Raw genomic sequence first — 144,179 nt, 5'->3', positions numbered from 1 at the left:
GGCTGCTTACTTACTACAGGGTTTCTATGCTCTAGGATATATTTACTGCCCTTCTCTGTGCTTTGTTCTGGCTTGGTCCATATGGGTAGATATTGGGGGGGCTGGTCCATGAGAAGATTGACATGAGCCAGCAATGTGTGCTCGTAGCCCAGAAGGCCAACCATATCCCAGGCTGCATCAAAAGAAACGTGGCCAGCAGGTCAAGGGAGTAGATTCTGCCCCCTATTCCTCTCTTGTGAGACCTTCTCTGGAATACTGTGTCCAGTTCTGGTATCCTCAAAGTAAGAAGGATGTTGGAACAGGTCCAGATGAGGACTACAAAGATGATCGGAGGGCTGGAGCACCTTCCCTATGAGGACAGGCTAAGAGAGTTGGGCCTGTTCAGCCTGGAGAAGAGAAGGCTCAGAGGAGATCTTATAGCGACCTTCCAGTACCTGAAGGGGTCTACAGGAAAGCTGGAGAGGGGCTATTCAAAAAGTCTTGTGGGGATAGGACCAGAGGGAATGGGTATAAACTGGAAAGGGACAGATTTATACTAGACATTAAGAAGAATTTCTTCACCATGAGAGTGGTGAGACACTGGAACAGGTTGCCCAAGGATGTTGTGGCTGCCCCATCCCTGGAGGTGTTCAACACCATGTTGAGTGGGGCCTTGTGCAGCCTGATTTAGTGGGATGTCCCTGCCCATGGCAGGAGGGGTTGGAACTAGATGATCTTTAAGGTCCCTTCCAACCCTAACTATAGTATGATAGCATGACAGTATGACAGTATGATAGTATGATAGTATGATACAATGATACTATGATACTATGATAACAGATGTCTCCTGCATCAGGCTTGGCTTTGTGCCAAGGTAGATAGCAAACAACATGTTTCTCTGTACTTCTCTATAAAACCTAGTAATTACTTGTTCACATAGCACCTTCCACTCAGAAATTTAACAGAGTGTCTACAGTAAAATCACATAGTTGTCATGATGATCAAAAAAGAATAAACAGAACCACAGAATGTACACAAAAAATATCCAAAACCTATGTTTCTGCTGGTTATATTTTCCAGTCACAAAAATGTCAAGTTTCAAGCACACAGCCTAGCCTCACTAGGACATATAGAGTCACCCCTCCTCACTCACCATGCTGGAGGCCTCCAAACCTACCAATGTGTCCAGAACTTTCCTAGCAGAGAAAGAGAGAGTACATGAGCAAGCACTTACTTCAGCCAAGTGTGCCACAGGGCAAACTGCCTTTCAGTCCAGGATGCTGAATGCAATTTGACATTCAAATTCTCCCTTTGCCTAAAGACCTCACGTCCTTTATTGCTTACAAGACAGCCATGCTGTTCTTTTAATTAGTTTTATTGAGGAGATTTCACACTGCATGGACTCATTCATTAAGCTGCAATAGTTCTCTGAGCTGAAACATGAGGAGGATTACTTTTACAGCCCAAGAGTTATGGCACTGGCCTTGAATAAAGGGGACTTGGGCTTACAAAGCTACAGAATCTACAAGGTGTGAAGAAAGGTGTAGCTTTATTTAGACTTAGCTAAAGTACCATTTCCATGAATGAGGTATTTCTAGGTCCCAAGTAGGAAAAAAAATTGTCCTCAACTTAGAATATTAAATATATTGTCCCAAGACAGAGAGAGATTTGTTAAACCAAGAAATCTTCTGTATGTATGCATGTCTTTAAATAAACATTCCTTATTGTCCCACAGTTTTGAAACACAAAGTTGAAGATGTTTTCAGTGGTCGCCAAATGATAAGTAGTTCCAAATGCTTTCAGATGATGGTTCCCAGGTCAAAAGAAATTTAAGATATTTTACCTTCACATCCTTGCTTTTACTTGGTTTTATCTGAGATCCTTATTTTCAGGTAAGTCTGAACGTCTGCTGTGTAGAGCTCTAAATGACTATAGGATATCTAGACTTCTGAGAAAAATAGGCACTTTTGGTTTGCCTTTTTTTTACAGGCTTTGTTAACTAACAGATGAAAGGTATTTTTAAAGGGTGGTATTTTTTATAGCATTGAATTGATATCTCCTACTGTTTTCTAACCCTTAAGATGTCTTAGATTGACTAATATTATTGTTTTCTAACCCCTCTGAGCTTAGTCTGTAGAGGAATACCCATTGCACATCGAAGGTGAAACATGCACCTTTGAATTTTCTTCCCTTAAAAAAAAAGTAACAGAAAGGTTTGTAAAGAATTTTGACCTCATTCCTGTGGACATGAGAGAAAATTGGCTCTCACTCCATGTGACATTCCTTAACAGGGATATATCCACATACTATTTTTTTTTGGAACAGCTGCCCACTCATAACGTCAAAAAAATGGGAGGTGGCTAACATAGACAGAAGAGCAGAGGCTAAAAGTAGAACTGTTTTACCATCTTGGTGATCTGGATTGCAGTGTTAGAGACCAACACCTGTGGTAAAGTCTATGGTCCCGTTTCCTTTCTGTCAAGCAGAAAGCAAAAGTGAAAGCAACAAGTTCTCCAATAATGAAGTAAGTCCCATTGCTTGAATTAAAAAGTTCATACAGTTTTTTCTGTGTCAAAGTGAACCCACCAAAGCAGCCTTTCCTACAGAGATGTCAAAGGCATGCTGCTGGTCTGGCTGGAAAACCAATGTTTCCTTTCCACCCCAACTCCAGCTACCATTTTGTGGTAGGCCACAGCCTTGTTTAAACAGGTTACTAATTGTGTTACATGTTATCACTTATAGAGTCTTCTGTCTCTAGTAAGTAACACTCCATCTACTTTGAATTACACAGAAAAAAAAAACCACAGAAAATCTGTACCTTTTCAGGAGACTGAGAAAACTTGTGGGAGTATATACACTACAAAATTCAGCAAAAGCCTGGATAACTATTCATGTTGCTATTAAATGCTGAGCACCAGGGTGCTATCACAACTGTGATAGTTTAGGCATGTCTACCTATGGTCTGATCACATTTAAGTTGTAGTGCTGAAGAAAGCAGGCATACTAAACTACTGCCAGAATCACTAATTAGTAGATCATTGCAGGAAGACATTAAAGCACTTTAGACATGCAGGAATGTAAGAAACATCTAAAACTCTGGTTTCTCCATTGGTCAGGTCTATGAGATTTAGCTCCTTCTGGCACTGTGGAAAGGATCTTGCAAGTTCCTCTCTCTTATGCAGGACAATCTCACTGGTGGCCCCAAGGTTGCCACCCTGTCCCAACCTCCCACTTGCTGAAAAAGAGCTGGGAGAGAGCCCTGTTTATTGCTAGGAATTGCCCTCCCCACTGACTGCTGCGGAACAAGTTCACAGGGAGTCATGTAGACATGCCCGTGAACATATGTGCCAGCCCAGGTAGCCCTTGAGTGAAAACAACCCCACGAATAGGTTTGTCTTTGCCCAGAGCAGGAGAAACCAGAACAGTTTTCTCCAGCAAATCCTTTTCATACACCACAGGAACTTTATCCCCTATTATGTAGAAGGTCCAATTGAGCAGGACCAACTCAATTGATAGATCCTCTGGTATTAACTAACCAGTTGGCTTCTGCCAAATGCTTATCCCAATTTTTAAATATATCACCCCTTACAGTTTTCAGGGTAGTCTTTAATAATCCATTATATCACTTCATTTTTCCTGAAGCTGGTGCATGATAGGGAATATGATATATCCATTCAATACCACATTCTTTGGCCCAAGTATCTGTAAGATTGTTTTTGAAATTACTACCATTGCCTGACTTAATTATTTCTGGAGTATCATGCCTCCATAAAACTTGCTTTTCAAGGCCTAGGATAGTGTTACTGGCAGCAGCCTGGGGTACTGGATATGATTCCCGCCATCCAGTGGTTGTTTCCACCATTGTAAGCACATAATGCTTACCCCGGTGTGATTATGGGAGTGTGATACAGTCAGTTTGCCAGGACTCCCCGTACTTATATTTCAGCCATCGTCCCCCGTGCCATAAAGGCTTTAACCTTTTAGCTTGCTTTATTGTGGTACATGTTTCACAGTTATGGATAATCTTCACAGTATCATCTATGGTTAAATCCACCCCTCGGTCACATGCTCATTTGTATGTTGCATCCCTTCTCTGATGACCTGAAGTGTCATGGGCCCATCAACACAAAAATAATTCATCTTTCTCAAAAGCTTCCTCTGTTGTATTATTCCACATGATGATGTCACCAATGTATTGCAGATGTTACAGAACTCCAACCTTCTCCAGTGCTGTCTGGATCAGTCCATGGCAAATAGTAGGGGTATTTCTACCCCTGGAGCAGTCAATTGTGGACAAGCGAAAATTCTCATGGGTGGAAAACTGGTTGGATGGCTGGGCCCAAAGAGTTCTGGTAAATGGAGTGCTGGGTCCACTCCTGTTCAATGTCTTTATCAATGATCTGGATGAAGACATTGAATGCACCTGTAGCAAGTATGCAGATGACACTAAGCTGGGAGGAAGCGTTGATCTGCTTGAGGGTAGGGAGGCTCTACAGAGGGATCTGAACAGTCTGGACTGCTGGGCTGAGACCAATATCATGAGGTTTAACAAGGCCAAATGCTAGGTTTTGCACTTGGGCACAAGAACTCTGTGTAGTGCTACAGACTAGGGGAAGAGCAGCTAAAAAGCTGTTTGGAGGAGAAGGACTTGGGGGTGTTGGTTGAAAGAGACTGAACATGAGCCAGCAGTGTGCCCAGATGGCCAAGAAGGCCAATGGAATCTTGGCTTGTATCAGAAACAGTGTGGCCAGCAGGTCCAGGGAGGTATTCTGCCCCTGTACTCGGCACTGGTGAGACCGCACCTCGAATACTGTGTTCAGGGTCCCTCACTACAGGAAGGATGTTGAGGCTCTGGAGCATGTCCAGAGAAGAGCAATGAAGCTGGTGAAGGGGCTGGAAAACAAGTCTTTCAAGGTGCGGCTGAGGCTGAGGGAAGTGGAGTTGTTTAGCCTTGAGAAGAGGAGGCTGAGGGGAGACCTTATTGCTCTCTACAACTACCTGAAAGGAAGTTGTAGAGAGGAGGGTGCTGGCCTCTTCTCCCAAGTGACAGTTGATAGGACCTGGGAATGACCTCAATCTGTGCTAGGGGAGGTTCAGACTGGATATCAGGAAAAGATTTTTCACAGAAAGAGTCATTGGGCACTGGCACAGACTGCCCAAGGAGGTGGTTGAGTCACCATCCCTGGAGGTATTTAAAATGTGGGTAGACAAGGTACTCAAGGACATGTTTTTGTGGCAGATAGGAATGGTTGGAATCAATGATCCAAGAGGTCTTTTCCAACTTGGTGATTCTATGATTCCAATTGTATTGGATGCCCCTCCAGGAAAAAACAAACTGCGGCCTTCATTCTGCTGCTAGAGGTGGGGACATCCAGTATGTCACCTCAGAGCAAGTATGGGCAAGTACATCAAGTGACAGAAAAGATGTCAGAAAACGGCACTGATGAGTTAGACAATTTAAGGAACAGTCATTTGAGAATGAATACTATTCCCTTCATGAGTGCTCCGGTATTATCAGCACAACTGAAGTGCCTCTACACCAATGCACGCAGCATGGGCAATAAACAGGAGGAATTAGAAGCTATTGTAGGATGAGGAGGCTATGACATCATTGCCATCACAGAAACTTGATGGGATGACTCGTGTAACTGGAGTGCTGCTATGGTGGGATATAAATCCTTCAGGCAGGATAGGAAAGGTAGGAGAGGTGATGGGGTAGCCCTCTATGTTAGAGAGTGCTTTGACACCCTTGAGCATCACACAAGCTGTGATGACAGGATTGAGTGTCTGTGGGTAAAAATCAGAGGAGCCCACAAAAAGACAGATATTGTGATGGGAGTCTGTTATAGGCCACCTAGCCAGGAAGAAGAGGCCGATGAGCCTTTTTACAAACAACTAGGAGAAGTCTTAAGATCACTAGCTCTTGTCCTTGTGGGAGACAGATGTCTCCCAGTGGGAGACAGACCTACCAGATGTCTGCTGGAAGTACAATACAGCAGAGAGGAACCAGTCTAGCACGTTCCTGGAGTGTGCAGAAAATAACTTCCTCACACAACTGGTGAGTGAGTTGACAAGGGAAGGGGCCCTCCTGGACCTGCTGTTTGCGAACAGAGCAGGCCTTGTGGGAGATGTGATGGTTGGAGGATGCCTGGGGCAAAGTGATCATGAGATGGTAGAATTCTCAGTTCTAGGTGAGGTGAGGAGGGGGCTTAGCAGAACGGCCGCCTTAGACTTCCAGAGGGCAGACTTTGGACTGTTCAGAAGGCTGGTGGATAAACTTCCGTGGGAGACAGTCCTTAAGGGCAACAGAGCCCAAGAGGGCTGGGTGGTCTTCAAGAAGGAAATCCTGACAGCACAGGAGCAAGCTGTCCCCACGTACTGGAAAATGAGCCATCAGGGAAAAAAATCAGCTTGGTTGAGCAGTGAGATCTGGGTGGATATAGAAAAAAAAGAAAGAAGAAGGGACATAACCCTCAGGAGGACTACAGGGATGAAGTGAGATCATGCAGAGAGAAAATCAGAAGGGCTAAAGCCAAACTAGAACTCGGACTGGCCAATTCTGTGAAAGATAATAAAAAATCTTTTTACAAATACATCAACAGTAAAAGGAGGACCAAGAAGTGTATTCAGTCTTTATTGGACGCTAAGGGAACAACTTTGACAAAGGATGAGGACAAGGCTGAGGTACTTAATGCCTTCTTTGCTTCAGCTTTTAATAGTAAGGAAAGTTGTTCCCTGTGTGTACATCCTCACAAACTACAGGAGCAGAACAAAGCTCCCACAATCCAAGAAGAAGTAGACAGAGGCTTGATAGGTCAATTAGATATTCTCAAGTCTATGGGGCCAGATGGGATCCACCCAACAGTTTTGAGGGAGCTAGTGGATGTGCTTGCCAAACCCCTTTCTATGATATACCAGCAGTCCTGGCTGACCGGGAAAGTTCCACTTGACTGGAGGATGGCTGATGTTACACCCGTTTACAAGAAGGGTTGGATGGAGGATCCAGGAAAGTACAGGCCTGTCAGCCTGACCTCATAGCCAGGGAAGGTCATGGAGCAGGTGATCTTGAGTGCTATCATACAGCAGAAGAAGGATGTTGATGCTCTGGAGTGTGTCTAGAGACAAGAAACAAAGCTGGAGAACAAGTCTTACAAGGAGTGGCTGAGGGAATTGGGGTTGTTCAGCCTTGAGAAGAGGAGGCTGAGGGGAGACCTTATTGCTCTCTACCACTACCTGAAAGGAGGTTGTGGAGAGGTGGGTTCTGGCCTCTTCTCCCAATGGCCTCAAGCTGTGCCAGAGGAGGTTCAGACTGAATATCAGGAAAAAAAATTAATGGAAAGGGTCATCAGGCACTGGAACAGGCTGCCCAGGAAGGTGGTTGAGTCACCATCCCTGGAAGTATTTAAAAGATGGCTAGACGAGGTACTCAAGGACATTGTTTAGTGGCAGATAGGAATGGTTCTACTCAATGATCTAAAAGGTCTTTTCTAACCTAGTGATTCTATGATTCTATAAAGGAGCAGAGAAAGGCTGCCTTTTATTCCAGCTCATACTGCAGTTCTAATATATCTGGTATGGTAGCACTAAGAGGTGGCATAACCTCATTTAGACCATGACAGCCCACTGTTAATCTCTCTTCATTATTAGCCTTTCAAACAGGCTACATAGGACTGCTAAAGCACAAAAAGATTTTGTTGATTACTCCTTGACTTTGCAGTTGTTGGATCAGATTATGTATGGGAATCACAGAGTCTCAGGATGACACTGTCATTGATGAACCATAGTGTTAATACTTTGCAATTGTTGGTCGTCGACCTTCAGCAATTTTGGAACATCATACCCATGAAGGAATGGGGTTTTTTGGATCACAGGAGATTGAGAAAAATCCTGTGTACTTACGTCTTGTAAATGGGATTTAGGTTCCACTCCACTGGAAACTGAAGCAACATTTGAGATATGGGCCTGTGAGGAGTAGGATCCATTGTCCCTATGAGACAATTTGTCAAGCAGTTTTTTGAATCCTTCAGACATCTTTTCAGATAATTTCTTGAACACTTTCTCTAAAGATGGATAATTTCCATCTGCAGCTAGGGGTCCAATTTGCTTGGCTTCTTTAGCATCTCCCTATGGTATCTGCTCCATTATCGCGGCACCAGAGCAACGAAGGAACAATTGGCTCACCTTGATGACAGCTAAAGTCTTTTCTTTGTATTAGAAGTTCCTTCATAGATAAGAATCTGATGGTTGCATCTGGTTTTGATTGTCCTGAATTATTCTTCTGCTGATGCTGTGATGGCACTGATTTTGAAGGGCCTCTTTGTGGTGGAGGATTTAATGGTTGTACAGAACTTGGTAATGGTAAAAGACATGGCAGTTGTGAAGTACTTGGAAATGACAGAGGACTTGATGGTTGTGATGGAACTTGCAATGGTGTAGGACTCAATGGCTGTGATGAAGTTGGCGATGGTGGAGGACTCGACGGTCATGATGAAGTTTCTGGTTGCTGTGAAGGGCCCTCTCCTGTGTCTTCTTGCTCCAGAATACAAGCTGTTTCTTCTTCACCCTCATCACCATCCTCATCCTTGCTAACTGCCTGTTCAAGTTGTTTCTCCTCCTCTCCTGAGGTTTGTTTGTACTCCTTCTTCTTCTTCTTCACAGGAGCAACTAGCACTGGTGTGGAGTCAATAAGCATATCCATAGTAGGTTTCCAAGTACTTGGCTCAAATAGATCAAGTTCATACCAAGGGGCTGATTCTCTTATAGCCTTCAGCACACAGCTATGCTGTTTGTGGCCACTGACACAGGTTTAGGTCTAGTAGCTGTCTCCATGGCTACTGTACTTGAGAAGGCTGGTGTTGTCTGTGTAGTTGAGGCACTCATTGAGACTGGTGCTCTCTGCTTAGTTGTGACACTAACAAAAAAAATGGCTATGTCTGAGTGGCTGCTGTGCTAGAGAGGGCTGGTGCTGTCTATGTTGTTACAGTACTCCTTAAGGCTGGTGCTCTACGTGTAGCTATGGTTCTCACTTTCTGACATGGGGTAGCATCTGTCTTAGATTCGAGTTTTGTAGGGCCTTTTATCAAAGCACTACACTTGTTGGAATTGCAAATGGTGATCATGTAAATATTCAGTAATAAACTCAGAAGCATTATAAATGACATGAAGCTGTTTTGCTTAAAATCTAGTGGAATCAGCTCAGTACAGTATGAGAAAGTATAATTTCCCCAGTTTAGCTCTTCAGGTTGGTGGCTGAACTGAATGTCAATCTTATCCCAAACAAGGCTAAAAGTGCACTTAAAAACTAGGCTCACTAAATAACACCCAAAATTCTCAAGTAAGGCCACAGCTACACATATCGCAAGGTATATTAAAATGAGACTACAAATCATAATTATCATCAACATCCAGCACTTAAAATTTATAACTGCCAGAATAATAATGAGGGCCTATATGCAAAGGGACACCTCAAATCTCATGACCCATATGTCAGCCATTAGCATCGCTGCTGAGTACGTCAACATTTTAATCAATAGTCTGAAAAATTTTATGAGAACATAACAATAATTTTCTCAAAAGCAACTTAAACTAGCTGTCCACTTTAATTTACAACACTTCAGGTCTCAAGGAAAAAAAACTGTAACACTTTCTAACGTACTTTTCAAACCTGTCCTGATAAGCTTTGAACCAGCTACTTCAGGCTAGGAGTTTGCCCAGTAAAACTTATCAGCAGAACTGGCCAAGGCCACGCAGACAAGCCACTGCCATCCAAGCTATCTGAACAAGTTATAATCTGAAGCAGTTCAGAGGGATCCAATTCAGCCCTCTTTGGCCCACCCAGAAAGGCAAATTTACTGTCCAGTTTAGCCTCACCCCGCCAAACTCAGCAGCGAAATCTGTCCAGTTGAGCCTCCAAAATCCCCCCCACCCCCACCCCTGCAGGTAAAGGAGAGAGAGGGAAATGAGAGGAAAAAAACCCAATGACTTATGGGTTGGAAACTAGAACTACAGCTTTAATGAAATGCTAACAATAATGGTAACAGTGAAAATAATTAGAAAGTAATAAAACGTACAAATGTAATGTACAAATGTGAAAACTACAAAACTATCAGATCATGCCCCAAGCCCACCCCTCAATGACTATATGTCACCACAAATGCTACAGAGCAGACACAAGGGGGTGGGTGAGAGCTGGACTCAGGAACTGCATGAAAGAACACACAGATGAAGGATCAGGAGCAACCAAACAGATGAAGTCCTCCCTGAATGTCAGCCATCACAGAAGAGAGCGAGACCCTTGTGATGTCTCAAAATTATGAAGAGTATGACATATATGGGATGGAATACTCTGTTGGGCAGTTTAGGGTCACCCGCCCTATTTGCCCCTCCTCGCGGGTGCAGCTCTTTTTCTCCCAGCTTGAGGATGGCCTTGGTTAAGTATAAGCATCTGCCTTTTTGTATATCAATGCCTTGTGTTATCACTTTAGAGAAGAACATTATCTCAAAAACATGCAGTTATTTTAGAGAAATGAAGTTACAGATAGCAACTCAGTTAGTCACAAAACTGGCTCTAATTTACCTCAAACTACCACACTCACATAGTTCTTCAGAAGTACATTGGCATTTGTAGGGGACAGTTTTCTGACAAAGAAAAAGAGTTAATTATTTAAGTCGGTCCATCATTTGCTTAAGTATGATGTCTGTTCCCAGTATTTTTCCTGATAGATCTCAAAAACAATCCTGCTGTTCTGGAGAAAGTGGCATGATTCTTGTCTAGAGCATGTATGTGCAGGGATAAAAATGTGACACTCTGCGTTCATCACACTGTCTGCTGTAACAGGAGAGTTGACCTTAAGCTGTTTTGAATTGGTCAGTGCTGAATGGAGGAAAAAATTTCATCAAGTTTTCTGCCACTGTTACTAAAAGTGAAGTCTAGATTAGCATGTCTGGCAAGTATTGGCCTTTGAATATAGCCCTGCAACTTCTTCCAAGAAATCTTATCCGTTATGTGTATTAGTTATAAATATGGAATTAATGCCTATCTTTCATTTTAGGAACTGGTGTAGTCTGTTATATTGTCACATAATATTAATGCTGCCTGGTTTTGAAAAGGCAAGTAGAAATGTCCTTTGATAGTCATTCAGATTAGTTTTGTTTAAGGATGAAAAAAGGTCATTATGATCTCAGATATGCTGAGGAAACTCACTGATAAGGGCTTTTTTCGCTGATATTTGGTAGTTCATTGGTACTTGATGTTTTTACTAGCATTTTTACTGGGGCTTTGAAAGGAAAACACTGGCTATTTGCTACGGGCTGGGGCATGTATTGCCCAGCATGCACACAGTTTGATCATGCTATACAGAAAAGTGTTAATTGCATACTCCATTATGACAGGGCAGCTGACCTTGTGGGTTTTGGTGTTGGTCAGTTCAGAGAGAGTGGAGCAAAAAAAGAGTTAATCAAGTCTTTGGTGCTATAGCTGAAAGAAAAAACTAGATAAGTGTTTATGGTATTATTACTACCACAATTTCTAGACCATAAGCCAAAGCCTCTTTAGAATCACTCCAATCATTCTGAGAGATAAAAAATGTCAGCCATAAACTGAGGAAATATCATATAAACCCAGTCTAATACACTATGAACAAACTTCATTTTAGTCAGTTGAAATCTGAGCTGCATTTAAGTCAGAAACATCTCACTGGAAATATTCATTGTCCATTTGCATTCATCAGCAATACTTCCCTAATCAGTCTGTGAAGCTCTATGACTGGCACTTTTATTAAAAAATGTGAAAGATGGTGTCATGGGCTAATCCAGTAATAAATTCTTCCTGCTACTACTGAGAATTCAGTAAATATTATTTTAAGCCTGCAAGTTCATGATCCGTGCACCAAGGCTCAGGCATTTCTGTGCAAGACACAAGCACACAGCAGGGATTGGCCTTCTCTTGTGAATTCACGAGTGTAGAAGCATGTCTACAACACTGCATCAAAAGTGAAGTCTTTTTCCATGTCATTGAGAACTGAGAAGTTTTTAAAAAATCTTCAGAGCATGGGAAAGAAAGGAGAGGATTTTTTTGTGTGTGCATACTTTCTTGGGGCTATACCTATCATTGTGTTTACACAGCCTTTGGCATGCCTTTTGTGCAGTACATCAACTGTCACTTCTTATTTAAAGTTACTGATGTTTACAAGGTTAGCAAGAATTTCCTCTGTCGATGATCTCACATTCTGTATGCTGCTTTATCAATGCAAAAGTCACATTATGGTAAATCAGACTGCTGCTTTGGACAAAGTGATAAGCTATTGCACAAACTCGTTTGTTTAGCCTCACACAGGGTAGACTGGCTTTCTGACAAGATCTGTGTGCAATGGACCTGTCACAACAGATATGCATTTTCCCTCTTGGCAGAAGCAAACTCCATTATTTTGCCATTTTGAAACAAATGTGGAGAGAGAAATATACAAGAAAGGCAGGCAAAGAAGGAAGCAAAAAATGAAATAAGGGCAAGAGAGAATTTAATTAGTTAAAGGAGAGTGAGAAGAGTGTGGGGGGGGGAAAGGGAGGGAGGTCATCTATGGGTAGTAAGGCCTTGCCACATGGGAGTCCACAGACAAAGCCTCGGTTGCATTTGTCAGACATCATCTTGTGTAACGAAGGGTAAGTTTCCTGGTACAGTGTGCAGCTCTGAAATGGCTAGCCAGGACACTGCAGTTGGGTAGGCCCCTAGTAGCTTTGTTAGCAGTGTGTCTTGCCTGTATTGCACTGGGGAGATAAAATGTGGCTCTCCCTCTGAGTCACTTCTCCTTCTATTCACACCTCCTTCTCTATTCACACCATACAAGAGTGTTGCCTTTTCGTCAGAGTTGCTTCTCCCTACGAAGTGCAGCACCACTCAAGTGAGATTCACACAAAAAGCTCATGAGGCACTGTGGCACCACAGTGACAAAGCAAACAAATGCCTTCACTTGAAGTGAGAGCATAAAAAAAAGCAGAAGACTAAACAAAAGGGATCCTGCAAGCTTCTGCCTCTGTCACTTGTCTCTCCCTTCCCTCCATCTCCCATCCTGAATGACAATTCTGTTTGAGAAATTTTTGTAGGCATGAAAATGTTGTTACAAAATCCACCTAGCTAACTAAAGACTAGGTATTTTCAGACTTAGCAATCCAGCATAGAAAATCCTGACGCCTCAGGAGAATTGAGATGTCATATTTGCCTGAATTTTTAACTCCTGCTTTTTATGCAGGTGTTCTCAATAGACTACTAATTAACATAGACCTCTGGGTCTGACCCAGCTCTTTCTAATTCATACTAATAAGAAGTATAATATTGTGTTAGAATTTCTTTCTCCAATTCACCAGAGGTGACTCTGATCTGTTCCTTCAAATAATGCCAAATGTCCTGTCCATGAACATTCAAATCACTTTACAGTCATTTCAGATCTCAAGGCAGCTGGATCTGGGCTAGAGCCCAGCAGATTTTTGTGGATCTCAGAGGCATTGTGCCAAAAAGAGAAGTTGCCTAACATCAGGTGAGTGCTGTCTTTTCTCCAACACTCACAACAGCTTCTTATAGAGATTTAAGCCAGTCACTCTCCTGAACACTAGTCTATGCCAGATGCAAATGGTGAAAATGCCATTTTCTGGGCTTTGAGAGCTCTGAACAAAATGATAGACCTTCTTACATGCTAAGATTATGAAAGAAAGAGTGAGAGTTTCCTTAGTTCAAGTGCTTAAACATACCAGGTTTGCTTAAGGTGATCCAAGAGTCATTCTTATGTAAATCAACATTTTTTAAGAGAAAAAAAAAATCAACACAGGATAAAAGAAGACTTTCTCCACTTGAGAATGTTTCTCCACCAGTTCCTGGGCTGTGTTATACTACATCTTATCACTGTCATCAATAGATCTGTGTGTAGGAATTAGAAAAACAAAACAAACATGTCTTTAAGTTGTCTTTAAGTTCCATATATCACAGCCTTGCAGGGGGCTATACCCGAAGTGTCAGCCTGTGCTGCTGTAAAAATCTTCAGCCCCCTTTCTCCTAAGACCTTCCTCTGGGCTTAACTGCTGCATCAGGAGTAATCACCTACCTACAACTAAACTCCGTTTCTTTGTTGAATTGATTGTTTTTAAAAGAGCTGTAAGCCATCAAAATGGTTTTGCTGTGATGATTTTATCAGGAAAAAAACTGATATGTTGACTGTCATGCATAACGGGTTTTCTTAATGATAAACAATTGACTTTGGTTTAATGAATTAGTGGTGGAGATAAGTATGAGCCTGAACAAATGCTTTGCAATAAATTAATATTCTAGGCCTGTCTCACTATATCAAAAGAGATCATTTGTAACATGACAGCTAATTAATAGTTTCTTTGAACCCAGCACCAGCTGAACTAAAACTAAGAGCTGTAAAGCTCTCCTGTCTATTAAAAATCCTGTCTGCCTCTTACCCTTTCTATGTTTCCAAAGCGTGTTCAAGCAGTTATGTGTATGTGTACATAAAAAGCACCAGCTACTCGTGAAATACTGTTCAACGTGACCCAAGGCAATATCCTGTTAGCATAAAATACTCAAAAACAGATTGTCTCTGATAATGATATTAATAATTAGCATTATTTTCTGGAACATTCATAAGCCTACGTGTGAGCGCTAGTATAAACTGCATTTGGCTAAACCAGCATTTTTCCTTTCCCAGACCATCTATTGCCTTTACTTCCTATCACAGCATGTGGTCAAGCCTACTGGTAGGATTTTATGCTGGCATCTTTGCCCCCACACCTGTGAGTCTGGGTCTGGTATTCAGCAGGGGCTGAGGCTGCTATTCTACTCCACAAAATTAGTTTACCAGCTTGGAGAAATAAGTTTTCCTCACAATAAACTACAAAATCAAGCATGTGCCTATTTATGAATCTTTCAAAATCTAATGGCTTTGGCTTTATATAACACCCCTCTTTGTTTTGTAACAGTTCATCAATCTTCAGGTCTACTTTCCATGTTCAAAAAATCATCATGGAAGTTCACAAGGAAGGTGCTAAGTCTACTACTCAGCCATTACCACTTCGATAGCAATAATACAAATACTAATAACTTCTTAAATTTCTAGCTAAATCTTACACTGATGGAGGAAGGATTATAATCTTGCAAGGTAACATATTCTTTTCTCCAGGCTGTAAGTAATTCCGTATAATTTTTATTCACTTAAAGCACTAGCTAGAAAAAGTCAACAGAGAAAATGTCTGTACTGTAAAGAGAAAGTGAACTCACATTTATGTCACTTTTTCATTTGCATTTTTAACAAGAAGTAACTCTTAAACTTGACAAACAGTCAGATAGAAATTATTTTCTGCCGACAGCCGGTAGAAACAAACTGTGAAATTCCATCCTTGATTAATTTGATGGGAAAAATGTGTCTGTCTTGAATAGGACAAGGATTTCATTCCAGGTACTTGTCTGTGTGAAATCTTACATGTAGGGAGGCAAATGTAGAGAGTGGAGGAGGTACTTTGAACAGATTATCTTCACAATAATTCTCAAAATATGTCTCTGCAATGGTCTGCACGTATATTCTATTCTCTCCCAAACAGCAGTTGGCTTTCAGCAGCTAATTTCTGCCCACTGAATTGGTATCAAGATATACTCACAGTTGGCAGCTCGTTGTGCAGAACAGGGGATGGTTCTTACAGGAACAGGAATAGACACACCGCATGTAACGGCCCATTTAAAAAAAAAGGTTAACTCACTATCCCAGCATGGTGCCAGAGTGATTCAAACTCACTCAGGAGGAGGGTGTAAATGATACTTCTTGCTAAAGAAGGTGCATGCCCTTAAAACACTGGATTAAAACAACCAACCAACCCCTACATGAGGACCACTCCAGAAAAACCACAGCAGTGGAAGTTACAGGAACAGCAATGATTGGCAACTTTTTAACAATATCCTTAACCAGGAAAACAGCAATGCTACAGGAGTGAAAACCGAAATCAAAACAAAATGACCAGCTACAGCCTGCTGCAGCCACATGTGTGTCAAAGAGAAAAAGGAGAGAAAGGAGAAAAAGAGAAATGGAAAACATGAGAAAAATTCACCACCTTAGGAACTCCACGTTGCAACACGTTTCTTTGTCCTGCGGATCCAGAAGACGGTGAGTGTCCACATGCAACACAACGCGACAAGACACACCACACAAGACATGAGATTGTAGGCTTCTGCGGGGATTTTTAAGGTCTCTGTCCCTGCCCCTCACTGGATCAGGTGCAAGGACGGGTAACATGCTCTCATGCCTCCGACTAGCCAGGTCCTGACATGCTCTCCAGCACTTCTGGTCTTGCCACTGGGGATTAGGGGGCATCGCCTGCTCTGAGCCATGAACCCATGCCATGACAGGTCCATACACTGTAGAAGGTGTGTTTGGAAAGACCATTGTCACCACATGTCCTGGAGGTCTCTGCAGTTTTCAGAGAAGCTTTTTGCTAACTGGAATCGCATACTGCGCAGATGTAGGTGTATCTCTGTCAATGTCTTGCATCACTATAGAAGTGGATTGTCAATGACTCATAGTTCTCCTTGTTCTTCTGCAACTTTCTATCCAGTTCTTGTGCACGTGTCTGTCCTGTCACCTCTAGGTGATTTCTGGTGGTGAAATTCTTCTGATGAAATAATTAGTTACCATCGATGTGAAGAGGGCCATTCTTTTTGCTTTTGTGGTAGACAGTAACATCTTTTTTGTAGATGGTAAGCATAAGTAGGTCTCTAATTTGTTGTTTTTCAGAGACACTTAGGTCAATACACTTGTAGTAAAGAATGGTTGAGGTCTTTCTACCTGGTTCTGTGAATTCTGTGCATGGTAAGCCGACATCATCCCATAAAGGTATTAGAATTAAATATTATAGCAACTTGAGGAAACAATTATGTAAGTATTTTGTACTTCTCTGGACTAGAATTACATTTTGCAACAACACAGAATGTATAAAGATGCTACTCGTTTGACTTCCTAAATTGCTTGTAAATAGATATGACATTGGAAATCTTAAATTCTGGTATGCTCTTATATCTGAGACAGAACCTGCTAGATTCATATGGTCACTGACAACATGGTCGGCTCATGTTGAGCTTCTCATCAACCAGCACCCCCAAGTCCTTCCCTGCAGGGCTGCTCTCAAGCACATCATCCCCCAGCTTGTACTGAAAATGGGGATTGCCCCAATCCAGGTGTAGGACCTTGCACTTGGCCTTGTTGAACCTCATGAGGTTCTCACAGGCCCACTTCTCCAGCTTGTCCATGTCCGTGTGGATGACATCCCATCCTTCCTCTGTGGCAACTGCACCACTCAGCTTGGTGTCATCTGCAAACTTGCTGAGGGTGCACTCAATCACACTATGTATACAATTGATGAAGATATTAAACAGCACTGGTCCCAATATGGACCTCTGAGGGACACTACTTGTCACAGATCTCCATCTGGACATCGAGCCATTGACCACTATTGTCTGAATACGACCATCCAACCAATGTCTTATCCACTGAACAGTCCACCCATCAAATCTGTGGAGCCATCAAATCTCCAATTTAGAGAGAAGGGTGTTGCGGGGGACTGTGTCATAGCTTTGCAGAAGTCCATGATAAATCACATCTGTTGGTTTTCCTGTGTCAACTGCTGTGGTTACCCTACCACAGAAAGCCACTATGTTGGTCATACAGAACTTGCCCTTGGTGAAGCCATGCTGACTGCCATTAATCATCTCCCTATCCTCCACATGCTTTAGCATAGATTCTAGGAGGATCTGTTCCATGATCTTCCCAGGCACAGAGGTGAGGCTGACAGGTTGGGTAGTTCCCAGGGTCAACTTTTCTACCCTTTTTGAAAATGAGCACAATGCTACCCTTCTTCCAGTCATCAGAGACTTCTCCTGATTACCATGAATTTTCAGATATTATGGAGAGTGGCTTGGCAACCATATCAGCCAATTCCCTCAGGACTCTGGAACGCATCTCATCTGGTCCCATAGACTTATATATGTTCAGGTTTCTCAAGTGGTCATGAGCCTGATCCTTCTCTACAGTGGGAGTCTTCCAAATGTTTCTGTGTTCCATGTCTCATCATTGCTTTATTTAGACTAAGATTATCTTTTCTTTCAATTCTGCAAACTATCCATGAAAACTTCTGAATTGTTCATATTTTCTGGCAGCTATTTGGACATTTTTTTGACTTTGTAATTATTCTAGACTACATATTGATTCTTAATATCATACTACCCTACTAACTGCATCCTCTGCTAGAAGTTTCCCAAGCTGGAATTAATTATGAAAGGCAGAAGAGACTTAGGTATGACTGGCTTGAAGAGTTTTCTGGGATCTCTGAAAGGTAAAAGCCACAATCAGGTCCATTTATGCAGCCACACCATCTAGTCCATGGAATATTTCCAGTCTCTCCCAAACAGGAAAAGAGATACGAACGAGAATGTAAAGAGCAGTGAGTTTAAATTCCATTTAATTGTTTCCTTCAAGTTTCCATCACCATTTATAATGCATTTCATATGGGAGGTCTAAATTGTCAGGAATTATTAGTCTTTATCACAAAAAAAAAAGAGAAATCTGAGCTTATGTACATATGTGATGCACATAGAAACGAAGGGGCAAAAATTCTCTTCTTCTGTTCCCACTTTAGTTCATAACATAGATCATGTTTTCCACAGCCACTCATTTCTTTCACTGAAATATTACCAGTTCTCAGCTACTTCATTCTTCATTCTTCTCACTTTTGGTGAAAGAACCTTCTTCCCTGAAGCGTACTAGCAGTTTTCTGCAGAAATTCTCAGTTTCTAATCTCTTTTGAAAATGCACTTTTTTTCTCAGACTTTGTTAATCTCCTCATGCTCAGGACTGCTGGATATGTGTAGCAGTGTCTTATGGGCAAGATGAGTATCCCTATGGCCAGAACAATATTTTCTCATGCAGGACTCGTTCAAAATTTGCTCCCAATTAGCACATTAAACCATAATGTTAATCTCATCTATATGTTTCTAATTACTTTATGGTTTATTCCCCATTCATATTTTTATGTATATAAATTACATTATCATATTCTTAGGAATGTGTCATTGCAATAATTTTTACCGTAAATCTACCTGTGGTATGTTAACCATCAGCATTGCTCCTGAATTTCTCAATTTCTTCCTTCACTGCAGTTTCCAGAAGATCATTATCAGCTCCAGCTGAAGTTTAGGTGATGGCGGGAAATGGTACCTCATATATCTATACACACATAGTAAGTACCTGTAGCCTTCAGTCCTTAATATTATCTTTTCATCTTCAACTAATGTATTGGTATGCTGGAGTCAGTAACTCAGAGCATGTCTCTGTCAAACAAAATGGTTTGTGACTCATTAATGTCTTGGACAGATGTATTTGGGACAGTAGAAGATGACTACTCCACCTATGATCATCTGAAAGGTATGTAGATAGATCCAATCAAAAAACCCATGCAATGTCGAACCCTCAAGAGTGATTTGACTATAAATAATTCAAGACAAAGCATGCAGCCAACGTGCTATGGATTCTGAATTTGCCACTGAGCCTTCTATTATACGCACTTTATTTTCTATTCTTACTGGCTTTTGCAAGCATATCATCAGCTATGCAACATAAAGGTGCAGAGAAGGGTGGTAACAGGTAGTGGTTTTAGTTCTGTTATGCATTGTGTTGAACTGATATTTTGCCCTCATTTGAAAAGGTGATATTCCTCTTGCAAGCAGGAACTTCCAAAGGACAGCATAGTTCATTAACAGGGACAGGACAACTAAGGCCTCAGATTCTTGACTTCTTTTCTCTACCCCATCAACTTGAAATCAAATGTTTGTCACTGAAAACATTTCCACAATACAAAACTTCAGCTATGTAACAGAAGAGTAATTTAATTTGGGAGATTTACAGATCTTCAAATGCTTTGCAACTTTTAAATGAATATCATTAACATATATACACACTAAACTGGAGAAAACTATAACTCTGAAAGCCACCAGAGAACCATTGGCTGTAGAAACACAACTATAATAGCGCAAGAATTCCCTGCTGCAGAATTTGCCAGTGTTGAAGATGCAGTCCTCTAACTGTGGATATGGTAATCCTATGCTTCACCAACTCCAGAGAGTTGGGATCCCAGCTCTCTTTGAAAGCATTAATTGAAAATGTGTTGGTGTCAGACTGTGTCTCTGTTCAGAAGCGTAATTTTCAGAAGTCTTCTCCTTGTAAGCAGTTGATTTACATTCCTAAATGGTCCTGATATTCTTCTCTGCACTTAAGATGAATCATTCAATGAGATCTGAAAAGAAATGTGGCACAAGCCATTTATTACTCTTCCAAGATTTTGGTGAGAACTCAAGAAAAAAACCACAAAACTTTTATGCAACTTCTTTTTCTTCAAACCTATTTTTGTCCTTTTAAATGAGAACACTGCTGATCTTGTGGAAAAGATGTCAAGGAACAGTTTAAGTAATTAAGAACAGAAGTTTCCACATTGGGTTCCAATGGTGCTAATCCATGACAATTGTGGACATAGTGTTCTATTCCGATACTGTTAAATTTGACATATAAGGTAGAATATAGATTTTCTTCCTTCAACTCAATGGCTATATTTAAAGCCCTGTAGGAAGTGACTTTATATTTTAAAAAAATAATTTTATTTTAATATTAGTTTTCATTCCTGCTTAGAACACATATCTAAATTTCATTTGAATTGACAGAAATCACAGAAAGTGTTCTGCTATAAATTTAAGCACGCAATTTTAGGTATCTGATGTGATTAAATTTAAAGTTAATTTTGGATCAGAAATTAGAACAATTTGCCTTTATTTTTATAACAGATTTGACTGTTATTGTGCTGCACTTTTTTAAACAAAAAATCCTAAACACAAACCCCACAACACTGAAATCGAAATAATCCAAAGGGAACCTCTGATATAAGCAGATCAGCACTTGCCAAAGGCAAAGCAGTTTGTCTGAGGCATTTATAACACACAAACACACTTAGCGCACAGAAATAAAACCACTACTGCAATGCCACCAGCATTAGGCAAGCAGTCCTTAAACAGAAAACTAAAAGTTCTTTGCTCTGAAACATTACAAACCAGTAAGGTAGGAGAACCAGGAAGGCAGCAGTGTTACCTCAGCTAAGGGACATGAATCAAATCTATTGACTCAAACAACCTGTGCAGTTTGGAAAGATGATGACAAAAAAGCCATTTCCTCCGGGCTGGACACTGTTCAGCACAAAATGGTTTAAACACACAGGCTCAAGGAGAAATACAATATGACAGTCAATGCAGCTGAACTAGTGGCTAAAAGCACCTTGAAATGAGGGCAAGATCTGAATTCTGTGCTGCCTTCTCCACCTTCTGCTGCTCACCACAATCCTTCCAGTTATTGTCCTCCACTGCCCTCCAGGCATAGTTCTAGACAGAGTTCTGGCATGCTCCTACCACTGGGGATCTACCTGGTCTATCTGAGCCTTTGCAAAGACAAAGCAAAAAAAGGAAACCAGACTAGATGAGTGCTGTTCCATGAAAGAAACAGGCTGTGCTATTTATATGGCAATATAAATATTGCCAGCAAAGCTGGTATTTATCACAGTCAAGTCAAACTTTCAAGACCAATTGCTGAAATATTTCAAAGTTATTCACCACTCCTGTGGAATGGAAGAATAAATAATTCTGCTTTTATTTCATGTTGCCTTAAGACACTAAAAAAAAATGTAATCCAATGCTCCTGTAGATAGAAAAAACAAAGCTGTTGCCTTGTCACTGAAAGGATCTGAGCTGTCTTGGTACAGCAGTTCACAGAAAGGCCAGTAAAACACAGGGCTGGGCTCATGCATAGCCCCATAGGGTGGCCCCTATGCTGGTAAATTTGTCTAGCTGATGATGTGGTTATGTTCCTGTTCTGCTAAAGGGGGGCTAGAGGCTGTTGGCACATGATTAAAAAAAAATATGCCTGACAAGAAAGGATGTGATTCAGCCTTCTGCTTCCCTTGAGTAGCCTCCAAAGTTGAGATTCCTGTAGAGCTGAAGCCTAATTTTAAAGGTTTTGTTTAATTTTTTTGAGCATTTTTTTGGTTTTGTTTTTATTGGCAGAGGTTTTGTGAGCCTGTTGCTCCCAGGAAACCCATTCTCCCCTAAGGAAGACTTTGGACTCTGACAGAGCCAGGTGCATGCAGTCTACAAGGTTTATCACAGAATCACAGAATCACCAGGTTGGAAAGGACCCACTGGATCATCGAGTTCAACCATTCCTAACACTCCCTAAACCATGTCCCTAAGCACTTCATCCACCCATTCCTTAAACACCTCCAGGGAAGGCGACTCGACCACCTCCCTGGGCAGCCTGTTCCAGTGCCCGATGACTCTTTCTGTGAAGAATTTTTTTCTGATATCCAACCTGAACCTCCCCTGGTGGAGCTTCAGGCCATTCCCTCTTGTCCTGTCCCCTGTCACTTGGCAGAAGAGGCCAGCTCCCTCCTCTCCACAACCTCCTTTTAGGTAGTTGTAGAGAGTAAGAAGGTCTCCCCTCAGCCTCCTCTTCTCCAGGCTAAACAACCCCGGCTCTCTCAGCCGCTCCTCGTAAGACTTGTTCTCCAGCCCCTTCACCAATAATATAAAGCCAATCCAATATCAAGCTCATCCGATTTTCCTTTTAAATAAGGAGGAGAATAAAATCTGAGATTCAAATATCCTCAAGGATTGAGTCTCAAAAGTCAGACTCATCTTGGTTACTGAACTTTAAAGTTTTTTAGTGCATTAGCATACCATAATTCTAGACATATTCTAGACATAGAATTGGGTTGTAGCTCTTGGCAAATTCAGATTTTTTTTAATGGTGCCTGCTTTATGTAACAGACTTTCAATTTATGCACTAGCAAAAAAGATACTGATATCAATCCAGATATAAAAGAACGTTTTGAAGTACCACCTGCACTAAGATAGTGGTGAATAATAAGGAAATATGCTTCAGGAATCACTTTAATATCTTTTCTGTGCACAATTTATACCAAAGAGCTGAGGGCTGGCATCTGTTTTTTAGCTCACTTCTGGGCACTGGAAGCTTAGTATTGCTGTTTGCCTGAAGCCATTTTTGCAGTTTTTTAGACTCAGTCAATAACATACTTCCTAAACAAAAGAAAATTATGTGGTGGGTGCATTTACTTAGATAGGTCTTCAAATGTCCAAATTGGGTTTTGTATGCAAGGTGGAAAAAATTTAACTTCCTATATTTCTCCTGATGACATAAATTAATTTTATATCTAACTACATACCATTAATAACTCTTTGTAACATCACAATTTGACTCATGAAGGAGAGAATCTTTGCTATTAGATAGTCAACTACATTTCTTAATTTAAAATGCCTAGAATTATATTTTGGTGTGCTTAATCAGTACTCACCCAGCAATTCAAGCAGTATCTTCTCTCAGGTACAAACTGAGAGAAAGATTGCTTCTTTAGGGAAGGGGCCAAGAGGGAAATCTGCTGCTAGTTAGATACTAGTAAGGCATTCTTAGGAGTCACTTTACTGGGCTTAATTATTGCAGTGATGCAGAAGTGCTGAACTTTTTAGTATTTTTACTGTGCTTCATAGAATATTATTGAAGGATGAATCAGACAATGTCACAGCTTATTACAGAATTTATGTGAGGCCTTAAATATTTTTTTTGAAAGTAATTTAAAAAAAAGACGATACACTTAAAAATGTAAACCTCGAAGGAAAACAAAAATCAAACCCACCAGAGCTAACTAGAAGAAAAGGATAGTAATTGTGGATCCTGCTAAACCATCCTCAGATCAAAAAAAAAAAAAAAGAAAGAAAACAAAGCAAAAAAACCAGCCCAAAACCCCAAAGGCAAACACAAAAATACCCGGTTAATATTCCAACTTAAAGAGTTTAAGCACATAAGACCTGGGTTGTACATGTGTTTCCAAAAGCTCCTCAACTTCATCCTTCATTTCGAGACACTTAAATTATTTTTAAAAATTACTATCAACATTTTCAGTAAATGACTTCCTCTGACAGTACATTCTTACTTCCTTCAGATGTGTGTACTGTACACTATTTTCCTTTACAAATCTAACCTCAAGCAATCCATGTAAGTACTCGCCTGTCATTGCTTCCACCTGAACAGCACTGATCAGTTAAGTGCGTTTTTACATTACTTGTTTCCTTTTTATTTTTTTTAAATCACAGCAACATAATTTGGTGCCACAAAGAAAGGCAGTTGACATCTACTATGGCTACATTTCTTTGATGAAAGAGTATATGACGGTATATAATTTTACTACAACATATTGGTAGGACCAGTCTAGAATCAGATTAGGGTTAACGGTTCTACTTCTGATTAGTAAGTATCCTGGGGCATGACTGCCGGTTGCATCCTGAGGCTGCCCATCTAGCAACTACACCCACAGCCGGCACAATGGCATGGGCAGTAGATTCTGTTGTTACTTTGAAAGAGCAACTCTTTTTCCCAGCAATCTTTTCTCTTTGGGCTAGATATTGAATCACCAATACTAAAACAACTTTTACTTGTATCAGGAAAACTACAGCTTTTTATAAGAGCTGTCTTTCCTCCTTGATTAACACAGCTATTCTTCAGTAGTCTGTCTCAGAACCATTTCTCTACTGTGAGTTTTCCTTCTCTAAACCAAGCCTGTCACTGAATAATGCAAAGGTTGTAGGAACGTGAGCAGGAAGGTTTGATTAACTTTTATTTCTAAACTTCTAAATGGTTTCAGCCATAATCATGCATATAGTTTAATTCTATCTACCCAATTCTAATGTAGGTTTCCATCAGACTGCCTGTTAAAAAGTAATGGATAACTCCAATGTAAGATTCACACTTCTGTATTTCAGTATTTTATGAACTGATTTTAGCTGGTTTTCCTGGAAAGTGTATTTGAGATTATCACCTCAGAGAGAGAAAAAGAAAATTGTCTGGCTTTTCAGTATTTATTTTCTGCGTCCAACAGCTTTATTCTGCATTAGTGTTCTGTTCCCCCAGTGCCTTCAGTTTAAATCAGACTGTGACTCGGTTTATTTAAGTCCTTAAGAAATAACAACATAATAATACATAGGAAAGGCTAAATGCAATAACACTATTTTCCTCTTGGCACTGCTACTGTTAAGGCGTCACCGAATTCCTCTTTGTTACTCCACCAGAAAAACAGAAATCCTGCTTTGCCATCAGCACAGTTTATTCTTAGTGAGGGCCAAAGAATCATGTCCTGTTTTAATCACAAAGTCAAGGAAATGTTTCACTTTAATTGAAAATATGTCTTAAGTAAGTAGCTGCAGGAGGCTTTGGTTTTTTCATTAAAGTTATTGACATTTGATCTCTGATTATTCATAAAATAGGATCAGTTGTCTCAACCTTGTACTCATTGGCATAAGAACCATCAAAGACAGTAAAATGCAGTTAAACTTTCTAAGAACTGGGTATTAATCTAATTTAAAAAACCCAAAACACACTTTTCAGATTTCTTTTTATTAGATTTCTTACTAAGGAATTTAAAAAGAGCAGGGACTACACAACAGTCATGCCTTTTTCTAAGGCTGTTAACTACGGGACATGTTCTCCTTTTCCACCAAGCTATTTCAAAGATGTCATATTTATCCCATGTGCTATTTGCCTCTGCACACTCTGTGCATTGTAGACTAAATATACATGTGTTGCACTGCATATATATTCCTTTTTTTTCATCAAAGGTTTTTTTAAGGAATATGAGTGCCTTCTAAATTATATATTCCATTATGTTTTCACTAAAATTAGACCTCACCTTACCTCCACTACATTTCTATCTTCAGATAGTCACACTCAGACTCTCTTTATAGCCAAATATCAGTAGAAAACTATTAATTTACCCATATACACTAGATACCTTAAAAATGAGAGAATTCACTCCCTGCTAGGTTTTGCTTCTCTCCATAGAATCTAAATAGGATTCTTGATGACTACGCTTTGATGAGTCCCATTTCATGTCTGTCTTTTTCATCCAGAAGTTACCAAATGTGCAATTAAACTCTTTATCACTCTACAGGAGTCTAGTTAACAATCGAAAACTAAAAACTCTTATCATATTAAATTAGGCAATTTACCCATGATGATTTCAGAATTGCAGTTCTTACCGATTCACATTTGAAAACAAACTCTGGAATGTTTAGAAAGAAACTGTCGCATTAAACGGCAGCTCAAGGAGGATTCCAAATCATAGTATGAGTCTTTCCTGATATATTGGCTCTTGAGGAGCCTTCTCCATGACTCTAGTAAGCTGAAGACCACATAGAGAAATTCTGATGTTGAAGTCTGGGAATGCATGGAACTTGAATGATACTGTAAGCTAATGGCCCTGATAATTTAAAATGCTAATCTACTACTCTTCTTTCCCCTAATAAAAGCGTTTGGGTCTGGCTTGGATTCAATATAAACAGCGGGTTTTTTTAGCACAAGTACTGAAATGGTATAATATCAAGAAATGAGAAACATCTTCCAAATGGGGTTTGTTCAGCTTACAGTTTACAAAGTAGAATGAAGACCAAAGTCAGTATGTAGCCTTACACTGCATATAGAAAAAAATCATAGAATCACCAGGTTGGAAAGGACCCACTGGATCATTGAGTCCAACCATTCCTAACACTACCTTAAACCATTTCCCTAAGCACTTCATCCACCTGTTCCTTAAACACCTCCAGGGAAGGTGACTCGAACACCTCCCTGGGCAGCCTGTTCCAGTGTCTGATGACTCTTTCCATGAAAAATTTTTTCCTGATATCCAGCCTGAACCTCCCCTGGCAGAGCTCCAGGCCATTCCCCCTTGTCCTGTCCTCTGTCACTTGGGAGAAGAGGCCAGCACCATCCTCCCCACAACCTCCTTCAGGTAGTTGTAGAGAGCAATAAGGTCTCCTCTCAGCCTCGTCTTCTCAAGGCTAAACAACCCCAGCTCTCTCAGCCACTCCTCATAAGACTTGTTCTCCAGCCCCCTCACCAGCTTCTTTGCTCTTCTCTGGACACGCTCCAGAGCCTCAACATCCTTCTTGTGGTGAGGGGCCCAGAACTGAACACAGTACTCAAGGTGCGGTCTCACCAGTGCCAAGTACAGAGGGAGAATAACCTCCCTGGACCTGCTGGTCACACCGTTTCTGATACAAGCCAAGATGCCATTGGCCTTCTTGGCCACTTGGGCACACTGCTGGCTCACGTTCAGTCGGCTGTCAACCATTACCCCCAGATCCTTCTCCTCCGTGCAGCTCTCCAGCCACTCTTCCCCCAGTCTGTAGCACTGCATAGGGTTGTTGTGCCCCAAGTGCAGGACCTGGCATTTGGCGTTGTTGAACCTCATGCCATTGGCCTCAGCCCAGTGGTCCAGTCTGTTCAGATCCCTTTGCAGAGCCTCCCTACCCTCCAGCAGATCCACACTTCCACCCAGCTTAGTGTCATCTGCAAACTTGCTGAGGGTGCACTCAATGCCTTCATCCAGGTCATTGATAAAGACATTAAACAGGGCTGGACCCAGTACTGAGCCCTGAGGAACCCCACTTGTGACTGGCCACCAGCTGGAGTTAACTCCATTTACCACCACTCTCTGGGCCCGGCCATCCAACCAGTTTTCAGCCCAGGAGAGCATGTGCCTGTCCAGGCCAGAGGCTGACAGTTTCTGAAGCAGAATGCTGTGAGAAACTGTGTCAAAGGCATTACTGAAGTCCAAGAAGACTACATCCACAGTCTTTCCCCCATCCAGCAGTTGAGTCACTTTGTCATAGAAGGCGATCAGGTCAGTTTGGCAAGATCTGCCTTTCATAAACCCATGTTGACTGCGCCTGATCACCGGGTTCTCTTGCAGGTGCTTCATGATAGCACTCAAGATTACCTGTTCCATGACTTTCCCTGGCACTGAGGTGAGACTGACAGGCCTGTAGTTCCCCGGATCCTCCCTGCAACTCTTCTTGTAGATGGGCACAACATTTGCCAGCCTCCAGTCTAGTGGAACTTCCCCAGTCAGACAGGATCACTGGAAGATGATGGAAAGGGGTTTGGAAAGGACATCTGCCAGCTCCTTCAATACTCTTGAGTGGATCCCATCCAGCCCCATAGACTTGTGGGTGTCTAGCTGGGCAAGCAAGTCTCTAACCGCCTCCTCTTGGATCATGGGAGCCTCATTCTGCTCCTCTGACTCCTGGGTTTGTACACAGAGGGAACAACTTTCCTTGCTATTAAAGACTGAGGCAAAGAAGGTATTCAGTACCTCAGCCTTGTCCTTATCCCCTGTCATTGTTGTTCCTTCTGCATCCAATAGGGACTGGATATTCTCCCTAGTCCTCCTTTTCTTGTTAATGTATTTGTAGAAAGATTTTTTATTATCTTTCACAGACTTAGCCAATTTGATTTCTAGTTGGGCCTTAGCCCTCCTGATTTTTTCCCTGAATGATCTCACTTCCTCCCTGTAGTCCACCCAAGACGCCTGCCCCTTCCTCCAAAGCTCATAGACCTTCTTCTTTTTGATGCATCTCAAGATCTCCCTGCTCAACCAAGCTGGCTTTTTCCCCTGCCAGCTCCTTTTCCGGAACACAGGGATGGCTTGCTCTTGAGCTGCTAGGATTTCATTTTTCAAGAGCGCCCAGCCCTCGTGGGCTCCCTTGCCCTGAAGGACTGTCTCCCATGGGACTTTGCCAACCAACCTTCTGAACAGGCCAAAGTCTGCCCTCTGGAAGTTTAATGTGACTGTTTTGCTAATCCCCATCTTTATCCCACCTAGAACTGAAAACCTTATCATCTCATGATCGCTCAGTCCCAGGTGTTCCCCAAGCGTCACATCCGCCACAAGACCTTCTCTATTCACAAGCAGATAACTTCTCATGATCACATTTCAGCTGCCGCAACAGAACCAGGCAGAAGAGCTTGCTGTGCGTCAGAGTGGAAATGTAAGATTCGAGCAAGATAAACAGCCTCTGCCTTCAAATGGGAAATGTGCAAGGATTGCTCATACAGGGAAGGTGCCAGAAGGGAAATCGGCTGCTAGTTAGACACTTGTCTTGCTCTCCCTTCCACTGCAATCAAAGAACCGCCAATCTGCGAGAGCTTTTCTGCAGTGAGCTCTCTCTCAAGGGATACCTGTCAGCAGAGCTAACTGTCAAATCGACGCATCCAGGTATTTCTCCTGAAGGAAACATGCTAGCACAGAAAATTACTCTCTGTTATTTCTTTCTTCTGGTAGCGTTTTCACAGCAAACATCAAACCTGGAACAGGAGAGTACCTTAACCTAGAAGCATTACATGTGTCTTGACAATACTCAGAATAGCCCATCTGCAAAAAGTAACAGTTCTTCCTTTTAGGAAATAACTGCTATCTATCAGTTTCAAAAACAGAACAATTGGACTTCACCAGACTGGTTTCAGAACAAATGATTAAATTATGCACTGTGAGTTTTTAGTGGTTTATGTTGGACTTTAATATGTTCTCAAATCTGATGGACAAAATTTATTCCTTCAGATGCAGCCAACAGTCATTGGTAATTTATTTTTTTACTCTTTGAGCGGTGTTCTATTGCTTCAGAAAAGACATGTTACTTCCTTTAATTTTGATTTTTGAGAACAGATCTAGAATAATCTCTTAAAAAGTTTTGCCCTTGTATTTCATGCAACTTGGTGTAAAGAATTCTATTCAGTATAGATAGTATGAAAACAAACGAAAAGGTGTTGGTTTTCCTTCTGGTTTTTTATTCCTTCAGTTCAGATGGTTCAGCTTAGATGTGCCATCTATATTTTCCAGATGTTTTATTTTTTTTTATGTGTGTTAGATTTTCCTTTAACCCTTTATGTTATCTGATTTGGTTTATTGTCACAAAAAAAAAAAAAAAAAACGTGATTTGCCCAGTTCATACAGTGAGTTAGCAGCATAACTCGCTAAAATACTCTTGTTTTATTTCAAGTTTGCTTGGTTTTTTTCCTTTTGCTGATTATCAGTACAAGCAGACTTTCTTATTCTGAGTATGCAGGAACATTTTGAGAGAACCTACACGCTCAACTCTCCTTCAGAAATGTGTTGTGATAGGACAGCTCATTATTAATGTCGTGTCATCAACATAAATAGTCAGGTCTGGAAGAATTCAAAGCAGCTGTCTTTGCATTTTGTCTTTTGGTTATGTGTGGAACGTATTAAGAAGAGATCACAATGTATGGTGTGCACGGCACATATCTGTGCAAGTAAACATAGAAACAATGATTAAATATATGTATTGTGCCATATATATATAAAAATAAGATGCTCTGAGGTGTTGAGTTCTTAGAACATTTTCTCTTCATAAAAAAAATTTGGCTTTTTAGTGTAGTAACATTTTATACTGGTTGAATATAGTAGGTGTTCCCCTAGCACTTTCTTTTCCATAGGTCCCAGATGAATGGCTCCTTAAAATATGTAATATCCTTGTGCTCTTGGGAGAGTGGTACCCTTCAAAAAACAGTATGACATTGCCTTCAAGAGGCAACCCAAATATTAGTGTTTGTTTTAAAGAAGCAATCTAATTTCTACTCACTTTGTTTGAATAATAAAACAAGAGAGAAAAGACCCTGATTATGTGTACCAAGGAAAAAGCAGTGGCCTTCTCATCCCTTTTCTCCTACTCATCCAATGAGCAGTTGTCCTGATTCAGTGCTTGAAAGATTTTCTTCAGATAAATTTACATTCAATCGATATGAATGAATAAAAAACCCAGAACACAAACAAAACACTTACCCAGAAAAAGACTGGAATTTCCATAAATAGCTTATTTAATGACATTAATGTTTGTGCACTAATCTTGCTCTGTCAGTTGTCTAGTGTTTATACTCTTTGTTTACTATTATTCATTTTTCTGATATTTTTACTGTACCAATATCATGATAATTTCTTTAAACAGTTGAATCTGAATGACCTGATTTTTAAACTCCTGAGCATTTATTGCTCAGACTGAAGAAAATATGCTTAAGAAAATGCCTGTTCTGCAACTGTGTGGGGTGAGGATGTTTGTGTTTTTGCGTGTGCGTCTGTTTCTTGTAAATGCTCCCTTGTATGTTTCTACTGAGATTCAGGACTGCTCTTAATTCTAGGGTTCTTATTCTTGGATTTTTTTATTCTTTTTGTGTGAGAAATAGAATACTTGTACTTTTGTTCTGCAAAGAATAACATCATTTTAAGAAGAAAAAATGAAACGGTAGGTGGAAAAGGACAACTTTTCAAATTGTCAATTGACAATTTAACTGTTACTGACTTCTTTTCCAAGTCTGTGATTTCATCACCAAATGAATTTTAATTCGATGCAATTTAAATGCTGCTCTTTTTTTATTATTTTATAATTTGTGAATAAACTTTTTTAAGAGTATGTGAAAGTAGGCAATATTTGTGTGTTTGCATTACATTTATGTATGGATATAGAATGGTTTGTGTTGGAAGGGACCTTAAGGATCACCTAGTTACAACCCCTTTGCCATGGGCAAGTACACCTTCCACTACATCATATTACTCAAAGTCCCATCCATTCTGGCCTTGAGTACTTTCAGGGATGGTCCATCCATGATTTCTCTGGGCAACCTGTTCCAGTGCTTCACCACCTCACAATAAAAAATTTCTTCCTAATGTCTAATCTAAATCTCCCCTCTTTCAGCTTAAAACTGTCCTATCACTCCAATCCCTTATGAAGAGCATCTTCTCAATCTCTGATGAAGAGCCTCTCCCCAGCTTTCTTGTAGGCCCCCTTTAAGCCCTGGAAGGAAATATTTTATATGTAATCTGTAAATGTTCTCTATATAACTATATAGATATAAAATGTGCTTTATGTAAACACATATTTGTGTAGCTTATTGTTAGTATCTTGAAATGAGGTTTAGATAGCAAAACCTGTTCTGTTAATACATGATTTAATATGACATTCTTACATTCTGTTGGAATGGAGTGTGGGAGGTAGTACTTATTGCTGTTACATTTATCAGGCAATGTAGATAATGGTTGTATTAAAAGTTGCTTTGTCTAATGCTATAGGGCAGTAGCTCTTGGAAGAAAAATATGCCTTTTTGTTAATTGCAGCACAATTTATTGAGAAACTCTTACATTTTTTTGTCAACTTTATTTTGGTACTTCATGAAACTTCCTGACGTGAATTACTTATGAAGTAAAATACAGCTGTTTCCAAAATACATAAGAAAGGCAAACACATAAGGAATGGATAATGTTAAGACATTATATGATTGTATGGAGAATTCTCTCCTCAACCTGTATATCTGGCTATATTTTAAGTACTTTTGCCATCATTGCAATTACTTTTACATGTTTCCATGCATAGTAATGAATATATCTAATGACTGTTTATTAGAAGTATAAAACTTTTAGCATGGGCACATTTTTCATCACCTTTCCATGCTTAATACCAACTACTAAATTATTTATATTATAAGTAAACCGACAAACCATAATCAATTAAATAGGGTTCTTAGTGGCCTACTCTTTCAGAGAAACTGTTGTTCAAGGAAAAGCTTTTTTTTTTTTTATTCCATTGAAAATTAATTTCTTCTGTGCCTGAATTCTGTTTTAGTTCTGGCAAAGTTAGGTTTGTAAGAGAAAACTATTATTTTTATTTTCATAGGGAGTAACTGCGAAAGAGCTCAGTGAACAGTCAACAATTATTGCTGGACCCAGATTTCATGTTGTACAGTTTCTTTCCATCATTTTCCATATGAAGGTGAACAGCTGCTGTATATACAATATAACAAATCTAGGTCAAGCAACCAGATAATGATGTCTGGCATATAATCATGAATATTAAAGTAACTTTTGTTTTTCTTTACATGATTTCTGTACATAATAGTATATAGTTTACAGGAAGGAAATGTTAGTTTATGACATAATTTTACATCCAGGAAATATTGTAATAATGAAGCACTTCTGTGATATGATGATAAAAATTGCCATGTAGCCTGCATAATCCATCCCTCTCTAGATTATAAACAAATGTTCCTTCAGTTAAAGTTTGTCTGAACGATTCCTCCTCCCCCTGAGTTTAAAAGGAAATAAATTAATCTTTCATCAGAGATACTTTTAAAAGTATTTTTAGTAATAAAATAATAAAATTAATCACATATCAGGCACTGGAACAGGCTGCCCAGGGAGGTGGTCGAGTCGCCTTCCCTGGAGGTGTTTAAGGAATGGGTGGTTTAAGTGCTTAGGGACATGGTTTAAGGGAGTGTTAGGAATGGTTGGACTCGATGATCCGGTGGGTCCTTTACAACCTGGTGATTCTATGATTCTATGATTCTATGATATATAGAGTTTTTTACCCCTTGGCTGTGCTTATTCTAATCAACATCAAATTTTATTTCAATAGAGAAGCATTATCGGTATTTTTTTTTGCACAGAAGTGCACAAATTTTCAATTTTTTCATTATGAACAAAGTTTAAGTGTAAAATATTATGCATGCACCAAATCTGTTTATATATGTACAGACTCTTTTCATTAGTATGACTTCAAACACGTAAATAATATGGTCTGCAGTAAATCTTTTGTATATATGTACACTATTTTTGAACTGTTTGGAGTTAACGTGTTCTTCATTATTTGGTCTGATGTTTATCTAAAGGAAGAGAAAGATCACTAGTTTTCCTAGTTTTCTTAATTGTTCTTTTTGTTTGATTTACCTTGGCGAGTCTTTATATGTGTCATTTAGGAGAATATATGTAATACCCTCTATACAGGGAATTTTAGAGCTGTGCATAGTCCCTTGTCCAGCTCTGCCTTATGTCTTTTTACCCATGTTTGAAGGAGATATTTTCAATATGGACCTATGCAGGAATGAATGACGAGACAGACTCCAGTGAGGTGGTAAATGGAGACCTTTATTAACAAGCTACACGTTATTTTATAGTCTTGCTAAAGCTATCACGCTAATAACATCAAAACTCTATTGGTATAAAACTATTGTTTACCATATGTGTTATGATATTATTGGCTAATGCTAATTTTGCACAACATGACCACATACCCTGTTTTTCTAAATTCTTGTTTTCTTCTTTTTGCTGGCTTAGCTTCAACTTGCCTGTCTTACAACTGCTTATCGTATTGTTTTCCTCCCTAGGTCAGCTCAAGGACATGTTCTTTCCCTTAAGTTAGTGATGTGTTAAACAGCTCTGTCCTACTATCGCTGAGCCCTGCAGATCTATGGTTGGTGGAGGGAGGGAAATATAACCTAATTTACTTCAAACAGGCAGAGGAAACAAAATTGTGCCATTTTCAGTTATTTCTACCCACATCATTTGGTTGTAGCCAGACAAACTTTGCTCTCTGAAAAGGAGACTTTTCAGAACACACCTAGGAAATATACAATTTTCTTTCACTAGGAAAAAAATAATTTTATTCGGGTGTTTTGAAATGTCTGTCCCTCTGCACGCCCTATGGGTGACAAATTATGTCTTAGTGTCATAGTAGCAGTTCAAGAGGCAAGTGGGGCCTGAATATTAGGTAATATGACCCAGTGAGTTTGCTCTGGAAAGAGGTAGCCAAATATTGGTACAAAACTTTGTTCCATTTACCTTTACAGCCACGGATCATTCTCTGGCCTTATATTTAACAATACAGTAATGCCTGGCATATGTAAGCAATTGTTTCTTTCTTCTCCTTGTCCTGAAGATGATGAAATCTGAGGAATACACATCTTAAAATTTCTAATGGATAGTTTGTAGCCACGAATCTTCAATGATTGGGGAAAGCTGTCTTCAGCCTTGTGGGGTTTCTTTTTAATAGATCTCAGAGCACCAGTGAGATGGCAGAAGGACTCTTAATGTTTTTTAATATTTCAAATGAGAGATAGCTTCATAAGTGATTCATTTGATGTCAGTTACAGGCAAGGTAACTAGAGAAGCAATTGATAGAGTTAAGGGGAAAAGAAGCAGTTAAAGAGCAGCAGAGTTTTCTTGGAAGTTAACATTTTAGCAATGAATTTTCTTGAATTTTCTTCATGAGATGAGAAATTTGGTTGATAAATGGCATTGAAAATATAGCACATCTTAGCCTTTGTAAGATGTTTCGTTTCCTGCTAGCCCATACCAAATTGTCATATATAGTTTTAAACTGCAGAATCAAATGCTGAATAACTCACTAAACATTTTCTGAGGGAAATTTGAAATAGAGGAAGAAAAGGTATCAGAGTAAGTCTTTAAATGAGGCTACTTCATTGGAACTTCAAATTAGTTCAGTAGGAACATCAACAGTGACAACAGAGTAAATGAGCTATTTGAAAAAGTAAAACAAAGTAATAAATAATGATTGTGGGGTTATTAATATTTGATTGTGGCTGTTCTTTTTAATATTACAAATAAAAGGGTGAAGAAACAATACTAAAACCAAGCTTTTGATAGGAAAAAATGACATAGTTTCATATGCATCAGAATATGTCTAGCTTATCACAGATGTGATTGAGAGGTGGTTTGCTAACTATGCCTAAAACACTTAGTAATAAAGGGGGTTTAATTCATCAAAGCAAGTTAGTAGAAGCTGAAGCCAGAAATTCAAATTAAATACATGGCAAACACTTTCATTATGGAAGTGATTAAGCACTGGGGAAAATTGCCAAGAGAAACAAGTGATTTTTCCATCACATGAGGTTGTCAAACTAGAACTAAATAACTCCAAGGAAATCATTTGACTCTTGCCAAGAAATTGGTCTCAGTACATTGTTAACTAGATGAATTTTATAGCAGGTGGTTGGGATAGCAGATCAAATAATTCTTTAGTTTTTCAATGTAAAATCAGAAGGAATATTTTACCGAACTCACATTTTTTAAATCATCACATCATGAACTTCATTGCAATACTGTACGATTTCATGTTGGTAGAGTAGTATTATTTTGTAGCATATTCCCATTCATACTATACCTTATTCAGGAGATACTCTCTTGTTATGTACTCAGTCGCACACAGTTTCAATGATGAAATTTTTATTTATTAATTTTCACTTAATAAGTTCTGGAGAAGCAACTGTTTGGAAGGAGGCAATTACCTTGTCAGTAGAAATAAACTCAGTAATTTATGCCAGAGTAAAATTATTAAATACTGTCTCATTGAACCAGAATCACTGAAGAGCAGCAAAATTTATTTTATAGTAGTGTGTGGGGTCAAATGGGAAGGACATGTCTTTAAAATTAGGAAACAGACTTGGTTACTACACATGGTACGCACACATCTTACTGCAACAGGAAAGCATGTGATACAGAAATAATTGAGAGAATTAGTGAAGAAATCCTGCAATTCCTTTTCAATTCTCCTTTTGTGATTATATATATATTTCAGTAGGCTGACATTTGATTTTCTTCAGTACTTCCACCTAAATGCTGCAGTGTAAGTTAAGAGTCTTTGACAGCTTGAAGGATTCGTTGAAGGAGTGTCCATTAAGTGCATGAGAATATTTAAATGGCAGCTAATGGTATTGTATTAGTGATCACTAGCAAAATTCCAGATTGAATTATTCTGTTGCCAAGTGTTATGTGTGTGATTTAGTAGATGCCTTGTGTTTGCAGTCCCTGGACATTCAGTGGAAGTGCCCTAAGCAGTGTACTCTGGAGTCTGACCTTAGGTGATGCTTCAGTAGGCATTGTAAAACTCTTTTGAGTCCCAGTTTCACCTCAAGGGTTTCAATAACAGGGCTTAAGTTTTTAACCAATTACATTCAGTGCATTATTCAAATATAGATGTGTTTCAGAGGTGCAATAGTATTGTTTCATGTTGAAGGGAAAGTGACTTAGATTCATCTGTTACCTTAGCAGTCTCACGCCTGTGCTTTACAAGCTACTAGAAAATTCAATAAACTCTTTCCTTGAATTAATAGATGAGCTTGCAGGACACCATCGAACACAAATTTTGATCTGAATGATATTTACATTGCTATTTTTACTGTAAGTTTAGTAAAGGTTATTAATTCTATCTAGTCCTCATATTTCCAGTTTTATACCATAATTACATGCACAGACACATACAGCCTCTTGAGGCAAGTGCTGAGATGCAGGTGCTTAACAGTGCACGAAGGGCTGAAGCAAATGTTCAGGAGTTATCCTGTCAGTTCTACATTTTCTTCCCTTTGCCTATAGGTCCTACTGCTCATCTTGACAGTTTGCAAGATGGAATCACTACATTTTCTGTGATTATGCACTCAGAGCGTAAGAAGTTTCTGGCCCACCATTCTGAAGGCAGAATCCCACAGTGACAACATAAGATTCATGTCTGTAGTGCCTCTAGATCTCTGCTGCAGAGATTTTTCAGATTGCTGAGGGGCATTCAAATGACGCATTTTCTTAGCATTTAGAAAGTGGCAGTGATGGTGCAGTTTTATCACAAGTGATAGCATCATAATGGACAAGATATGTAATGTCAACAATGTCATCATGTTTTTTGTTTTGTTTTGGTGTTTTCTTTAAAATTTATTGTAGATTCATTTTTTTCAGTTGTGAAATGCAGATTCCTCCAAAGCTATATATGTATGTCCCTTTACTTCTGGGCTTTCCTGTTTGGAGTTTCCAGCCCCCTACTCATTGGTGGAAGATTTTTAAAAATAATTTAATTTTAGTAACATATTTTATGAGTTTCCAAATAACTTTTAGGGAATGATGCACCTCATTTTGAAGACAATGCATGAAAATAAAGTCTGAACATGCTTTTCTATAATTAAGTCCATATTTTAGAAAACTCTTCCTATTTATGTCATAGGCCTTTATACTACTTTGGCTACGGTGCAGTAAATATGTTTATTGATCTTTAAAGGATCTGCTTTCTGCAGAGCCACTAATGGGGTAAAAAGTGTCTCAAATTAAGAATATCCAGTCTTTTACCATGTGATGTGCCCTTATTATTAGAAGAGGTATAGTGAAGAATTAAAGAATAATTAGAACTAAAGAAGAATTTAATTTTTTTTGGTATTTACACCAGGGTTTACGGAAAGTAGATCATACCCTGCAGAAATTAAAGATAATTTTTCAGCACACTTCCCAGCATGTATTTTCTTCTTTTAAATTTCCCCAAGGAAGATGTTCCACTGCCTATATAAGGAAATTGTACTATAAACTTTATTAGACACTTTATTAGACATGATTTTTTATAGCATCATACTATTTTTACAGCATCATACTGGTTTTAAAACATCATAATATTACTATTAATGTTTTTGTGCATTACTGTAGATCTTCATACTTTCAGACTTTGGCTTGGATATTCTGGGTTTATCCCGTTTCAATGACTGTTCATATGACAAAGGAGCACAGATAGAGTAGACAGATGTGTTATTTTTAAATCTTGTTTTAAGGTAATATGGACACATTTTTTATAGATTACATTTTTATTGATTGATATCCTGTAGCAAGTAGTAGTATAAATGGCCCAAAGGCTCTTCAGCTATCATTAGTATACACGGTTTGCCAGTTTTTAATGTGACTAATTCCAAGCCAGAAATTATCTTGCATTCTCAATGAATCGTAATTGAAAACTAAATTACGGTGACAGAAAATATAAAACCACTAGCACAATCGAGGAATGTTGCATCAGTCGCTTATCCAAGGGTTTAGCCTCATAAAGACAGTTAAGTAATTATAAACTGTGTGAGCCATTGCAAACAGGAACATAAATCAAAGGTGAACAAGGAGGCGGTTCTTCCTGAAGTATCTGATTTTGGCTGGAACATCAAAAGGAAGTTACAGAACCAGACCAGTTTCAGGGGTCCTGTATAACATTAAGGGTCCTGCGAAATGTACTAGTGAATCTACAGTCAGAAAAAGCTCCAGTATTTTAACATAATCCATACCTTAACCTAACTGTTAAATTAGTTGAAGGCCAACCTTGTGAGCCTTCAGACAACTCTAGCCTCTGTCATCTTTCTTTAAGGATATTCCTTTACAGCCAAGAGACAGGGAGAAATCTGGATCCTTGTGGCTGATACTTTATGTATTAATATGGTGTATATACAATTTTACACCCTTCTTGATCACATTTTTCTGTGACCTGTTATCCTCAGAAAACACTATTTTCTAACTAAGGTATTGGATTTTATTCAAGCCAAGGCTGCCTATCTTTGCCTCGGTGTATGTGCTGGTTCTTACACTTTTCCCAGGCAAACTGTCTCTTTTTACATTGCCAGGATGCGGCCTTTCCAGAAGAATCCTTGTTTGTCCATATGACAACAAAGTAAGCTAGAACTCAGCTGTTCCAACAGATTGTCTCACTGGATAGCTAACTGTGTGGGAAGCAGTTTGCTGAACTCAAGCCACCTTAAATTAACATAGCTGTCTTATTTTCTCCAGAATGCCTCCCTCCTAAGCATGTGGAGGCTGTACACCCAGCTGCCACCTAGACCTTTATTCTGTAATCCACCAAACCTTACAGACCTGTTGCTTTTGCAGGAAACCTGTTTCAACTTTGAGTTGTGAGATTGTTCTTCACATATATGATGTTCTCTGAGGACCACTGCCGAGAGCCACCATTCTATAACAAACCATCATGAGAGACAGAAAGATCACCTTTCTCTAGCAGTTCTTACCCAGGTGATTTATCTGACTGTAAATTCACAATTTTTTGTCCTTCCTCTTAGATATTTTAAACCTAAGACCTGGGTGGAGTTCTGATTCATTAACAGTAATGTGGAGAGTTGGGGAACAGGTACTAATTTGCCATGTGTACTTCTGAAGCAACATGGGTGTGTGGACCCTGCACTGTGAATACACATATAGACAAAATATTTTGAAGCGGGAATTAAAGAGTTAATAAACTTTCTTTTACTTTGCTACAGGATTATAAATAAGAAAGAAAGGGAACATGCATATTCCTCCAAAGTTAGAAGACTGGGCTGTTTAGTTTGTCTCATCTTATGTATAGCAGAATGGAGTGATGTTAACTGAAAGAGGTCAGCATATGCGCTAGCTACTCACGGTTGTCAGTAGAGCTCTTATAATGCTGTTATAAGATACTTTGATAGTTCAAAGATGCACTGTCTGAGATTCTCTGTAGGCCATGTAGGCACAGTTCAGAATATGCATTTAAACAATTCCTGTTCCTTCCTACAGCTAAGAAAACTCAAGATCCAGCTTAGTTACACTTTGGTTCACAGTTTAATGTTGTGTCCTAAATAATTTATTACTTTCAAAATAGACTATTTAGAGGCAAGAGGCAAGGGCAAGATTGTTCTCCTCATAAATCCCTTTAATTACTTCCATGATGTAGAGCATGTATTGAATTTTGTATTAAACAACAAACAGTTCATTTTAGTGTTTATTTAAAATAATCTAATGATGTTATGGTTGTGCATATAACATTAATATTTACAGATGTTTGCTATTTGCTTTGTAAGCAATAATGTGTAAAAACAATTTAATCTTCATTTTTGAGAAAGAAGAGTTTGGTTTTCACCGTAGCAGTTTCTCTTGTATGGGCAACAAGGGAAAAAAACCAGAGTTGCATAGAATATAGTTTATAGTGTATCTTAATTTATGAAACTGTAATACCCCTCTTTTACATGATGTGACTCAGAGAGGAGTCTGAGATTCATAACATTCTTGGACTGAATATGTTTCTCTTTTTCTACCCCTCCTCCTCCTCTTTATTTTTAGCCTGAGCAAGACAGGGATAGGAATAGATTAAAAAAGGAGACCTCAGAGCCTTTATTGGCCTGAAGTCGTATTTCCTACTGAAATGATCTCGTCTTCAGTAATAGCCTTAAATTTCAAAGTTCTTAAAGTTCAGACACTTGTGTATAAAATAATGCCCATTTATTTATTGCTCCAGTTGTTATTGTTGACAACATCTTCACGTGAGCATTGTCTCAATTACCGATGTGTGTAATTGTGTTGGTCTTACTTCTCAAACATGTGATTAATTAATGCTTTGCAAATTTATAGTAAAAATATTTCTTTTCACTGTTTTGCTTGCCTCGGCTATCCATAGTAAAAGCTCAAAGTAACATTTAAAATGTAATGAAATTATACATGTTTAAGAAGATATGATTCCATAATTTGAAAATGTTTAAGATGAGTGAGTGAGAGGAACAAAAAATTTACAAATTTAATCGGAGCATAATCATTCTAGGGAATGCACTTATGTGACAGAAAAATAATAACAGGAAGTTTTTTCAAGATGAATTAGAGAATAGGAGCTCAAAAATAAGTGCACTAGAGGCCTTCGGAAGCTGTATGCTAGATTTACCAGAGAAAAGTAAATAACAAATAAGAAAAAAATTGCCAAAATTATGTTTGTATTGTTTCAAAAGATTCAAATTATGTATTTTTTAAACAGAATCATTACAAAGCAAAATAACTATTTGATGCAGTTGGAAAGAAATTTTTATTTTTAATTCAACAGAATTTTTAAAGTAATATTTTTGCTAATCAAAAATGATTGACATGTCACTACAAGTATTTAAAGAAGCTGAAGAAGATATAAACCATATCTTTACAAAGGTAGGATTAATACTGAAGCACATACATATATTTTCAGAGGATTAAAAGTTTCTTCTCATAGGATCAGATTTTTTATTTTGTTTTTTTCTTTTAGTGGAATAGCACTGACTTAGACCAGATGGAATCTGTCACAAAGTCCTGTAGCAAACTTCAAAATCTGCGGCAAATCTTTAAGTAACATGGAGAAAGATAAAGTTTTCAAAATATTCTTGTCTAATGTACTGCTCAGAAGAGGAGACTAGGTTTAGTGGTGTACCTGCTGCTAGAAGACCCTCTTGTTGTTGACAAGCTTCTTAATTTATGTGTTAAGGGCATATATAACATATTCAGTTAACACTTTCAAATGTAAAATGTGTTTTTCTCCTCATGATAATAATAATTTATTTTTAATAAATAAATAAAAATTAACTTGATCCCACTGCCAGTGATGAAGACAGTCCCTCAGGATTGCAGACTCTATTAGTGTGTGATCACTGCTGCCCAGAATGCCTCCAATCTTGATGTCTCTTGCACTAGTGACCATCAGGCCTAGTGTCCTCTCTGGTAGGCCTGTTGATTGCCTGGCTTAGAAATTTATCTTCAACACACTCCAGGAATCTCCTGGTTTTCCCACAGCCCACCATGCTACTTTTCCATCATATGTTGTTGTGGTTGAAGTCCTCCAGCTGGATGAGAGCCTGTGAGCATGATGCCTTCTGTGAGGAAGAGGCGGCTTTGTCAATAGTCTCCCCTTGTTTGGGCAGCCTGCAGTAGACACCAACCACAAGGTCCCCTTTGTTGCTTTGGTCTCTCATTCTTACCCACCAGCTTTCACACTGCTCACGGCTATTCTTCAGAGACAGCTCTTCACACTCTATCCATTTCTTGAGTTTGAGGGCAATGTCTCCACTTTTCCTTTCTCATCTGTTCTTTATTAACAGCTTGTAGCCATCAATAGTCACACTCAAGTCATGGGATTCATCCCACCCTGTTTCAGTAATGGCATTCAAGTCCTAGTCTTCTAGCAGCACGGTTGCTTTAACTCCTGGTTTTGCTTGTGCTACACGTGTAGAGGCACTTCAGCTGAGCTGTTGTTAGTATCACCTTCTCAGAGGAACACACCTCAATCCCTTTGAAATATTTCACCGATATTTCCCTATGGGCTTCTATTACCTCAGGAGCCCCTGGCTCATCTCCGTAAGACTTCAAATGTGCTCCAGTGTACCCAGCAAATCTCAGAGACAGGCTGAGGGCCCTCACTAGCACCCCATCTCTCTAGTCTTGGTATGCCATCCCACAGCTTTTCACGGGTGAACCTGGTCTTATCTCTCCCTTCCTTCAAGTCTAGTTTAAATCTCTGTCAATGAGCCTCACAGGTTCCTGATCAAAAATCCTCTTCTCACCTTGAGAAGGGTTTCTATCTGAAATGAGCAAGTTGGGTGCCGTGTAGGCCATTCCATTATTAAAACCCCCAAAGCTGTGGCAGTGACTGGGTATATTTGTCTTCCAATGTGACTGCCTGCAGCTGAAGGGATAGAGGGAAAAACAACCTGTGCTCCGAATTTCAACAACCATCCCAAGACCCTGAAGTCTATTTTGATTGCCCTTGGACTACACATTGTGGCTTCATCACCACCCACATGGAAGAGCACTAATGGGTAACAGTCTGAGGGCTATATCAGGCTAGGAAGTTTCCTACTGATGTCCTTAACCTGGGCCCCCCAGAGGCAGTGTACTTCCCTAAGAAGAGGGTCTGTCAGGCACATGAGACCCTCTGTTCCACTCAGAAGGGAGTAGCCTACAAATGGAACTCACCTTTTCTTCCTCATGAAGGTGGTCATGATAGGGGCATTTCTGACCTCTAGTGTAGATGGACCATCCTCCACATCTTCCATTGACTGTCCTTCAACCTCTAGATCCTCATATCTGGTGTACAGAGGACCTGGAAAGGCAAGGTGGGCAAGGAAGGGGTTTGCCCACTGCCCTGCACGCAGACTTGTCTCCATTCACTCCTCTCCTTTAACCTACTGTCTTCAGCCTGGCAGGGAGAAGAGGCAGGATCCCCCTAATCTGTGTTTTTTTCTGGTAGCTGTTCCTGTTTCTCTCTCAGGGAAGACAGAGCCTGGCTCCACCAGTCTATCTCATTCTCAGACTCCCGAGTGCTCCTTCACCTTTCTTCTTCCTCTCGTAGCTCTGCCATCAGTTTAATTAGACCATCCACTTGATCTCACCTCACACAGCTGTTCTCACTACTGCCATCTCTTACCAGGGACAGGCTGTGGCACGCCCTGCAGCCCGAGACCTGGATGGCTGCATGTTTTTGTGGGAGCTCTGTTACCACATCCAATATGCTGAGAACTGGTTAGCCCAAAAGTTAAAATACATTCTAAATAACTTCTACAGTTGATAGAACAATTACTTTGATAAATGTGTCATGAGCAGAATGATCAGAATAAATCAGATTGTGCACCCTGTTGAACATTTGTAAATTTTTTTGTTGTTTTTCAGTCTATCTTCTTGGCAAGGAAGCCTGTTGTTTTTAATTAGGAAGAAATTATTTGAATTAAGCAACAAATATGAACACTTTGAAATGGGGTCTCAAACTTGTGGTGGTTTTGTGATGGTGACATTCTCTGTTTCTAAATAAAGAATTAAAAAATCATAAAATGAGCTGGCATAGTAACATAATTCAATATTAATGACCAATTACTACTAATGAATCGTTTTCAGGCAAACTAGAACTATCACAGTAGAAAAGTGTTGAATAAATTTAGCAGTATCAGTCGGTAGCTGACAGTTCAGTGTATTTGCAATACAGTGGAGATGGGGTCATCCTCGCTCTCTTTCCTAAAACGATGTACAGGTCATAAGATTTGTCTGTCTTACTATGGGTACGTTGTGTTCCTTTGTTGTTGCTGGTTAGAAGATTTTCATCATTCGCAACTGACAGGTTTTGAGATTCGAAGGCTTTTGTTCTGATTGAAGTAAATACATAAAGAAACTGGTTCTTGAAGAGTGCATAATATGATAAGAGTAGTTAGGAGTAGAAGGTGCTGGACGTTTCTAACTATGGTAAAGTTAATGGAGTTACATGTGAAAAGCCAGTAAGCAGCAGCAACCTCTGAAACTCTGCAACAGCTAAGTACAGAAAAGGTTCTTAGGTTTCCCTCTTCTTTATTGCTGCCTTTGATAATCTCTGAACCAAAGTATGTTTCATACACTTTAGAAATCTAGTAGACTTTATTGCAAGTTCAAACTGGATATAAAGAGAGAGCAGAAAATGCAAAAATTGCTTTGTTTTCTGGAGATAGATTCTAGATCCCTTCCTTTAGGTGGCATTGTAGTTAACTGAGTATTTTTTCTTTTAAAGATTTAAGAGATTTATTTTGGCTGTCCCAAGGATATTTCGGTGTCTCCCTGGGAACCTTCAAAGTTCATCTTTTCTATCCATATGGAAAAATGTGAGTTAGTAGCAATAAATACATTTTGTGCATAAGGTTTATATGAGCCACGCATACATGCCAACTCGATGCAACGTGTACATTAAAATATCTTTTCACAATCTATATATTGCATCTATAATTTACTCTTCTTTCCTACTGGAGGTTGTCTCTAATGCATTCATAAAATATATATAAACACACACTTATATGTGCATATGTATATATACACATACAAGTACAGGTGGATATTTGCTAGTTAGGCAGTAACTTTAATTGTGCGTTCTGGTTGGATACTACTGCAGATTTCAGGTTTGTCATCAAATGATATTCCATCATCTCTGAAGTTTTTGAGTATGGAGTATACCCTAAGAATTTTAAAGTACGCACAATTTATATTATACATTATACACACAAATACTATCTATCTATATAGATACAGGTATAGACACACGCACACACATACACACAATTTCTGTAATAAATATAGTTTTATATTCTCTTAAGGAGTTTTGCATAGTCAGAAATAATTTATGCATACACTTCACTCTTATTAAGGTCTTTGGATCTTTTACTGAATTTTCTTTTTCAACAGTGACCAGTTTCATTTGATTGAACATATCCATATTTGAGTATTAAATGGAAGGGCATTGGAATAAACTTACATGCAGTAGAAAAGATAAACTGTCAACTCAAAATCACTGCAACAGAAGTAGTGAACCAAATTCACATATTTTAAAGACTAAAGCATCAACAGCTACAAGCAGGCAGCTGTGTGTATGAGTGTATAGACACAGTGTGTAATGGTGTATACACACAGTGTATACTAGTCTATACTGGTAGATTATTTGAGTAATTTAATCACTTAGGTTGGAAGGGGTGTCTGGAGGTAGTCTAGTGCAAAGAAGACAGAGAGACCGTGCAGTTGTCATACAGTGCACAGCCAAGTACATAAATCTCTGCTTCCTGATCCCTGAGCACCTTTGTTCAGAGCTGCTGTCTTGACTTGCGGTACACACAAAGTCATACAAAGTGAATGGTTCTTAAAATACAGCTTTCACTTCAAAAAAGATTCATCTGACAAATGTCCTTGGTCAGAATTTTTGTTAATATTACAACTCTCATGGATTCAGCTCAGGGCTGCTGTGAGCATGAAGGTGGCGTAGTTTCACTGAAAATAGCGCTGTATCCTGTTAACAGGAGCAAAATGGTTAGCAAATACAGAAGATACATGGCAACATCAGAAAGTGAATCCTAATCTTTTGATTGCCACTTTGTTTACTGCTTTAAACCAAGACCATGTAATTGTTATTTAATAAATTCCTTCTTCTTAATAACACACACACTGCTTTCTGTATGTAACCTCACGTTTCTCTTGCAGTGAGGTTAAGTGATGTTCTCTTTATTGCAAAATGACTGTCTCCCTCTGCTGAAGGGAGACACAAATAATTTGACATGCAGTTATAGCTGTGATTAATCATTCAGTTCACTATCCTTAGCTGCACTTTCGGAAATACACACTTGTGTGATGGCCTGTTTTCTGTAGAAATATCTTACCCAGTCTTTGGTCTGAGTGACTTGATTTGTCTTAGTGTCACATTGACTCTCCCTTTAACGACTGCTGTATAAATTCAGACTACCTATACCTAATTAAAATAATTTTATTTTGTTTGAATCTAATATATTTTGGATTTGAAAGATTTAGACAAAAGGTTATGTGGCCTTTCAGAAACCCTTTTTTAATGAAATATTTATTGCCAGCTTTTCTGTACTGATTCCTACCAGCTTATCCTCAGTTTTCATTCGAATAGCCCTTCTCCAGCTTTCCTGTAGGCCCCCTTCAGGTACAGGAAAGTCACTATAAGATCTCCTCTGAGCCTCCTCTTCTCCAGGCTGAACAGGCCCAACTCTCTCAGCCTGTCCTCGTATGGGAGGTGCTCCAGCCCTCTGATCATCTTTGTAGCCCTCCTCTGGGCCTGTTCCAACAGCTCCATATCCTTCTTACATTGAGGATTCCAAAACTGGACACAGTATTCCAGATGAAGTCGCACAAGAGAGGAACAGAGGAGGAGAATCACCTCCCTCGCCCTGCTGGCCACGCATATTTTGATGCGGCCCAGGATACGGTTGGCCTTCTGGGCTGTGAGTGCACATTGCCGGCTCATGTTGAGCTTCTCATCAACCAGCACATCCAAGTCCTTCTCTGCAGGGCTGCTCTCAAGCACACCATCTTCCACCATGTACTGAAAATGGGGATTGCCCCAATCCAGGTGCAGGACCTTACACTTGTTGAACCTCATGAGGTTCTTACAGGCCCACTTGTCCGGTCTGTCCAGGTCCCTCTGAATGACATCCTGTCCTTCTGATGTGGCAACTATACCATTCAGCTTGGTGTCATCCGCAAACTTGCTGAGGGTGCACTCAATCTCGCTGTCAATATCGTTGATGAAGATATTAAACAGCACTGGTCCCAGTATGGACCCCCAAGGGACACCACTTGTCACGGATCTCCATCTGGACGTTGAGCCATTGACCACTGCTCTCTGAATACGACCATCCAACCAGTTTCTTATCCACCTTACTATCCACCCATCGAATCCATATCTCTCCAATTTAGAGAGAAGGATGTTGTGGGGAACCGCGTCAAAGGCTTTACAGAAGTCTAGATAGATCACATCCGTCAGTTTACCCATGCCCACTGCTGCAGTTACCCCATCAAAGAAAGCCTCTAGGTTGGTCATACAGGATTTGACCCTGGTGAAGCCATGCTGGCTGCCATTAATCTCCTCCATGTTCTTTAGAATAGTTTCTAGGAGGATCTGTCCCATGATCTTCCCAGGCACAGAGGTGAGGCTGACAGGTTGGTAGTTCTCAGGGTCATTTTCTACCCTTTTTAAAAATCAGCACAACGTTACCCTTCTTCCAGTCACCAGGGACTTCTCCTGACTTCCATGACTTTTCAAACACCATGGAGAGTGGCTTGGCAATCACATCTGCCAATTCCCTCAGGACTCTGGGATGCATCTCATCAGGTCCCATAGACTTATATATATGTTCAGGTTCCTCAGGTGTTTGCGAACCTGATCCTCCTCTACTGTGGGAGGGGGTTTACCCCCCTGGTCACCATCTTGCTGTCCCATGACCCAGGAGGGGCAAGGAGAGCAGTTATCAATGAAGACTGAGGCAAAAAAAGTTGTTAAGTACCTCAGACTACTCCTCATCTCTTGATACACGATCCCCATTTCCAGTCATCAGTGGGGGTATGTTCTCTTTGATCTTCTTCTTCTGACTGATGTACCTGTAAAAGCCCTTCCTGTTAGTCTTTACTTCCCTCGCCAAGTTCAGCTCCAGCTGCACCTTGGCCTTCCTGACTTCATCCCTACACAACAGGGCAGCATCTCTATACATGTCCCAGGTTCCCTGTCCCTGCTTGCACTGCCTGCACAGTTCCTTTTTCTTTTTTACTTTAACCAGCAGGTCTCAACTCAGCCATGCCAGTCTCTTCCCTTTCCTGCCTGATTCTCTACATACAGGGACTGAGCGCTCTTGCACCTTGTGGAAAGCTTCCTTAAATATTTTCCAGCTCTCTTCCGTTCCCTTGTCTCGGAGGACCAGGTCCCAGAGGGTCCTACCGAGTAATTCCTTGAAGAGCTGGAAGTCTGCTTTCCTGAAATTTAGTGTCCTGACTATACTCCTCACCTATCCTATATCCCTCTGGACCTTGAACTCCACCAGTGCATGATCACTGTAGCTCAGGCTGCCACCGATCCTAACGTCACTGGTGAGTTCACTTGTATTGGTGACCAAAACATCCACTATTGCTTCTCCTCGGATGGGGTCTCTATCAGCTGGACTAAGAAATTATCTTCAATGCACTCCAGGAGTCTCCTGGATTGCCTATGCTCCAGCATACGTCTGGGTTGTTGAAGCCCCCGAGTAGGATGAGCGCTTGTGAGCATGAAGCCTCCTGTATCTGGAGGAAGAAGGCTTCATCAGTTGTCTCTCCTTGATCGGGAGGCCTGTAGTATACACCAACCACAAGGCTCCCATTGGTTCTTCCATCTTTAATTTTTACCCACAAGCTTTCACCCTGTTTGTGGCTACTCTTTAACAACAGCTCTTCACATTCTATCCCTTTCCTGAGATACAGGGTAATGCCTCCACCCCTCCTTCCCGGTCTGTCTCTCCTGAACAGCCTGTAGCCATCAATAGCCACATTTCAATCATGGGACACGTCCCACCACATTTCCGTGATGGCAACCAGACCATAGCTTTCAAGTGGCACAGTAGCTTCCAGCTCCTCCTCATTACCCAAGCTTCGTGTGTTACTGTAAAGGCATTTCAGCTGGGCTGCCGGTTCCATTATCTTCACAGTGGACCCTTTATTACCTATGAGGTGTTTGGGAGAAGTATCCTAACACCTGACCCCCATCCTTCCACCTCTTATTAAGGGCTAGCTTGGTGTTATTCCCCTCCCCCTTCGTATCTAGTTTAAAGCCCCCCACAAGCTCCTGGGCAAAGATCCTACTCCCCCTCTGAGGAAGGTGGCTCCCATCTGAAGCCTGTAACCCCAGTGCCACGTAAGCCATCCTGTTATCAAAAAAACTTAAGTTATTGTTGAGACACTAGCCACGGAGCCATGTATTAACAGACCGGACCCATCTGAGCTGTGCTATGTCACCACCTGTTACTGGGAGGAGGGAAATAAAAAAAAAAAAAAAAATCACCTGGGCCCCTGATTCCCTCAGTAGCCATCTCAAGGCCTTAAAAATCACTTTTAATCTCCCTTCAGCTTCTTACAGCTTCTTCATTGCCTCCCACATGGAGCAGCAATAATGGGTAACAGTCAGTTGTTCTCACCAGGCTGGGAAGCTTCTTGGTTACATCCCTTACCCAGGCTACTGGGAGGCAGCAGACTTCCCTGTGAGTGGGGTCTGCTCGACATATCAGACCCTCTGTCCCCTTCAATAGGGAGTCTCCTACAACTATGACTCTCCTATCAGTCTTTGTGCCAGTCACAGCAACAGTGCATTTACGCCATTTCAGTCTCTGACCCTGCTCTGATGTGGGTGCATCTTCCTCCATGCTTTCCTCTGGTCTGTCCTCCACATTGAGAGCCTCAAATCTGTTGTGGAGTGACCCCTGAGGTGGTGTGGACAAGGAGGGGGATGATTTTCTGCCCTGTTGGTGGACTCGCTCCCACTCTCTACCTCCTTTCGAGCCTTCGCCCACAACCTTGGGGGGGGAAGATGCCTGATCCTTCTCTTCCTGGGCTCTTACCTGTGTATGTATCTTCTCTTTTGTTTTGGAGCTCAGGGTGTGATCCCATCAGCCTATTTCCATCTCACACTCCCTGATGCTCCTCAGCCTCTTTACTTCCTCTTTCAGCTCTGCTACGAGGCTGAGGAGGAATTCCACCTGTTCGCACCTTATACAGCCCTCGCTGCCCTCTGTTTCCACTGCAAGCTGGTGGCACTCCGTGCAGCCAGAGACCTGGAAGGCTGCGTGCTTTCCCGGGAGCTCAGTCTGAACTGACGCATCCTTCCTGGCAGGTGCAAAGGAAGCAGCCTTTCGCCGGGTGGACACCATGGCTGGGCTCCCTCTCACTGACCGAGCCTGGTTCTCGAGCACTAGAGCTGCACCCTGCCCTCGCGAACTGATGCCAGTGATCCCCTCGCTAACGAGCGCTCCCGTTTGTGCGCTCCCGGTCGCGTCGCTCCCAGAAGACCGTTTAAATCTGTCGCGGCTGCTTCCGGGACCGCCCCCCGCGTCACCCGTCACGGACCAGCCTGGGCTGCTGCAGTCCGGATCCTCCCGCCGGGCTCCCTCCGGGGTTTCTGGAGTTCCCCCGCTGTCAACCGCCCCTCCGCCTCGACCGAGTGCCCGGCTGCAGCACTTACCGTGTCTGCCGCCGAACCGCGTCGATTAGTTATGTCTGTCTCAGTCATGCCTATGTGGCCTTGGTCCTGAATTATTTCGTTTGTTCGAGCATCTGAGAGCCTTTCTGTGCGGGTCAGGGCCCGCACGTGCCTTTTTGTTCATATCAGGGACTTCTGCATGCCCTAGTGGCCACTGAGCTCCTTTTTGTGAGTTCAGGGCCACAAAGCCTGCCTTTCTCTGCACCCTAGGTTCCTCCAAGTGCCTTTCCATTTAGCCTAATGGTCACCAGGTGTTTTCTTGTCTGGCCCCAGGTTCTCTAGGTGCGTTTTGGGGTGGACCAAGAGTCTCTATATGCTTTTCTTTGCTCTGCAGTGTCAGTAGTTTTGGGTTTTTTTCTGTGCATCCAAAAGATCTTCAAGTGTCTTTCTGTGTCTCTGGAGGCCCTCAGAGCTTTCTGTGTTAGTCCTAGGGCCCTCCAAGAGCATTTCTGGTCACCTCTGCACCTCAGTGGCATCTTCTGTGCAGCCTTAGAGGTCTCCTGCTATCCAGGGGCTGTTCTGTGCTTTTCCATGCATCCCAGGGTCTTCTGAGCCCCTTTTGTTGTGTCAAGGGTGGGGGAGGGATCGAGTAGGTGCGTGGAGCTTGGATTGGCTTTCCAGGCAATCCAGGGGCCTCAAAGTACCTTTCTGTGTGGCCCAGAGACACTCTAGTGCCTTCCACTAAGGCCTCCAAGGCTCCCTGTGCCTTTCTGTGTTGCCCAGGGGCTATGGTATGCTTTTCTGTGCTTCCCAGAAACCTTTGAGTGTGTTTTAGTGCATCTGTGAGGCTTCCAAGTGCCTTTCTTTGCAGTCCAGGGGTCTCCAATGACCTTTCTCTTCACATATCAGCCCTTGGTGTCTTTGTGACCCCAGGACCTCCAAATATCTTTTACCTAAGGCTGTGAGCCTCCTTGGACCTTTCTCTGTGCCCCAGGGGCCACTGTGTTTGTCTCAGTGAGCCATTTGTGCCTGTCCGTGCCTTCTGTTGCATATCAGGAAGCCCCCAGAATCAGTCTTTCCTTTCCAGCAGCCTCCGAGTGTCCTTCTGTGCAGCCCTGGGTCTTCTGGGCGTCTTTCTGTGTGAAACAGGAACCTCAATCATTATTTCCTAGGACAAAGTTGTTGAACAGAAAGCATCAAGAACTTGGTTTCCTTGTGAAGACATGCTATGCATGCAGCAAGTAGATTACAACAGCTTGAAACTGCTACAAGAACTGGCTCTAGTGGTTCGCTTCAGATGGCAGTCTTACTCTCCTTTTTGAAAGTTTGCTAGGTTTTGCCTTTAAAATGTGGGTTTTTTCTGTGCTATAGTCAACTTTGTTGAGTTAAAATGAACTAAATATTTCTGGGAACACTTAAGTCCTTCCAGGAAGAAGATAACTAACCAACCCCTGTAGTCCGTAAAGCACACCTTAGTTTAATAAGTCATCAGTTACAGAACATTCTTACACAATGTTGTGCCTTTGGTGCTGAGTTTGCATGTCTTACAACAACTTCTTCTATACATCACACCATGTTATTTCTTATCCCCATACTTTAAACATGCATTTTTGTGAAAATGATTTCTGAAAATTAACTGGTAGTGGCATCCAGCAGAGAATGGTACTTCAAATACCAGACATGCACCGAAAATACACATTCTTTGACTCTTTCTGTCTTATTTGTCACTTCTGTTAGTGGAGGTATTGTTCTTGGAAGCTGAACACTAGGTCCCTTTCTCTGTGATTGTGGAATGATCTAGACTGCAAAACCTAAAAGCAGACTTTAATATATAAAAAATACTGCTGAGTGTAGTTATTGAGCATTGAGCACTGTCACTGAGATAGAAGACCCGAGAAGCTTAAATGCAAGATGTTTGAAGTATTTTATATTATTGCACAGCATGTTAAGGACTTGGTGTCCTTTCAAGCAGCCATCAAAATCCATTTTTAACCATATGAGTACTGTCACAGAATGCACATTAAATTGATTTAAGTGCTCTGCTGGATTTGAGCCTGAGACTCAACAATTCACAGTAATGACCTTTCTTGGGAAGAGGGAGGATATGCAACCGAGTTTGGTTCTGTTCTTGATAAGAATCTATCATTACAAATTATGTGAAAGCCTGCCCCAAAAGTCAGACAGGATTATGTTTATTTAAATGCAACTAGAATGCAGGTGCTGTTAAGTACAACTAGTAATTTTACTGAAATTAATTTTACTGCTGGACATTCTTTAGACTGTGAGTGCATTTGTAGCTACGATTTGTAGCCTAGAAGACCATGGATGAGCTTGAACAAGCTATTTGGACAATCAGCTGTTGGAGCGAGGATCTCAGCAGGCTAAAGTAGCAGTCTTGCAGTGTGGGTGTAAATCTTTCTGTAGCAAGGCAATGTGTTTCACAGAGTGTGTCGTGTGAACAGTTCAACTATGGCTTCATTGCCATATGATGACTGTAGCCAGGAGAAGTGTGAACTGGGTTGGATTTCAAAGGAAACTCCATCAAAGCATAGATATTTCTTGGGAAACCCTGTGATTTTAATTCAGCTAAAATGACAACTTTCTTCCTTCATTCAGGTTAAATATTTGCTTTAAATGTAATGTTATGTATCACTTCCTTTTCAAATTAAATGTTTCACTGTACCAGTTGCTATATGAATTATAGTCAGAGGATCAGATGTGCAACGCTAACTCCCACAGTCTAACACTTCACTAACATTGGAAGAAATTAGGTTAATTGTACAGTGCTGTGGTAATCCATGGAAGCAGGCAGGCACTATTTGCCCATAACCGACATTGGACCAAATTATTTGTGGAGGAATCCATCTCACTCAATTTTAGGTGTCTTTATGTCAAAGAATTTATTATTTAAGTGTAAGATAGAGTTGCATGGTAGCCCTAGAGAGTGATGGCAAAGCCTTTGGGCCATGTTCTAGCTGCCTAGATACAATATCTTGCCACTGCTCACAGAGGCATCTGGAGTCAGACTTAGTGAACGACCATGAGGCAAGACTAACTCCGTCTTGATGGCAGATTAAGTTGGGGTAACTTCCTGGATGATGGAAGATTTTCACTAAGCCATGTACCTTGGTTTTACAAGCCTTTCTTCTTATTATCAGGCTTACCACTTTATTCTCTTCAATACACTGTGCTTTCTCCTTCCTTGGCAGAAATCATAAAAGCCCGGTGTACATGAAACCATCAGTGCCTTTCTTAACCAGTGCAGACTAGTGTCTGGGGCCATGTGAAATACCTGTGCCACAGGAGAGAGCTCCTGATAGCTGGGGCACCAGCAATGATGCTTTCTCAAGTCATTTTACCAACCAAGCACGTTGATTGGTTTTGGTTTTTTTGGTTTTTTTAATTTTATTTTATTTTATTTTATTTTATTTTATTTTATTTTATTTTATTTTGACATGTGTGAACAACTTGAGCAGATGTTGAACCACTTCCACCATGTCTGGTTGGTATTTGGTGGAATTGTGCTGAACAAGATGTATTTGAGCAACACTTGTCCACTGTGTCTGTCAGCAAGCTGGAGACTAAACACCAGAGTATAGTGATAGTGTCCTAGCACCAGTATTTACAGAGAGAAATAAACAAGTTTCTAAACCTCAAACCATATATCTAGTCGAGTTCAATAGTCCATTTTGGGCAAGGTAGCAAAGTGGTTTTGTGTCTGTGGCCTTCTCTTGAAAGGACAGGCTATTTGAGAAAGACTCCCTCCCTCTATTTGTCCCCACCACATGTTTTTAAAGGCAAACCCAAATGTCTTTACTGTCTCTTGACTGTAGCAAGAATGTCTGGGAGGGAGGAAGGGACAGGAATGGAGAACACGACTAAGTTTTCCCAGTAAAGTCAGGTCACATACCTGGTATCTGTCCTACATACACTGTCACGTGCATACCACATGCACCTGCATATACTATATGCATTACTTAACATGCCCAGTTCGGGTAATGAGTGTGGACAACTGGCAGCATACTACAGATGAAATTCCAGGCAAAGACATCTGTGGTGAGTAAATGGTCCTACATGCAATGCTGACACCTTGTTACACTAGATGGTGATAGTTCCACTTAGAAGCTTCAAGTTGGAAGGTCAATAGCGAACTCACAGGGCTAAAAAAGTTTTCAATCACCAGCTATCAGAGGAGAATTATGAAAATATGCAACCCATGGAAAAAAAATAGAGATTGCACAAGCTCATCCATGTTGCATTATTATTATAGCTGCTAAAAAGTAGTGATGGATAGAGCCAGGAGCCCCTGTATAAAACAAGTGATCACAGAATCACAGAATCACTAGGTTGGAAAAGACCTCCAGGATCATCAAGTCCAACCATTCCTATCAACCACTAAACCATGCCCCTGAGCATCTCATCCACCTGTCTTTTAAATACCTGAAGGGTTGGTGACTCAACCACCTCCCTGGGCAGCCTGTTCCAGTGCCCAGAGACCCTTTGTGTGGAAAAAAAATTTCCTAATGTCCAGCCTGATGAGTGACATTAGCTAATCTCCAAACAGTCCAATCATATTTGTATTGATTTTCATGCATTTTGCACACTTTCACAGGAAGCCGTGCAAAACTTCTGTCTTTGGAATTCATGTACAGCTAAAATCCCATGAGACAGGTGACAACTGCAGATATCTGTGCGAAGCATGCAATGTGTGGGAGTTTTTATAAAGATAAAAATGAACAAACAAAAAAAAGCCTTGAACTTACAATAGAAGTACTCTCTGAAAAAGTATGAGGGCAGAGTAACTCTGCATTTAGCTAATTTCTCAAATATAGTAATCAAAAGCTATGTAAACACATCTCATGCTGGATTTTTATGAAGAACATTGATCTCCATGCAAGTAATCCTATGCCTCTGAGAAAATTATGGAATAACAATAGACCAATCATAAAAAACACAGGATGAAAAAATGGAAGCATAATTTCCTTCTTTTCTCTAAACAGAAGAACTAAAATACCTCCTCAGATTTAGAAAAGCCCAGAAATAGTCAGACAGTAAAAGACCTCTGAGTCATCTAGTCAAGTACTGGGGTATGATGAGTCACAGCTCTTTTAAAGGCAAGATGAAAGTTTCACAATGAGAAAAATGTGCAACCTATGTTTTTGTGTGCCTGTTCCTAGTAGTTATGTTGGATTAAATGCTGAAGTGCAAACTTTCAAAGGCCTTGGCCTTTTTTTTTTTTTTTTCTTTACCACTAGCCGCATGAGGGTAGTAAGACCCATTTCCTGTTGAAGGAAGTAATTTTTTGCCTTCATGTTCTGAATATGTGACAAAAAGTGCTTGTACAATAACATATGCAGCTGATACTTGCATGCTAAGGATGTAATGTGAGACAGTGTAGTACCACACCAAATTTTCAAAGTAAAGATCACTTTGAAATCCTGAATCAAACACAGGATTCATAAAACCAAGAACATTTATTAGGGATATACTATCATGGCCTTTTTAAAAGGGCATTAATCTAGAGCATGTAATTTTTACCACATATATGCTTTCTACAAATTAATTTTATGTATTTGTTCTGAAACCAAAACCTGCTTGCATCAGGTTCATGATTCAAATCATATTAGCTTCCTAGAAAAGCCATGCAAAATTGGTCACTAGCAGAGTCATTAATATTTTGCTACAAGCATTAAGACATACTGAGAAACACTGTTCTATTCTTTTCATGGGTTTTGGTCTCTCCTTGTATTCTTTGACACTTCACAGTATTGCTTTACTCCCCTGTTCATTTTAAAACATTCAGAAAAGTATATCCTTTGAAGAAGAGATGCAATTTTAGTCCCTTCACAGATCAGTTATATTTCTTCCATATATTGCCATATAGAACACATGAGACTTCTTAACAACTTATGTTGTTAATAATTCCAAATACTTACGACTTTCTTACCTTAACCATTATTCTCCTGAACTTTCTGTTCCTTGATTAAACTGCAGGAATATGTGTATGTGTGGTGGTAGTCTAGTCATCCAGCGGGTCATCTGTGTGTTTCTTAAATGCAATAAATTAATGCAAATTTGACTTAGGCTCTCAAACAATGAGGGTGTAAAGCTTCAATAGGCAGAACACGGGGCTTTGCAACAATCATTTTCAGGCTGACAGTATTTTGAAAAGCAGCCTAGCAGATATGGAAGGAAGCTGACCTGCTTACAGTATTGTATTTCTTTTGGTCCTAGAAAATATGTTCGTGAAACACACTGATGATCAGTTACCTTTCCTTATCCGTCCTCAGCTGTTTATGTGAGTGTTTTAGATATACATGGGGCAAATTTGTGGTCTACAAGCATAAAACTGAGCAGAATTACACTGAATTGGACAAAGTCCACTTACGTCACTTCAAAGAGTCAGCCAAACAGCACAAAAGTACTTGTGCACTGCTTGGTTTACTTTCTGCTGCCCATCTTGATAGGGGGAAAAGTTAATGTCAGTAAATAGGTTAGTCAAGAATTTTGCTTCCTGTAACAATTTTTCTTACTCATTAGGATGGTTGGATAAACACAAGGCCATTAAACATGAGTAAATACTTCAGTTTCTCCAGAAACTGAATATCATGGTGATTTCTTACCTATTTACCCACAGAGTCAGTCCTTCACCTGCTTATGTTTAGGTGAATAATATCACAAACCTCACGACTACTACTACTGCACCAAATGAAAAACAATTTTTCCAGACTCTCTGTTTATTTAGATACATCGATGTGCTCAGGAGGTATTAAATTATAAAAATATAAAGGCAATACATTTTGCCAATTAAGTAAGGAAGAAAGACCAACACAACAAATTGTTTGTTCCAGAAGAGGCGTCCTCACGCAGGGAGAAATATAAATACAAACAGCCAAACCGAAGACTATAGAGTAAAATAATCCCCAAACTAAACTTTGAACATAGTAATTCTCCAACCTTTCAACAATTTTCCCTTCTAGTACAGCCTTAGTGGTAAAAATTAGCCACTGAATTTGTTGGTGTAGGTGTCAGTTTCTGACGAGGGGAAAAATGAAAAAAAAATCTTGATGATGTCACACATTCCATGGCAGATGAACGGAAAATTTGGGCTTCTAATTTAAACATTTATGAGCATTTACCAAGATCATAGTTTCACAGCTACAGCTTTGAGCATTATAGTTTGGATCCATCTATTGTACCATTGTATTTCAAGCACACTACCGGACAATCTGCTAGCTAGTTTGGGACATAACAACCTCATCCAGCACTACAGGCTTGGGGACGAGAGGCTGGAAAGCTGTCTGGCAGGGAAGGACCTGGGGGTGTTGGTTGACAGCCAGGTGAATATGAGTCAGCAGTGTGCCCAGGTGGCCAAGAAGGCCAATAGCATCTTGCCCTTTATCAGAAACAGAGCCGCCAGCAGGACCAGGGAAGTGATTCTGCCCCTGTAATTGGCATTGGTGAGGCCACATCTCGAATACTGTGTTCAGTTTGGGGCCTCTCACTACAAGAAAGACATTGAGGTCCTGGAGCATGCCCAGAGAAGAGCAACGAAGCTGGTGAAGGGGATGGAGCACAAGTTTTACGAGGAGTGGTGGAGGGAACTGAGGTTTTTAGCCTGGAGAAGAGAAGGCTGAGGGAAGCCCTTATCACTGTCTACAACTACCTGAAAGGAGGTTGTAGAAAGGTGGGTATTGGTCTCTTCTCCCAAGTGATAAGTGATATGACAAGAAGGAATGGCCTCAAGCTATGCCAGGGAGGTTCAGATTAGACATCAGGAAAAATTTCTTCACTGAAAGGGTTATCAGACACTGGAACAGGCAGCCCAAGCAGATGGTTGACACACCATCCCTGGAGGTATTTAAGACAGGTAGATGAAGTGCTTAGGGATATGATTTAGTGGTGTACAGGTACAGTTGGACTTGATAATCTCAAACGTCTTTTCCAATGTAGTGATTCTACATAGGCAGAGTGAGGCATTAAAATATCTTTATACAACAGTTAGCACCATGAACCCACCAAAGAGCTGTAATATTTGCTGCCACAAGTACAGAAGCGTACCAGAATATCTGACAAGAAAGATGATCACATTCTGAGAGTGTGGAGGGTGCTGAGGTCCAGCAGTCATGGCAAGGAGAACACACAGACCATCATGCCACACTGGACCAACCTCTGGCAGCAGCCTACACACCACTGCTGCAGATGAGGACCTGTATCAGTAACCAGGATGTTCAGCATAACTATGCAGGGAGATCTTAAAATGCTTTTCTTCCAGTGCAAACATTGTCTATGCCCACGCTGCTTTGTACTTGCTTTCTGATGTCCTGCTCCTATTTCTGGAGGATTTTTTCCTCTCTTCTTACCCAGTCAGCTCTCTGTGTTGCTTGAGTTTTGGTACTGCAGAAGTTAAAGGAAACAGGTTGCAAATAAATTATGCTTTATGATGGCTGCAGATACAGAAAGATAAGGAAACTCAACAGAAAAGGTACAAAGGTAGATTTTAATCACATGTGTGCGCTGAGCTTTGACTGAGGATGAGACTTGCACACGCTGCAGATCTACAGAGCTTTAAAATGTCTTGATTATGTACTATACATCTGAAACAAGATGTATAGTACATAATTCCAAGTCTGTGGAATTGAACTCATATTGCAGCCTGCTTAGGGAAATCTACAAGTGCAAAAGGAGAGCAATTACAGCACAGATAGTTTGTACTTTGTCATGAAGATTATAATGAAAATGAGCTCTCTTTCAGGACTTCATGTAGTTAGAATATTGTTTTCTTTCCTGAAACAATGATCTTAATTTGATTGCTGGGACTATGGTGTTCAGTACTAGATACTTAAACTGGCTCAGTTTGGAAATAGCTCTGGCACTGAAATTAGATGACAAGAGAAGCTTGATAGGGCATAGTTGGTCTGATCAAAACTTCCTGTATTTTCTGGGAGGTATTCTAAAATGTAGAGAAAAAAGCACTAGGCAAAATGGAAGAATACATCCTCACACAGCTGTATTTAGCACAAAAGAAAGCATATTTGAAGAATATGACAATCAATAAGGAAAATGCCATAATAAAGTGTGGATATGCTTCAGGCACCTATAGATGAACTACTGGATTTTGAAGACTACACTGATACAGCAATACTACATAACTGATAGCACTAGGACAGTGTATCTTGTGATGCTTCGGAGTTTTGTTATATTTCATTTGTTCAAAAGCTATGAAGAAAGTGGAAGGAGTGTCTTCTAATGCACTCAGCAGGACGCAGGTAGTCTTATTCTGTGCACTTTTCATTCTGTCTAAAATAGTAAAATCATATGAAATAAAGAGATGTTTCTCCTCCTTGGTCCTCACCTTCACAGATCAGTATTTGCATGGCCTTCCCACATGCTCTGCTTATCTTGAACTATGAATACCACTGAGAAACTTCGCTGATATGCTTTGTTCCTAAAGTAGAGTAGCAAGGAATTGAACTCACTTCCTTCATTTTGGGCTCGATTTCTAAACAGCAGTTCAATTTCCTTCAATCTCTGAACACAGTCTAAGAATTACTGTAAGGCACATAATTAGTATACTAGAAATCAAAAAAATTGTCACAAATATTTAATGTCATTGTCCTTGGAGAGCTATGTGGGTAGCAAATCCAGTTGTCCTTCCATTCAGTAGACTGCAGTAGGAAATAGTACATACGGTATCTGTTGCCCAATGAACATAAAAATCTGCAGTACAAAACCCTTTAGGTATTCCTCACATTTGAAACTGTTAAGGAAAATAATGCTATCAGTTTGTGAGTGACTGTTAGTCTGAGTGACAGATTTTCTATTGACATTGGATTATTTTAAATAATTTATAAGTGGGTATAACAGTGTCTTCCCATGAGTACCTGTCAGATCCTTCAATTTGAACAAACCAACCTCTAAATAACCTTGCAAATAATCTCTAATTAAGCCTCACTCTTTGCTAGAAATGATGGTGTGTATTTTCAGCCCAGTTTTCTTTCTTGAGTTTTGCAGATTTTAGGAAGTGCCACAAACTCCACTACTATTAGGTTGCAACATTCACTGTGGCTTTTTCCACATATACATTTTCCACATAATATACAGTGATCGTTAGTATTGTATTTTTGACTTGTTTCTTTACCTTAGAAAGCTTCCAGTTACACACTATCCGTTCAAAGCCTGATGAGGCTCCATTTTGCCACAGTTAATCTAGCCTTTAGCACATGCTGTGAGGCTCAAAGATGATGTCCTTAACAGCTGGGATGTCATCCATCTTCTTACATCTGGGATGGTATCAAGAGATCCATATTCCTCACCATATGTGACTGTGAAGGACAAAGCCCCGGCTTTGTCATAAATATGCAAAGTTACAGAAAGTAAGTGAAACATTATAAGGAGAGAAATGTAAAAGACGAGATCTAAAAATCTGTGTATGGGGCAAATCTGTCACTTTCTGTGGATATTACTACCGAATATCCTCTTGACCTATTTTTCTGAGTGGAGGATCCCTTATGAGCTTGCCCAGAAGGGCCATCTCATCATCACAATGGCAGTACTATTCATTTTGCTCTTGCTGGACAATATGTATTAAGAGTAACTTGGGAGAGATAGTGAATAGCTTGGGATGTGGTGTTTTGAGTATACAAATGTCACTTAATTTCCTTTGGACTCTTCTGCCAAAGATGCTCAGGCACTTTCAGAAAACCTCAGTAGAATCTACCCATGGTTACTTGATTATAAATTTAACTTTTCCTGAAAAACTTAGGTACCTGCTAAGTTTATGAATATTTTGGTCAACAGCATATTAGACCTATACCTATACAATTCTCAATGGATATTGATTAGTGCTTGTTTTTACGTGGTCACCCTGTCACCTCTTCAGAGGTAATATTACAATAAGTAAAGATATACCAACTAGTGACAAATAGTACCAAATAGTAACACCAGACACTGGGAGCATAACCCTAGACATGGAGAATTCTTGGATGAGGAAGTTAGGTGGGTTTTCACCACCTGAAAAGCCATAATGTCATTTCTAAAGCAATAACATACTACTTACTGGTTAACTGGCATCTACAAGTGTTCACTTTCCAAGAAGACTGTAAAGTCTAGCTAGTTTGACAGAGCACTGGAAAGGTACACTGACTTATAAACTCTAAGCAAAACCTGTGACATGTTTTGAGGGATCATTTTACACTTCCTCATCAATGAATTTAAAAACAAAATGCTTGTCCCACTTGAGAAAAATTAATACACTAAAAGCAAATAATCATTTCTTAAAATGATACTGTTTAGGAGAAGAGAGGCATATTTATTTTCCCAAGATATCTTTCTGCTATTGCAGTCACAGATACATCCCATGTATTCTCTGCTAGGTCTGCCACAGGATAGGTTGATAACCCTGTTGACAACTCAGTCAAGCAAGGTTAGTAGTATCCATTTTCTCTGGTTAAAAAAACAAGGCAAGACATGGCAATTCACTCTATTCTGTGTAAACATCTGTGGAATTTCTACTGTATCTTTCTGAGAAAGTATTAAGAACAGACAAAGATCAAGCCAGATCAAAGTCTGAGACATGACTGTGCTGGCAGAGGTTAGTGTTACTCAGTGTGACAACAGTGGCTGAGATGGTTGACTCACAGCAATAAGGGTTTGGGAGACAGGAGTGGTCTGTAACATGCAAGAAAAGGAGGAATTGGCAAGGCATGGGCATTATTCTCAGTATGCGAAATCACTCAGTGATTTTCACTGGTCAGTAATGTCCATTACACAGTTTTGGAACATTTCATTCTTGACAAAAATCCTGCATCATCACACAAAAAGGTAAATGTGGTCATTTTGTGAGTCTGCATATGTGTATGTGTGTGTACACTCTAAGGGCCCTGAAGATATCCTCCCACCACCCTGCCTGGGCTTTTGGCTGTCAGACCATAGGGCCTGGTTAGACACAGGGTGCAAGCGTTTGTCCTTAAAACAAGCTGTTGGGGTAAGCTGTGCTGCAAGGCCCTAGTGGGGCTCCCCACTTTGCTTGGGAGTAGCTTTTAAGCTGAGGCTTTCATGCTCAGTGTACTCCTGCAGATACCTTGCACCTGGTCAAGCTCCCTGTTGAGCTAGACCCTAATCATGACTCAGTTTTCCTGTCTGACAATCTTGCACTTGCCTCATCACTAACAACATGTCTAACTATCTGGCAGACCCTGTTTGCTGTCACAACAGCCGTCCTGCTTACCTTGCTCAGGTGCCATGGGAAAGTACCCTCATCATGAAGGTCCCAGCCCTGCCTGCTTTGCTCTTACCCTTGGATCCCTGTTAATCAAAGAGGCATACACTTACCTATCTACAAAAAGCTATTCTTCAGCTCACTTACTATGGATTTGCTTTGCCCCTCAATAGTAGCAAGTTGTTGTGGGACACAGACATTGTGCTCACATCCTAGCTATGAAGTGGAAACCTTCACTTTCAGATAGCATGAGAGATAAGATGAAAGAAAGAAACAATGATTTTTGTCCTGTTTAAAATGAAACTGCAGTGGTGTTTTGACTACAAAGCACATTGGGAAAGCATCTGCTTAAGCAACTAAGGCCGCACCCAGTAAATTTTTGCTCTCAAAGTCTTGACTATTTCAATTCCAATAAGCAGAATAATTCACTTTCAAGACAACATAAAGAATCACTTGTCTATGATAAAACTGCTTGACTTAAGCAACTTGAAAAACTAATTTAATTTAAAAAGATACACCAAAACAGAACAACGGAAAAGCACACTGGAGATATCCAGGTTTCCAGACCATATCCAGTCTCAAGGTATAATGTTTTACTACTGTTAAAATCTCTTTAAAAGCTGAAAAATGTATACCAGATAAGAAAACCCTCTACAAAGAAGCCATGTTGCATGTGCAGCAGCCAGGAAGTCTTGAAGGACTGGGGTTTGATAACAAAATGTACTTAGTTCAAGAGGTACCTAACTGTCATGGTAAGCGGAAATTATTTCAGTCTGCTGAAGCATAGATAGATAAATGTGACCTGTCATTGATTATTTAGATTTACTATGGAAGTCTCACAGCACCAAGCACGTACTCTGTGCTGATGACAGTAAAAATTTTTTAGAAACTAAAAATATGTCAGTTACAGGGAAAAATTTTACTTTACTTACCTCAGTGAAAGGTTCCTACAGGCCTACTCTGCAGGCCTGCGGATGACTACAGTTGCATCTGTGAGAAGCTGCACACCTTATGCCCTTAGCTGAAGAAACATGGTTAGCAGAGGAAATACAGCACTTCAGTAGCACATGTTGCCCCAATAAAACATGCACAATATTTTGATTAGGACCGTCTTTCAGAAGTATCTAACTCCTCCTTGTGGGTTAATGGGTGAATAGAGCATGACCTAGGTGTCAATGTTAGGACATGGGAACTAGTCACAGGATAATTTCTAAGCTTTATGTTTGCCACCTAAACAGAACCAAGTCAGGTTGGGCTAAGTTGCAATCACTGCAGCCTTATGTAATGCAATACTTTCCATGTCTTTACTAAAGTTAGCTGCAGGGGCCTTAAGGTCACATTAAAGTAAGCACTCTGTCTTGGTGTCTAGTTTATGAGAGCTTGCACAGTTGTTTGGAGAACAAAATAATTAACACCAATATCTGTTCCCAGCTGACTGATTCCCTCCTTATTACCGCATAGATGAGAAAGTTGACTGGGGAACTAAGATCTGTACAAAACAGCTGGTAAAATGAGTAAAGAAGATTTGTTTGTTTTTTGATTTTTGCTTTGTTTTTTTTTTAATATTTCAAAGGTAAAAGGCACTTTGAAGATTAAAAAAGAAGACTTAACAAGACATTTTAGGCTGCTTTTGTGCACAAAGAATTATACAGATTTTTCCTTTCTAAGCTATTAATTACCTACTTGTAGCTGTCTGAAATACATTTCTATGTCCTATGGCAAAAAAATACATAGATATGAATGCTGCTGAATCTGAGGGTGTAGCTGGGTTTGTGATGATTTATTCTTTTGTTTTCTTCTCTCCTCCCTCCCCCCCCCAATGTTAATAGATCTAAATCCCTCTTCTTTTTCTCCTCCTCCCCTTGCTTTCTTCTAGGCTTTATGCTTCCTTCTGAAAGGGAAATATCTTTTTAATATCATTTGGCACAAAACACTGTAAGGGACAATTATGACAAGAAGTGAGGTGTTTGTTCATTTTTCATTGTATGACCTTAAAGGCAAGGGAGAGGCTTAGTCTGTCATGTCCACATTTTTGGATTTGGTCATATGTTTGTATGCTTTGAAGCCTTCATCCACATTCTGGAAATTGCAGCAGGCAAGAACGTGTGGCTGGGTGAATCTGCCCGCAAGGATAAAATGTATGAATCCCCACTAATACTAGTGCAAATAAGAGACTTCACACTGACACCACTGAAGTCCACTAGGCCACGATCTCCTGTTGGGACAAAATAGCCCTCCTGATGTCATCGCACTGAAATCAAACAGAGCATCAGGTAGTCGGGCTCAAAGGTCTTGAAAGTGACCAGACCATCACAAGTTTAAAAAGCATTCCTTTCAAACTGAGCGTCTTTCCTTCCTGAGACTAACATACATGCTTTAGCTTAAATTACTTTGATGATTTTGCATTTTCTAACAAATGCAACTGTTTTTGCCGAGATGTATTGAGGGTACTTATTTCCTCCAAACCCCAATACTTGTTGAGCGGAGCAGGCTGCCTCCCCCTTCCCAGAGAGGCCATCTTGGCTCCACGGCTACGCCCCAAACAGCCCAAGGTTCACCTTTTGGCCCAAACATTTACGCGGCCGAGGCCTCTCCTCGCCGCCCCTGGAACTCGCTGCCGGGACGTCTATGGGACCACACGAACCTTTCCACGGCAACCACAAGACGCCACCCTCCGCCGCCGGGACCCTCGCGGCCTCCCGCTGGCCCTGCCCCAGGCACCCCGCCAGTCACACCGCTCCGCCCCCTCCTCTCCCGCCTCTGCCACCGCCCACGCGGGCCGCGCCCTGAGCCTCTGCCCCGCCCGGCCAATGGGAGAGCTGCAGCACGGCCGTCTCGCGTAGGGCGTGTGAAGGAGCGGCCGCCGTTTCGCTCGTGTGTGGATAGCGCGGTCGTTCGTTTCGGCTCGGTACGGCTTGTCCCGCATGAGCGCCCGTAACCGCCGTTCTTTCAGAAGGTGAGCGGCAGCGGGCCCTGGCCAGGTGCGGGGCAGGGGGGCTCGGGTGGGCCGTGCCCCTCGCTGCGCCGCCGCTTCCCCGTCTCGGGGCTGAGGGGGAGCGAGGCGGGGATCGGATTCGACCGGTCTGTTTTTACTCCGGTGATTATTTTTGTTAGGGCGAGCACGAAGTTCTCTGGTAAATGCGTGAGTGTGCCGGATGCCGTGTCTTAAGCGGCGCTTGTCCTTGTTGGAGGAAAGGATCAAAACGCGAGGGGAGTTAGCGGGAGCGGGGGTGGTTCCTTGGCTGTGCCGGCGGGCGCGGAAGCTCTCTAGAAAGGCAAGGTGTCCTTGGGTATCCTGCTCCTGTTTTCGCCTGGTTGGAGGGTTAATGCGCTGCCCATGCTCTTCCGTCCCCGCCCGCTCCCTTAGTGCGCTGCTGCGGGCGGGGAAGGGTACGGGGCAGAGCGAGCGGCGCTACACGGAGAGATTCGCTAAGTAAGTCGAAAACTTATTTCGCGTAAAACGAAGACGACCTTGGTGACCCGCAACTTCTCGGGTTAGTGGAGCTGCTTTGATCCATTACCAGGGCGAGTTTCGGCTCTGAAAAAGCCTGAACGCGGCTTGGTGTCAGCGACGGGTTTTCAAGTCTGCGTAAATTAAATGCTTAATTGTGTGTGTAAGAGAGAGAGAGACAAAACCATATGCGGATGTGATTGCAGGCTGCGAAACCTATAAAAAACGCAGTCTCTGCAAACTGCTTTTGAGATACACGGACATAAAATGTTACATTTTGTTCATGGTATGGCAGATTGACTGGATATGAATGCTAATTAGACCTATTGTAAAAGGTAGATTTAAGGCTATTGCAGCATCTTGGAACTCCATTTTCACACAACTGTCATATTTTACGCTGTTTTCTGATTTAAATAGAAAAATCAACCAGAAGTATGAGTTTAGTTATAATTCATTTATTACAGACTGTTATAAATGCTAGTGCTGATGGAACTGTAACAGGAAGCACCTTTTTTTGAAAGAGGAAAGTGCAAAGTAGGATCAAGACAAATATGTCTTTCTTCCTTTTACCTGGCAATTTGTCAGGACTTACAGAACAGTTGTATTGGAACTCTGCAGTCTAGAGGAGAGTCCCATAAAGAAAACTGCTTGCTTCCTTATCACGTTTGTAGGAGTGTAGTGCTGATGGTGGGGAAGATGAAATGCTTTCATTCTCTTTTCCTTAAACAATTATGTTTCCTTAGGTGTCTGATCTCTTAAATTTCCTGATCTGCCAGCTATTTTATATATTTTCTATCTACTGTGAATGGGTGTTATATAAAAAAAAGTATTATAGTCTTTAGTGCTAATTGGCAGGTTCTGTTTCTGTTGTGGGCATATCAATATATATAAAGTTATATAAAGTAATCATTACCAATAATAGCACAGGTGATGTTGTATGTAAGTACGATGTGGATAAAACTAGTTTTGGAAGTATAACTTTACATGATTAAATAGGTGTTAGCCTCTGTCATAGCTGTGACTTGATTTGAAAGATAAATTTATCTGAAGGCTCTTTAAAATTTTGGGGTGTTACAGCTTTGATTCAAGAACCTCTTCCAGGAAGAAAACATTCTTCGTTAAACAAAACTGTAACATCAAACAACTGAGGATTTTTAGCTCTGAGAATCGGAAGAGAAACTAAGTTGCACAAACTGAAGTATACCTCCTCTTTTTTTTATTTTTAACTTTGAGATGTACTTTGTTTCATTGATAGCGGCCCTTCGCTTTGGAAACTCGTTTGGCGTTGCGGTGCGTTCACTGCCTGCGCAGAAAAGCCTGGACAGGTTAGCGGTGCCGGTAGCCTGGGGCGGGGCCACCCTCGCCGCAGGCCTGGCTGCTGCTGGCCTGCGCGGCGCTGCGGCGACGCGACCTTTCACCCACTTCTCGGGAGCGGTCACGTGAGCAGCCCCGGAGCGCCGGGGGGAGGGGCGCGGCGTCCCCGAGGAGCTGGAGCTTGACGCTGACTTGGGAACTCATTTTTTTGGGCGGAAATCGGGGAGAGAGGAGATGGAACAGCACACACTCCGAAGCAAATAAAGACAAATACAAGTTCCGGAGCGATCGACGGTTACATATGCGCTTGGCAGGGAGGATGTTTCTGTTCGTTGCATACAGGGTCAGCTGGAATGTTGATTCCTGAGCATGACTGCTTTACTGGAAAACAAGTTAAAGGTGACTTAAGTGAATGCTTGTATTAAAAAGAAAACAAACAATAAAACCATAAAAAAACCCCAACAAAACAACCAACCAAACAAAAACTCCACCCTGACCTCCCTCAAAAAAAAAAAAAATCACAAAAAAAACCAGACACAAACCAAAACCATACCCGTGTTGTTTATTTTAATATTCTGAAACTGCTGTCCTGCAGCATGCTGGATCATAGTCTCCTCTGTTTCCAGGCATCTCTCTTTTTCCAAGTCTGGATTAGCTTCGATTTGAATAGTCAGTTTAAGTATTTGTAAAATGTTTAGAACTGGTCCTTTAGTCTTTCAGCCTTATATAGGCCTTATATAGGCCTTATATAGGCTGAAAGAACTTGTTTAAGTCTTTCAGTCTGGTACGGTAGATGGTCATTGAACTGCTGCAAGAGCAATCCATTCAGTTTGCCTTTGGTCACCAAATGTTGTTGTCAGTCTTCCAGGATCTGCAAAATTCTAAAACATGACATCTTGTGTGTCTTGTAAAAGTCCTGCCATTCCAGAAATATTTGTTGTCATAGAGAAGATAATTGCATCAGCCTAGAAAGCTCATTAGTGCAAACAGAGAGAGAAGGGATAAAACTAGTATAATCTAAATGCCTTAGGTATGTCTTTTATAGCAGTATTAAAAAGAAATATTTTAGTTTTCTATGCTTTTCTCTTACTCAGCAAAATTATTCTGAATTTCTAGAAGGTCAGAGGAGTTAACTTGCTGGGATGTGTGCAATATAACATTATTGCAGTGGAGACTATAACAATCTGAAAGGTCGAGGAACAGTATAATATGTCCTACTCTGTATAAGGAACAAAAAAACTGAATAATATGATAATTGTAGAAGTTTGTTTTGATTACAGTTGTGGAGCATGCCATGTTTCAATAGGTGGGGTTTTTTTTGTTGAATTGTATGTTTTGGAACCATCTTTTACAGGAGCGTGCTATTTTGACAGACCATATGATCCAGAAACTGTAGGAATTAATATTCTGTAGGGTTAGCCTAGTAATTAACACATTGTCTGCTGTAGCCAGTCTTTTCTATTTCTTTACCTGACTATCTCCAGTTTGATCAGGCGAGAAGACAGCTTTCTGTAGTTTTTCTCCTGGAAGTGCCAGTGCAACATCTGTTAACATCTGTGAACATCTCTCCGAGAAATCTTGATGGCATCTGTGTTGATTGTAATGGGAGTTTAAAGCCTGCAGGCAAATACTTGGATGTCTTAAACTGAAAATTGAAATGACTGGGTGGGTAGCAGATTAATTTTCTTTCACTTCACAGTTCCTGACCATCTCAGATCTGTTATATGAAGACAGATTCATCCAGATACTACATTAATCCAGTGTAATGGAAAACTGTTTCTGAACTGCTGCTTGTGACTATTCTCTTCATTGCTATCAGTTTTTCTAAAATGATTCCAGTTTGATCCAGTCCATCTGAGCAGTTGAAAGCTTTGTGGAAATCGAAGGTCAAACTGGTTTTTTTGACCTTCTGTTTTGGAGCTACAACTGACCGTTTGCCATTGCTGTAGTGTAATGTCTGTTAGAAGCTAGCTGCGTTGGAATTAATCTGAATGTGTCCTAAGCTTTTCAAGATCTCTGCTGCAGTGAGCTTGCAGGACAGAAGATTTCTGTATGACCAGTAGCATTAAGTCCATTTTTAAGGAAGTCAGCTGTTCAGGTGTGCTTATGTTGCATTAATTGGTCTGTTTGTTATTATCTCTTCCCTTCCAGGTATGCCCATTGCTCCAGTTTACCACTTGTGAGAAGGACAAAGAAATTGGCCCGAGATTGCAGAGGAGAAGCCTACAGAGGGTAGCTAATATTCACCTAGAGGTGATCTTTGAAAACTCCCGAGGACAGGACACAAGCAGGTAGATTTGTCAGTGGGATAGCAAACTCCTTAGCTGTTCTGACTTCAAACTGTCTGCTATGGTTGAGGTTTGCAGTAGGTCCCAGTGTTGCTGTACTTGGGCACGTATATGTATTTAGTTCTCCACCTTGGCTTGAGCCACAACGTTTGTTTATTTTTCAGATATGAGAAATCCTTTAAGATGTGTAATTTCAAGGGACTGCAGCTACCAGCTATAGGATTGGATCTGATGATTAGCAGTGATCAAAGATGAGAACTTGAAATTTACATGTGGAATGATGGCTGTTGGAGGAGAGGCTTCTGTCTCTTTCCAAGTGACTTAAACCGCTTCAGTCATGGCATAGTAATTTTAGTTTGAGGACCTTATGAGAAAGAACTGCTGCATAAACAACAGATTCAGCTCTTTGGAGGCTTGACCTGTTTTTAGCAGGTGTCAGTAAAATTGATTGGCATTTCAGTTTATCTCTGTTTCAGATCAAGTGATAATTGATTGAATGCTATCTTAATTCAAATTTTAAGGGAGAGTGATCCTTTGGTTTCTGTTTTATTTCTATGCCTTAGTGATTAGGTTCACCTGAGAAGCCCTGTTTAGTGAATTTAATCCGCATGATTATTGTGCAGAAATGATTTGGCTTCACTCCTCTCAGTTTTCTCTTAAACATTTTGTGTCTGTAGAATAAGATTAATCTATGTAAGGTAGGTGAATTATTTGTAAGACTTGGAGCAGCAAGCATCAATGTCTTTTTATATGCTGAAGTATGATTAGTTATTATTGAAAGTTAGTATTTAAGGAAGGTATTTATAAATGGAAATTCTCGAGTGAATAGCAGTGTCTGTTATAGTTGGTTCAGAAGTCAGTGTCTTGTAGAATATCACACTAGCTAAGAATAAGCTCTCTACTCTTTTTTGAGACTTTGATATCTTGATAACTTTTTGCTGAAGTGTAGTATACACTGCAAGAAAGTGGCATTAGCTAGTAGAATATCCAAGAAACAGATACCAGAGAGATCAGATGATCTTTTTAGTCATATATTTAAGTGTTTGAGCTGTATATTTTATACTGTCTACTGAAGATATTGTAGATCAAAACCTGAATTTCATTTGAAAGGCATAAAACTCTAGATAACCTCGATCTTTGTTTGGATTTGTGTTAAACTGAATGCTTTTTCTTGAGCTTTAGTTTTTAGTTTTAACTTTGTTGAAAGGTGCATCAAAGGAGCACCAGATGCATGTGTGTAAAAGCGGGTTTTGAACCCTTTTGGAATTCTCTGGTTAACTGCCTGCTTAATCCTCTATCATTAGGCCACAATTTTGGTATTTATGTCAGATAGTGGTGGAGAGGCAGTCACTCAGATGGAACCTTGAGTTACTGAGTCAGTGCTATATGCTGCTGCACAGCATATACTTTGGTGTCTGAAACTATTACGTTTATAGCAAATTCTTTGAAAACAACTTTGCTTAAGTCACATCAGATTATTTTTGATAATACAGCCTTTCTTAATTTGATAGGAATGGTCAGCGTTTTCTCTAGATGGCTATATGCATGTAACATTAAATACTGAGGGCTTATTTTTCATTCGGAGTTTGTAGTGTTTCCAACTGCATCATATGTGGCACCTAAGGTCATCTCCAGAAATCTGACTGCTGCCTTAAGACTAGCAGACTTTCGTTGGACAATGTAGTGATGTTTAAAATACCAACATACATTTTAAAACCTAGTGGAATGTCACACTGGTGCTTTTCGGTGAGGGCAGCATTACTGGAATAACGTTCAAAAATTCAGCAAATTGTTGTCTGAAAAGTTCATGCAAAATCGCGGTAAAAATTCTAGTGCAAAATCCAGCTTCTTTTATTCTCCAAACAAATAGTACACTTCTCAGCTGCAGAATACCTGTTTTTTCTGAATGTTAGGTTGCTACTACCAATTTGACTTCCAAGGTACGCTGTTCATTTAAAGCAGTTGCAGCACAGGATTTCTTGTACAGGCATTAGTGTTCTGAAGTAAGTTTATTTTTGAAGCAGATCTATTACAAAATCTCTTACATTTAAATTCCTATAACACCTCTTCTAGGTATACTGTTAAAACTGTATAAAAAATAGGATTAATGCTTCAAACCTCTAATTGTCTTGATTTCTTTTCACTGTACTCCCCAGTAGTTTCATTTCTCTCTTTTACTGGGAAGCCCGGAACTGGACACAGTATTCGAGATGGAAGCTCACCAGCACTGAATAGAAAGGAAGAGTTACCTCTCTTAACCCAGTGGCAACAATCCTCCTAATGCTCCCAAAGATTCTGTTAAACACCATTGCTGCAAGGGCACATTGCTAGCTTGCGTGCAACTTGCTGCAAAATTACTTTCCAGCCAGTCAGTCTCCAGTGTGTACTAGTGTTTACTTTTCCCTAGGTGCAGGGCTTTACACTTCTCTTTGTTGTGAATTTAGTAAGGTTTCAGCCTGCCCATTTCTCCACCTTGTTGAGGTCTCTGATCAAACAACCACTATTTCTTTTCAGTCTTTGTATTTGTAAATCCATCTGCATTTTAGTTCTTTTTTTTCTTTCTATTTTTTTCTTCTGTCTTCAGCCTTTTAAACGGGTTTCACAGCTACTGCTTCTGCATCAAACATCTGGAGGGGTGTCAAATTGATAAACTTTAGCACCTCTGCAGAATTCATACAGATGTAGATGTAGTTGGTGAATGTTACAAAGACAACTACACTTCTAAAAGTATTTTTGCAAGACTAACCCTTCACACTTGCGTAAGAAGAGATCCTGCTGCTTGATGTAAGTATTTCATACATTTCTTGGTTTGAAGAGTCTTGCTTGCACAAGCCTTTTTCAACAAAAATTAAAAAAAAAAAAGCCCACAAGCAACCTTTATTAACCATAGATTACATCCACTTCTGGGATTGCTGTATGTTGCCATTAAACTGTAGTTATTGGCAGAGTGTGGAAGTAAACTAACATGCTAGCAAGTTATCTGAGGATGTTGACGCTGGCTTTGTTGTGCTTCATTACACATTTCATTGCAGGCATACTATCTAGGCAAAGTCAGCTGCCATGGGGTTGTATGAGTTGCTTTGTGTAGGTGATACTGAAGGCTTGAACTGACAGGAGCATCAATAACAGAAATCTGAGGGGAAATTTTGAATAGTGCATGAAGAAACTTGAATGAGCACCTCAGTGTTTGGAGTTCTCTTGATTTTAGTTTTGTATCTGATGTGAAATCAGTGCAAGTCTAATCAATCAAACTGAACATAAATGATTATTCATTGATTCATATAAACAAAATGCATTTGTAGTTTTGGCTTTCTAGGAGAGCAGAGATTGCAAATACTAGTAGTATCTTGACCAGGTAAGAAAATGCTTGATCACTGTCTCAGCACAAATACAGCACAGGTGTTCTGGTGTTTTAATACTGACTCTGTTTTCATTAGGTCTCTCCTCAGTCTCTTGGAATTCATTGATCGATCCTAGAGTGCCAAAGTAATGTTAACAACTGAACATAAAAACTAAATTTTTTGGATGTCTCTTTTCTGCAATGTTTTCAATCTTTTAGAAGTTTCAGAGTTGAAGTCTTTTAAGAGGATTTGTGAGAGCTATGGATTTTTTTTCCTGTTCTGTATAGCTGCTTGTAATATTTGGACAGTTACTCTTATTGCTTTGCATGTTCACAGAAATGAAATCCCTGCACCTGCCTGTGGCTCCCCTCCATTTCTCTTCTGTTTTAGGGACAAAGATGTTGGGGCACTTGCTTGTTTTCACAAGACCTTAGAAGTTCAAAGTGTCTGGCTTTAAACAGAAATCTTAATATAGTCCCAAGTGTGTCTCCTAAATAAAACTGGGTTTAATGTACTTTCAACCAGTATCTCTCTCCACTTCCTACCTTGACAATTTCTTTAAACAATGTAATTGTAAATTATTTAGTATCACTCTTTTCTCCTCGCCAGTCTCTAATCCCATTTGAAACCTGAGTGCTAAGCTAAATTTTGAAGTTCTAAGTTTATTTTAGAGGAGTGAAGTATTCTTCAAGGTCAGGCTTCTGGTGGATTTTTTTTTTTTTTCTTCTTACTCTTAAGCTTGCTAGTAGGAACTTGGCAGGAGTCGGAAAATGTTGCCTGTGTGATAAGGTGTTTCGTATTGAATCCTTTGGTGGTAACATTGGTAGTACCTTGCATCTGTATGAAGTTGAGGGCTTCCTAGCGCTTCTTAATTGAGAAGTGCCATCATACTTCAAGATCCAGCATGTTCTAGCTCTTAGCATGGGGGCATGGAATGCTGCAAATCTTCCCACCATCTATGAAGAGACTGTGGTTTGGGTGACAAAGACAACAGCAGTTGCTGCTTTCCCAAGGAGACTGTCAACTTTAGATCATCAAAAAAGAATAATAGGAAAGAACTGTTTTGTGAGCTTAGTTTGGTTACTGACAGGTGTATGCCCTGTATTTAAAAGCTTATCTATAAATAGATGCCAAATATCCATGAAGAGAGACTCAAAGAAAGTTATTGAGGTAGGCTTGATTCTAAATGACTTTCATTTGCAAGCTTTCACGAAGGTTTTAGCTGTTCTGGGTGATGTGAATAAGATTTACCTCTGGTTTTTCTCTGCATTTGTTAGCTTGCTTCCTGTGCAGGAAAAGTAACTATAGATGTGAAAACTACATTTGAATAATATGTCTCTTTTCAATGGTTGTTTGGACTTCTGCCGAGGTGAAATGTCAGTGGTCTCTATTCCAAGAGGAACAGGAAATGGGTGGAAAAATGGATTGCATGAACTGCTAATGTATGGGAAGAAGTGACTAAAATGAGCTTTGAGATAAGTGGTGACATGGGTATCCTCTTAAAGCAGAGGAGTTGCTTTTTGTGAGGTGGAGGTGGTGCCTTTACTTTTTTTAGCACTACCATTTTATCCATAAAAAGCTTATGAAATCTGCAGAAACTTAGAAAGGTTCATATTTGTAGCATATGTTCTTCAGAGAGACAGTACCAACCACAAGTGACTTCTTGCATGCCTGACTAAATGGGAGCACCCTGCCCTTGGGATCTCTTTTAGCGTCAAATTGTCCAGGACTAAGGCCATCATCTTCTGTGGCTGTAGGAACATGTAAGCCCTAACATCGAGTTGGCTGTTCAACGTCTACAACCTGAAATCATAGTGCCTGTGTGTTAAAACTTGGTCTTGGTAGTGTAAATACCCTAAAACTGCAAATAAAGCAGTCTGAGGAAGCTTTATGCATAGTAGGCATAGCAGTATGGTTTTTCAGACCATTGAGTGTATCAGGGCTTAGGCCTTCTGGTATACTGTATGTTTTCTTGTCTTAAAAGTGACATTCAACTTAGCAGTACTTATTTAAAACAATGGAAAAAAAATGTGGTAAGTTTTTATTGGCTCAAGCAGGGGTATGAAAAGAGGAGAAACATCTGCAGCCGTTGCAGCATGTTTGAATTTAAGTAAGCCCAGAAAAGAGTAGGGAGCAGGCAACTTTCTCTTTTAATTACAAGCCAAAAAAAACCCAAACCAGATTTTAAGGGGCAAGTGTGTTCTTTTAAGAATTACTGAAACGAGTAAAAACAGTTATTTTGGATTACTTTTAAAATTATTGTTTTCTTTTTTTTTTTTTTTTCTTTTCCCTGTAAGACTTGGCCAAACTGTCAAGAAAGTCAAAAGCTCTGAGTTTTGGCACTCTGTTGGGAATGAGGTTAATTAGTATATGCAGTACAGAAATATTTTGCTGACCAAAGTGCCTGAAGTTAGACGAAGTTATTGTTCCAGTGTTGGTTAGCTGATTGATGTGGGTGCTGCCTGACTAATATAAGCTTGACTTGCTAATAAGTCTAACGCATGCTCCTCTGGCCTGTGCCCTTTTACCTACTTTGCTGGCAAGCATGTGACAGCAGAGGAATGCAGAGGAGGGGAATAGTACAGCAGCTTATGATTAAATTCGTTTTCAAGGAGGAAAATAAGTGTTCAAAGAAAGGGGCTTCAGGAAGTATTTGGTGTCCCGGCTTCTTAAGGTTTTCTGAAGTAAAGGAAAAGGATATGAAAAGAAACAAGCCTTTTGATTGTTTCACATCTTAGGGTCAAGTTATGTATTCCTAGAACTAGATTTGTCTTTGTTTTCAGGCTTTTTACTTGACTTGGGGTAAGTGCTTGACAAATTAATATTTCTTCATTTTTGAATAAGGCATATTGTCCTTATTGAAGCTTATTTAACTTTATAATCATGCCAAGTTTTAATTCATTAAAATATTGGTTTGACTGTTTATGGTTAATGCTATTTATGATCTTTTTCTGCTTTAGATGGTAGAAACATGCCTAAAAGGGTTCCCGAAATTCTTTCTCTTCAGAAACTGAGAGGAGGATAGTTACAAATTCTTGGGTTGAAAAGTCACAGGGGAGTTGAAGTGTAATAGAAACCAGTTGGTTTGACACTGGCATTCCAGAACACAAAATTTTGTGAGTGATTTGGATAACCTGTTGGCCCTTCTTGAGATAAACCCAGGTGCCTGTTTCTCTGTGTGGTGATATGGTTGGTTTTGTTGTGTTTTTTATTCATCCCAGTCTTAATAGTACTGCTAAACATATGGCGGATTCCTAATTTTTGCAAGAGAGCTTTCCCCTTTTGCAAACCCTTATTAGTGCTGCCTACTGCTGTTTTATTGCTCTGTTGCAGCTTTGGTCTCAATGTTGAACTGGTGATTCTGTTTATTTGAATAAATAGCGAATTTGAATTCAGTATTTATTTGAATGAATAAATTCACTATTTATTTGAATGAATTATTTGAATGGACAGTTGACTTGACCTTCCTGATACTTGTACAGTAGGGCCCCTATGAATAATCAGCTGTTAGTGATGGAGTCATTAGGTATTACAAATTGCAGTTGTTACTTGGCCATACAGGGCTTGTCTTAAAGGTTTGTCCAGGAATGACATGGATCTGTTAGAGTGAGTCCAGAGGAGGGCCACGAAGATTATCAGAGGAATGGAGCACCTTCCGTATGAAGACAGGCTGAGAGAGTTCAGCTTGTTTAGCCTGGAGAAGAGAAGGCTCCCGGGAGACCTTCTAGCAGCCTTCCAGTACTTAAAGGGAGCCTACAGAAAAGCTGGGGAGGGGCTTTTTATCAGTGGGTGAAATGGTAGTATGAGGGGTAATGCTTTCAAGCTGAAAGAGTAGAGAGATTAGATATTGGGAGGAGATTTTTTTCCATGAAGGTGGTAATGATCTGGACAGGTTGTCCCAGAGAAGTTATGGGTGCTCCATCCCTGAAAGCGTTCAAGGCAGGGTTGGAATGAGGCTTTGAACATGAGCTGGTGGAAGGTGTCCCTGCCCATGGCAGAAGGGTTGGAACTGAATGGTCTTTAAGGTTCCTTCCAGCCCAAATCATTTTGTGATTCTGTGTTTTGAAACTAATGTTCAAAGCTGATTTGGTTTCCTTCTTGTCCTAGTCAGGCACTCCAAATGCATAAATCAAATTGCTTACTATCTATATGACACTGTGAGCTTTAGCTACCCTTCTGGAAACTCAGAATCCTGATTCACACAGAAATCTTCTAAAACTTTTGCAGTGGCTGGTGGATTTGAGAGATCTGTTATTACCATTGGCCACTGCAGCAGTAGTTGTATTGCAGAGGTCAATCACTGCAGGATGGTCTAGGCATAGACACTTTCAGTACTGCAGTCACTACCTAGTGGGCAGCAGCTTTACTAGGTCTTGCACAACAGTGCTTATGTTGTTCATCTTTGCCTAATGCTTCTTCTCTTTCTACATTGTGTATTTATTTCCTAAGCCTATTATTACTGCAGCATTCCCAGTGCTCACATTCCCTATTTATCTACTCATACACATTTGCACACCTTCTTTGTGCTCCAGATGACTTACACAGTAGAATATTTGCAGGCTAGAGGACATGCTCTATAGTCATAATAAACTACTTTTGATGTGCCTAGCTGAACTACACTGGTTGGCCGTTCAACATATGGTGAATATCTACAGGAATTTAAGCTTAATTATAAAATCTAAGCTTCAAGTTTGCAAAAGAAATATGAATTTCAGCCTTTAGGATTCAAGATGCATGAAGTAGTTGTACTTTCTTTTGATTTTGCTTAAATAGAATTGCCCATGTCACCTTAAAACACTTGGTATTAATAATGTGCTGTTTTATACCAGTAAAACCATGAAATTAAAACTTGCTCTTGAATCCTGGTCTACAGATGGGATTATGGATTTCTCTACCTTCTTGCCATACTTCTGAGAGAGTGTTGGTTTTAGGGTTATGCATGGAAGTTTTGCTAAGCTAATAAATAGGTGCTGTATACAAAAGACTCTGTAATAACAATGACCTCCTCAGGAATGTGTAGTTTGGACCATGTTGGTGTTATACATAGAGCCTGTTCGCAAAAGTCATTGCTCTGATTGTAAGTCCTCAAAGAACATTATTCTGAATTATTGATGAGTAAGGATAACTTGCAGGATATTTATGTAAAAGCACTGGTTATGGAAAGAAAGAAGCTATGAAGATGAGCTGATAAATAAGAGCATGCAGTTCAATTCAAATTGACTGGATGCTCAGACAGAGTTGAGATATAAGTATGTAAACAGTATCATGGTTACATTTCTGTTTTAACTTTCAGTGGGTTTTATTTGAGCCTGTTATGCCTGCCCATTATAATGTTCTTTTGTCTGTATTGGCACTGTTTTTGATATGTTTGGGTAGCTAAATTGAGCGCTGTTCAGTTAAATTTCTTCTTAATTTCAGATTTGCTTATGTGATTTTTTTTTTCTGATAGTTATTTGGTTTTTACAACTCGACTCAAATACCTTTTGTTTCAAAATCGTGAAAAAACATTTTCTGAATCCTCTTTATTGTTAGAGTGAAATTCTATGTACCTGCAATGTGCTTTTTCATGATATTATGGGTTTAATTTTCTGCTCTGCTCTGAATTTTTATATGTTGCATACATGCAAAATATTCAGCTTGTTGCAATCCTGCCCAAAGGCCTGCGTTATATGAGACCATTTTGCTTCTGTTTTTCGCCTGTTGTGGTTAGAAGAGGGACCTTAATTTAACATACCAGACACTCAGACTGAAGTGCAAGCATAGCCTGAAGGGAAAACGCAAGTACTGTATGCAAATATGGCATACTTAGAAATATTTCCCAGGTTACTCTGTAGAAGATATCTCATTAGAAGTGGACTAGGTCCTAGTTCCCTTAGACAAAAAATAAGTAATTTTTTAACTTTGCTTTTTGACAGATCTCTCTCTGAAAATGGCAGAAGCTCATCAAGCAGTTGCTTTTCAATTTACCGTAACTCCAGATGGGATTGACCTGCGAATGAGCCATGAGGCACTCAAACAAATTTATCTATCTGGTATCCATTCATGGAAGAAAAAGTTCATCAGATTCAAGGTATTTTAAGTTAGTGAAGTCCACCACACTTGAGGGTTATTTTATGTTTTATTGTTTTATTTTATATTTTATTGTTTTATTGTTGAATATTTGTTTAGGCAATACTTTTTTTTTTTTTGCCTTTATGGTAAATAAAGTTCCTTACTGTAAAAGACTTGTGTGAGTTTTAGTGAAGACAAGGAATACTGAGGAAGACAGCACTGAGTGATGTTGTAAAGACTGAAAGGGTACATCTTTTTGATTTATTTTATGGAAACAAGATTAAACCGGTGTAAAAATCAACAGTAGCTTTAATTTATTTCATTATAATCATAATACATCATGGAATTGGGTAGCCTTTTAGCGTGAGTCAGAAATACAACTTGCTGTGATTTTTTTTTTAGTGTCCTGTCACTTAGAGGTACAACACTACCCTGTTGGTTTTATGTATTCTTCAACAAAATTAAATTTTCTAATTAAGGAGAATGTTTGCTGTTTTCAAAAAGTTACCTGAACATCTATCTTGTATAAGTCATTCTAAGTAGTAATGTTTCTGATGAGGTGTTTGGTATGGGTTGTTGTGAATTTGGTTTTTTCATGGAATTATAAATTGTAAGTATTTTCTTTATTAGTGGCAAACTAGATGAGCTACAGGCTATCTTATTAAGTCATGAGAAAGGACTGTTTAAATTATATAAAAAACTTGATTTTGGTTTTTAGTGTCTTCTTCAGTAGAACATTTTTACCATTTGCTCCTTTAGAGAGGCCTGCCTCAGTGTATGTAGGACTTATTGAAGTGTAATTTGTTCCAAAGTTGTTTGCTAATTTCAGTGTCTTTACTGAAGACTTGCAGCAGGATCAGTCTTTTCTACAAAAGAACTTAAAAGTTCCTTTCATTCTTCATCATTGTGACAATTTTCTGTAGCAGTGAAAGTTAACTAAATCCATTCCTTACTCCTCAGTTAAGCATATGTAAAAATGCTGGGTCATCTTCAGTTTTTGCTTAAAACTATATGACTTAAATGTGTTGATTTTTTTGTTTCTTTCCATGGTAATATGAAGTCAACCGCTTTGGTATGAAAAAATTATGTGAAGGCTTTTCTTTACAGAATGGAATTATCACTGGCGTTTATCCTGCTAGCCCATCTAGCTGGCTTATTGTAGTTGTGGGCGTGATGTCAACAATGTATGCCAAAATTGATCCTTCTTTAGGAATAATAGCTAAAATCAACCGAACACTTGATACAACGTAAGTAGGCTGAAAAGTTACTGTTTCTCTGAAGGAAATTGATTTTATTTGTAGCTACTCTTAGAGCTAATCCTTTTAAAGTATCAGGTTTTAAATATGGTGTTTGTGACAGAGTAAGCCAAATAAGCAGTTGTGTGAGGGTATGAAATAATACTGATTTAACAGCCTACCTGCTACGTTGCTTTCTGAGTATTTGGGAAGCACATTGTCGGCTTCTGTGGCCTTTGATATTGTTTGAGAGGGTGTTTGGAAAAGAATTTATGAAAATGGATAAAGAGGCATCAAGCTTGTGTAGTACCTGCCTGTAGTACCATTAGACTTAGGTTTACAGTATAGAACTTAAACTGTAGAACTTTAAACTGACATTAACTGGCATATGCTGGCTTTTTTTTTTTTTTAATAAATAGTGGCTATATGTCAAACCAAACACAGAACATCGTGAGTGGAATACTTTTTGGCACAGGGCTTTGGGTTGCCCTTATTGTCACAATGCGCTACTCTCTGAAAATGCTGCTTTCCTATCATGGTTGGATGTTCGCTGAACATGGGAAACTATCTGCAGGCACGAAGCTTTGGATGGTAAGGATATATATTGTCTTTCTGTTGCTTCTTAATTTCTATCTGATCTGTATTCAAAGCCCTAAAAGAGAAAATGTTGTGGGGTCTTGTTTGCTTGCGTTTTCTGTTTCATGGAACGGGAAACTGTTCGGTAAATATTTCTACTAATTACTGTCAACTTTCTGATGCTATGAACTATTAAGGATAGCTTTGTAGAAGGAAGAGTAAACACTTCAAGAATGTCTTCTAAATTTGCCAGTGCCTCAGGACTGTGTGACTTAAATACATTATCTCCGTGCAAGTACGGCTTAAAGAACTTAGGCTGCAGCAGCAAAGAATTTTATACTCCTCAGAAAATGCTACGCTAATTATTTGTTGAAATGTTAGGATGTCTAGTTATCCATTCTAAAATTAATCTTATGCTTGAAGAAAATAATACTGAATGTCCTTTCAGTTGATTTAGTGGTATACCTCCAAAATGAGTTGGAGAAAAAGCATGAGGTAGGTGGCTGGTCGTGCAGTTTTCACATAAGGATAAGGCGAGAGTAACCTGGCTCCTGTTGATTATTGTTGTGCTTTGGAAAAGGATCCTTGAAGGATGTGATAGGTATAAAATGAGCAAATTTACATAGAGGTGCTACAAGAGATGAAGTATGTTTTTGTTATTTGAACTCAGTTGTCAAGTCACTTTTGCAAGTATTGTAGAAATAACTTAATAACTACAACAATAAATTTTGCCACCTCAAGAATTTACTGATGTGTTAATGATTTATTGTGAAATATGTTCAAGAGCAGGAATCCAGAATGGTACACTAAAAGCGAATTTCATGTTCATCTGTTACAAATGACATTTCTAATTTATATTTTCTCCTGGAAGCGGTATCAGGGGCCTCATGACTCGAATTTGTACAGTACAGGCTCTGAATGGTAAGGCTTTCTGTCAATTGCTTGAAGCTGTAGCTGTCTGGGTTTTCAGCATGTCCTACCAGATAAATACTTTAAAGCTGTTAGTATTGCCTTATCAACCTTAAATGGTATGAACTAGAATGCTACTTACCATGCTTTGTTGTGTGTAATATTTTATAAATGTGTTACGCATTGCATATGGTTTTTGTTGCATATTATATGTTCTAAAATACAGATCACTATAAAAGTGTATGCCAAATAGTGTCATCTATACTTAATAGGAAGCTCTATTTTAATACCTTACTCTTTTTTTAGCTAGTCCCAGCAAAAGAGAACCATAGTTTCCCTAGTAAAACAGTACCAACTACCTTAGCTTTCTAGGTTTATATTATCCTTCAATACTGTGTAAATTTCTGGAGGGGTTTTCCTATTGTGTGAGGGTTTTTATCTTAGCTGTTTTTCATGCTGACTAACAGCATGAAAAATGCTATCATCAATATACTGTCTTCTGTTCAAATAGTCATACAGATCAAAAAACTGAGCTCTGATTTCAGTCACAATACAAAGTGATTTTCAGGCTGGTTGGAAATCTGATGTCACTTTAGAACATTAAACACATTCATTAAAACTCAAATTTACTCTACCAGTATAAGGGAAAAATCCAAGTATCAGTTGCAGTTTTTAAACATGAGTTAAAAATAATTATTAATAATCTGTGTACAGATACAACACATGCTAGAATGAGATTGCTGTGTCTGCATATGAAATCAGGTATTATGTGTGTCTGTCAGATCACTTTGATAGTCTCAGTTATAAATTCAATACAAGTTTACTTAGAGATAAAATACTGTGAAATGTGTTTACTGGTTTTATCAGTTGAGCATGTACTCTCTACTTGAAGATAATTTCAGCCTCTGTGGCTTAAGAGTTCTGAAATAATATTGTCTCCAAGTATGGAATTAGAGTTTTCTGATGAAAAGCTGAGCTGCATTTTCTGTCTTCAAGTTTATTTTGTCACGAAGCACAACTAGGTTTTATGAGACTGATTGCTGTGGTACATTCATGTACATCTGACAACTCGCTCATGCAGAGATCTTTGCTGGCAATACTCTGCAATTCTTAATAATTTTGTGCTGCCTAAACCCACATCCTCTAGATGTGCTGAGGAAAGAATAGAAAACCTCTACATTTAAGTTTTGTCATGTTTTCTTCTGTCTTTAGTCTATTGGCCTATATGTAATATATGGTATAGTATATTGGACCAAGATTGGACTTTGACAGTAAAGATGCCGTTGGATTGTTTGTATAATACTTAGCCTTGCTTTTGTGCTGAAATAGGGTCATAATGTCAAAATCCTTTCATGTGTGTAGCCTAGAAGTCGCATGTTTTATACTTTCACCCTAGTGTGTGTCACCAACTGAGTAGTAGTCATAGACAGAAATGCTGCTTCTGAGTTCGGTCTCCCATAGAAAACGGGAGATGCTGTAATACCTAAAGCTAAATGGGAACTGTCATCTGGCTTTTTTCGTTTCATTGGATTTTTTTGTCACACAAGTACACAGTATAACACTGGCATGCTTGCACAGCTTGGTGTGTTCAAATCATGTAGTAGACTACTTGAGTTTGACTCATGCTTGAAGAAGCTCCCTGCAACATCAGTGCTATTATTGATGTCGAGCTATAACCTTGGAAATAAAATAAACCATGATTCTAAAGCATAATTATTATTTTTAAAGGTGGCTATAGTGATCTAAGGTCCTTTGCTGTGTGACGGGCTTGATAGTGTTCCAGTTCTAAAGCATAATATGGATATTTTTGCAGTATTTGTTATATAGTAAAAGATAACTGGTAGGCTTGATTTTTTTTTTATTATTATTGTTTTTTAATCTTTACAGAGGGAAAAGTACGAAGGCAATAACTGCTAAGTAGCTCTGTATTTTCTGTTGAGATCAAGCTGTGTTATTCATAAACAACAATATTGCCTAATGGACAGAAGATTGTCTGGAAAGTCAGGAAGGACCATCTCTCTCTCTTCCACCTTCATGTTGTTTAACCCTTAGGATATTAATGTCAATGCCTCTTTTATTTGTGAAACAGTGATTAATATTATAGTTTGCTAAATTATTACAGCATAGTTTACCAATGGAAAGAACTGAGTTACATTATGCTTTATTACGCTGTTATTTGTCTTTTGTTGAACCTAATAATTTGAGGAATGTAATTGTTTGTTTTTATTCAGGCACTTGTAAAACTCTTCTCAGGACGTAAACCCATGTTATACAGTTTCCAGACATCTTTACCACGACTGCCAGTTCCAGCTGTTAAAGACACAGTCAATAGGGTGTGTACATTCATTATATTTTTTAAGTAACATTGAGTCCAAATTTAGATGTCCTTCTAGACTTTTTTTGCCAGGTCTTATAGAAGTATAGCATGGTGGCAATAATCTGTTATAATGGATTAAAATTTCTGCATAGAAATTAAAATACAAGCTATGACAAACCACTGATACTAGTGACAGTTTGAAGCTGGCATAATTAATATTGAATGTCTGATAAAAATATAGGCAACAAAGTGTGATTTCCAGGACTTTTGAAACATACCAGTTTTATCTTCCTCAACTTGAACATATGAATATATGTTTTATGACACAAAACCTTACAGCAAAGTGTGAAAATAGGGCAGTATGTCACAGAAACCGAAAGCTTCATTTTTACAGATTAAAAAAAAGTTTCTGCCTGATACTGAAGGAGCATTATGTCTTTCCCTTCTGAGTGTAAAATATAGTTAGAAAAGTAACCTCTTCCACTTTTGATTTGCTGACAAATGTTTGGAAAAAGATCTCGTTTTTGTAGTTTGCAGGCAGATGGTAAAATAAGAGTATACCCTCTCCCAAACAATAGAGTGTCGGCAACCTCATGAATTGAGTCTGGATAATCTTTGTCTACTGTTCTTTGTCTTCTGCTTTGTGTAGAAGACATCACTACAGTGTAGTGATGTCTTCTACACAAAGCAGAAGACTTCTTAGTTACTGTAGTGATGCTGCTTCTTCTTCTGGTATTCTAGTATCTGGAATCAGTTCGGCCACTTATGGATGATGAAGAGTTCAGAAGAATGGAGGGTCTTGCCAAAGATTTTGCATTTAATTTGGGACCAAGGCTTCAGTGGTATTTGAAGCTAAAATCCTGGTGGGCTACAAACTATGTGAGTATATAAATAGGAGGCTCAATCATTCAAAGAACGTAACTCTTGCCTTTTGCCCTGCTGCCTTTTTAGGCTTAGCCCTCATCCTTTCTTAAATGTAGAAGAAGGTATTTGAAACTGCCTGATATTTTGGTAAAGTGCATTGGAGACCACCTGATTTGCACAGGAATAATTTTTGTGGTTTGGTAAACATGCAGTGTGGTGAATGGAACTTGAAAAAATATCCTCATTTTGTGTTTGTTATTCTGGAGAAGGTGATCTAGCTTTTGCTGTTATGATTGCTTTTGAGGTCTGCTTATTTGCTTGTTAAGCTTGGCAACTCAATCATGGGCCTGGCTTACCCAGCTAGTTTAGAAGAGTGATTTAGCAACTTCATTAAATAAATTTATTAAATAAGCTAAAGATTATGGAAGAGAAATAATGAGTTGTAACAATAAAGTTTTCTTTTACCAGAAATAAAACACGAACCCCAATGTCATAGTCAAACTGTAATGTAATTCCTTCTTAACAGATTGTCTGGCCATACCCAGTAGCCTAAGATGAGCTACAGTGTCCTTGCAAAGGCTTCAGGAGACTCTATACATTTTAAGTATTAGCTGAAGATGCTGACTTCTTCAGAAGCTTATCAGAGAGATACAGCTGAATTTAATTCAACTCTTTGATCCCCTTTTTGTTTTTTTTCCCCCGAAGTTTAACAAAATATTTTTTTAGTTTGTCTTTATTTAATTAGAAGAGCATGCTAACAGTTTCTTTCCTACTTCTATATGAAATTTTATGTTGTGGAGTCATTAACAAAGAAAACACAAACTTAATGAGATTTTACTGCTTTTGTTTTCTTTCCTGCTACAGGTTAGTGATTGGTGGGAAGAATATATCTACCTTAGAGGACGTGGACCAATTATGGTTAATAGTAACTATTTTGCAATGGTAGGTAAATACTATAAACACCTTATATTTCGAAGAAGCACTGTAAAATTTCTGCCAGTTATCTTATTCTGTGATATATTTCTGTTTAGAAATCCATTACTACTCAGTATGTGACCCTTGTTTTTCTTTCTTCTAGTATAACCTGCAGCCAACATCTTCAAGTACAGTACTATCTTAGTAAATATAGCACATCTGCCCCCTAGGTGAACTCATGCAGTAATGACTTACACAGATTTGTGCTTACTGCAACAAGCAATCTTTCAAAAGCTCTATGTAAAACTTCATGGGGAACACAATTCAACAAGATGTGTGCTCATATTCCGATGTCTGTATGGGAACTAAAATTGTAAAAGATTCTATAATTGAAAGCAAAAACAGGAAATATGGTTGTCTTGGATTTGAATATTAAGTAGCATTGTCTTTTCTGCTGGAATGATTAAACAGTTATCAGATATCATTTTAGGACTGATGCTGCTTAATGAGAGTGTGACTGTTGAAGAACTTAAGACATCAACTCACTACATTAGTACACTTGATATGTTTTAAAGGCTTTTTTATATTGACCAGAATAAACTTCAAGATTATGGATGAGAAGTTCTGTCAGTATTTTTTTAAACATGCAGTCTGGTAATCATTGATTTATGATTCTTATGTACTTTACAGGACTTCCTTGATTTATCTCCCACAACACTGCAGGCGGCTAGAGCTGGTAATGTTATCCATGCTATCCTGCTCTACCGGAAAAAACTGGACAGACAAGAAATCAAGCCAGTACGTAAATCAGTTTAAATGGCTTTTGATCTTTTTTTCAAGCACAACCTGTAAGAAGTTAATCGGTTTTTAGAATGAGAGAGGAATGTCTTGCTGTCAGAACTACATGTAAGGTATAACTATGGTTATGGTCCCAAATAACTGGGTTATCACTTGAATTGCACATGGGCAGAAAATACGGGATTCTGTTACGCCAACAGGTTGCATTATTTGATAATAGTGTATGTGTTTGCCCAAAAGACAAAATAGGCTTGTACCTGCATATGTTAAATATTCCATATAACGGATTTTATTGGTATATGCTAAGCATGTAATGGTATTTCTGAGCCACTTGTGTTTAAAAAGTCTGTGGTATCCTGTAATGTGAGCACGAGGGGTGGTTGGGACAAAGGACTGGTCCTTGAGGCCAGGAGTGGGCTCGTGGCAGTATAATGATAAAATCCTGTGCTACACTAATTTTTAGGTAGTAAAGATAAGTAAGGTGAATCCTATTCGGAATTTCTGTTCTGTCCAGTGGCTGTGTGTTATAGTGAACAAATATTGCGGGAACGATAGTAGTTTTGTTGAAGGCCATTGCAGGGATGTGATTAGTTGCATGTAACTACAAATCTGAGAAATCCAAACTTTTGTTCCTACATAGCCAGAAACAGCTTTAAAAGAAGAAATTAAAGGGTTAAGTAAATTACACATGTGCAAGTTTTGCAGCTGACCTGCCATTGAGAGCTCTTTGGATTTCAGCTAAATAGCTTCATTCGTTCCTCCTGAAGGGTGGATTTTGGTAGGAGGGGAAAAAAACCACAGCTACTGGAATGTCAGTGGAACCTTCCACATGTAATTTAAAGAAAGACAATGAATAGGGGGGGGAAAAAACCCACCTTAGTTGATTTATTTTAATTCTTACTGTTCTTCAGCTTGTCTTTAACCAGATTCTGGTTTTAATTTCCTTTTTAATTTGTTAATTGTATGTGCAAAATCACATTTTTATGTACATTTGTGGCGCAGATTCTTCTTATGGGATCTACTGTTCCACTCTGCTCAGCTCAGTGGGAACGGATGTTTAATACCTCTCGTATCCCAGGAGAGGAATCTGGTAAGTAGGGCCAGCCAAGGAGAATAAATATTTTAATGGAATTCAGGTTTACGGGTATTTTTTGCTAAAATCCTGTTTTTCCAAATTAGGATCTAAGAGACACAAGGACACACTAATGTTTTTTCCTGATATTCAGGAAGTAATGAATTGCTATGGAGTGTGTAGATGTTTTTCCTTCTATGCTGACTTTGAAACTTATTCAGTGCTTTTTCTTTTCCTTTACTTAAATTAAAAGCCGACCTCAAGAGACTGTCTGCCCTGTGTTTTTAATTGAGAAATAACCTTTACTTTATTCTACTCTTTCAGGATCATTCAATATCCATGTTTTTATCTTTGTAAAAGTTGTGTTCAGTTATCTCAACCTCTTAAAAATCTTTTGCTTGCTTGACTTTCCCTTTCTCCTTTCAGCCTATGATACGCAACAACATCCCAATGTGTTGTCAATATGAATATATGCTTAATGCTAGTTGTTTACCTGTTTTGGAGGCAGGTACAATCTTAGTCCTGTCTAGGTTTTCAACAGCACTGTTACTATAAGACATTAGCTGAGTGTAATTGCCTCTAATAAGGACTGTGTCTAAAACTTTCTTTAACACGTTAAGAAAATGTACATCCTGGGTTTTGTTTGCCCTGCCCTAACTCCCAGCAATGGTCTGATAATCCTACACTATGAGTAACTAAGTTTTCAGATTTAACGTTGAGTAGAGGAGCGTACCCATTGACTTACAGTAGCGTCATTTTCACCTAGTTTGTTCCTGCAAATTCTGCTTATTGTGGGCAACTAAGGATGTGTTTGCATGATCACAAGCAATCATGTTGGCTCAGTCAAAAAAAATTAACTATATCTGTAAGTCACAGTTCATATACACTTTCTCACTGTAGGTGTACATTTACTTTCATTGTATGCATTCATTAGACATAAAAGCATTTCAGCTTAGTGAATGGAAAACCTTTAAATAGTTTGTTGTTGTATCTCAGCATAAAAAGATCATAATTTTGTTATGGTCAGTAAGTACATCATCAAAGATCTTCAGACTGATTCTTCTCCATATGGTGTTATTTTCCTAAAAGTAATGTATCCCTAAAGGTTCGTCATGGTTTTCTTCCCAAGGTAGCCTCCAAAGATCTGCATCAGTTCATCCTAAATTTTTCCAGACTCGGATCTCTCAGAACCATGACTTTTAGGGTCAGACATTGTTTTTGATATAATCTTTCTTCACAGTCACAGTAATACATATTTTCAGATGTATAGAAATATAACAGTTCCTTGTGGTACTGAAGGAATTCACTTATCAGTTTTAATCAACTGAGGGCTTTTTCTGGCTACTATAGAAACTTTCATCTGTGATTTGGTACAGTGCCTTCGGGCTTATTCCTGTTACCTTGTGGTACCAAATTTGTGCTCTCTTAAGACCCCACGGTTTGTACTGTGAGTTGTGTAGCACTTGAATACAGCTGACTTAAAAGTACCTTTCCTCAGACATACCTAGCATGTTCTTTTGCTGACTGCTTAATCAGAATACACTAGTAGCAATCCCTTTTCAGATACAGAAATGGACATTTAATTGCTTAATATTGGACTCAAGTGTTGAAACTGGTGTTGCTGTGTATGCAAATGGTTATAAAATCTGGGTATTTGACTTTCATGCAGAAATCTCTGTGCTGAGATAACACTAGGGAGCATTTTATTCCACACTATTACTTTTTTTTTAAAATAAATAAGATGTTACTAACTGGTATGCAGGCATTTGGTTAGCATAGAGCTGTTGCATTAATGTTTTGAGACTTAAGCTTTTTTTTCACATAAGTGATTGCAATTCTAGATACTCTTCAGCATGTGAAAGACAGCAAACACATTGTTGTATATCATAAGGGCCGTTACTTTAAAGTATGGCTGTACCACGATGGTAGACTGTTGAAACCTCGCGAAATTGAACAGCAGATGCAAAGAATTCTTGATGATGATTCAGAACCTCAAGCTGGTGAAGAGAAACTGGCAGCTCTTACTGCAGGAGATAGGTATGGTGGTTTTTAGTTTTTTCAAATTAATTCTAATATTTAGAAATAGTTCTATGTTGTACTGCTTGAATATTGAAAACATGAATTCAGTAATTTACTCCATATTCATGACTTGCACTTACAAAATAAAGCAGTATGTACTTGGTTGGTTCTAGGTACAAGATCATTGCATTGAATTAAATTGGTTCAATCTCTAGTTATTTCTGGACAAGGGAGAGAGAGCATTGTGGATTTCGATGTTTTCACAGTGGGAGTCCTTCCTTTCTCTCATTTTCTGCTTTAGAAGACAAATGGGTTTTTTTTCTTGGGAAAGACACATAGATTTATAAAAAAAATGATGCAGTAATACAGAAATTACATTGTTTAGGAATTCCTTAACTTCAGATCTGTTTCAGGCATTTCCCATGGAACTTCTTATAGACAATTGGCCAGACTCTCTTAGATTTAGATGTTACTACAATGGAAATTAGTATCTGCTGATTGTTTTCATTATTACTATTTTCTTCTTCCATATGGTAAATATTTTCTTTTGTTCAGTTATAAATGCAGTTGATTTATGCTATACATTTGCATGCTGCAGAAATGTTTAATTTCTGAGGATTAAGCTTTGCGTATGTATGGTTTGTTGAATTGGTTCCTAGGATTACATTGTACATGTATTTTCAGAACTTTTCTCTGCTGCTATAGTTCAAGTACAACAAAAGTAATTGCTTCAAATTTGATAAAAGTAAGAGGAATGTCTCGGTGGTCTTAAGTGTGATAAAACATTGGCAAATTCATGTAGTCTGGTTATAAAACAAATTCTTTTTACAGAGTACCCTGGGCTAAAGCTCGACAGGCTTATTTTAGCCGTGGAAAGAACAAACAGTCCTTGGATGCTGTTGAAAAAGCAGCTTTTTTTGTGTCATTGGATGACATTGAGCAAGGTTACAGGAAAGAAGATCCTGTGAAGTCACTGGATGCATATGCAAAATCCTTAATACATGGCAGATGTTATGACAGGTACAGTATTGATTCTGTGGAAAATGCCTTCTCTCTTTCAGAATTTCACTAATTCACGCAGCTAATACATATGAATTAGTGACTTAAAAGATGATAAATTTCATAGAATCACAGAATGGTTTGGGTTGGAAGGGACCTTCAAATACCACCTAGTACACCTGCCTTACTGTGGGCAGGGTTATCTTTCACATCAGATTGCTTGAAACACTGTCCAGCCTTACTTTGAACACTTCCAATGATGGAGTGTCCACAGCTTCCGTGGGCAACCTGTTCCAATATCTCACTACTCTCAATATAAAGAAACTTCCTCCCTCATGATGAATATAAATCTGTCTTTCAGTTTATAACCATTGCCCCTTGTCCTGTGACTGTAGGCTGTGGTAAAAAGTCTTTTTCAGTCTTTCTTATAAACCCTCTTTATGTACTGAAAGACCACAAGAAGGTGTCCTAGAGCCTTCTCTCCTCGAGAATGAAGAACCCAAACTCTCAGCTTTTCCTCATGGGAGAGGTGTTCCAGCGCTCTGGCCATTTTCATGGCCCTCCCCTGGACCTGCTCTAACAGGCCCATGTCTATCTTGTACTGGGAAAACCCAGAGCTGGATGCAGTACTCCGTGTGGGGTCTCATAAGAGCAGAATAGAGAAGGTAAGAATCGCCTCCCCTCAAATTGCCAGCCACACTACTACTTATTCAGCCCTGGATGTGATTGGATTTCTTGGATGCAAGCACACATTGCCAGCTCAGTCCAATTTTTCATTCACCAGTGGCCTACGTCCTTCTCTGCAGGGTTGCTTAATCCATTCAACCCCCCAGTCTATTGATACTGGGAATCTGGACCCAGGAGCGGGACCTTACACCTGGCCCTGTTGAACTTCGAGGTTCAAATTTATGTCTATTTAAGTAAGCTATTATTAAAAAGGGAAAGCTAAGAACTAGTCCATTTGAATGTGAATTTTTGAGAGAGTTACAGTATAAAAATGCTTTTGAAATATACGGGACCTGAAGGAATTCTTGATTTGTTTTGTAGGTGGTTTGATAAAACATTCACTCTTATAGTATTCAAAAATGGCAGAATGGGTTTGAATGCAGAGCACTCTTGGGCAGATGCTCCTATTGTTGGACACCTGTGGGAGGTAGGTGTTTTGTACAAAAAAGTTATTGCAGGAAATAATGTGATGTGGTCCATGCAACATTCTTGAAGATCAGCAGTTGCTTTCAATTCCTTGCACTCACATCGCTTATGAATGATTATAGACCTGTGTCTGCGGCACCTGTAGAATTTAAAAAGCAAACAAAAAACTATCCTTGCTTAGAAGAAAAGGTTGTTGTCCTTTAAATTAAGTCTTTTTTGCATTTTAATGAGTATAGATGTCTTAATAGAAAAGTGATATAGCTCCCCATCTAAAGTTGTTTAAAGCAATAGATTATTGCCTCTTTGATATGGCATTATATTTTGTGTATAAACATGCTCCTGAAGCACTTAAGCTTTCTTGTGCTATAAAAATCACACGCGTACTTTCAAAATTTAAATAAATGGTGCAGACTTTAACTCTTCCTCTAAGCCATTGTTTGATGAGCTGCAGACTGATATGCTGTTTAATTCATGTCTTGTATTTACTGGCAATGAATGGAATAAATGCACTTTTTGTCAGGTTTGTTCATCATCTTAGTTTCTTAAGTTTTCTTTTTGAAGCTTAAACCCATAAACAGTTACATGGCTCAGTCACTCAAAACTTTTTCGTAAATATTATCTTTTTTTATCCCATTATATATTTGTGCAAATGGGTCTCTGGACTGACTGCTGCCCCAAATAATTTCCGAAATTTATTGTATGAATGTTTCCATACATGTAGGAACAAAAAAATCCTTGTTGCATTCTCTAGCCAGGGAAGAAGGAAGGCGAAACTGGTTAGAGATTGGTGTGACAGTGTGGTTTAAAGTAGCCTGATGGAAGTTACCTTTTTCTTTTATTTGATTATGTTTTATTATTTAGTTCATATCTCTGTACTTACTATTAGTTGTTCGTTTTCTGCTGAGAACTAAGATGACTAAAATAAACTAAGTGGGATTTAATTTCCTAAAGAAGTAGCAGTTGTTAGCTCTTTGTAGACTGTTTTTTTTTAATATAGAATGGATGAAACTTTATTTCATATTTGGCATGTTCTGACTACTAAGTAAGAAAATTAAATTAAAAAGAGACTAGAAATATATAGGTAGAACATGCAATAGATTTTTTTCAAGCTTTTTCCATATTGAGCAGATTCAAAACTATTGATAATTCTGGGTTTGAGGAGTTGGTTGGTTTGGTTTGTTTTGGGTTTATTTGTTTGTTTGCTTTGGTTTTGTTGGTTTTTTTTACATTTAGGATGTTGTTTGAAATGTTGTCTGTTGTTCAATTTGTGTTGTTCGTCTTGGGAAACTTTCTTCTTTCCCGCCCAGAAGTGCATATATAAAACCAAAATACTGAGTGGGATGCAAGTCTTGAAAATTATGCAGTTCTTGCAGGGATATGCATTTACTCTGAATTAAACTGTGCTTTGATGAAAAAGTTTTGACAGAAAACAAGCTTGAAATTCTCTAGAGTCTAAATTGAACAAAGATGGTGAAATCTAAGACTTACCTTTTTTATTTTTTACTACTTGTAAATTTGAGGTGTGTTTTTAACTGAAACTGAATTTTGATAATTTAGTAGCATCTAATAAAATTTGTGAGTGTAGTTGAATAGGTGTTTGTGCATATCTGGTTTTCTTCCCACTTGGAACACAAGTATAAATGCCTTAAAATAAGAGGTAAAACAGAAAGCTTCACTTGCAGATGTTTTCAGCATTTGGAAATGGATTATATATTGCATTTTGCTATGTACTGAAGGGGGTTTATTTTGATTTCACAATGAAATTCCACAGCAATATATAATGTGTTGCAATTCTTAAAAAGTATCTTTCTTTGCAGAATGTAATGGCAACTGAGTACCTTGAACTGGGCTATTCAGAAGATGGGCATTGCAAGGGAGATACCAATCAAAATATTCCTATTCCTACAAAACTACAGTGGGAGATTCCAGAAGAAGTAAGTACAGAACAGCTAGCAGTTGAAGGAAGAAACTCCTCTTTTCTTGAGCAGTCAAATCATTTAAGTAATTACTGATAATCCTATAAGCCTTAAATTCTTTTGAGTATGTTTCATGTGTGGATATTACTGAGTTTACTTAAAGATATCAGGAGGTTTAAATGTCCCTCTTTTAAAAAAAACTTTGGCCAGGAATAAATAGTAACTTCATTAAAATGAAGTTTAAGTTGCTTAGGTTTTGTTACTATTGCCACAATAAATGCTCTTCTGTAATAGTTCCTTGAGATTAGCTGTCTTTTTTTTGTGTTTAAAATTCTGTATATACGTCTAATAAGGTTGGATTTTTTTGCTGGAGTTCAAGACAAGCTACCATTACCTGCTTGGATTTTAATTTTGAATAAAAAGGTAATGGCTGGTGATGTGTTTAAGTAAGCACATAAGGCAGAGTGGAAGCCATGTCACTATTGCCATTCTGTTCCTGTGGATTAGTTTTATGTGATCTGAATGGTCTTAATGCTGGTGGTTTTTCAAAGTGTAGTTTTTGGATTCCAGGTGTGTATAGGCTAAAAACTTACTTTGTATTAGCTTTTTGAATGTTAACTTTCTGGCAAAGATAGATTCTCCCCTTTCTACAAAGGGAGATTATTTAGATAATGGCATTTCTGTCATGCATAAAGGCAACATTTTTCTTATTTAGTGATTAAAAATACTTGCGCTTTTTCAACAGTTGTTTCAAATGCCATCAAATGCATACATACGAACATATGTGCATATAGATATTTATGTATCTATTTATTTATTTTAGTGTGAAGAAGTGATTGAGAGATCTCTGAGCACTGCCATAGCTCTAGCAGATGATGTGGACTTCTATTCTTTTTTTTTTGATGCTTTTGGGAAGGGACTAATAAAGAAATCAAAAACCAGCCCTGATGCCTTTGTGCAGCTTGCCCTGCAGCTTGCTCACTATCGGGTAAGGAGAGCAGACCACTTATGGCCTATAGAATCTCATAAAATTGGGTATAACATGTTTGTGATGAAGACACATGACTGTGTAAAGTACTTGCGCTGCTTGTTCAAGGTTGATAAAGGCATTCTGTGGAAATTGTTACAAACTCTAAACAGATTGCTAGCTCAAAATTAATTGTCCAAATGTTGGCATATTGACGCTCACAAATTTTTTCTCTCTTCTGCATGGTTGGTCTATCCCAAGCCATTTTGGACTTGAAAGTAGGTCTGAAACTTCTAGTATCTGTGGTTACAGTCTAAATAAGGTTACACTTACCTTTTAGCTTGGAGTAACACTTAATTCAGTAGTCAGGGCCACTCACTAACAGGATTAACGGAAATGCCTGCCTGTTTTCTTATGTTAGTTCACCACTTCTATGATGTGTTTTCAGAAAACACCAGTGTAGCAACATGCCTGTTTTCTATTTTGCTTTCTAGTTGTCACTGTTGAGAAACTGTTTTTTTTCTTTGGTTTTTTTTTTTTTTTTCTAGGTGGTTTTTCAAGTCATCCAGATTTCCTGGCTTCTGTCATCACTTTAGTCTTCCTTAGATTTAGGGTAGCTACATGGCATACAGTTCGATTACCTACCCACTTCTTTTCCTTTCAACACCCATCCTCTTAATATAAACCCGAACACACTTTCAAGATCTGTTCTGATGTATGTTTTAGCCAGGTGTCGTCACTAACATGTTAGATAAACGTTTATCATTTGGCAAGTTTTAATCTGTAGATTGTGCACATCCATAAGAAATGCAGAAACCACTTTCTCACATTATTGAAAATCCCTGCACTGGCATGCATATCCATGCTATTGAAAATATTTTCAGTTAAGGTATTAAAAAAGTTACAATTTTCTTGATTACTTATCACAGCTGTGTTAATTACAAAGCCACTGAACTTTCAAATAGGTTTTTGATAGCCTTTTAAGATCAGTGTCTGTTATAAACTGAAGAAGACTGAAGATGAAGCACAGAGGACAGTCCTTGTTAGTTTAGTAGTTCTATTAGCATTTATCAAATCCTGCTACTAATCGTATTTTTGCCTTTGTTGTCTTTAGGTAAGACTGGTAATGGTCGGCTGCTAAGAACTTAAGCTTAATTGGTGGAGTGATTTATATGCTGTGTGCTTACCTTGAACTGTTGATTAAGAAAGAGGGGCTAAGTCTGGCTAAACCTTTAAGTTCTTTTTTTTTTTTTTGTTTTTTAAGGACATGGGAAAATTTTCTTTAACATACGAAGCCTCTATGACACGCTTGTTTAGGGAAGGCAGGACCGAAACTGTTCGTTCCTGTACTGTTGAATCATGCAACTTTGTTCAAGCTATGGAAGACCCAACTGAAAGTGTAAGTTCACAGTGTTCTTGCCTTATACAACCCATAAAGCACATGAGTTATCAGTATATGAGATATCTGCATGAGTTTCCAAATAGCTTTTAACACTTAGTGATGCTTTTGGTTTTTTTAGAAAGGAAATGCAACATAAGATAGTTGTTCACATTTCTGTCAGTATGTCAGAAGTTCAAGCTATATTGAAAGAGAATGGCAGTAATTTAGCCAAGCATCCCATTTCTTAGTTCTCTGAAATTCAGGAACCATGAGAACTTGTGAAATTTTTGTGACTTGTAAAACTCAGATTTGTCGAACAAGTAATCTGATACCAGTTAGGCTTTTCTTTCAGATAGGAAAGAAAGTAGTATTCACAGGAAATTACTTACTCTTATATGTTGATTTCACTGAGCTTTGTTACCTCTCTTGTGATGTTCTGATTAGTAAACCAAAGGAAGTATGGTCTAGGGGAAGATTTCTTGATTTGGAAAACTTTGGACAATACTGATTAAAATATTTGCTGTCAAAATGGAAGGGCGATGGACAGTCGCCTTGAGGGCTCTCTCTCCTTTAATCCTCTGCTAGTCACAGTTTTCACAGATGCAGTTGGTGAAGTAGATCGTTGCATTTGCAGGTTTTGTGAAGCTGAAGGGGATTTCCCATTCTTCAGAGTCAATAAAGATTTGACATGAAAAAGAGGATTTTGTTAAATAGGAATACACTCAAGGTATTGCGTCCAGTCGTTAGTAACAGCTGCATGGGTGGGAGTTCTAATAAAAAAGATCTAGGACTATAATAATCAGTAACTGAATGCTGACCTAGCACATTCAGTGGAATGCCATTGGGAAAAAGGGAACTCTCACCTTATCTTGTCCTTTACTTTTAGTAGTCTGTCTCTGTCCTTTTTCTGATAACGTTAGCTGGGGTGGTGTGTGTGTACAGTTTTGGACACTGTACTATAGATGAATTGGAGAGAGTCTGAAGGACTTCAAGAAGAATGGTTAGAGATCTCTGAAGAGGATCTGTGAGAAGAATTTGAATGTAATTATTCTTACCTAGTCTAAAGAAGAGAGAATACTGTGGAAGAGGATAGGGAGCCAGGTTGTACTTGGGATGATAAAGGAGCTGATACAGAGATAATAGGAACAATCTGTTCTCTGTTCTAAGAAGGCAATAAATTTCAGAGTGAAATCAATTTGGGAAACCTTTTCTGCTAGTAAGAAAATGAGTAAGAAGGGAAATAGTGAGAAGCCTGAAACAGATTACCTGGGGGGATTGGTTTTTTCCACTTCAAGATGTTAAAGTATAAGCAACATAATGGTCCTTCAGGACAGAGTTTTAGTTGATCAGATCTTAGGGCAGGGAAGTCTAAGTAGATGAATAGTTGAAGTTTTTTTCTTGTTCTGTGGTTCTGTCAATAAATGTTACTCCAAGAAAACGGACACACAGAGAAAAGGAAGTTGTTTGTTTGGTTTTTTTTTCTTCCTCCTCTTTCTGGAAGTCCTGTGTAGGTAAAATCCCCCTGGTTTTCTCAATATGTTTTCCCCGAAGCTGTGATCAGACTACTGCAAGTCTTGAAGTCCAGCCATGTCATCGTCATATACTGGTTTGGATTGGAAGATGCCTTAAAGATCGTTTAATTCCAACCTCCCTGCCATGGGTAGGGATTCCTTCCACTAGATCAGGTTGCTCAAAGCCTCATGCATCCTGTCCTTGAACACCTCCAGGGATGGGGCACCCATAACTTCTCTGCAACTGCTTGTCCAGTACCTCACCACCCTCACAGCAGAAAATATCTTCCTAATATCTAACCTAAATATCCCCTCTTCCAGCTTAAAAACGTTACCCCTTGTCTTATCACTGCGGTGTCCAATAAAGAGCCCTTCCACAGCTTTCCTGTAGGCCTCCTTTAAGTACTGGAAGCCTGCTACAAGGTCTCTCTGGAGCCTTCTCTAGGCTAAATAAGCTCCACTCTCTCAGCCTGCCCTTGTATGGGACGTGCTTTATCCCTCTGATCATCTTTGTGGCCCTCCTCTGGACTTGCTCTAACAGTCCTTCCTATGCTGAGGATGCCAGAATTAAATGCAGTGCTCCAAGTGAGGCCTCACAAGAGCAGAGTGGAAGGGTATAATCACTGCCTTCAACCTGCTGGTCACATTTCTTTTGATGCAGCCCAGGATGCGGTTGGCTTTCTGGGCTGCAAGTGCACATTGCCAACTCGTGTTGAGCTTCTCATCCATCAGTCTGCCCAAGTCCTTCTCTTTAGGGCTACCCTCAATCCGTCCTCTGCCCAATCTTTATCTATCTTGGGATTGCCCCTGCCTAGGTGCAGGACCTTGCACTTGGCCTTGTTGAACTTCATGAGGTTTGCAGAGGCCCAATACAACATGTCATACCTAAGTGTATGGTGCAGCTACTGTATAGCTACTCTGTATATAAAAAGTAATTTTGACATAGTCCTACTGTCAGAATTAACTGCTATTACATCTCTGTAGTCAAAAACCTATGTTTTTGTTAAAGAAATAAGGTAGACCCATACATGGCAAGATCATATGTAGCAGACTTCATTCTGCTCAGTTTTTTTTTATGATTACTCTAAACATGCTTCTGTAATGATCAGCCACAGAGCAAAAGAACCCTGCCTTTATAATGAAGTTTTTAGACTGATGTATTGCTAAGATTATAGTATATGCATTTCTCTCTTATTTTAGAAAGACTTGTCTGCATTTACTACTTGCTTCTACTTTTCTCCAGGATTTTCCTTAGAATTTTTCTTGAGTACTTGTATCCACCATGGAATAACCCACAAAGCTTTACTCCTGAATGCCAATGATAGACATTGTAGGTGATTAGGCTTCTCACTGTGTCCCAAATAAATGGTGTGAAATGCAGTGATGTTGGAGATCAGTGACAGGTTGCTATATACTCATACTTGTATACCCAGCTGGACCACTGGACTGAGACCAGTGGCATGAGATGTAAAAAGGCCAAATGCCAGGTCCTGCGCTTGGGGCACAAGAACCCTGTGCAGTGCTACAGACTAAGGGAAGAGTGGCTAGAAAGCTGCACGGAGGAGAAGGATCTGGGAGTATTGATTGACAACCATCTGAACATGAGCCAGCAGTGTGTACAGGTGGCCAAGATGGCCAAGGGTATCTTGGCTTGCATCAGAAACAGCACAGCCAACAGGCCCATGGAGGTATTCTGCCCCTGTATTCGATGCTGGTCAAACCGCACCTTGAATACTGTGTTCAGTTCTGGGCCCCACACTACAAGAAGGGTGTTGAGGCTCTGAAGCGTGTCCAGAGAAGAGCAACGAAGCTGGTGAGGGGGCTGGAGAACGAGTCTTACGAGGAGTGGCTGAGGGAACGGAGGTTGTTTAGCCTTGAAAAGAGGAGGCTGACAGGAGACCTTATTGCTCTCTGCAGCTATCTGAAAGGAAGTTGTAGAGAGGAGGATGTTAGCCTCTTCTCCCAAGTGACAGAGGACAGGACAAGGGGGAATGGCCTGAAGCTGTGCCAGGGGAGATTCAGACTGGGTGTCAGGAAAAAACTTTCAGAGAAAGGGTCATTGGTCACTGGCAGGGGCTGCCCAGGGAGGTGGTTGAGTCACCATCCCTGGAAGTATTTCAAAGACAGGTAGATGAGGTGCTCAGGGACATGGTTTAGTGGCACATAGGAACGGTTGGATTTGATGGTCCAAGAGGTCTTTTCCAACCTGGTGATTCTATGATTCTATGATACTCGCTGTGTTGCATTCCATATTATAAAATCTTAACAGAATTCCCTTAGTTTGTATGTGTAAGTGAGATTACCCCGTCCAAGGTGCAGAATCTGGAATTTGGTCTTGTTAAGTTTCATATGGTTGGTGATTGTCCATCTCTCTAGTCTATCCAGATCTCTCTATAAGGATTCTCTAGCATCAAGGGAACATACAGCTCCTCCTAATTTATTATCATCAAACTTATTTAATGTACATTAGACTTCTGTATCCAGGTCCTTTATAAAAACATTAAAGACCACTGGCCCTAAATTGACTGCTGAGGAGCTGGTTACCAGCCTGATATACCCCCATTTACTTTAACTCTTTGTCTGACCTGTCCGCCAGTTATGGACTTGTTTACCTGTGTGCTGGACACTTTGTCCAGAAGGATACTGTGAGAGACAGTTATGAAAATTTTTACTAAAGTCCAAACAAACCCCACATGTACTAGTTGCCCTTGATCAACTAGATGGGTAACTTTATCTTAAAAACAAATTAAATTGGTTTAAACAGGATTTTCAACTTGTGAACCCATGCGGACTGTGACCAATGACTGCATTGTTTCTTGGCTGTTTTTTAATAACTCCTAGAATATCTATCTCCATGATTTTACCAGGCACTGAATTGAGACTGATAGACCTTAATTACCAGGGTCTTCCTTCTTTCTTTGCGAGCTTCCAATTGAGTAGGACCTCTCCAGATTCCCAAGACTGTTGCAAAATAATGGAGAGATGTCCTGTGATGGCACTGGTCAGCTCAGAGAGTAGCCTTGAATGAATCCCACCAGGGCCCATAGACTTATGTGTGCCCAGCTGAAGCAGCAAGTCTTGAACCAGATCAGAGTTGGCTGGGAGTGCATCATCTCCCCAGTCACAGTCTTCCAACACAGGGCTCCAAAGTTCCCAGGGCCATTCATCATCGTTGAAGACAAGTAAAGGAGGCATTAAGCATATCTGCTTTGTTTACATCCCTGTTTGTGAAGAGCTCTTTTTGTTGCCCTTCATGGTACTGGTTAGCTTGAACTCTAATTGAGCTTTGGCTGTACAAATTTTATCCCTACGGTGACAAACGGCATCTCTGTTAAGCCCTCCAGTGTTGCTTGCCATTGCTTCCAATGTCCATGCCCTTTCTTTTTCTTCCCAACTACTAGAAGAAGATCCCTTCTTAGCCAAGTAGGCATTCTGCCCTGCTTGCTTGACTTCTGACACTTTAAGATTACCTGCTCCTGAGCTATTAAGAGAGGCTTTTAAAAAGTGGCCAGCTTTCATGGACTCCGATGCCATTCTAAAATGGCTGTTACAGTTCCAGCTTTTCTAAACTCTTGTTGAAATTTGATCTTTTGTATCTTAAGACCAGTGTCTCTAGAAACTAAATATACGAAATGTAGTAAATGTGGATTGTAATCATGTTTGATTCTGAGGTTAGATCATACTTAAAATAAAAATTTGTTTTCATTCTTCACTGTTTACAGTAGATAATTGTTGACACTTGCTAGTATCTGAAATTCGGAACGTGAGATTGAAAAGCCAGAGGATACTAGTATTTGGTGTTAGTTGCATGCATTGTATTATGGTTGACCCTTAAGTGCTCTAGGCTTGAGATTCACTGCTGTAACTTAGTTTCTGCACCTCCATTCTCAACCTAGTTCACTTAACTGATTTTTCTTCATCTTGTTTTTTGTTGTTAGAATGAAAATAAGCTTAAGCTATTTCGACATGCTGCTGCCAAACATCAGCTCTTGTATCGTCTCGCCATGACTGGTGCTGGCATTGACCGCCATCTGTTCTGCCTTTATGTCGTGTCCAAGTACCTTGCTGTAGATTCTCCTTTCCTTAAGGAAGTATGTGACTTATTGGTAACTATTTGAGTAAATAATGCCTTGTTTACTTAGTGTTTTGTGGTATCTGCTGCATACTTGTAGAACTCTGATTTTCCTAAGAAAAAAAGTTTAGCTAGTGTTTCTTGACATCTGCTGATGTCAAGTTACAGTAGTGCTTTCTTTTCTTTATAGGATAATACATGTTATTAAGGGTTGCAAGAAAGATATAGTCATTATTACCAAAATAATAATAATATCGGTTACTTGTGGTTTTACACATTTTCAAGGCAGCACAACAGTGGCTGTGTGGATTTTTTTATTAAGAAAGTGATTTTTGTCAAGGTTCAAATGAACATTCTTTCAGGTTACTGTGAGCTAAAGGAGCTATATATTGCAATATATTTGTTTTTAATGCACAACATTAATGTCACTGTTTTATTTTTCTGACAAATGCTTTTTTACTTTAACTAGATTATAAGGTTGGATTTTATAAAAGTAATTATATTGCACTTGTTCATGTTTTCCGACTAATAAAAAATGTGTTCTAGCTTGCCTCTAAATTAAGCTGCTCACATTTGTCTGCTTGCCCTCTTAAATGTCCGTGGTGCAAAGTCAAGAATAAAACAGCTTTCTACAGCTTCTGCGTATGTTCAAGATATATGTGTATTGTTAGAGATTTTACAAGCTTCTCACTTCATGTAGTATTTTGCTGTGATTTTAATGTGGCCATTACTGATCTTGTTGTTAGCAAGACCTGTTATGCAGAATTTACCAGGCTATAGACCAGATCAATCTGTTTTGAAGTAACACTTCTATTGAAAGAACTTTTACTTCCTTTGAGAAATTGACATCATGACCTCATATGTTAATGGTTTACATATAAGGTTTTAGCTGTTTCTTTTAACCTTCTTAATTGTTCATTCCATTGAAACGGGAACTGGAGTTATCCTTAACATTGATTTATTGAGCACTTTCTAGCTTGACTCTTTTGAGGAAGTTGCATGTTCTTAAACAATGTGTTATACTAGTTTGCATCTCTTTCATATCTAATAAAGGTTTTGTCAGAGCCTTGGAGACTGTCAACAAGTCAGACGCCACAGCAACACATTGATCTGAAGAGGAACCCTGAGATGTTATCTTGTGGTGGAGGATTTGGACCTGTATGTTTGCTGAATACAAGTATCCTTTTAAAAACAGTTTTATTTTGATATGCGTGTCTGAAAAATTCTGATCTGTAATACCTTAATATTGCACATCAGAGGTGCAATACATGCTTTTAAATGCATGTGTTTACTGCTTTCCCATGATGCAGATGTGTTCAGAAAAGACATGATGCAGATGTGTTCACCTTTTTTGCAAATCCAACTACAAGAATGGATTATTCTTAAATTATCACGGTTATCAAATGCAATGCAGGTCTCCATAGCAGAGAATCTGATAAAGCAGAGGCTTTTATCACATTACCTTATGTAATGAGAGCTACATCAGGCTATTACAGTAACAAATGCCTTATCACTTAAACTATATTTTAAAGTTGAGATTTGTAAAAAGTAATTATACTTGACTTGTTCTTTATAGTTTCTGATTAATTAAAATGTGTTCATGCTTTTCTCCATATTAAGCTTCTCCACATTGTTCTGCTTGCCCTCTTATATGTGAATAGTGGCTAAGTCAAGAATTAGACCATGTTCTACGGCTTCTGTAGACTCTCAAGAAACTAGTAGAGATCTTACAAGCCTTTTGACTTGCTGTAGTAATTTATTGTGATTTGAACATAGCCATTGATGACGATACTATTGTCAACAAGATCTGCAAGCAGACTTTATGGGCTATAGACTAGCCCATAAAATCTGTTTTCAAAAAGCATTTCTATTGAGAGAACAATGAGAGGGATCATAGGACTGCTTTTTGCCACATAAATATTAGGATGGCAAGTAGAGTGTAATTTGGCTGTTTTTTCAAGCTGGAAGTTGTGGGGTGTTTTTTGTTTTGGTTTGTTTTTTTAAAAAAATAAAATTATTCATGTTTCTGATTACAACTTTTAGTAGTTCCTGAAGCTTGAATGAGTTTAAATTGCAGTATCAAGGAAGCCTAGCTATTGCAATGCTACTCATTTGTGAGAAACAGGATTCTTCCTATAAAGGCAGTATTTAGAATCCCCCCAAAATTATGGTCTGGAAATGAAGTAGGTTTTTTGCTTCAGGAATTCTTAACACTTTTTTTTCGTTTTGTTTTTGCTAATGCTACATTAACTGCTCCCTTCTTGCCATTTCTTCATTCCTTCAATTTCCTTTCTTCAGTTGTCTGCTTTTCCAGATAACTCTAATATTTCCCTTCATCATTTTTTGTATGCTTACAAAAGCTGTGCTTTGGTTTGCTGAACTAGCCCAGAGATTCAGTACATAAGGCTTTTTTTTTTTAAAAGCATTCTGTAGAATATAGCTGCCCTGTAAGCACCAATGGAGAGAAGACTATCAGTCTGCTTAGCAGCAGTGGCAGCAAAGAGTTTGAAGGCTGTGATCATTTGAGTTAGAAAAGAGTAAGTAGGATTGCAGCAGGATAGTCTGTGGTTAGCAGGCATGCTTTAAATATAAAATCAGACTGAAATTTGGGACAGTTAATTGTGCTAATGTTGAAATTGGACCACAGCTCTGCTCACGATATGAATGTTCAGAGTCCTGTCTTTGCTGTAGAGTTAGATGACTTTGCCTTTGGTAGAGTTTTAATAATACAGGGCTTGTATACTCCATATTTATATACTGCATTTATTTACATCTGCAGAGTGATCCCATGAAACAGGATATTTAACTCTGCAACTGAGCTGTTTTATTCTTTTCAACTTAAGCACTGAAGCTGTATAGCTGTTTAGGACCAGACCTTGATAGAAGGTGGTCTTTGAACAAGTATTGTATTTCAAAATACTAAAGCTGGAAGGTATTACACACATACATTCATAAAATGTTGATTCCATGCACTTCAGATGAGACCAATACCATTTCCTTAAGTGTAATCAATCTTCAGAAATGTGTTAAATGTGGAAGCTTAATTTTTGCTTGAAGAGAAATTGCAACTGACTTTAACAACTGCACAGGAGCAGTTGTGTCATTATGTCTAAGATAAATTAGAAATGGGAGGAAAAAGAAAAAGTTTAGAACCTGTCTTTCTCTTCCTTCTTTCCCTAGGTGGCTGATGATGGTTATGGTGTTTCTTATATTATCTTGGATGAAAATTCCATCCATTTCCACGTATCCAGCAAAATATCTTGTTCTGAGACGGTAAGGGTCAGTCTTTTCTTATGATTTATTAAATCTGTTCTGATATCTGCTTATAATACTGTTCTACTCATTGTCTAAAATAATTTAGTGGGACTTGCAACATACAGTTATGTGTTTTTCTTTCTCAACATAAGCCATTGTGTTGTTTGGGTTATGTTTTTGTCTCCACTTCTGTAAATGAACCAAGGAAATCATATTCTATTTCACTTATGCTTTCAAGCATAAAGAAAGCATGTGGCCCAACACATGTGTAGTTCCTTGGGACTCATGTAAAATTGCTCATAACTGTCCCATAAATAATGTCTCCTGTTTTTTTGTTATTATTGTTTTAGTTTGACTTGTCTCTGGCTACAGTTGTAATGACAGAGTAAAATGTAAGCTGCCTGTTCTTTAAAGCTTCTTTGTCTAAGTAATACGGAAAGAAGCTGGCCCAGTAATCTGTGCTTGAGAAACATAACTGATCAAAAATTTACTGGAACAACACTCATTATTAGAATGTAGTCCATGACACCTGTTCTGTATCCTGCTCTTGTGGTGGCCTGCTTTGAGTGGGCTTCAGTTCTTCCTCTTTAGATTTTTGTGACTTTAATGAACTTGCTGAGTTTGTTCAGGATCACATAGATGAACTAATTTTTCTTCTTTGACCTTGACTTGTCTGAGAGATCTAGGTACCTTTGGTTAATCATTAAAGATTAGGAAATACAGCTTCGTTTTTTCATAGTTCAAATTGTTCTTCAGATACCTGTTAGTTTGTATGTTAAATTTCCTTGTATTTTTTCACTTACTAGTTAGAACAAAGGTTCATACAGAAAAACCAGCATTTCATGTGTGTAGCTTTGATACTGGTAGGGTCTTTGTAGTAGGTCCTGTACTGTAGCTAATAATTTATATTTGTAATCTCAATTTCTTCCTTGTACCATTCATCTGACACTTAAAATTAATGGAACAAATTCATTGTTTGTTTGTGCTTAGATAGTTGTGATTTTCCTTTTCAATGCTTTATGTAATTTTTCAAAGACGGATGATTAAGGATTCTGATAGGAACTCAAATACAAAATGTTTTTCTACTCTTTCAGCACTTCTAGGTCATTAGTTGTACTCTTCCTGAACAGTCTTGTTTTCTGAAAGTTAGGTTTTGCAAAATCTTGTATTAAAAAAACAATACTGAAACACAGCTATTTTAAAGTAACAGAAAACCATAGATGAATTTGATTTCAAAAAGAGATAATCTCAGTTCTATCTGTAGGAAAGTGAGTGCATGAAGAAGGACTCATTAGTAATAGCGTAAACTTGGATAAATTTGTATAACAATTTTTTTGTTGCATGCCCTTAATTCCTTAAGCTCCAAAATTACAAAATGCTAAAAAGATTCCTCCCTTTGCCTAAAAGATAACTGTTGTTTTACTGTACAAGTCTCTGATTTTGTCTTGTTTGTTTTTTTTTTTTTAAAGGATTCTCATCGTTTTGGAAAAAACATCCAAAAAGCAATGGTTGACATCATGGGTTTGTTTAGCCTTAGTAAAAACTGTGCCAAGTGATTTGCCTTATTGGTGCCAAGCAATCCACTTGTTGGAATGGGAACTCTTCTGAGAGAATGAGAGCAAGGTTTGTCAAACAGTAACTGGTGAAGAAACTGAGTCAAGATCTTCTTGATCATCTACAAAAACCTTAGCAGTGTATCAAATCTTTCAGGTTTTGGGTTTTTTTTTTCAGTAGTTTGGAAGAATTCATTTCCACAAAGGATGACTTTTGAAAACTTGTATGTTTCTAGGGATGAAGTATAGTATCACTGCATGAAGTCATGTATATTCTAATTCCTGCAGTTTTTTCTTAATTTGTATGCACTTGCTCTTTTATTACTTAAAATTAGTCTATTTGTATTCCAGAATCAAAGGGATAAAGCACACTCTTAAGTACTAGAAAAAGTTAGATTTCTATGTATTAATAGCAGAATGTTCTTCGATGTATCTGCTGCTTTATGTCAATGAAAGACAAAACACATGGCTGTTAACCTTCATTGGTTTTGTGAGTCCTTTTTTAAAGGTAAATTCTGTAAAGCATGCAAAAAAAAATTATACACCCTGGTATATCCCACTGTAACATGCCAAATTGTAGACTTTGGGGAATTTGGAAGAAAAATAAACATTGGGTAGTGATACATGGGATAGTAAAATGTGTCACCTAGTTAGCTGGTGTCACATTTTTCTTATCATCTAGAAGCATGTTTGCTGTATCACTGATTTTTATTTCCATGTATAAAACATGGGCCTGTGTGTTTTTTTATGCAAGTAACTTAGAAAAAGATCCTAAACCCAGAAAAAAAGCTTATGCTGGGAGTTGGGTTTACATTGTGTTAGTGGTGAAGGAATGCAGATCTAGTCTTCAAATTATTTAAGTTGATGTGGCACAAGTAGACTTGAATATATGGCCATATGGTGCAGTTAGGTTTGAAGCTGTAATGAAATGCTCCCATCGTAATTGGCAAAGATCAGACACTAGGAAATGCAGGAGTAACTTTGTTTCAGAGTTATAGATACTTATGTGTTTATTTTGGTGAAAAGTACTGGTGGTCATTTTGAGGTAAGAGTTTCTGGGTGCCCTGAATGGCAGTTTTGTTAAATGCAACCTGTTGGATAGCAAGGCTGCCGGTAGAGGCTGATGAGTTGCAACTTGCCTGTTTTCTGTCTGGAAGGACCACTACTACATTGCCGACCACGTACATGAGAAGGGCAAACTAATAAAGCTGTGGAAAATAGCTCCAGAATGGGAAAATCTCCTTCCAGGAGATGCTCTTGGTCAAGTATAGTTTCTGAAGGATAAAAGGAGGGAGGGAAAAGCTATTTTACTTGAAAAGGAGCATGATGTTTCCAAGTGCAGTATTAAAATGACTGCTACAAAAGTGAGTAACTGTGTGTATGATGCTTCTCTTCCCCAGGGTGTGTAGGTTTGGTTACTTTTAACATCCTGCAATGCAGTAAAGTGTACCTGTTGTGCAACTATCTTAAAAAAAAAAAAAAAGTGAGGTACATGGTGTTTAATAATACAGTGAATGCTGCTCCAGAGCTATGCTAATTTTAAAAGGCCTTTGGGGTTGATGGAAAACCTTCCATTAGATTTTGAATGTTTTTTGGCCAGTATTTCTAACTTTCTACGCCTCTTAATGTTTTGTGGTTTGTTTCGTTGGTTGATTTTTTTTTTCCCCCACTCTGATGTAGCTGTTAAAACAGTTGTATATGTGTGGTTGAGGTGGGATACATACTTAAGCAAATTTATGCTTACACATGTAAATAATTTCTTTGTTAATGTAAATCTTAGAAATCCACAATGAATGTAGGTTATTAATAAATAAATAATTTAAATCTTGATGTTCAATATTGTGTACATAGAGTAAGACTGATTGGGGTTTTTTTAGCTCAAAAGCCATAGGAATGTAACTGAAGTTGCCTAGATTTGAATGAATCTTCTAGTATAGATTATAAAGTAAAATATTCTTATTCTAGAAAAACTATTAATTTGCTACTAAAACCTTGAATCACTTAGTCTCAATCAGTTATTTAAGGCCTCAAAGTTAGGGTTGCATAGGTGGTAAAAGTTGGGTTGGGTGATAATAATTCGATCTGCTTAATAAATAGCAGTGTGGATTTGGTGGAATACCTCAAATGTGTGTTCTCCACACTTCTTATTTCTGCAAATTCATTCCAGAAATTAGGTGCATTTAGAGCCTGGAATTGTACAGGGTTAACACTGTTCCAAACTTTTAAGGGTTTAGGTTTTTTGAGTGATTGAGGAAGTGTGTGCCTGACCTTGAAAAACACTGTTCTAATTCAGCCTTTGTACTGATTTTTTTTTCCCTTGTAAAATATATTAATTTAAGCTAGTGGGGTTTTTTTGTCTTGTTCAATTACTCTTGATCTATAGTTGGTTATTCGTATCCAACACTTCGTCTCTGTTTTCTACCCTCTTCTGTAACTTCAAAAAAATAAAATTTCATAGTTACCACTACTTTGTAGAATATTTGATATTTTTTATATCTTCATCCCAGCTACCTTGCTGCTGTTTCTGTACTTGTGAAATCATTGCCATTAAGTTCTGTTAGGAGTGGTAGCAACAGACTTCAGTTTGTTTTAGTAGCAATTTATACATATCTTGCCAGTTAATATGAAATGTGTTAATGAGCAGTTTTTCAGGGGCAGTAGAAAGAAGAAATAACATAGGTCTTACTTTACATGGGCTTTTTTCATAAGATCAAAATAACTGCTGGAATGTTTCTGTGAAACAGTCTGTCTGTAAGGTAGTGGATAGCACTGGTTTGAACTTTACTGTGAATAATCCATAGAATATGAATGGTAAGGAAGTAGAGAATGAGCATAGGCACAGCAAGTTAACATTTTAACAATGTTATTTGTTTATCTGAAGATTCCCAGTACCTGAAAATGGCATTTCAAATGCCTTTGAAATGGCATTATAACTAAGGAATAGTTTGAAACGGTTGAAGAGGGTTTTTTTACCCTTTAAAGTTTCACGCAAAGTTTTCTAATTGCTGTTTAATTAAAAAAAAAAAACACTAAACAATAACAAAAATGCCACACAACACACCAAATAGTTTTGTGTGATAAACAATCTTCACAGTCAGTTAGCTTGTTACTTTTCTGGATGTGGCAGCCTTTGCTGCATGAAGAACGCATTCAATTTCACACTTAATCTCTTACAACCAGGAGCTAATGTTATTCTATTTCAAACATGCCCCCACCGAGGCTGGACAGTGAAGTTTTAAATTTATATATTCAGTCTGAACAGAAATGTTGTATGGAAATTTTCTAGGTGCAGAAAATCCTAACTTATTTTGTTTTCTTTCTCCTCTTCCCTTTGCCTGTTTTTAAGGGTGGCAAGTTTAAGATGTCGTGTACTTGGAAAATGTTGCTGTAGTTGTACATGATGCATGGGATTAATCAGCTACTGCTGAGATTAATGAACTCCTGTTGGGAAGTACTAGAATAAAAACTTAGTTGTTAGATGAAACCTTTAAGAGAGGAGGAGAAAGTGTGGGGTTTCTTTATTTTTTTTCTGTTTCCTACTGTCATGGCTGCAAACCTGGGGCTGATGAAGTGGAAGCTTGCAGCCAAAAGCATAAGGAAAAATTGACTCCAGTTTCTTCTTGAGTAATTGATGAAAGATACCTTGAATTCTTTTTGATGTTGCTGTGGGATGTTTTTAACACAAAATTTCCTAAAAATTAAGACATTCATATCTAAAATCATAGTCCAGGTTCAATTTCTGCTTTCAAGAAAAAACATGTTTTATCTTAAATGGCCTGGTAGATTTGGAGTGTGTTCTAAACTCGGTCTTTATGGGGTAACAATTCCAAGGTTTGCATAGCGAGTTGTAGAAAGGGCTTTAAGAGCAGAAAGTGGAAGCCAGCTCTTTCACAGAATCGCACAATTAAAGTTTAGGTTTGGAAAGACCTTTAAGATCAACTCCAACCGTAAACCTAACAGTGACACCGACTTGTACCACTAAACCTTGCCCTTAAGTACCACATCTACACATCTTTTAAATACCTTCAGGGATGGTGACTCTGACTCAACCACTTCCCTGGGCAGCCTGTTCCAATTCTTGACAACCCTTTTAGTGAAGTACCTCTGGAAAACCCCAGTGTGCCATTCCACTGCAGATCGGTCTGGTTCTGGAGCAGCTCCCCTCAGGATCTCCAATTATGGAGACTCCACAACCTTCCTGGGCAAGCACTGACAGTGCTCACTCACCCACACAATAAAAAAGTGTTTCCTGATGTTCAGAGGAAAAATGCTGTTTTTCAGTTTGTGCCCATTAATTCTTGTCCTGTCACTGGGCACCATAGAGAAGAGCCTGGCTCCATATTTTTTGCTTGCTCTCTTCCACTTTATGTATCTCCAGGGTAACAGTCCCAGCTCTTTCAGCCTTTCCTCAGAAGAGAGAACCTTCAGTCCCTTGACTATCTCCATGACCCTTGGTTGAGCCCTCACCAGTATGTTGACATCTCTCATACTGGAGAAACTGGACTTGCCAGTGCTGAGTTGCACTCTTTGATATTGATTGTAACAAATAATCTCTTGCTTAGTACCCAGAGTCCTGGATTTTTTTTACTTCTTTTAGTGTAAGATTATTTTCAAGGGAAATTAAATACAATTAAATAATTTGCTCTTTAATTCCACAGATGACACACTTGCTATCTTAAAATTTGTAGTCCAGATGAATTGAAACATAGTTTATTTGCAGCAGTAAACTGTAGCCTGTATTGTTAAATGTCCCTGGAATAAGTAGTTTTTTAAGAAAGTGGAGTTTCCTATTGCTTTACAGTGTTTGGCATTTTTTTCTATATAGTTTGAAGTTACATTTTCTATGTTGGATCAATTACTATCTAGAAAGGTAGGCAACGTAAAACTTCTTGTGATGCTCATAACACTAAATCCATCTGCTTAATGCAGGCTATTTATATGTCAAATACTTATGCGTATCTTTGTTTATGTTATGTGTTTTTGTTAATCAAAAGCATTTTAAAAAAAAAAACAAACTCACAAAATCACAAAAATAATTTGGTTGAAAATTAGATCTGTTTTTTCCTTGTTGTATTCCACTGAGGTGCCAGGCTGAAACCAGGTGGCAGCTGCGGGTCTGGCTGGCTGGCTGTGCAGGAAACCACCTGTCACAGAAATCGTTGCTGACACTACACAGCCCAGTGTGTTTCCCAGTGGCATTTCATCCTGAAATGCTGGAGGTCTACCATGACAGTTGCCTTATGTGTTTGGGTTTTCTTTCTGAATTCAGGTTAAGTTATAGTTCAAAAGTGTCTCTGGCTTGGAAGGTTGCTTATGCACCCATGCTCAATATTATCTGTAGTTCTTTAATAATGGAGACTTTCAACCATTTGAACCATAAATACAATTCAAAAACTAGTAGAAGCAACTAGTGATTAAGGCATAAAAGTTGCTTTCTGCAAAGTCAAGTTGAAGATAATGAAAATTTGTTAGTCTCTCTACAGAGAGCTAAACACGAGATCTTAGAAAAGGTCTATCTGACCAGCTCTCTTCCTAGTATCCTTACAGTTTATTACACTAAATGAGTTTCCTTAACCTGCCCTGTTTCTTGAAGGTTTTGGTTTTGAAAATCTGTTTTGGTTTTGAAAATATGAATTAAGTATTAAGTGTGATGCTATTATAATTGTAAATGCATTCATTCTTAACCATAACTATATGCTGACCAGGAAAAGCAGAAATCTTATTCAAGGTATGTGACAGTATCTGGTAATGCTGAATAGGCCACAGCATTTATGTGCTTAATTATGTCACGGAAATATAAAGTAACTTCTCATTTTCAGTGTCACTTTAAGTCAGTTTTTTGTTTATTCATTTGGTTTTTAAAAATCATTTAATGCATAACAATTATAAATAAAACATTATTTTCTTCAGGTGTTCAGATCATTCATACACCCAGTTGCAGGTGAGAATAAATGTATTTGTTGTGCTCAATTTAAAGGAATCCAAAACAGTACTATGCAGTTACAAAACTTGACCAATGGCTTAAATGTGAGTACCCCAAGTGATTTTGGGGGACTGTATTTATTTCCCCTGTACTCTTACAAGTCTAGGGAAGGATTTAAATAACTATATAAATTAGTTTAGGGTTTGGCAAATTGCAGTACAAGACTTTTCTGATAATGTTACTATAACTAACAATGTTTAAAAGGAGAATTAGACTACGAATTGTTCATTTATCTTGATGTTGCGTCAACCACATAGTGCAGTCTTACTTTTGATTTTCCCTTCCTCTCATACCACCTCCCCATTCTTTCAGGGGACTTTGAGGAAGATATTCCTTCTCACAGCACATTGCTTTTTGATCGAGTTGAACAATGTTATTTCACTTTGAAATTTGAACTCTGGTTGTGAAGGTTACATGGTATGCGCTGATGCTGATGATGACAGTAAGCTCTTGAGCAGTTGTTTGATGCATTCTGCCTGTAGCTGCTCATAATCCTGCTCAGGGTTAAACTAACCAGTGGATTTGATCTTACAAAACTGGAAGTAAATAGATTTTACCAGATGGGCATGACAAAACTTTTAAAGATGTCAAAAAGACCCAAACTAAAGCCTGTTTTTTATTTCAGCAAGTCTGTTAGAAACGAATACAAAACATTACTTTCACAAGTGTGTAGTGCTGTAGTGACATCAAAATATCTTTTATCTATGCTATAAGGGATTCCTTGGTATAAAACACTGATCTTTTTGTAAACAAAACATGCTTTATTTTATGTACTAGAATCTTCCAGTGATATCTGTTGCTTACCGCAGACTAAGTGCTTCTGTCTATGATGAAATAGTAAGTATGCATGCAATATGTTATTATTACTGGAATAATCTGTCCAAATGTTGAATGTCTAAAATGGCGTTTATTCTAAGCGCCAGAGGGTAAAAATTTCTTTCAAATACTGTCCTACCCGATTTGGTCACTATGGAGCGGGAAAGGAAAATGTTGCTCCATCGGTTTCCTACACTGCCGCGTTGTGGAGAAAGGAAGAATAGCATCTAGAGTTTTCACCTGTTTTTGTTCCTATTCGTTCCAGTCTGGTCGACTCCTGTCTGTCATGTGTTCATTCTGGCTTCAGTTCAGGGTAGTTACGGAGTGGGCTTTCCCAAGATCATCTGAGCACAACTTGCCTAGTTAGACTCTGCCAAATACCCTTGGACAGCTGATTAGTATTTGAGTCTTTATCACATGTGCAATGTGTATAAAGAAACAGAGCTGAGGATGACAATCTGGCTTTAACATTAGCATTCCCTGTGTATTGGAGAGATGTTCTTTACAACTTAATTTTTCTCTTAAAATGCTTGAATTTTTCAATTTTTTTTTTTACTGTAATTTTGTTGTCAGGTTTTCAAGGTTGTCCATTCAAGTGTTCTAAAGTGTGTACTGAGAGGGGCAAGGCTTCATTTGGATGTGTGACTTGTGTGAAGACAATGCTATAGTAAGTTAATGGATCAGCAAGATAGATGATAATTTGGTTTTTAATAAAACAAGTGACGCCACATATATGATGGAACGCATCTGTGTGTGGAACACACAGAAATTTGTCACCATAGCAAAAGTTAATTTTAGAACAATCTGATCTATAGGTACAACTGAATTTGCAGTTCAGTCTTAGGTGAGTATTTTTTCTTAGACTTAAAAACACTGATCCCTATAAAGTTAAATAATTCAAGCTTAATTCTTGTTTTGCTTAATTTGCTGTGACTATCGCCTAACATCTCCAAGGCAGTTTAGAAATCAGTTGATGCTTCATGGTGTTGGAGACACTGAATGTCATTGTGACTGTGAAGTATGTTACTGTTCATTGTGATTCTTCAGGAATATTTTTACTTGAAATATAAGCAAAAATCATTCTGCCAAGTAAATGAACTGTTCTCAGTATTACATTTGAATACAATCCTTGCTTTAAAATATATGATTCATGCAGATAAATTTTTAAATGTATTGTATTTGCTTGGAATTTAAAGTATATTTTAAAGCATGCCTGTTCAGATTTAAAACATCATATTTTGGGCTTAGGTAAGAGATGCCATTAGTAATGTTATCAAGAATCCCTGAAACAGAGCAATTTTTCAGACTTCAAATATCTGAAATGGTGAGTGGCAGCAAGTTATCAGCATTGTGTAGTATAGCAAAGGAATCTAGATGTTCACAAAAGTCTGGTATCCATATCCTGTAACTGATAGCAAAATTTTATGGTAATGAAAGTTAACGTATTTGTACCATGCTGTCATCAAAAAGTCCCACTTAGTAAGGGCTGTATCAAGAATAATATGGCAGTTCCTTACTTGGACTCTCAGTCTAAATTTTACCTTTAACAGTACTTTGTATATAAATATGTGTGTGTGTAAAATATATTATTTGTATTTAGCAACTGGAAATAAAAAAAAAATCAATGTGAATATTACTTCATATGAAGGAAAAGTTGTGATTTAAAATCACAGCTAAACAAATCATATGAAACATGAAAAATTACAATGGCATGTCATGCTTAGGAAATTGAATCTGAAGCTAGCATATCAGTAAATAGCTAGAATATGCTCTAAAAAGACCTATGGAGCAATTTAGGGAACCAGAAATCCATATCACCGAAGTTGAGGAGCTACAGCGTTAGATCTCAATAGGTGCTTCCAAAAATAAATCAGAATTAAGGGTCAAAAAGCAAATATCTTAATGCATAATGATCCATTTGCTTGAGAGATTGCAGTCTGTGATTGCGAAGATGTAAAAGATAGGCGGTATTTGTTATGAAAACCTTTATATATCTAGAAATACAGTTTCTTAGATGAAAGCTAATCATCAGTTATTAATCCCAGGTTATCTGCCAGTTGGAAGGAATTACTCAAATACTCTGTATAATCACTGTGGCACACAAAACCTAAAACCAATTCATCTGATTCCTAAGTATCATGACCAACATAATTATTTTCAATCAAGTACAATAAAATATGAAATTATCTGTAGCCTGTCAGATAGTTATTATAGGTTGTTAATGAGAAACTGCATGTGTGTATGTTCTAAAGCAGCAAATGGGAGATGAGCCAAAGCTAATGTAGCTATTAACAGTTATTATTTTACTTCATTTTATAACTGAAAAAATTCTAGGCGCTTCAGCATAGTGAGAAGGATATAATGGATATGTTGATTTTATTGAGTGTTTTAATATACAGATTATTTTTTATATAAAGCATATTTAGCATAAGCACCTGCATACATTTGCATTTACCCTAGCTTGCCATAAAGTGTCACTGTTTCTCTGTAAATGAATAGCAGCATTGGAGTCTTTGGGTATAATTCATCCTTGGGATTCAGAATACCTCCCTAACATTTACGTAGTTATGTGAACTTGAAATGCGATCAGTTTTTAAAGAAAGTGGTTTCTGAGGTCCTAAAGTTAGTGGTGTATAAATGGAGTAACACATTTTCATCTAAGTAGCAACAAAGTATTTGAGTATAGTTTAAATTTAAATATTTCTTTGCATAAATATAGCTTCCTCAAAAATACTATTAATGTGGTTTACTTCATTATTTTTGTTATAATTTAATACAGTAGTGCATTTTGATGCAAAGAGAAAACAAAGCCTTTTAACATTAGACGTCATAGAAGCACAGATATTGCTCTCATTATCAATGGTGCTGAGCATAAGCATCTCACAGCAGGTGCTCCAGGTATGGAGCATGTTAACTTACATTTGTCAGAAGCCATTTGAGAAACCATGAGAAGAGTAAACCAGGCACATTCAAGTTAAAGGTCATGATCCTTTATAAAATTCAAACTCTCATTCACTGGTTGTAATGATGGGGAAGAAAAAGCTGAGGCAGAGTGCACCGACATGTGGGTTTTAGTTTGTATTTGCTTGAGAATTCTTCTGTTTCTCTTGTCTTCACAGCGACTAGAAGAATTAGGTTCAGAAATTATATCTAAACGCTTCTAGCGACTAATAGCTTCAACTTTTGAATTAAGCTGTCCTTCTGCTCTCATTTTTTTCTTCTTTCTTTAGATGTGAAGGAAGTAAGTGTAACATGTACACTTGGAAGTGTTACATGGAAGTAACATTTTCCTGTTGCATAGCTGCTTCTCTCTTGTAAGAAAAATGCAGTTCTGTAAGAATGCTTTCTGTATATCTCCTGGCAGTCACAATGCCAGTTGGTGGCAAAGACCGTGTATGATGGTTTCAGGGTTTCTTAGGATCAGTGCAATTGTGCTGTCCATTTGCATGAAAAATAAACATTTAATTTCTAAGTTAATTGATATAGAATTATAGAATCATAGAATCACCAGGACCCACTGGATCATTGAGTCCAACCATTCCTAACACTCCCTTAAACCATGTCCCTAAGCACTTCATCCACCCATTCCTTAAACACCTCCAGGGAAGGTGACTCGACCACCTCCCAGGGCAGCCTGTTCCAGTGCACGATGACTCTTTCCTTGAAGAGTGTTTTTCTGATATCCAACCTGAGCCTCCCCTGACGGAGCTTCAGGCCATTCCCTCTTGTCCCCTGTCCCAGCTTTGTTGCTCTTCTCTGGACACGCTCCAGAGTCTCAACATCCTTCTTGTGGTGAGGGGCCCAGAACTGAACACAGTATTCAAGGTGCAGTTTGACCAGCATCGAGTACAGGGGCAGAATACCTCCCTGGACCTGCTGGCCGTGCTGTTTCTGATGCAAGCCAAGATACCATTGGCTATCTTAGCCACCTGTGCACACTGCTGGCTCATGTTCAGATGGTTGTCAATCAATACTCCCAGGTCCTTCTCCTCCGTGCAGCTCTCCAGGCACTCTTCCCCTAGTCTGTAGCACTGCATAGGGTTGCTGTGCCCCAAGTGCAGGACCCGGCATTTGGCCTTGTTAAACCTCATGCCATTGGCCTTGGCCCAGCAGTCCAGCCTGTTCAGATCCCTTTGCAGAGCCTCCCTACACTCCAGCAGATCCACGCTTCCACCCAGCTCAGTGTCATCTGCAAACTTGCTGAGGGTGCACTCAATCTAATTGTAATAACGTGTTTAACCTGTATTTCTAATGCTAAGGGAATTATTTTGACAATATTTAATTGCAGATCATTTTTAAATAAGAGCAGACGCAACCCCAGTGTGAAAGGTGAGAGAGATTTGCAGTTTCAAAACTATTACTAGGTTGTATGACTAGGGGCAGAATCGTTCCATATAGTGACAGCTAACAGATAGAGAGGGAGGACAGGTGGTTTATGTTATTTTTCTCATGCACTCCTTGAGATCACAATTGTTAATTAGCACTAACGCTGGTATAAAAAAGTAAAAGCAGTATTTACTGTTTCAAAACTATAGAATAATTAGCGTTCATTATAGTTGTATTTGTACATTTTTTCCTGATATTTTTTTTCCTTTTTCAGCCTGTGCAACTTACCTTTTGGTTCAGGGGTTACAAAGTCTAAGAAACCACTTAACTGCACAAAGTATAAGTTTCTCAAATTGTAAGTAATAGTTTATCAACATTTAATAAATGCTAACTACAATCTAGTGATTAAGGGACAAAGGCACAAGAAATGTGTTTTAAAATGAACAATACCTATGTGTCAAAAATTACTCATCTGATCCTGAGATATAAAGATGCACCAATTATATGCGGAGACTGCATATAATCCATAGTTTGAAAAATAAAGAGAAGCTAGAAGAATTTTTCAGAGCATATCTGGAAAATCCGATTTAGAATGTAAAAGCTGTATAGGGAAATATAATTTCTCTGTCTTGCTGTTGCTCATATATATAAATAATATGCACCGAGATATATGCCCATATAAGATAATTAAAGTTTGATTCATTGATGGACTGGTTTTTTTTAACAAATCATAAAATTGAAAGAAAGAGAGAGAGAAGCTCTTTGTCTAGGTTTGAATGTGATGAAATTACAGAGGAAGGAATATTTTTCATTAGTAGAAACTGAACATTTTGCCTAGAAGTAGAATTTAGACTTAAAAATTTGCACATAAACCAGTTAAGCTTTTAATTTCTTATGTTACTTTACATCTTATTCATAGATATTGTGATTGCTTTGACAATGGTGATTTTTGCAACAACTACAACTGCAATAATTATTACAACAATCTTCTTCATGAAACTGAGCAATTTAAAGCCAGTAAGGTTAAAAAAAAAGGCAAAAAAGTACAGTACACATTGTATCAGCTTCAAGTATGAAAAAAAAATAGCGATATTCTTTTTTCCACTAGTTAAAGTATTTGAAATATGTTATTGTTTTTATCCTAAATAAAGCTAAGTGTTGCCTCTGTATTATTCTTACACAAAGAAATTTGACTGTATTTCTGGTTGACCATACAGCAATACAAAGTTGGCTCTCCTGGCAGTGAAACTGAACCTTGCACTAGTGAGAAGCAGGTTCCTTCTACATTTGGAGGCTGATTTTATTAGTGGAATAAAGAATATGTGGGCTAATTTTTGTGTGTATATCAAACCGCATGTTCTTGGCAATACTTTAATTTAATGTGTGTGCTATGTTTTAACATAGTATGTTATGTTTAATGTGTTATGTTAAGTTTTAACATGACAACGAAAAGTCTTATTCTATTGCTAATGCTTTAAGGATATATTAATGGCTTTGTGCTTCTTGTACGCAACTCTCCAGAGCTCTCTCTGCATCACTCACATCATTTTGGTGTTCTACAAGACGTTAATCTAATTAGAGTTAGAGCTTTGCCCCAGCCAACCAGTGAAAGTGACAGCAGTGTTTGCTGTCAATATGCAACAACTTTTTTTCAAATCAGATGCTCATCTGTAGTTCAGCTAATGGGGTTGGTGGTGTCTAAGTGCTCCTTTCACTACTATAGATGGCATCTTACAGAGCATGATAGATCCTGTTTGTCACTGATCAAAGCATACTTATGTCATCCATAAATACAGTACATGAAGTGCATATAACCTGTCTTTTAGTAGTCCATGGCATTGTGAGGTCTTGAGACCAAATCAAGACCTGCTACTCCAATCCAGTGCCAATTTCAGTGAATTGTCTTTGTATTGCATCATTGTTAAAAGAAGATATGTCTTAAGCTTTTGACAAGTATGTAACTGTTATGCAAAGGTTCTTTATTCACTGAGAACTTTTTATTTGTGATGCAATTAGCATCAGCAGTGAAAGAAAAGCACCTCAAAAAGAATAGCAGATGAGTCATCTAGGTTATTCCATGAAAGCTATGTAAGTTATTTCCCATGGTAGAGCCAAGTCTTAGTGTTCTGGAATCTTTGAATTTGTGCTGTCACATGCCATGGAAGATTCCTTTATCCATGGGCTTCATACCACCAATAACAAGAGCAGCAAGTAAGAACTTCTTTGTTAAATACTGGATCACAGTCATTCAGGTGTTTAAAAACATTTATTTCAATTTGTCATAATCCAGCAATTTTTGTGTTAGGCCTGCCTTGATAGAAACCCATAGGCTTCCTTACCAACCCCTGGGAAAAGGAAAGTACACCATAAAAAAGAATGTAATTGCAACTGCTCAGGATGCCTCAAGAATCACTGTGAGTGCTTTGAGATGAGTCAGGTGAACTTTTCTGTCATCAGTTACTACCTTAACATTAACTATATTCTAGTAGTTGCTAACAATAATCACTTCTGCTCTTTCTTTGCATTTTTCATCACAGAACTTTTTGAATGTAGGAGGTATAGCCACTTCCTTGTCATCTCTTTAAAGAATTGAATCTAGGTGAAGTCGATCACCTAAAGTTTTAGGATTCAGAAGCTCTCAGCAAATGCCTTGCTCCACAAGAAATGAGGAACAGTTTTCTGCTAATCCTGGTTTCTTTGCATCCGTGGTATTTTGTTATCTTGCAGAATTACTCACAAACTGAGGGTATGAGTGATTTGTTTATGTACAGAACATCAATATTCACAGGGAATCCATGGCAAAAAAAAAAATTGTCCTGCTTCCTTACTGTATTGATACTGATGGTCTCACTCTGGGAATCACCAAGACCAGCACATCTAGAATAAGTCACTGGTGGTATAGGTCCAATGGTTGCTCAAATATATATTTAATTTAAAATTTAAAATTAATTTAAAATTTCTTATTCTAAGGATTCTATATTTGCCAGTCTAAAATTAGGTGATTCTTTGTTTGCAACTACATTGTTTGCAAAAATTATGAAGAAAGTCTAGAAGAAATAAAACCGTTGAATGAGCTAAATTACATAGACATTGGAAATAATGAAGTAAATAGCCTAGTTTTAACATCAACAATGAAAATGTCACCAAAATTGAAGAAAGACAAGTGAATATTTGTAAATAACAACACATAATCCATCGTTCTGACTAAATTAATTTTTGATTTAACCATTATCATTATTATCTAAGAAATTATGACTAAAATGACAGATGGCTTATATACAAGGAATCACTTTGCATAGCATTTGCCATCTTGCTTCTATGAATAAAATAAATATATAAAGGAGAGGTTCTGATTATCCTTTCAGAATATAGCATGCAGAGTTCAGGGATATATGCATTAGTTCTGCTTACAGAACAACAGTTATTTATGTATTGATCACATATTTCATTCTCTCACTGTGTTTCCCCCCTTATCTACTTTAAGTTTACCTTCCATTTCTCTGTTCATAATTTTTTCTGTGTTCCAGCATTCGTTTTTAACAAAATCTTGACCAAAGAATACTAAGTAAATTATGTTATTAATATTTTTGTGATATTCAGCTAATAAGCATGTTTATATCTCTGCTTCTTTCTCATATCTTCTTCCTTTGGCTCACCTCCTGTCAATTTTATTTGTGCTGGCAATTTGGATTGTAAAATATTCTAGAAGGCCATACTATTCTAATGTTGTTCTGCTTTCTAACATAGTTGTAGCCCAATCCCTATTTTCGGCTGGTTTATAGTCATTTGCCTAATATAGCATGTTGCCTGTTAATAACAATTAAAACTAATTAAATCACCTCTTAATTGATTTTAGTGTTCTTTATTCCATGTACTAAAATTGGCAGTTTGCATACACCATTTTCTTTACTTTGTTGCATCAGCCATTATGTTGAAATTCTTACCTTAATTGCATTTTTAAAATACTTTCTGATGATTTATTTTAAAAATATTTTAATAAATCTCTACTGCTGGTAGCATGTTGATAGGGTAGATGGTGCCAAGTTATGCCTTTGCTTAAATTGCTTAGTAAGATGAGTTATTAATATAATAGAATGAGTTATGATGTTAATGACTTGTTGTATAACCTTTCTCTGTCCACACTTGTTGGGCAGCATTTGCATAGAGTAACTATGTAGTGTGAACGCAGTCTACCATGTGATAAACTAGAAAAATCAGAAGCAATCTGTTAGAAGCAGAAGCTATTCAGTGTAGAACTGAGCCATTCCCTAAGGATGTATCTTAGAGTAAGAGTGTAAGTATTCTGATTCAGCTCTGTGCATTCCAACTCTTAACCGAGTTTTGCAGTTTGTCTTTTAAGTTATGTTTTGTATTTACAACAGGGATATTTCATACCAGTTTTTTCTCCCCTATCAGGTAATCAGCTTGTACAGACCTGGCATGGTATGGGTTTATGGCTCAAAGCAGGTAATGGCCCCCAGCCAGCAGTGGCAAGACCTGAAATGCAGGAGAGCATGTCTGCACCTGCCTAGCTGTGTGTGTGTGTGTCATGCCTGAGGCTTTTACCTGTCCTTCCCACCTGATTCGGTGAGGGGTGGGGACAGAGACACAGCTGTACGCATATCTTGGGAGAAAGTGCAAAATAGATACGTTTGCTGGTGCAAGCTAGAGTCACAGAAAAAGTGGATAGTTTGTATGTCTAGCCGAGCGGATGGAATATGGGAAATGTTTATCCCAGATCCTACATGCATAATTAAAATATAAAAGACTGAAAGTTGAATAGCATTCAATGTATTATAAAGCTAATAAGTATTTATACATTGCTCTAGTCTCCACAATTTTGCTACTTAATGATCTCACTTTAATCTTATATAGGAATAATTTCATTGATTTCAGCTTAATTCTTTCTGAATTAAGCTTAAATTTTTCTGATTATTATACATCCAGCATTTTTCTAAGTAACTTAATGCTGTAGAAAGCTTATTGTATTTTCTACTAAAACAGGTTCTCTCTGTAGTTAGGGCTTTCTGAGCTGACTTTTGTCTTTACCTAGACTTTTTACTAGAAGTACATTTAACTTAAAATTAGTTTATTGGACGTTTATGCTAGTGGAGATGCAGTAAAAACTGAATAAGAATTTGCTATATTATTTTGGTTACTTCATGAATTGTGAAACAATTCCTTTTCTGGTAGTAGTAGGCAAGTCGTCTAGGTTTAGCTTAGGGTATTCTCTGTTTTGGCAACTTGTGTCTGCTCTTTGCAGATGTACTTTTTTGGAAAACAGAACAATGTTATCAGTAGGTTTAGTATTTACTGTTAGAAAAAACAAACACAAGACACTAATATGCCTAAGAGTTTGTGTTGAAGCAGCAAGAAAACATCTACTAGATGTAAAAAGCTGAAATCAATTATCTTTTCCATTACAGAAGGCAAAACTGGTTCGATTTTTTATATTACAGATGGCATAAATTCAGTCTGTAAAAACACTGCTGGGCTTCTGTAATTCTATTCTGAAAGCAAAAAATAAATACCAAGCAGTGGTTGGTAATATATAATGTAATACACAAGCCTGGCAGAAGCAATTTCTATAATTGTTAGCAAACCAAAAAACTCTGTTAAAAAGGGCTATATATTCAATAAAAAAAGCTAAAAACTAACAGTCAGATAGGAAATATGTATCAGTTTTCTTAGCCAAGTGAAGCCTTTTTAGTAAAGAAAGATTTAGTTTCATAACAAAAGAGAAAACTGTCTTGAAGAAATGGGCACCAGAAATCCAGTCCTGAGTAGCTCAAAAGATTGACAGCTGTACAGAAAAGACTGAGTAAAAAAAGTTGACTGAATAGTGAACCCCTAATATCCACCCCTAATACATGGATACTATATTACGGGTAAAATATCTTTTCAAGTATGTTGATAAACTGCCTTTCTGTTTCATACAAGGATCTTGGAAATCAGATACTGATTTCCTCAAATGGCTTTATGAGAACAGGAAGTAAGCAGAATTGCCTTCAGTCATTGCTGCTTCATCTAGCAAAAAAACTCAAAAAACTGCCCCCAACAAATAAATAAATAAAAAGGAAAAGAATAGCTAAGAGATGAAGCATGGATAGATCTCTTTGTAGCAGCTATTGTCCTATTCTTGGTAATGGGTTTCCTTTTCTTTTACAATATTTTGTAATTTGTTCAGTTTCTGAATATGAAATTATATATCAGAAATATATTATATTCATGTTTCTGAGGAAACAAGCAGGAATTAATAACCAAATAAGCCTATGGTTTCATAACTCTGTGAACTATTTATATTGCAGATAAACCACAAAGACCTTTCTGAAACTGGCACTGTGTCAACCTCATCTGAAAATAACAAGAGATATTAAACTTCCTAAAACAGGCAAGGATAGAGATTATTTTGATAGGTGCAATTGATTTATAGCAAATATTTTTATCAGATGTCTTTTTTCTGTTTCATTTTTTACATGTGACTATATCAGACAGTACTGTAGACAAGCTCTAAAGGCTTGACAAATTGTTGTCAATATCTTGAGTGCAGAGACCAGGAATCAGCACATTAAAAATATTTCAGAGATGTCTCTAAAATCCAGTTCAGACCCTTTTAAGAGGTCTCTCTTGGCTCATAATCATGCAGTTCAGCTGAATGATATTGTAATGTGATATGTGAGATTTTACTTAGATTGATATGATACAGAACAAAAATTATGTGGGGAACTGGATTTTTCATATATATTATATATATGGGAAAAAATATATATAGGACGAGAGAAGTGAAACACAATACAATCCACTCTGTGAGATCTTTATATAAAATTTGAGAGGTGCTATCTGATGCCTTCCCTATTATTTAGGTTTGAGTTCATCCTTGTTCGATTAAGGCAGGTGTCATCAAATTTAGTCAACTCTTCTTAAGGATTCTGGGAATCAAATGTTTCCTTTTCAGTCTATAGATTTTAAAAAATTGTGACACATTCTGACAGGAAATCCCTTCTCTTTTTAGATTATTTGTTCCATTTGAGTAGCTGACATATATGGACAGAAGAAGGACTAGGTAAATGTCGAGAAGAGCCTCAATTTGAATAGAGAGCAGATGCAGAGGAACATGAAAGCAAATGCAGGTGGAAGAACCGCATCTCAGAAAGAATTTCAGCTGGGCAAAGCAGTAAGGTGTATGAAATGCCTTTTGGTTCTGTATTTGTTTTGCAGCAGCTAGAGGCAAGGTGAATTAAAAAAGAAAGATGTGAATTCTATGGTGAACCAAAAGGAGAATATAAGCTACCAGTATTCATTCATTTTGTACAGCTATGAATATGCTTAATATTCTAGGGAATATTAGAAAAGATATTTTTAGTAGAGAGAGGAAAATGTTTGTATTGTTTTATAAAATGTAGCTAAACCGTCATTTGGAATGCTGTGCACAATTCTGTTCATTTGTGCTCAAGAAAGATAAACATAATTTGGAACAAATGCAGTTCTTGGAAGGGCACCTGGGACAAATGAGAGAGTGGAATATGTGGTTTTAGGTGGAAAAAACAAAGAAATTTCATTTCGCTTAGACAAATAAAGTCTGAGAGAAGATACGATACTTCTTTATAAATAAATTCAGGGGATAAATATGAAAGAGGGATAGAAGTTGTTAAAGGATACATATTACTTATATTTGGAATGGAAAGTAAAATTTTGTAACCATTCAAAGAGCAAGGCTCTGAAAGGGTCTTCCAGCAGGGTTGTGTGAGCTAGGAACCTATATTTTTTAAAAATGGAACTTCAAAAATTGGGTAATTAAAACATATTTCCAGGAGACAATAAATTATGTCTGTGGTACGAGGATTTGGGTGTCTGTATATTGGCATATTCAAGGGACTTTCAAAGGAGAGATGATAGATTATGCTGTATTTCCCTTTCATGAATCTCACACTTCAGGCATTTTGCTACCCACATATGGCACCTAGAAAATATTACTTCTTGATGTGTCGTTCTTAGAACCCCTAAGTACTGATCACTAACAGATGCTGAGGTTGCTGCCTTTACCTTCCTAGAGGTATTAAATTCCCCTGTTTAAATGCTCAGGCTTGAGCTGACCAAACTTACTTCGGGATCATGAAAAAAATTTCAGCTGCATGAGACAGGGAATTTTTTTACAATCCTCTGTGAGGGTCAAGTGTGTTCTTTAAAGTTCTGAAAATTCAGATACTTGATGTTGACTCTTTCAGTTTCTGATTCTTTCTGTAGCATGGTGTTGTTCTGAATCTCTTGATTCATGTGTGAAATAGGTGCAGTAGATGGTCTGTGATCCCTTCTAAGCTGGACATAGATGTTGCTTCTCATCAACAAGTGACTGAAAATCTAACCTTGTAGGCCTAAATTCCACACCAAAGGAATGGTATCTGAGGAAGAAGAAGAGAACAACTCTAGTGATTGTAATAAGATCAGCCTACAGTCTACTTGTTGCCAGATAAGTCCATAGTAAAGAGGTAAATATGATGTCAAACCAGAAATTCAAATCAGTGAGTGAAGATAAGCAGGGTGTGTGACCAGGTACATATACATTTATGTAGTAGCTCAGTAAGGAGCGAGGCCTGAACTTAGATGCAGCTCGTGAGTGAAGGTGGAGGTCCCCAACAAGGCTTTTTACAACTATTTCTCACACAAGTCTGATCCAAGGTTAGAGCTCTGCCATATTAAAGCTGGCCTTCAGCACAGGCAGCCAAACCCCTAGGAGTAGAGGGAGAAGTTGCAGAGTCTGTTGGTGCATTGGAGTCCTGTGTGTGTGATCAGAACAACAGGTTTCTTGTGCTGCTCCAGATTCTGTTGATTAGGCAGAGACCTGTAAAGCAAATGCTACTTTTTCTCCCTTTCATTTAAACAGCTTGTCCCTATTTTACACTTTATGGTTGTTCTCACTTTTATTAGGGCTTGGTATTGGTTTGGTTTGTGTTCAGGAAGTGGGGAGGTACATCCTTGTGTGTTAGTTTCAGCCTTTATTGGTGACTCAAGTAAGTAAATTTTTCACTATATTTTCAGTCTTCGCTCAAAGAGAATTCTGGATAGTCCCTTTTCAATATTTTATATCTAGAAATTTCTCCTTTTACTGTCCTATTAATTTAGCCCCAGGTTAAGTTTGGCCAGCTGATTTTTGCCCTTCCCTTGTCCATAGTATCTGGCAATCTCTCACATGCTGTTGTGTTAACCCTGGACATGTCTGATATAAAACTATTATATTTATTGCACTCTATTTTACTGCATTGATAATGATAATTAGTGTTCATGTGTTTAGGTGATTTTGGTTTAAATTTTTCAGTTGCAGGAATAAAAAAAAAAAAAGAGAAGAAAAGAATGACTATACCTGTTGTAGTGACTGTTCTATATGCATCTGGTACTTTGGTCAAGTCTGTATTTCTGCTTCTGGGCGAAAGCAACCGGAAGTCAGTCCATTCTGTAGATCTACTTGTAATCAATTAAAGAGCACATGGGCACCTGTATATATATAGTCTTCGTTCCAGCTGTTGCAGTGTAGCAACCTGCTGTGGCACACTTAATGTTGCTTATTAGTTATAGTTCTTTTTTACAATCACAGTCAATAACTAATTAAGCTACGTCAGACAGGCTTTTTGAGAGGTGCCAATAGTTAACAAATTTACTAATTAATCGCACACCGCAGAGCTCTATTTACAGAAATAATGTGGTTTGTGGCTAAGGAGCTAAAGAAGGACTTTGGAGACCTGAGTTTACTCCTTAGCTTTCCAACTGATCTAGGTAGATTCACTGAATTTCCATGGCTGTTATTCAGGAAAATATTTACGTGAGTACTGAGTAATGAAGTCAAGCGAGTTGTGAAGAACCTTCTTGAATTAGGACTCTTGGAAGTGGAATGACAGGCTCCTCTGTTCCCCTTGTTTTCCTTTAGTCTGCAGTTGTTTAGAGCTCAGACCATAACCCACTCAAAGTCTCTCCATTTACTTCAGCAGGCTCTGAGTAAGGCCTTTAGACAGACCACAGAATATCAGTCTCTGAGCAGGTACCTAACAGAACAGGACCCTGATCCCATCCTGGGCCTCAACATAAATGGTAGAAATACTGCTAATATGTCTGGAAAAGAAGTAGTGAATTTGCAAAACCCATTAGCTGTCCAATGAGCACACCCCAATATAATGCTTTCATAAATTTTCATTATAGTGTGGATATTTGCCATTCAGTATTACTCACTTCAGAGACCAAATGTGACTCATTATTAAATTACTGCAGTCTGTGCTGATGTAGAAGCACCCCTGACACATCTCTTTGTAAGCCATTTCTTCAGAGTAATTGCATTAGTAATAGCTGATTACACAGCAATGTTTTGTTCCTACAAAATTAAGGTAATTACTGTATCTAGAAACACATCCCTCTGTATTCTGTCCCAGAAAGGAAGCTGGTAAAAGTCAATGTAATGCTTGAATTCTTTGTAACAAGAAAACATTAAGGTATAATTATATTATTGATATGGCATACAGAAAGTTTTCATACCTGAAAGGAGCATGGAAACAAAATCATAGTTTGAAGCTACAAATTACTTGCCCAAAAAGCGGAAAAAAAGATCTTTTGCATTTAGGTTCCTTAACAAGTACAGAGGAAACTTATTTGAAATAAGCAAATTAGTTTTTGTTGCGTACTTTGAAAGTAGTAGGTCTTTGAAGTATATTTATTATGCAAAAGGTGCCTTTTACTTTGAACTGCATTGTTCAGAGAAGCTGGTATGGATTTATTTTTATAATGAAGTAAATAAGTATTAATTTGTTCATATGGCAAACATCCTGAATGCTAGGTTCAGCTTCTAATTAGTCTGCATGTGATATGATATATTTTAATTTGTGTTTTAATTTTCACCTTTCTTTGTGTCTTTGGGGGACACCTGATATTTCATATTTTCTTTCATACAATATTAGATTTTTACTATGACAGATGAGGAACACTAGACAAGCCATTCTCTCTAAACTTAGCTAAGTAATTCAAATTTAAGTAGTCTAGAAGGGATACTGAAAGGCAGTCTCTTCCGAGATATTATGCAGTGTCAAAATTCACAGACAGAGAGTGCCACTGGGTCATCCTAGAGTGGCAGTTTGTGTGTGGATATGGGCTGATGAAAGCGTTGCATGATAAAAGTAATTCTTGCAGGTTTTACTGTCTGTTGCATTAACATGCCATGTTTGAATTGCTGATGACCCTGGAGGGAGAAAAGAAATGTTCACTTGTGGGGTATTTCTTGCAATATATGACATACAAAACTTATGAGAATACCATGGTGCTCCAAATTGCTTTGATTACAAATGTAATGCCCAGCAACTAGGTACTGATTTTTCAATTAACGTAGCAGAATATAAGAAAGTCAAGTATCAGGTAAAGCTAAATTCCTTTGATGCAAGGATCTTGGCAAATGTTGTACATAATTGCCACATTAATAATATTGATGGTGATTGAAGTGGCTCCTTTAAAATATCTAAAAATGAGAAATCTTTTGGGATCAAACTGACAACCCTTAAAAAATCTTTTTGGCAATAAGAGAAAGTACGGAAGAAAATACTGTATTTTTGTGTTACATGCCAACAGGACTGGGGACGATGGAAAAAAACTTCAGTAGGAAACTGTCCAAATTTACAGGTTTTTTCAAATATTCGTATAATTAATCCAGTCTCATTTGATCGCATATCTTTTCTCTTGTGTCTTGTTAAGAAGCCTATTAAGACGTACACACTGTCAGAAGCAGTAACAGGCAGTCCTCAAGAGAGATTCTGACTGCAGTGCATGTAATAACAGCAGTAATAGTCATCGGAGACTGCTGCAACTCTGCCATGATGAGACTGGGCCCAGTACTAACCCCTGGGGAACACTGCAGCTACAGACTTCCAGCTAGAATCAATGCCGCTGATCACAACCCTCTGAGCTCTGCCATCCAATCAGTTTTCAATATACCTCACTGTCCACTCATCTAACCCACACTTCATAAGCTTACCTATGAGGATGTTACGGGAGATGGTGTCAAAAACCTTGCCGAAGTTGAGGTAGACAACATCCACTGCTCTCTCTTCACCTACTCAACCAGTTACACCATCACAGAAGTCTGTCAGGTTGGTCAAGCATTATTTCCCCCTGATGAAGCCATGCTGACCACTCCAGATAATCTCCTTTTCTCCAGATACTTGGTGATGATATCCAGAATGACCTTTCCATCACCTTTCCAGGGATGGAGGTGAGGCTGACTGGCCTCTAGTTTCCTGGGTCCTCCTTCTTGCCCGTTTTTGAAGACTGGAGTGACATTGGCTGTTGTTGAATCCTCAGACACCTCTCCTGTTCATGATGATCTTTCAAAGATAATGGAGAGCAGCTTAGCTGGCTCTCTCAGCACTCATGAGTGCATCCTATCAGGACCCATGGGTGTCCAGTTTCCCTAAATTATCTCTAACCAGATGCAGCATCTGGCGGCACTGCAGCCGAGGCTGCCCCAAACTTTCACATCCCCAAGTAAACTTCTTTTTTTTGTTAGAACAAGCACCCCACCTCTTCTCGTTGATTCTTTCACCACTTGTGTCATCAATGTTTTGCAGGAATCTCTGCAAGTTCCTGTCCGGCGCAGGAAACCTGCTCCCCCCACCCGGACAACTAACCCCCAGATAACCCTCAGAAATAAATATGAAACGCTGCAGGTGGAACCTATCCCCCAGGAAGAAGCAGAGGAAGAAGGAGATGGTCCCCACAGCCTAGAAACATTCCCTAGGCTCCAGCATCCTCGGAGGGCCCTAAAAACATCCTCTGTCAAGAAAAAGAGGAGAGTGATCATCTTAGGGGATTCCCTTCTTAAAGGAGTGGAGGGACCCATCTGCAGACCGGACCCGCTCCACAGGGAGGTCTGCTGCTTGCCGGGGGCATCAGTGAGGGATATCAATAGAAAACTCCCTTCCTTGGTGAAGGAAACGGATTACTATCCCCTGTTAGTATTTCAATTAGGTAATGATGACTTACAGCGCAGAAAGCTGAAAGCCATCAAAAGAGACTTCAGGGCTTTAGGGAGGATGATGGAGGGCTCTGGAGCACAAGTGGTGTTTAGTTCTATCCCAATACTAAGGAATATGGAACAGGAGGTCAGGGACATACAGATGATTAATGCCTGGCTCCGAGCCTGGTGTGAGGAGAGAGGCTTTGGCTTCTTTGATCATGGGGTGACCCACCCACCCCCAGGTTTTCTTACTAGGGATGGGTCATACTTGTCTCCAAGGGGGACTAAAGTTATCTCTAAAAATCTAGTTAGGCTCTTAAATAGAGCTTTAAACTAGATGTGAAGGGGGAAGGGGAGGAGACCAGGCTAGTTGAGAATGAGCCTGGAAGTGGGAAACCGGCGGCTGAGAAATGGTGTGCTGGAGAGGACCACCAGTACACCACAACAGGGCAAGTGAGGGCGAGTACAAGTGGGGACAGTAAGGATGAAACTGGGTCTGTGGAATTAGTTATTCCAAGGACAAGTCAATCGAGAATAAACTCTCTTCCCTTTACGAGGGCTGAAGGTTCATCAGCCCAGCTGAAGTGCATTTACACCAATGCACACAGCATGGGCAATAAGAAGGATGAGCTGGAAGCTGTTGTAGGGCAAGGTGACTATGATGTCATTGCCATCACAGAAACGTGGTGGGATGACTCACATAACTGGAGTACAGCTATGTTGGGATATAAACTCTTCAGGCGGGACAGGAAGGGTAGGAAAGGAGGCGGGGTAGCCCTCTATGTTAAAGAGTGCTTTGATAATCTTGAACTGGATTACGGTGAGGATGGGATCGAGTGCCTATGGGTTAAAATCAGAGGAGCCCACAAGAAAGGGGACTTTGTGATAGGAGTCTGTTACAGACCACCCAGCCAAGAAGAAGCAGCTGATGAGCTCTTCTATAAACAGCTGGGGACAGTCTCTAAATCTCTGCCTCTTGTCCTTGTGGGTGACTTTAACTTTCCGGATGTCTGCTGGGAGTACAATACAGCAGAAAGGAAACAGTCTAGGAGGTTCCTGGAGTGCATGGAAGACAACTTCCTTGCACAACTGGTTAGTGAACCAACAAGGGAGGGTGCCTTCCTAGACCTGCTGTTTGTGAATAGAGAAGGTCTTGTTGGGGATTTGACGGTTGGAGGACGCCTGGGATTAAGCGATCATGAGATGATAGGGTTTTCAGTTCTAGGTGGGATAAAGAAGGGGGTTAGCAAAACAGTCACATTAAACTCCCAGAGGGCAGACTTTGGCCTGTTCAGAAGGTTGATTAGCAAAGTCCCGTGGGAAACAGTCCTTCAGGGCAAGGGAGCCCACGAGGGTTGGGCGCTCTTGAAAAATTAAATCCTAGCAGCTCAAGAGCAGGCCATCCCTGTGTTCCGGAAAAGGAGCCGGCGGGGGGAAAAGCCAGCTTGGTGGAGCAGGGAGATCTCAAGATATGTCAAAAATAAGAAGAAGTTCTATGTGCTTTGGAGGAAAGGACAGGCATCTTGGGTGGACTACAGGGAGGAAGTGATATCGTGCAGGGAAAAAATCAGGAGGGCCAAGGCCCAACTAGAAATAAAACTCGCTAAGTCTGTGAAAGACAACAAAAAGTCTTTCTACAAATACATTAACAGGAAAAGGAGGACGAGGGAGAATATCCAGTCTCTATTGGATGCAGAAGGAATAACAGTGACAGGGGATAAGGACAAGGCTGAGGTACTTAATGCCTTCTTCGCCTCAGTCTTTAACAGCAAAGAAAGTTGTTCCTTCTGTTTACAAATCCAAGAGTTAGAGGGGCAGAATGAGGCTCCTGTGATCCAAGAGGAGGCGGTTAGAGACTTGCTTGCCCAGCTAGACTCCCACAAGTCTATGGGGCCGGATGGGATCCACCCAAGAGTATTGAAGGAGCTGGCGGATGTCCTTTCCAAACCCCTATCCATCATCTTCCAGAGGTCCTGGCTGACTGGGGAAGTTCCACTAGACTGGAGGCTGGCTGATGTTGTGCCCATCTACAAGAAGGGTTGCAGAGAGGATCCGGGGAACTACAGGCCTGTCAGTCTCACCTCAGTGCCAGGGAAAGTCATGGAACAGGTAATCTTGAGTGCTATCATGAAGCACATGCAAGAGAACTGGGTGATCAGGCCCAGTCAACATGGGTTTACGAAAGGCAGATCTTGCCAAACTAACCTGATCACCTTCTATGACGAAATCACTCGACTACTGGATGGGGAAAAGGCTGTGGATGTAGTCTTCTTGGACTTCAGTAAAGCCTTTGACACAGTTTCTCACAGCATTCTGCTTCAGAAACTGTCAGCCTCTGGCCTGGACAGGCACACACTCTCCTGGGCTGAAAACTGGTTGGATGGCCGGGCCCAGAGAGTGGTGGTCAATGGAGTTAACTCCAGCTGGAGGCCAGTAACAAGTGGAGTTCCTCAGGGCTCAGTACTGGGTCCAGCTCTGTTCAACGTCTTTATCAATGACCTGGATGAAGGCATTGAGTGCACCCTCAGCAAGTTTGCAGACGACACTAAGCTGGGAGGAAGTGTTGATCTGCTGGAGGGTAGGGAGGCTCTGCAAAGGGATCTGAACAGGCTGGACCGCTGGGCCGAGACCAATGGGATGAGGTTTAACAAGGCCAAATGCTGGGTCCTGCATTTGGGGCACAACAACCCTATGCAGCGCTACAGACTGGGGGAAGAATGGCTGGAGAGCTGCACGGAAGAGAAGGACCTGGGGGTGCTGGTTGACAGCCGACTGAACATGAGCCAGCAGTGTGCCCAGGTGGCCAAGAAGGCCAATGGCATCTTGGCTTGTATCAGAAATGGAGTCACCAGCAGGTCCAGGGAGGTTATTCTCCCTCTGTACTCGGCACTGGTGAGACCGCACCTCGAATACTGTGTTCAGTTCTGGACCCCGCACCACAAGAAGGATGTTGAGGCTCTGGAGCGTGTCCAGAGAAGAGCAACAAAGCTGGTGAAGGGGCTGGAGAACAAGTCTTACAGGGAGCGGCTGAGAGAGCTGGGGTTGTTTAGCCTGGAGAAGAGGAGGCTGAGGGGAGACCTTATTACTCTCTACAACTACCTGAAAGGAGGTTGTGGAGAGGAGGGAGCTGGCCTCTTCTCCCAAGTGACAGGGGACAGGACAAGAGGGAATGGCCTGAAGCTCTGTCAGGGGAGGTTCAGGTTGGATATCAGAAAAAAATTCTTCACAGTAAGAGTCATTGGGTACTGGAACAGGCTGCCCAGGGAGGTGGTCGAGTCGCCTTCCCTGGAGGTGTTTAAGGAACGGGTGGATGAAGTGCTGAGGGACATGGTTTAGGGAGTGTTAGGAATGGTTGGACTCGATGATCCAGTGGGTCCTTTCCAACCTTGTGATTCTGTGATTCTTGGACTCTGTGTGCCTAACTGTGTTGTCTTCCACGCAAATACCAGGATGGTAGAAATCCCACATGAGAACCAGGGCCTGTGATTCTGAGGCTACTTACAGCTGTCTGTAGAAGGCCTTGTCAACATGCTCTTCCTGCTCAGCTGGCTTGTAGTACATACCCACAGCGATGTCAGCCATATTAGCCAGCTCCTTGATTCTTGCCTATAAGCTCTTGACTCATTCTTCATCCAACTCTAGGCAGAGCTCAATACATTCCAGTTGCTTCCTTACATCAAGAGCAATTCTACCACCTTGCCTTGCTGCCCTGTCTTTTCTAAAACATGCATAGCAGTCCATGACAGGATTGTAGTCATGTGAGCTATCCCACTGTGTTTCTGTAGTTGCAATGAGATCATAGCCCTACAAGCACACACAGATCTCTGGTTCCTTCCTGTTTATTGCTCATGCTGCGCGCACTGGTGTACAGGCATTTCAGAGTGATAATGCAGTTTTCTCTGCAGTGGTGCAAGAGGATTCACCAGAGCCATACAAACCCTTGAGATGGCTGGTTGCCTGGTTCTTGTAATAGGGGGTAGCTAAGGAACACCTGCTGCTGCTCTGGTTGACTTGGCTTATTCCACAATGGATGCAATGTCATGAGCATTGCTATTTTGGACCCCAGCCCCCCTGCCCCAGCCTGAATCCTTCAGATTAAAGCCCACCTTACCAGACTGACTGGCCTGCTGTGAAAAATTCCCTTGCCTCTTCCAGATTGGTGGATTCTATTCCTCCCTAACAGGTTATAGGTATTGGAGAATGTCCCGCTGCCGTAAAAGCCAAAACCCTCACAATGGCACTAGCCACTTAGCCAGGAGCTGACATGCATATTATGTCTGTTTCTGGCTGTGCTTACAATTAAGGCTGCTAGTGGGATTTTCATAGCCAAATGGGCCACTCTGAATAAGTTCTTTTCTGCATCATAGTAGTGGCATAGGCAACAAGGAATGATTTTCCTTTCTGATGCAGGAGCAGGACTGAAATCAGTGAAATCGGTAAAAGACTTTCTGTTGAATCCAGCCAGTTATGAAAGGCAGTAGTCTTATACATGGACTCGCCTATACCCTGCTTTGTACCTTTACATCTTACCCACATATAGCTCTGTGTCTTTTAGAAATAAAAATCTTGTATTTATACCGTATTACTCAGTGTTTCCTTTAGTTTGACTAAGAGAATGAAAAATCAGGTCCAGTAATTTTTTCCTGCTTTGCTAAAGAACAGACGATAGAACAATAGAAGAGGCAACAAACTTCACAGAATGCAGAACTGAGCGCCAAGGGGCTATGTAGTATTTATCAGGAAGCATCAGCAGGCTACATAATACTAGATGTTTTTTTCAAGTATAACCAGAGATGGTGAAAATTGTCACTGTTCATTACACTTACAATGCATTAAACTTAGATTAGGGCATCTGGATTTCACTTTTATTCATTTATGTTACTCTTGTGCCTAGGACCCTTGTAATGGTGTAAGGAATAGGACACTCTTCAGTAATTCTCTTCAGTGGCAGAAATTCCATCACAGTCTCGGCATGGTAAATTAAATTAAGTAAACCAAACAGAAATCATTAAAGAACATTGTAAACTAGTAGTAGTAGCACTGTGGTAGAGAAACGGTAAGAAGTCACAGAGAGAGCAGAGCTCGGGTTTATGTTTGAAGTTGATATAATCTTGATAACTAAACACAGCCCACAACTGTTTGCCAGATCATAAAAATGTAAATAATTTGATCTGTTTCATGGAAGTGCAGCTGCCTATGTCATGATGGTGGAGCCACTGAGGCAGCTTTTTGGTCAGTAATTAACAAAATTTAACATTTGCACAGAAAAGATCAGAAGCAGCTTGCTTGTGAGTTCTTATTTTTATTAGATCTTACCATAGAATCCAGCATATTTTTCAAGAAATGGCAACAACACCCATTAAATACATGTTCAGATTTCTGAGCTCTATCAGAGTGAAGCTGGAGAGAAACACAAGTACTGCAAATTTAATTAAATTAAAATATATGAAATAGTAACAAATGAGACTGCTTAATATTAAGACCTGCTTGTTAATGTTTCTGATAATTACCTGAATAAGGGATAGACACACCTTATTGTTTAACTTCTTTTTGAAGATAATATGATCACTTGCATGTGTTGTGTTGTAGAAGATACTTGGCGTTTTCTCCATTATGAGAATCACAAAGACTCTGTCTGTGTGAAGGCACCTAATTTTCTTTAGCAAAGTAGCATGTGAGAGTGATAGGTGCAGGCACAGACAGAAGCTGAATATAATTTGTGGAGTTGAATGAACATTGTAGCACCACTTATGAAAGATTTTGAAAGGAGCTCTTTGAGGACAGTGAAAAAATATTTATCTGATGTTTTGAATACTGCTGCTTCCCACAGACAATTATGAAATTAGTAAGAGGAATAATAAGCTTTTAATTTACTTGCTTTGTCTCTTGCACATAAGCTAAGAAAAAAAAGATGAGACATATTAGTAAAACTTCAGCTTTCATATCTTTAATGAGATAAAATGAAGATTCATCTTAGAACAAGCTGATTTAATGCCTTCTGATCTTTAAAGAGACTTACACTCTGACAAGACCTGGTGAACTACATGCTGGTCAGTCTCGCCTGGAAAGATCATGGAGCAGATCCTCCTGGAAACTCTGCTGAGACACATGGAAACTAAGGAGGTGGCTGGTGACTACCAACGTGGCTTCACTAAGGGCAAATAGTATCTGACAAATTTGGTGGCCTACAATGAGGCGAGAGCCATTGTTGGATAAGAGAACAGTAACTGACATCATCTACTGGGACTTGGGCAAATCATTCAACTCTGTCCCACATGACATTCTTGTCTTTAAATTGGAGACGTGGATTTGATGGATGGACCATTCAATAGATAAGGAATTAGCTGGATGGTCACACCCAAAGAGTTGTGGTCAATGTCTCAGTGAAGACCAGTGACGAATGGCTTTCCACACGTGTTGGTATTGGGATCAATGTTGTTTAGCATCTTTGTTGCAGACATGATTAGTGGGATTGAGGGCATCTTCTGCAAGTTTGTCGATGACACCAAGCTGTGTGGTGCAGTCAACACACTGGAGGGAAGGGATGCCATTCAGAGGGACCAGGACAGGCTTGAGATCTGGGCCTGACTGAACCTCATGTTCAACAACACCAAGTGCAAAACGCTGCGCCTGGGTTGGGACAATCCCAAACACAAATACAGACTGGTCAGAAAACGAATTGAGAGTAGCCCTGAGGAGATCAGCATGAGTCAGCAAAGCATGCTTGCAGCCCAGAAAGACAACCATATCCTGGTCTACATCAGAGGAAGTGTGACTGGCAGCTTGAGATCTTCCCCATCTGCTCTCATGAGACCTCACCTGGAGTACTGCATTCACTTCTGGGGTCCCCAGCACAGGAAGGACATGGATCTGTTAGAGTGCATCCAGAGGGATGGATGTGATCTATCTGGACTTCTGTAAAGCCTTTGACACGGTCTCCCACAACGTCCTTCTCTCTAAATTGAAGAGATATGGATTTGATGGGCGGAATCTTCAGTGTAAAAGAAACTGGTTGGACAGTTGTATTCAGAGAGTAGTGGTCAATGGCTCGAAGTCCAGATGGCGATCCGTGACAAGTGGTGTCCCTCAGGGGTCCATACTGGGATCAATGCTGTTTAATATCTTCATCAGTGATACAGACAGCAAGATTGAGTGCACCCTTGGCAAGTCTGCCTATCACACCAAGCTGAGTGATGCAGCTGTCACACCAGAAGGACAGAATGTCATCCAGAGGGACCTGGACAGGCCTGTGCAAACCTCATGAGATTCAACAAAGCCAAGTGCAAGGTCCTATACCTGGGTCAGGGCAATCCCTGATTTCAGGATGATGTGACTGGGAGCTGCCCTGCAGAGAAGGACTTGGAGGTGCTGGTTAATGGGAAGCTCGACATGAGCCAGCAATGTGCGCTCACAGCCCAGAAGGCCAACCATATCCTGGGCTGCATCAAAAGAAGCATGGCCAGCAGGTCGAGGGAGGTGATTCTGCCCCTCTATTCCTCTCTGATAAGACCTCATCTGGAGTATTATTTCCAGTTCTGGAATAGTCAACATAAGAAGGATATGAAGCTGTTGGAATGAGTGCAGAGGAGGGCTACAAAGAGGATCAGAGGGCTGGAGCACCTCCCTTATGAGGTCAGGCTGAGAGAATTGGGCTTGTTCACCCTGGAGAAGAGAAGGCTCCGAGGAGACCTTATAGCGACCTTCCAGTACCTGAAAAGGGCCTACAAGAAAGCTGAGGAGGGACTGTTTACAAAGGCTTGTAGTGATAGGACTATGAGCAATGGGTATAAACTGGAGAGGGACAGATTTAGACTAGACATAAGGAAGAATTTCTTCACCATGAGAGTGGTGAGGTACTGGAACAGGTTGCCCAGGGAAGTTGTGGATGCCCAATCATTGGAAGTGTTCAAGGTCAGGTTGGATGGGGCCTTGGGCAGCCTGATCGAGTGGGACGTGTCCTTGCCCATCGCAGAGGGATTGGAACTGCATGATCTTTAAGGTCTCTTCTAATCCAAACTATTCTATAATACTATGATTCTATGATCCTTATGCAGCAGAAACTCAGTTTAAACTTTATTTCTTGTCGTGAGTCAGGGGAGTGTTCTTTTCAAAGCTGTATCTATTCAAACATTAAATGTATCAATACATGTGTTCTTTCTATAAAAAAATGTCAGTAATATTTTAACAAATTGTACTTGATGTTATTTTTGTGTACAAGTGATTAACAGTGCTTTTTATGCTTTACCCAAATTGTTTTCTTCATTACTTGTGTTCAGTTACAGTCTCAGAGAATTACTATCCACTGTGTGATAAATAACTTATTGAAACTATTCCAAAACAAATAGTTTTATAAACATTTACCATTTCAAACCAATTATATAATTTGAAAAGGTCTAATTATTTATGGCTTCACCTCTTGCCTTAAAATTTTAAAGATATGTAGATTAAGGTGGGGTTTTTTGCAGTTACAAGTACCACTTTAAACATCTGTAAATTGCTGAACATAAATCTGAGTTGCTCTTATATTTCAAGCAAAACTTTGGCTCTTGTGTTCTCAGGGCAACGACTGTGAGTAATTTTGCACACTATCCTGTGTTTTACAATGGCTGGTTGCAGATATTAATGGAAAACTGTGCCAGGAAAAAAACACATATGGAGATAACCAGTTACTAATCCCTGAAGAAGTCTGCCTAATTATATTTTAATGTGTTTATGCATCTGTTGTGGTGATGAGTCCTGCAGTGTTCTGTGTAATAATTTCTTTTTCCTTTGTTTTTGATTGTAACTTACCCTTCTTAACTTTTGTACTATGAGAAATGCTATTATTTTGTATTCAACTTTTCTGTCTGCATTTATGATTTCGTGGACCTATGTCAAATTATAATGATGTATCTTTCTTCTAAACAGGGGACGTATAATCCATTTCATTTCTGCTTTTAATGCAATCTGTTCCATTACTTGTCCTACCTACAGTTTCCTTCCTTAGATGAGATAACCAGACGTGCATAGTATTAAGCAGCAATATGCTCATCAGCAATTACCACAATGCCACAGAGATTCTTTTGACTCCCCCCACCTCGTTCTTTTCCAAATAATAATTCCCAAAGCTCTTAAGAACAAAACAGCTTAAATCTGCATATTGATGTGTTCTTAGAGGATCAACTGCCAAGGAAAGACAAAGTTTACATTTCAAGAAACACTACTGATTTGAGCAGGTAAATAGAGATTAAAGGGTCTTAGTTTCAGAGGACAGATATTCATCAAGTTGAGAAATTCACTCCTTAGGGCTTCACAAACTTGTTTTTGAAAGTTAAGTCTATTGAGGGTGCTTGTTATGTGTATATTAGCAAATCAAGGGATTCTTTCAGCTTTTAAAAAGTAGACATTGTTTCATCATGCTTTCTTTTCCGCTTTCACACAGAGAAAAGTATTGAAACCTGGAGATCATCATGGCAAAAAATTCGAGGTCTGATTTTTTCACATTTAGCAGCCTTTGTTTTGTCCACACCTTGTAAACAGAAATAAGTAAGCCCTTTGAAAATTAAATTTCCTTTTTTTTTTTTTTTTTTTCCTTCTTTTTTTCCACAGCCACCCCTTCTCCTTCCCTATCAGCCAGTCTGCTCAAGCTGTGAGATCTCTTCTGTTTCTTGTCTGGACTGTGTTCATTAGCTATGTTTTCTTCAGTTATGACAGACTTTGAGAGGCAATCTTTTTAATGATTTGTCTGTCTCACTCTATTAATTTATGTAACATTTATGTTAGACACCCCCCCCACACACACAATTAAAGCTTCAATAGCTTTAACGTTCATTAGTTCTTTGCATAAATTTGTATTGTTTATGAAGGATCAGAACATGCACATTATGTTTAGTATTTTATTCAAACATTTACTCTTTGTTTGAGGCGGGAAGTGAAAAGGTGCATTTTAGGGCATAGCTGAGATAACTCATTGCAAGAGATATGAGGTCCTGCTCATAGACTACTAAATATTGCACTTGTTTTGGAGATCAGAGGTACCTCTGATCTCGCTGAAGTGGTTAGTTTGCACTATCTTTGGTTTATTTATAGAAACCTGTGCTGCACTAATGTGAATAATATTGACAATGAAGTGTAATTACCTGTTCTCCCATGTGTCTCAGGGATGATGTACTCTGACATACAAACTGTCATTGTGTGCAGTGATACAAAACTGGTAAAGAGTGAAAACTGGATTGCTTGCTGAGTCTTCCCTGCTGCATATGACATTCAGCATAGCTTACAGTTTTGCTTCTCTGCTAGCAGACCTGCTAAGAGAGAAAAGACAACAAAGATAAGATAAGAGGAACATGAGAATATCTTCTTTCCAAAAATGTGTTCTCTAGCTGAAGTTCTGAAAATAAAGAAAATAACATTTTTTTCCAAAGCTTGACTGCCAGTACCCGGTGGCAATATAAATTCAGAAAATTTGTAAGAGAAAAATAATGTATCTGAGGGAAACTTTGATTCATTTTAACCTACTAGAATGATCTACAGAGTTTCATGATTTGAGGTATAGGTAATAAACATATCATCTGCCCTAGTGCAGAAGATAATTGTGGCTGCTGAGCAGTTCTTTATTGAACAAATCTGCGATGATGTTTCATGAAACAGTCCACAAAGAGATGGAGTATGTCCTATGACAAGCCTTTTCTGTATTGTAAATGATAAAAAGATTTACATGTGGCCTGTCAAGCACTCAGTTGTTTCTTAAGGGGGAAATGATGACGGTTTGGAAGCAGCTGTTACTTGTGTTATAAGGTGATCTTACAGCCCGAAACACAGTAATATATTTTGCGTAAAACTGCTCTGAGTTGGATCATGAAAACTATAGTCATTTTACATCTATGGAGACTTTTAACTCTTTCTTAATTAGCTTCCTCAAATCAACTAAATATTTCAACTGTCCATGTTCTACTTTGCTAAAAGTTGAACCAAAACAAAATCAACTTCATCCTGGCCAGATTCAGACACACCTCAGACTTGGTAAGTTTCACTGGCCTCAGTTTTAATCTGATCTGCAAATGGTATTGATTTTGCCAGCTTTCACAATTTTCCTTGAAGTCCTGCCTACTGGAAACATCTAATTGGGGAAAATCTTCCGTTAAATATTTTTAACTAATTAAGCTGTCATGGTTGTGGAAAAAGATGATAAAAAGTGTAAGTCAGTGTGTTCTCTCAACAATAACATTTGATTAGGATTGGCAATAAATCAGGGTGGAGAGGGTTGGTATTTCTAGGCTGCTAAATCCTGGAAGGTAGGGTAGCCCATGGTTCACTCTTCATTAGTTTTCTCTTCTTTTCCATTTACTCATGGACTACACTTTTCTTTGTCCTTCTCTGTACCTTCTCTTTTTGACTCGTGTTTTTTGCTAGTTGTAAACTCTTTCTCACTTCAGCTGCTGTAATAATTGTCTCTATGCTTGTGTTATTTATTTACACTTCAGTTGAGGCCTTTTCCTCAATTCTTGTGCAATTCTTTTAAAATTCTGGGCTTTTAAGGAACTACTGAAGTAGCAAGAATGGTCTTTTGCTGTGTTAATAACTTTCACTTGTCTTGGGCTAATTTGTCCTTGAGTATTCAATGGGTATTGAATATGAATGAGTATTCAATTCTATCCTTGATTGCTTGCTACCTTGTGCCCTTTTTGCCTTAGATAATATTCACAAGTAATGCCACTTGCCAGATCTCAGGGATTGCTGAAGTCCAGCACCATTATTCTGCTTGGTTTTCAGGTTTCTTTCTTTGGAAGAGTGAACTTTGTGATTTTTACATTTATTTCATTCTAACAGTTCCTCTCCAGCTATAGAAATCTAAACCACTCGCTCCCCAAATAATTCCTCACTGCTACCTCTTTTGAAATTATGTCCCCGGTGCATTTTAGATGGATTGTCATGCTGGGTTTCCATGTATGGATGGTTAAAGGCTTCACTGCTATAGTGGTCAATTCTTTAAACGCTTCAGTGCATGTATTAGATTTCATGGCAAGTTTTTTTTGTGGCAAGGGGGCTGAAGAGGTGGCTTCTGTGAGGAGACACCAGAAGATGCTCCCATGTCAGACAGAGCCAGTTCCAGCCAGCTCCAAGAAGAACCTGCTGCTGGACAAAGCTGAGCGATCAGTGACTGTGGTAGAACTTCTAGAATCATAGAATCGTAGAATATCTCAAGTTGGAAAGGACTCATAAGTACAACTCCTAGCTCCTTGCAGGACTACATAAAACTAAACCATATGACTAAGAGCATGGCCCAGACACTCCTTGGACTTGAACACACTTCAGCAGTGCCCTGTCCCACTTGCCTGGGAAGCCTGTTTCGGTGACTGATCACCCTCTCGGTGAAGAACAGTTTCCTAATGTCCAACCTGAACTTCCCCTTGGCGCAGCTTCATTCCATTTCCTCATGTCCTGTCAATGGTCACCACAGAGAAGAGATCAGCACCTGCCTCTCTGCTGCACCTCTTGAGGAAGTTATAGACTGTGACAAGGTTGCCCCTCCGCCTTCTCTGAGATGAACAAACCAAGTGACCTCAGCTGCTCCTCCTAAGTCTTGCCCTCTGTGGAATTTTCACCATCTTGCTTGTCTTCCTCTGGACACACTCAAGTCTCCTTATACTGAAGTGCCCAAATCTGCACACAGCACTTCAGGTGGGGCTGTGGAGTGAGACAATCACCTTCCTCAACCACCTAGCTATGTTGTGCTTGATGCACCCCAGGACATGGTTGGCCCTTCTGTTGCCAGGGTGTACTCTTAACTCATATTCAACTTGCCATTGACCCAGACCCCAAGATCTCTTTCTACGAGGCTGCTCTCTAGCCTCTCATCCCTTAGTTTGTATGTATAAGTGGGACTACCCCGTACTAGGTGCAGAATCTGGAATTTGGTCTTGTTAAGTTTCACATGGTTGGTGGTTGTCCAGCTCTTGTCTATCCAGATCTCTCTGTAAGGCTTCTCTACCATCAAGGGAGAATTGATGGAATTAGGAATTCCTCCTAATTCCTCCTAATTTAGTATCAAGAAACTTAATGTACTGTGATAACATATTCAAGAAAGGGTAAACTGTGTTGCACAACAGCACTTGAGAGAGAGTGGGAAAGAAATAACACTGCAGGCACCAAAGTCAGTGAAGAAGGAGAAGAA

General features: G+C 39.2%; 1 protein-coding gene and 3 long non-coding RNA genes across 13 annotated transcripts; 3 read left to right on the top strand and 1 right to left on the bottom strand.

Annotated features, from left to right (window-relative positions):
- Positions 1-52,266: 52,266 nt before the first annotated feature.
- LOC128852380 (uncharacterized) lies at positions 52,267-65,721 on the bottom strand. 4 transcript variants are annotated; one of them, XR_008450198.1, is made up of 4 exons: positions 65,608-65,721; positions 63,896-63,984; positions 60,885-63,049; positions 52,267-59,140 (listed from the first exon to the last, which is right to left on the bottom strand). It is a non-coding gene; the product is annotated as an uncharacterized LOC128852380 (long non-coding RNA). The 4 variants fall into 4 exon arrangements; XR_008450197.1 differs by having other exon boundaries at positions 65,522-65,693; XR_008450196.1 differs by having other exon boundaries at positions 52,268-59,140; positions 60,885-61,089; positions 65,608-65,710.
- Positions 65,722-65,771: 50 nt separating this feature from the next.
- On the top strand, positions 65,772-107,903 carry CPT1A (carnitine palmitoyltransferase 1A). Of its 7 annotated transcripts, none has more exons than XM_054068889.1 (20): positions 65,773-65,919; positions 69,880-70,019; positions 79,273-79,427; positions 80,516-80,655; positions 81,063-81,234; positions 84,360-84,461; positions 85,187-85,324; positions 86,174-86,251; positions 86,915-87,022; positions 88,025-88,112; positions 89,936-90,131; positions 90,945-91,133; positions 92,160-92,265; positions 94,082-94,198; positions 95,004-95,168; positions 96,412-96,546; positions 101,978-102,130; positions 103,165-103,269; positions 105,292-105,384; positions 106,836-107,903. In XM_054068889.1, the coding sequence occupies exons 3-20, from the start codon at positions 79,287-79,289 to the stop codon at positions 106,920-106,922; spliced, it is 2,313 nt and encodes a 770-aa protein (XP_053924864.1). In that variant the 5' UTR covers positions 65,773-65,919; positions 69,880-70,019; positions 79,273-79,286; the 3' UTR covers positions 106,923-107,903. The 7 variants fall into 7 exon arrangements, with proteins under 7 accessions (XP_053924869.1, XP_053924864.1, XP_053924867.1 ...); XM_054068890.1 differs by lacking the exon at positions 65,773-65,919 and adding an exon at positions 66,263-66,396; XM_054068891.1 differs by lacking the exon at positions 65,773-65,919 and adding an exon at positions 66,439-66,457.
- Positions 107,904-117,360: 9,457 nt separating this feature from the next.
- Positions 117,361-124,394, top strand: LOC128852381 (uncharacterized). Its single transcript, XR_008450199.1, has 3 exons — positions 117,361-118,399; positions 122,461-122,511; positions 124,353-124,394. It is a non-coding gene; the product is annotated as an uncharacterized LOC128852381 (long non-coding RNA).
- Positions 124,395-133,698: 9,304 nt separating this feature from the next.
- LOC128852286 (uncharacterized) lies at positions 133,699-139,934 on the top strand. The gene is made up of 2 exons (XR_008450032.1): positions 133,699-136,001; positions 137,038-139,934. It is a non-coding gene; the product is annotated as an uncharacterized LOC128852286 (long non-coding RNA).
- Positions 139,935-144,179: the final 4,245 nt, after the last annotated feature.

Source organism: Cuculus canorus, chromosome 5 (assembly GCF_017976375.1).
Source record: "Cuculus canorus isolate bCucCan1 chromosome 5, bCucCan1.pri, whole genome shotgun sequence".
NCBI lineage: Eukaryota > Metazoa > Chordata > Aves > Cuculiformes > Cuculidae > Cuculus > Cuculus canorus.
Note: the sequence above shows the minus strand (reverse complement) of the source record. Positions and strands in the feature narration are given on the sequence as shown.

Excerpts from the sequence above, each read along its gene's own strand:
- CPT1A (XM_054068889.1), top strand. The coding sequence starts at position 79,287 with ATGGCAGAAGCTCATCAAGCAGTTGCTTTTCAATTTACCGTAACTCCA. Across the intron at positions 84,462-85,186 it reads TTAAAGACACAGTCAATAGG|TATCTGGAATCAGTTCGGCC; the intron begins GTGTGTACATTC and ends CTGGTATTCTAG. Across the intron at positions 96,547-101,977 it reads TGGAAGACCCAACTGAAAGT|AATGAAAATAAGCTTAAGCT; the intron begins GTAAGTTCACAG and ends TTTTGTTGTTAG.